The sequence below is a fragment of the Ammospiza caudacuta genome, chromosome 4, assembly GCF_027887145.1.
Source record: "Ammospiza caudacuta isolate bAmmCau1 chromosome 4, bAmmCau1.pri, whole genome shotgun sequence".
In the NCBI taxonomy this organism is placed as follows: domain Eukaryota; kingdom Metazoa; phylum Chordata; class Aves; order Passeriformes; family Passerellidae; genus Ammospiza; species Ammospiza caudacuta.
In genome coordinates, this window is record NC_080596.1 from 32172602 (window position 1) to 32316780 (window position 144179).

Sequence of the window (144179 nt, forward strand, 5' to 3'; positions counted from 1 at the left end):
GTCACTAACTTTCTGCAGAAGGACAAATTTTCTTGCATATATGGGTTCTTTTTACTACATTTTATTTCCCTACTTATTCTACACCTGTTCCCCTATGTACTGGCTGCTGCGTTGCAGCCTGCCCTTAGCTGATGGGTGATACCTTCTGGGGTTTTGGAAAGAACTTCTGCACCAGGTGGCATTGCAAAAGTAATTCCACACCAGGGACAGGTTCCTCTTTTTTTGGGTATTTTTTTTTTTTTTTGTTCTCATTTGTATTTGCTGCTAACCTCTCCTAAACATAGTCATGGCTCTGAGCCACACTTGGCTTTTTCACCAGCCAGAAAGGCTTGGGTTTATTTACTAAGGAGACTCAAGGATGTGTTTAAAGTTAGGTTAATGCAGAAGATAAACTAAGCTGCTCTCTTTTAGCACTGAACCTGGGGAAGGGGCAGTGCTGCATTTAGTTGGTCTGGAAGATTAAGTCAGTGCAAATAAGTGCATTAAAAACTGTCGTATTTACAAGAGCTGAATTAATCAGTAGTCACATTACTATGAAATTTATTTAAGTAATGGTAAAAAAGGCTACTACATTGGGAGTGTGACTCTACTTCTGATGTACATTAATTACCAATAAATTAATAATTGCCTGGATACCACAAAAGGCTCAAAATTTGTTTCTTAAGCACAACAAAAGTAAACTAATGGAATGTTACTTTCTTAATATACACTTGGTGCTGTTCACACTGCTCCAAAAGTATCTCTACCAGCATATCTTAATAATATCCATCAATTATTAGAAACACTGCTGCCTCCCAAGGGGCAGGAGTTTCTTGGATATATTTATCTGAAACAGTTTTCTGCATGGCAGCAGCTTTCCCACCAGGAATCCTTTTTAGAATTTCGTATGTCAGGGATCTTCCTTTGCCTCTGATGAGATCTCCCAGGCATGTCAAATGCTGTTACTTCAGGACCCTTCTAGCCACTGAGTTATCAACTACAGCGCCTTCACCCTATGACTGCCAAAGTTAAACCAGCACCTCAGTGTGTCAAACAAGTTTATTATTTTACCTTTCAATGACTTTTACTTATGCAGACTTCTTGCTAAAAATCTTTCCTTGGCCTACCAGCTATTCCTGTTGTTATGTATACTAGTGTTAATAAAATCCATTAGTTATTCACAATGCTTCCCTCATTAATGAAATATTATAGCATTGATGTTTCTGGTCTAATGCTTGGTTAAGCAATTTCCAGGATTCTAATTAGTCTGCTATGAAATTGAATACACGTAACATAAAAAGAGTTAAATTATTTTTATCTAGAAATTTTGAAACTAAATCCACAAAAGAACTGCATTCACAATGGTTTTTAGCACATTTAACCATTAATGGTTAAATAGCCTTCATGTTATTTTTCTTTAAAATACTGCATAAAAACTGTATTTCGAGTTTTTGGCTTCTGTTGTGTTAACGATTTAAGGTGAAATCTCTCTTAGCTTTGCTTAAATCAGATGCACTGAATATTTGTAAATACAAAAGTAAATATTGTGGCAGGCTGACAGCTAAACAAGCCTTAACTCTTCCTGTGCTTTGCCCAGAGCACAAAATATTCAAATCATGGTTTCCAGAGGGAGTGAAGAATTCTTATTTGCTAGTGTTTTATCCCTGTGCACAGACATACACACAAAAGCAAACCAGCACTGCTCTGAAGACAGCACGAATTGCTGACATGCCAGAACCTGGGGATTCCTCTTCTTCAGACCCACCTAGCCATGAAATCACGCACATATTTGAAAGACTTTCCAAGTCCAAAATAGATTTTTAGAAGAAATCATGGAAGGATGGAAATCTTCAGATATTTTATTTGTAGTATTCCTCGGTAATCTCTCTTCTCCACACCAAGAATTTCAACCTTTTCAAAAAGGAAGGGAGTACTGGAATTCCACAGGAGACCTGGGCAACAGCTAGGAGCTAACTGCAAGAGAAGTCTTGGTCATTGGTGAAGGGAAGGTGACCCTGCCATCCAAAGCCCTATGGACTACATAAAGGACATAATAGCTTTATGTAGAAGTTTTACTGAGTGCATGTTTTATTATGCATTTGGTAAAACTTCCACATGAAGCTATTCTTCTACATGAAGGATCATAGAATAATTTAGATTGGAAAATATCTCTAAGCTCATAGACTCAAACTGATAACCCAACACTGACAAGTCCACTGGCAAAGGAGTCAAAATGCTCCCAAGGTCCACACCTATCCATCTTTTAAATACCTCCAAGAATGGGGACTCCACAACTTCACTGCGTAGATTCTTCTAGTGTCTGAAAATTCTTTCAATGAAGAATTTTTTTCCCTAATACACAGCCTATATCTCTCCTGGCATATCCTGATGACATTTACAACAAATTAATGAGAATGCACCTTTATGTTCCACTTAAAATATCTTTTGAGACCATGTCATACACTCTCTGTTTCACAGAAAAGAAACCTACAAAGACTTGTCTGAATAAGTTCCTAAAGTTATGCATCCCTAGAAATCCTTGGGGTTCATTCTCACATTTTGAAGACCTCTGCTCAAAATAAATCACATTGTGTTCAGATACCTTGTGAATGTCCATTTACCCACCTTGCCTTCTAACTTTATTTTTCACCATAGTGTAAATTGCTACTTCATTAGCAATTGGTACCATTCCTTCCTAATAGCTCACATGGCATCCAAGTATTTGCTGCTTTCAGATGCTGCTTTCCTCAACTACCCTTTGAAATCAGTGTAAATGCTACCTTTGCATGATATGAGCAGAAGATATCATGCCATTCTGAGCAGATTCCTTTAACTGCTGTTGCAGTCTATAGATGACACCTGTTTTTCTCTTATCCACTTAAAAATATTTTGTACTTTACCATTCATCTCCCAAAATTATTATTTTTTTCATTTAGTCTCACACCAACAAGCTCCAATAAAATGCCAAGTTGAACACTGGCAATGCTTTAGCTGGTGAGGACAATCCTAACTCCTCATGATGTACTCCTGCACGTGCCCTGACAATATCAATCACACAAATAAAAGGAACTTTCACTCTTCTGAGGTCACAGAGCTTGCTGCCAAAGCTTTCAGTACTGATGTTATGAACTTCTTACCTCTAGCTGGTGCCAAGGATGAGACCAGACTTCCCTTTTGTACAAGATACCCTCACAGGAATGCCTTGACTCTTTAGTGCCACAGACTACTAACATTTCTGCAGAAGTGATTACGGTTTTGGCTTAGTGGATGCCTAGGTGCAATGCTGATTCCAGTTGCATTTAACAGTGTTTGACAGGAACTAAGCCCTAGGATGAATCAAAGTTGACATATTCAGAACAAAGCAGTGGAGCACTTGACTAAGCCAATAAATAGTTCCAGCTGGGACTTGTCCTGTCGTTGGTGATGAGGACACTGGGGGCAGTTTCTGTGGCAGTTAACTTTAGCTAAGGATATTTGGCATTTACAAGGAATAGCAAATAATTTTCATAAGTTTTTTGTTTTGTGGTTTTTTTTTCTTTTTGCGACAATTTTATCTCACTCCTCCCAAAGTGTCGATTACTATGCTAAGCCCCAGCATAGATCTGGTTGAGAGTCATTAAATGAAAAATAAACTTAATTCAGAAGTTTAACTGAAAGAATTTGTGCAACATGTTGGGACACATGGATTTAAAAGAAACAGAATTATAGTCACTCAGCCTACACATTGAGGGCATTTCCCTAGACACTAAAAACACAAAAAAACCCAATCATCCTACTGGAACTCTGAACAGTCTATGAAAACTTAACCAACTGCCAACTAGTAATGAGTATTTTAATATTTTTAAGCAATTTCTGTGATAAATATAACTAGCAAGCATTTAATCAGAGTTCTAGAATATCTTGTTCCTATATTCTTTCCCTTCAAGAGAACCTGACCACCTTTAAGCCCTAGCAGAGAACAACAGAATATACAGAAACCACATACTGTTTGGGAAATTGCATGTTCTCACTTCTCTTATATAATATAGATAAGTAGAAGAAAAATGTATATATAAGAAGTATATTTTAAGGTTTTCTAACAATTTACACAATATGTAAGTTAAAAAGTAACAGGCAGAAGAGGTAGTTTCCACTAGAAGTGCAAATATCTTGATGTGGGGGGAAGGTTACTGAAAATTTTCTGTATACCACAGTTATTACCATGAGCAAGTCATTGGTACCAAATGTCAAGAAAACATCATTCTTCTGCCATGGCTCTCTCCTTTGTTCAGGACTCTGCTTTTGAAAAGTAGGCATTTTGGATGCTATGAGTTTACTGGTTTGATTTTCTCCTCTAGATCTTGTGCTGCATATTATGATGCATTCAACACAGTACAATGTCTGAAAATAATGACATTTTGTAGGACACAAGAAAAACATTCTCTGTTTTCAACCTCTTCTTGTGCTGATTATGTAATCTGTATTCAGATGGGCAGCCTTTTGCACAAACATTTTCTTCTACCTAATTCATATTAATCTGCATTCCACATGCAGTCTCACTACAATATCACCGAAATTCCCTTTTTCCTCTCTGCCCCTGCGAGAGATTATTATTAATATCACTTTTATTATTATTGTCATTGTTTTGTCCCTTCCCAAATTCCAAATTAAATACAGAGAGCATGAAAAACACATCTTTTAGATTTTGAGTCGCAGTGAAGAATAATGCAGCTTATATAAAATCATGTAGTTCATATTCCAAACTGTCTTTGCCATGATTTTCCTCAGTGTTCTTTTATCTTCCTTCATCTTAGAATCACAAAATCATTACAGTGGGAAAACAACTCCAAGGTTGAGTTCATATACTTCAAACATATACCACTATGCCCACTAAAAAATCAAAATAAAGACCATACCTATTCATGTTTTGAACACTTTCAAGGGTGGTGACACAATCACTTCCCTAGTGAGCCTGTTCCAGTGTTCCCTGTGTGAGTCCCACCAGAAATGTGTCTGTTTTTCAGCTCTGACTAATAAAATGTCACCAGAACAGATGTAAAAGTCAAAAAGGATGTGCTTTTTTCATCAAATGTCTATCAAGGTTTATAGGGTCGTGGTTTGGGTTGGAATAGACCTTAAAGATGATCTAGTCCCAACCTCCCTCACCATGGACAGAGGTACATACATTCCAGTAGATCAGGTTGCTCAGTGTTCCATCCAACCTGGCCTTGAATCCTTCCAGAGATGGGGCATGCACAACTCTTGGCAATCTGCTCCAGTGCCTCACCACCCACACAGAAAATATTTTTTTCCAATTATCTAATCTAAAGCCCACTCTCTAATACTGATTCCCACCAGTGAGGCAATAACCTTTGTTACCAACCGCGTCTATGTGCAAGCCCTAGCAGAATGCAGACAGATCAAAAACACCATGTAAAGAAATCTTGCTCTAAACATCTGTGCCCCATGAATTTAGGACTACATGGACACTGAGAAGAGATTTATACCATGTCACACAAAGAGTCTTGAAAACTACTGAATTAGATCTCTCTAAAACACTAGTAGCTATTGATTCATATAAAAGGACTGTGTAGAATGTACACAGTAGGATGTGATTCTTCCTGACCCTATTTCTTGTTTTCTTCTTCTCTACCACAACAACTGTAGCTACAACAGAGGTCTGGTCTGAAGTACAAAATTTTCCAGTTTGTGAACACTGGAAAGAATAACATAAGAAATGTCACATAATTTTCTACCAGCAGATGATTTCTCCTGAGAGCATAAACTTTGTTCAATCTGGCTGAATCTCTTACTACTTCAGGGAAGGAATGGAGAAAACAAGGCTGCTGAAGGAAAAAATAATTATCCATTGTGTTTTAGGGTAGAATGTTAAAAACTCTCTTTTTCAATTTGACGAGCTTCATATAGCAGGATCTTTTAAACCAGCTATTTTCTTACACTCGCTGAGCACATGCAGCATAGTACAGATCCTGAGGTTTCTGCAATTGTGGGAATTTCAGTCAGTGGAGGAGGCTGAGGAAAGTTGTCCTGAGACCAGAACCAAATACACTTTGATAGCAATAGCTTTAGTAAGATTTTGTTTGAGCTTAACCTGTTAAAGACTTGATGGATTTTCTATAAGGCCCCATCTGACATATTTTCAATATACTTTTACCTACTCAGAAGCATGCTTTGGTAATTACAAATCTGAGGATGTCTCAGCTTCAAATGAATCCAACTTTCCCTACTGAGCTGAAATATTATCTCCATTAAACAAGTTTTCAGCATCATGATACAATATTCTTCCAATTAAATTGAAATGTGTTATATAGCATATAATAATTTGGGGACTAAAAGTGTGAATACTTTTAAATGTGGCATATAATTTCCTAATGTGAGATACTTTTCAAATATCATCTCCTGCTGAAAGAGTTCATTGTATCAAAAAGTAGAAACCTGTCAATAATACCCATATGTCCCATAAAATGTTTTCATTTCTTTCATGGTACGTTATGCTTCATCAGTTTCCTTAATCCTAGCTGCAGTTCACATTGCTGTGCTGAAACAGCTCACTGAGCAGTAATTTATCTCTTGACTGTGGCATAACAACCACAAATACAGGTTATTCTGGGAGCGAGGATTTGCATTGCATAAACTGTATTTTTAAAATCATTTTCAAATGAGATTAATTCATGATAGGGAAATTTTTCCTCTATTTTTGGATCTGGTTTCCAAGACACTAGAGGCTGTCTTGAGTGTTTTGTTTGGTATCGAGCAGAATCTTTATTTGGGGATTAGGGACTTCTGTAAAAACGAAATGATACCGCAAGAGAAATGAGAAGATGCTTCCCCCATTTACTTTAATACCTATTTAAAATTGGCATTGGAAAGATAATGACAGATTGCATTTAAGTTGAATTTTTCAGCTGTGCACTAGATGACTTGTATTTCTTTTCAATTAGGTTGACTGGCTTTAGCATGGTGGGAGATTACTTCTCCTGCATGCTGAAAAGTTATTAACAATTAAAATGGAGGGGGGAGCAAGTAGCAGAGGATTAATGCAGCTTTCTTTGCCAAATGACTGGGATTTCTCTTTGCAAGGATCTTGTTTTAATATTTGCTGCTGAGTGAGTACGGTAGGCATTGAATAGACATAATTATGATGAGAAAAACTATTTCTTACAAATGTAAATATTTACATAACAGTGGTTCTTGAATCGCTTGGCCTCACGCACCAGGAGGAAGCAAAGTTTTCTTCAGGAACAGCATGGCGTGAAATGCATTTCTCAGGTTTTCAAGGCCCACATGTAGTAAACAACACTTTCCTTCCTACCTCTTTTCCCAAAGCTGGGACAGAAAAGAAGGGATGCACAAGTGTCTCCCTCCTCTCCAGCACTGGAGAAACAGGATGCTGCAGGGGGCGTGGGTGACCCTCCAGCCTCAGCCATCTGCTTGGACACATTTTTCTCCTCCTCTCCTTTGGGCAAACCCCACCTAAGCTCCCTTGGCCACGTCTCTGCATCACTGAGATACTCCTGGCAGCTTTCTTACAAATTATTATTGATTTTGTCAATGGTAATGAAGCTCGGAATAATAATAGCAAACAGCCACTTTAGGCACCACGCAGTTAACCTAACTCTGCTCTCCAAATCGCCCTCCTGAGAAAGCAGTCAGAGATATTGCAGAAATCAGTGTGATCCTGTAACTTTTATGTTCTCCTTAGCTCTGTTTTTTTCCCCTCTTTTGATTACTGAAGTACTTTTGACTGCAGAGATATTTTACATTACCAATGCCCTTTAAGAATCTCTGCCTACCTGGCTTACCTTGATGTGCTCTGTTTCCACCCTGCTGATTTTCCCATAAAGGCTTATATTAATCCAAACCAACATTCATTTAATAAACATCTCAGCAACCAAATGAATATTTAGCAATCATAACTCCATTTCCATCACAACAGGTAGTGGCACAGCTGGCTCCAAATGATGTCCACTTTTATACCAACTGCACACACATAAATCCCATTGTTATTGCTTATATTTTTCATGTCTAGGTTACATCTGTAAGGAGGTATTTAAACAAACAAACAAACAAAAAAATAGAGGTGTCTGGAGACATGCCTACACACAACATTAAGTCAAAAAAGCTCATTTTGGTTTTGTGGAAAATTACCAAGTCTCATATGCAGCTATATTTTTTCAGTCTAAACAAATCCCCTCAAAATCTTGGTGAAGGACACCAAAACAGTGGCTTTTTCTTCCAAAGCTAACCAGCACTATTGAGTTGCTACTGTAAAATTATTCCTAGAGAATCTTCTGCAATATTATCCAGGAGATGTATTCATAACTTTTTTGATTCATTGACTTTTGAAAACAATCTCTAAGATCCAGATCTTTCATTTCAGAAAATTTGCACAGTGCAATTAAATAATTTTAAACACCAATTAACAGGGTTTGAAAATGTAATTCTAGACTGTATTAACTCTGGTAACAGCTGACAAATTTTTGTTCATGTAGTCTAGGATAAGCAAGTATAATTACATTTGAAATCTAAATAGTGAAGTTGAAATGTAAGCAGATCAAAAAAAATATGACCCATGGTGTTTTACCTGGGCAACACCTTCAAATAATTCAAAATCAAACATTTTCTGTTCTAGACTAATTTCTTTTTTTGTTAAACAAAAATTGTCTTGCAGAGAATTCTGAAATTAAAAATATCTTGATATCTATGCATACACAAGTAAAAATACAGAAAATTTATATTAGTAATGGATGGAAGTATAGCCTGATCTTCCCACATCCGTTTGTAGACTAATACAACTCTGCTAACTTCAGAGCAGCTATTCCTGATTTATATCAGAGCCAACACTCATCAGAATTACACCTATCCTCACATTTCATATGGAAATGTTCAGGATCTAGGTCCTTGTGCCATGGGAAGGTCTCCATCTTCTATCGGTTTTTTTCTTTATGAATTTGGGCAGTCCCTATGTTACATGGAGTTTTATTTAACAAAACACAATCCAAATTTTGGCAGTCAAAATCAAGAGATAGACAAAGTGCATAAGCAGCATGGATTGGGGACAAAACTACTCAAGTCTCATTTGAAGCCAAAATGGGCCAAATAAAATGCTCTCTGAAAGTACTAGGGAAGAGAATTTATGAAATAGGATGGAGAAAACCTGCCCTGTAAGGTGGTGATGACAGCAGTAAGTCTTAACCATCTGAATAGACAACTCTTGTGACAAAAGCTGGGGTTTAAAAAGCAAGGTGAGGGTCAGCATATGTGAATCAGGTTTGTCTCTGAATTTGATGCTTTTTACCTGCTAATAGTAATTCATAGTGTCTTGGTTTGAAAAGAAAGGTGTCTGCTAAGGAAGGCAGGATCCCCCTCTGAAATGGAAAATGCAAACCCACTCCCTGCAAATGATTATAAGTTTGAAATTAAGGGGCAAAGATATGGAAGTAGGAATACAGTTCTTATTTGGGAAAAAAGCCAAAAAATAAAAGAAAAATGCAGTAATACAAAAAAACACTGACCTGTGTGTCAGGGTGTTGGCAGCAGTCCAATGGTGGCTGCAGCCCTCCTGCAGTGACAGGGGTGGTTCTGCTGGAGCAGGGATCCTGTAGAAGAGTGGAGTTTTCCTCTGAAGATCCAACGGTGGGGTAGATGGGCCTGGTCTTCCTCTGGGAATCCAGTGAGAAATAAAGCTGCTCCTCTGGGAATCCAGTGGGAAAAGGCTGCCTGTGGTGTTCCAAATCTCAGATTATATCCAGGTAGGAATGCTTGGCTCCTCCCCCTGGGTGTAGCATCTCCCAATGGATGATGGAATTTTATCAGCCATGCAGTGACGCTCAGTGGCCCGCTCAGTGGCACTCAATTGGTTGTGGAACAGATAAAGCAAACCTGGTTTGAACAGGTGGCCTCAATTAACAGAAGGTAACTGCCCCACCTCTAACAGATGGCAATAGAATACAGAGCCCCAGCTGTGTCTTGCATTTCCAGCCTGAGACAAATATCTATTCATTATTTTTCATAACAGTCCCACGTCTATACACGGCCATGGACAATGCTTTGTCCTTCTCCCAGCTCTTCCTCAAAGGGCACAAACTCAGAGGCCCAGGATCAGCATCTGGAGGAGCACAGTACTGATTTCTTTACTAAGATGACTCAAGTAACAAGAAACATTAAACTGGAAGTGTCAGCTGCGGGGTTTTCTTTTGTTCTGCTACCACACAGATCTCTGTGGATTCCTGTAAGAAGATTCTTCTGTATCCTTACAGGATAAAATGTTTAATTAGTTTTCTGATTAATTATATTTCTCACAATTATTTTTATCTCTTAATGATAAAAATAGCCTCCATTTATGCCAGTTAAATAGAATTAACATTATTTTTGTTAGAATCCTAGAAAAGGACTAATCATTTGTCTTAAAGGAGTGAACCTGTACTTAAATCTATTTAAAGAATAAAAATTAAAATGGCATGAATTCAGGGACTATATTAGAATCTGAGATATTAACAAATAGACCATTTCTGTGCAGGAAGTCAATAATCATCCACAGTAATCTTCAAATATCTAATACCTAAAATATATTCCAAATATCTTATATCAAATATCTAAAGTGTGTTTGGGGTTAGTTACATTTTTTTTTTTTACTCATTAATAGCCCTGTTCCAATCCTTAGTTCATCTTTCTTAGAAGTTTTTTAATAAAAAGATTATTGTACAGGTATTTACAGTGAGGATCAATGGTGCAAGAGGATTTTAAATGTCAAGTTCCCACCGACAGTCAATATTTTTTACTTTGAAATGGCACTGGGCTGTAAAAACAGATGCCTAGAAACATCCAAGCCTCTAACTTGGACATTACACTTGGAACCAGTATTAGGTGAGTTCTCTTAATAGTCTGAAGTCTATGATAAAGAAGAATAGGAATTTTTTTAACATAGATATATAAATACTTTCATATATAAGTGTGTGTGCATTTTTGTTCAGATGAGAACAGGTTTGAAATTGTTCTGATACTGGATGTTTTGGAGCTTTTTATTTCATAGACTAACAAAATGAAAAATTGTCTTCATGTTGGTAGGGCATTTAAAATCATTCAGGGAGGGGTAATGACAGAATTTCTCTCTTGGACAGTTTTTAAGGGAGACTTCTCAGTGGTTTGGTGCTATATCTTCTTTTTCCTTAAAAAAAAAAGAAAAAGAAATCTGCAGTCATCACTAAAAATTGTAAATAAGGCTTTCTGCAGAAAAAATAATTTCATAAATATTTCTTAAAAAACAACTTCATGAGCATTCCCTTAAGCTGGGAGTAGAGAATAATTTTTTTCCAAGGATTGAGCAATTAATTTATTGACTACTAAGAAACTATTTAAATTATAAGACATTGCAGGGACAGGGGAGCAGAGACTTCTCACCCACCTTCAGAACATGGAACTAGGATTTTTTAAAAATAAATAAGAAAACAAACCTACTTTTTTTGCCTTTATAGGATAGGTTCAGATGACATTGTTTTTAGATCAGGCATCAGCTATTCAGTGAAGAGAGTCCAACTGTTATCACCTAAGTACAAATCAGCAGTAGTAAGCAGTAGAGATCTGATAATGATGTATAAATGCAGTTTTCTAATAATGATGTATATATGCAGTTTAAATTACACTGGGGACTAAATCAAAGATCTTTAACTGGGGACCTGATACACTATAAATGCACATGCACATTTATGATTAAATATATAAATAGAGAAATAAAATGAAGAGAGGTAACATTATGTTGAGATAAAGGGAATCATTGAACTCCAGTGGTACTTTCTAGACCTCAAAAATGTATTTTTAATTCTTTACATTTCCAACCTTTAAGGCTTTACAAAATGGCTTAAATAGTAGATATTACAGCTCTTCCTGCTTCACTTTTCCATGCCTAATGTTTATAATGGCACTTACTTTCAGTAAAAATGTAATAATCAAAAGTAAGAAGTCTCAAGAAAGGGCTTCTTCTAGACAAAGAATTTTGGTAGCAAGAAATTCCAGCTATAGATTTAACTTCTTCACCTACAGATCTAATAGCACCATCTTGGCCAGTACTAAACTTTGTTCCAATTTGAAAATATTGCTTCAGGTGACAAACACCTGGCCTCCTCTGCTCTGCCAAAGCCAACACTGCATTGGCTGTGAGAAATAAAGCCCTTTATTACTTTATAGTACCTGCAGATCAAAATGTTCTGATGTCTTACTGAAAGAAAACCAAAACTCAAACACAGGCATTTGATAAATCTTTGTCTACTGTTGAGTTTGCTGGGGTCCTTAGGACGAGGTGAGAGAAGAGAATCTGACTCCATGTCCTCAGAAGGCTGATTTATTATTTTATGTACTTATATTAAATTAAAGAATGCTATACTAAAACTATACTAAAGAAAGAGAATGGATGCAGACAGAAGGTTTAACAAGAATGATAATGAAAAACTCTTGACTGACTCTTCAGTCTGACACAGTTGGACTGTGATTGGTCATTAATTAAAAACAATTCACATGGAACCAATCAAACCCGTTGGTAAATTTCTCCAGCCACATTCCAAAGCAGCAAAACAGGGAGAAGCAAATGAGATAATACTGGTTTTTCTCTGAGACTTCTCATCTTCCCAGGAAATGAAATCCTGGCAAAGGGATTTTTCAGAAAATGTGACAGTCACAGTCTACCATTGCTGTCCTCTATCTTGAGCATTTCAGAAATAGAATAGCTGCAAACATAAAGGATTTTTACACATATGTATGCACACAAACACATGAACATTCATACACTTCTCAAGGAAGTCAGTGCAAATTCCAAAGCATAATAGTCATGCCTGGAGAATGGTGTATTGCAAAAACTAAGGAAAAAGAATTCAGTTCTCTTGCAAACAAGTTCAAGATACTGGGCTTTACTCCAAAAGAAGCTTCAATAAAATATGCATTTTGCTCAGCTGTCCCTCAGAAATAACACTGCAATTTTCCCCAGTACAGCTGAATTGAGAAGCACATTATATAATTTTTACTGCAGAAACCCAGTGATGCTGTTTGATCACTCAGTTTCTGTAGGCCACACAGTTTCTACTTCATAGAGATCAGAGGAGACACAAGTGAAGGATTCTGCCAGCTGCTTCTGAAGTGCTGCAGGCTCAGGCTGAAGTGCTGGAGATCCCATTTTGTTGAGGTGCCTCAATTGCAGCAAGTCACAAACACATACCTGCTGCTCTGAGGCCACGTGCTGCTCCTGCAGTCATTGTCTGGGTGAAGACTTCCAGATTAGGCCCTTACACAGAATAAAATGCATGTCAAATCATAGAGGAGTAAATGTTGTTGAGAACAAAACCAAGGCAGTCTTGCAAAACTCTTATCTTGATCCAATCTCATTTTCCATTTATGTTAACAATATAGAATAGGCAGCTTGGAGCTCTTTATCTTTTCACTGATTATACCATTCTGTATTCTGTATGCACTTCATTGTCCTCAGTTATAAATGAGCTATAACAGAATTTTAATAAAATTCAGGAAACATTTTCTGATTCATGCTTGCTATTAAGCACAAGTAAAATGAAATTTATTATTTCAGTTGGGATGGTACATTTAGTACTGATATATCACCTAAGATATTAACTCCTAATAAGATGCTACAGAAATATATTTCAGCTTGTAAACACTCAAGTGTTTTGTTGGGCTGTGCCCTGGTTTTTTGCAGCACAACAGAAAGTATAATCGAATAACTAGATTTTCTATACCGCTACACATTTTGTTGAAGTCATTCAACCAAGAAACAGCAGATTCAAGAAATTAGTTATTTCCTATCAAAGTGTATGTCAGAGTTACATGATGAGTGTTTCCCACATAAAATGGAAGAAAAAAAGAGATTTCACTTTTACAAGCTTTCTTTGTTGCAGGAATTTCCTCCCATTTTCATTTCAGCTCACACAGGCTGTTGAATCACATTGCCTTGAGCAAAAGATACCTGGAAATATTGGGCACGTGCTCATTTACAGAACATTACTTGTATGAAATATATAGACAGATAATATCCATATATAACTCGTTCTTATTGGATAATTCTGTAATAGAGGTTGCATTTAATTAATCTTGATCTGGTAGCCCATGTAGCTTATTAGTAAAAAAATTACTTTAATTTTTATAAGTCAATTTTCTATCCCATAAACTTTTGTTCAATCCTTCTCTCTGAATTTAGGCCACAGTGTTGCCACTTTACTCTTGATTTAAGAACATACTCTCTTGGTCTACCTTGTCCCTTGGAGGGATAATTTGCAGCAGTTATTTGACAAGTACTGGGGGAAAGCCATTTCCTCTCTCTTTGCCCAGCTGTTCCAGGCAGTGAGAGTAAAGAGACCCTATAAACCATTTTACCTTCCTAAAAGTCCACAGAGATCAATAGATACTGCTCCTTTACTCAAATTCCTCACTCTCATATCTAGGTCATATTTTTACATCACAATTCATAGGTTGCAGACAGAACTTCAAAATATCATTTTGGCTTTTTCAGCACCAAAACTTAGACACCTTCCTGGTTACCTAAGACCATTTATAATAACTCCAAAGAGAAAATTCAGACTATGAAACAAATTCGGTGTGGGTAAAATGGCTAGGAAAAAATGGACACATTCAGGAGTCTGCTTCATAGCAGACAGAAAGTGTTTTCTCTCCTCGAATGTCCACAGGGCTCAGCTGGGGACAATGAGATGCAATATTTTAGATTTGCTCTTGAGAATCCTGAGAATTTGCTAAATCTCTGTGTTCAAATGTTTTCCTCTCTGTAAATGTCACAGCTCACTGTTATTGAATGTTTATCTATTGTAATGCTTCACTGAAACAAAAGCCAGATTTGAAATTTTGTCCTTTTATTTGTAGAGAAAAATCATGATCAGCTAAGGCACAGAAGCTTTTTCCTAATACTCATCCTAGCTAAATACTGATTTAATGTTCCTGTTATGGCTAAGGGTGAAAGACTTATGGTAGCAACATGATGCAAGATATTTAAGTATTGAGGTTGTTTTCTTTTCTTGCTGGAGTTTTTAAAGAGAGCAAAAACAAAAAGAGAAATAACGCTGAACAGAATGGGATGGAGATCTTATCACGTACAGTCTGAACCAGGACAAAGGATAATTTGCCTCAAGGCTGTTCTAGCCCTTGAAATAAGCTAGCTGTATGAAAATGCTAGGATTTTAAATATAGCCCTCTGTCTAAGCACTTCAATTTCCCACTGTTCTACAATGGGCAGCGATAACTTCACATGCTGAAAGAGTCCATTTAAAGTCACCTAAAGAACTTTCAAACACAGCTCCATCTGATGTGGTGCCAGAGCCTGGAGACTTCTGCAACAGGCTTAGAGAGAACACAGAACTTGCAATATCCCTCTTCTCTGTGAGGCAGTGGGAACTTTGGACACTGGCAATCAAAGAGCAAGTCTGTTCTCTGGCCCACATTCCCCCTGTGTGTTCCTCTTCACAAGTCCAAAACTTTCACCACCAATGAGCCTTTCCAGCATATTTGCTAGGATTGTAAAGCCCCAAATGTGTTAAAGAAACAGCGATTCTTAAATGAGGTCGATGATATTATTTAATCTTTAAAGGAGGAACTAATCCTTTCCAAACTGCAGCCAGTCCATTCCTATTAAGTTAACAAGCAGAGAATATCTTTCCCAGCTTGAACTATATGGTGGCTCCTGGTGCATCATTTCATGGAACTCAAAGACAGATAAGTCACCCTGGGGGGGACCCATAAGTCTATTTTGTTAAAATAAAACATTTCTTTAGTTACTCTTAGAAACCTGGGTTCTAATATATTCTTCGTAATTTGCTTAGTTTCTCTTAAACCCTGACTTTTAATGGGAAAAAAAAAAAAAGAAAAAAAGGCAATTTGCTCTTACAGGTCACTACCTCTTGCAGAAACAGTGAGAATAGGAGGGCTTGGCAGCTGCATATTTTAGCAATTTCCAACAGTGTGACAGGAGAAGGTCTGACAACAAAAAAAACTGATTCCTTGCCTCGGTGACCAAATTCCTTGCCTTGCAGAGGTGTCATCTTAGGGCATCTGAACCTCAAACCTCTAACTTTTCAATACTCTGTCCCTCTTCTGTGGAAACCCAGGGCATTGGGAATATTTCTCTGTCTGCTCTGGGGTGCCCTGACCCTCAGGGGAGCACTGACTGTGACCCTCACTCACGGAGAAAGTTTCCCAGACTTCAAGATAGACTGGAATCCACAAAAGTGTGAAACAGATTATAGAGAGCAGGGTAGGTGTATCACTTAGTGAGAAATTGAGGTTTTGGGATTTTTAGTGTGTTGTGGATGACAGCAAGATGGAGGGCACAGGGTGTTGTCCTGGGTTTCTTCTTCATGCTGCTTCTTGCTTCTTCTTCATGAGTTTGGGTGGCATTCTGCTGCTGTGGGCAAAAGCCAAAAATCTTCTTTGGAAAAGCAAGGCTGTGCATTAACCCACCTTCTCCTGAGAGAATATACAACCAAAATCTTTCTTGATAGGGCACTGACAAATTCAGGTTATTTCCCAGTGGGGTTGTTTTCAGTGTTGTTGACCCCTAGTATGTGAATCTGTGTAAATACAGGCTCTGCCTAAGGGCAGTAGTGGTGAAGTCTCCTAACCCAGGAGTAGAGAAAAAAGATTATAGAGGTAGTTCTATATAATAGTTCAAGAACAATTTTACCTGAAGTAAAGCATATTTTATTATGACTGCCCTCAAAACTTACTTGTATTACCCTACTTCCCCACTTTTTCCACTGAAAATGAAAAAAGTCACTCTAAAGTGAATCAACAAGGAGTACCTTAAACATTTCTTTCTGTATCAAGTTGATTGTGTTTATAATGCTTAGCTAAAACTGTTCATAAAAATTCTGACCTAGATGTTGGTTTTAAACAGGATTTGTTTAATGTGTTTTAATAGAAAACAATCAGTTAAATGTATAGTTCGGACAGTTCTATTGAAGAGTGCTGCAGCAGAAAAATATGTGTTGTAAACAGTTTGTGTTTACAATATATTTTCATTAAAGAGATCTGTGTTAAAGGAGTTGTTTTTAGGAACAAACAGTAAACCTTTTTTCAGTATAGAATGTGTTCCCATTAACACCCTGCATAAGGAAAACACATTTTAAAATGCAATACTTTTGGTAAACACCTAAGATGCAATACTTTTGGTAAACACCTAACTGTGTTAGAACTACGTGTTTTTTTCCTGTGGTTAAGGTTTGGGACTTTTTTTTTATTCTAGCTCACAAGACCACATCAGTTTTTTTACTGTAACATTCACAATTTCAATTCAACACACTTGCCAGAGGTAGCTATTTTTTAAGAGGTTTTAAAAGGGTTCACTCACTGCACTCAAAATTAATAGACATATTGTGACACTACAAGGCCCAACAAGCAAGTCAGAGCTCATTTACACTTTCATAAATTAAAGAATTCCATTCAAGTCATTTTGCTATAATGATTATAAGCCCTCAGGAATTAATGCAAAAAGCTAATATTGTATCAAGAATGTGAATAGTATTTTCCAATTTGCATTTTGTTACAGCATTAAGATATTTACATGCTAAAGAGTGCATATTGTATATAGTATTAATACTCTTAAATCAATTTAATATTCAATGCAACTACATTAATGTAACATTATGGCTAAGAATTTAAATGCAAAAATGACTAGAAATTTTAAAGCTGCTTCCCACAGCAGACATAACTCACTTGTATATAAATTTCAATGTAACTGGAGTAGTAAAAATATGAAAATTAATTTTTCAAAAGAGCTTTTTAGGAATTTATCACATTAGTGATTGTTCAACGACTTATAAGCATTTTCCTGCTCAACAGCCACTCAGAGCCAAGAAATCTTGAGTCTTGCTTCATCCAGGTCTTAGACAACTCCTGCAGCCTGCTCAGAACCGCTTCTGACTTCATTTGTGAGGATTCTATCAGTTTGAGGGCACAATGTCTTCATTGTCCTCAGAAACAGACATGGGACACTGCCTTCAGCTATCATTACTCTTCATTAAGGTTTTCCTGAAAATTAATTTTTCCCAGTGTTTGTTGTAGCTAGGGCAGACAGAATTTTTTCTGTGGTGTCTTCTATTTCTATTTGGCATGTTGGATGAAAGAGGCTCCTTTCCAAGTAAGACAAACCAGAGTTAGTAATGTGAAAGTGAAGCTGTCTGTAAGGCCCCAAAAATCTCTCTTGACAAGGCTTGTGAAAGGGCTTACAGTTGTTCATGTAGTCTGAGTTAGACACACGGGACAAATACTGGCAAGATATTCTCAACAAAGTAACAAAAAAAAGCTTTACTGGCCAATTTAGAGAATCAGAGAACTTTGGCAAAAGTTTCAAAGCAGCATTCAGCCAACCTGAAACACTTTCCAAAACATTAACTTAGTCCATTCAACTTCACCATGTATCTAAGTAAAAATTATTTGCGTCTGCACAGGAAATCTCCCCAAGACCTTCTCTCCCTACCATTATAATTTGCTAAAATCTCCAGTTTAAGGAATACGTGTTTTGGAAACTTAAACAAGGGTGGTTGATCAGGTGTGTGAAACAGGCACCTGCTCATCCATGGAAGCACATGAAGTGGCACGTAAAGGATGTAACAGGAAAACTTGACTTTCAGGTCAATGGGATCAACCCATCAGACCATGTGCACCTTTTTGGATGGCACCACCCTCACACAGCATCCTCCATGTTCAGGGGAAGTCAGAAACCTCACACCTAGGCTCAAAATCCCTAGGAATTTGTTGTCATCTTATTGTAAATCTTCCATACCTTCTTAGTGATTTCTCATGGTTAGCTCCTCACAGCATCGACTCCTTCTCAGTACAGACAACAAACTCCAACCCTCTTCACAGCACAACCAACCCACCCTTTTGTAGCACTCATCTTCTTACTAGACACAGCTGTGGCCTATTAAGGGCAGGGCTGTTCCTAATCTTTGGTGATTAGTACAGCTGCAACTCCTCTGGTGAGTTTACCTTCTGCACTATATTTATTTTCTTACATTCTATCCCTCCACAGGAATTAACCACACACTACTTGTGCGCATTGTGAAGGAGCAAATCCCTACCGTGGCTGACGAGTCTGTGTGTCCAAATTGACAACTGGAAAAACAATCAGCCTTGTAAATCTAGAGAGGAAACCTTATGAGGAGCAGCTGAGGTGATTTGGTCTGTTCAGCCTGGAGAGGAGGAGATTGAGGTGAGACCTCATTGCTGTCACAACTTCCATGTGAGGGGAAGAGGAGGAGCAAGCTCCAATCTCATCACTCTAATGATCAGCACCTGAGATAAGGGCCTGAAGCTGTGTGAGGGGGGGTTTAGGTCGGATATCAGGAGAAGGTTCTTCACCCAGAGGATGTTTGGGCACTGGAACAGCTCCTCAAGGCAGTGGTCACAGCACCAACCTGACAGAGTTCAAGATGTATTTGGACAATTCTTTTAAGTACATGATATATTTCTTGGAGCTCTCCTGTGCAAGGAGTTGGACTCAATGACATCAATGTGTCTCTTCCAACTCAGGAAATTCTAGGATGCTCTGCATTTTAATGGCAGGATTTCTACAAGCGTTGTTTGTGTACATTCTCACACCATCTGGAGCTCTTCTGTACTTGTAGAGAAATTATTTGTCATCTTTTCTCCCAGACGTAAGCCTATATATATTTAAACAAATGTCTTCAAAATTAAAGAAGAAGGCATAATTGAGACAGCAGGTACTAATTTAAAAGTTAGCATGAGTGATTTTTGCAGTTCTCCCTAAGCACATCAGATGGAGGATACCTCTTCCTCAAACAGCTTCCTTGTCCTCTTGCAAAAGTGGACCATTGATGGAAGAAAACTATACTGCTGGAATATTTAATTATTTGTTTGTTGTTGTGATCCAGAGCCCAAGGAAGTCTGTAATCATAACCATACTACTCAAGAGAAGACACAGGTTGACCCTTCGAGGCAATGTAAAATTTGTACCCAAAACATTTCCAATATTTTATGTTGATTTCAAATTTTATGAGTAAAATCCCTTGAGGAAGGGAAGTGAACATACAACCAGCTTCAATGCTCATGCAAACACTTATCTTGTGGTCAGCCACATCCTGAAAGCAAATTGGTTTTGTATATTTTAGCAGACACCTGAAAATATCTTTAGAACTACTGCAGCTTTACACAGTTATTACAGTACCTCTCAAAGATATTTCTTTTACCTTGGAAAGGTCCTTGAAAAAGCAGAATTCCTTTTGGGAGGGTCAGGAATTAATTAGAATTACTTTATGAATAGGAATTTTATTTAACAAAACTCAGCAGGTTTGAAAATTAATGCCCCCAAAGAAGGCACATACTTTAGGAATTATAGGAGTTGGCAGAGTTTCTAGGCAAAATCTCAGGCACAGAAAGGTCCTTTTTATAATTATCATTGTAGAAACATATGGAAAGTGGTTATATTAACGTCTGAAAGTATGTACTTAAACAAAATTATGTTCTTTTTACACAACCTAGTTGTAAGCCAATTCTTTTTAGATAAGACTAATGAATTAAATATTGATGTAGTTTCTTTCTCTTATGCATGTAGTCAAATGAGCTTTTTAATCTTGTCCTTTTATATTGTTTTACACATTATAATATTTATGTTCAATATTTTAGGGATCTGTTATGTTCAGTCTCCAGATTCAGTGTTCTATTACAATTCTTTTCTGGTTTAAAGGTGTTAAAGACATAGGAGAGGTTTTTTGGTTTTTTTTCTTTTGCTACCTGTGTTTGTGTCTACTGAGGATATCTGTGTCAACAGGCAAAAAATCATCATGGATATGATGATATGACCTTGAGTCATTGGATAGGGAAGATCTATTTTTCTTTATTATTATTGGGATACAAAGATAACCAGAGGTGTTTATTTATTGCCATGCAGTAACCAGTTTAATCATTATTACATTTTGAAAGTAATGGGACCACTAATAAGTTAGGACCAGTAATAAGTCCGAACTTATTAGCGGTTTGGTTCCTTCTTAAAAAACAGCCGGTGACTGTCCAGCACTTTATTACCTTGCAATTCCCACACATGTGCACACACACACCAGAGACTGCAGCTGTGGCGGTAACTTTACACTAAGAAAAAGATGCAGTTTTTCCTAGGGACAAAAAAAAAAAAAAAAAGATTGAAAATTCAAGCTGACAAAACCTGTTATTTCTACTTTCACACCCAGCCATGTGCACAGTCATTTGTTGCTGCAGAGAGGTGGAAAAAGCAGAGCTGGCAGAGAAGCAGGGAATAAAATCATCAGCCTCACCCAACACTTGTCCCAAGCATGAAAGTCTTTGGAGAGTGAATTCTGTACTGCACCATGGGAGGGACAGTGCCTCCTACTCAGCCCACAGTCTGCTGGCTAATCATTAGGCCACTTTCCTTCTCATGTGTATAAATTACTGAATTGAGATTACTAAACTAACTTTGTAAAAATTGGGGATTTAGATGACTAATAAACACTTCTGTGGATTTTGGTGATTTTGTCCAAAAGAGGTAACATAGACAACAGACTATTTTGCTCAGGTTATGCTGCCCATAAATAAGCACAGCAGCAGTTTTGACTACACAAAAGATTACAGGCTCATGTGTCATTCACCACAAGGCCCACAGAAAACAAAATGTGCCATGAAATTTTTCATTTTGTCCTGCAAGAGCCAGATTAGATGTCAAAGGCCAACATCTGCAGCCCACAAAACCATTCTACAATTGTGTTCTTGGGATGGAATTCCACTCCATATTAATGCACAAACCTGCAGGATCAGTCAGAGACAGCTGTACAAGCAGACAACAGCATTGTTACTTACTGAGACATCAACTTCTGCAGGGATCCTGCACATGGGGAAACTTTATTATAAATAATGTTCCTGTTCCATGATAAGAAAGTGATATGGACATCCTGAGTAGGCAAAGATGTCCATTAGAAAATAAGCCCCACCATCTCATCTCACACTCTGTATTTCATGTTGCTTATCAAAATAGCTCCATTATCTGTTATTTCTGATTTTGACACATTTTGTAAATAGATACTACAGAAAGAAATTATCCCTCTAGTTGTAGCAACTGAACAACAAAACCTCAAATCCCAAACTCTCAAATTGGAAATGGAAGGAAGAAGAAAGCCTACTCCTCCTCCCTAACATACACACAAGTGGCAGAAGCGATGCTACTGTTGCCAGGCTGAAATAAATTTTCTTCCTTATTTGTGTTGTCTTATTAACAGTAATGCATTTTCTAACAGATGAACTCACTGTCACTCCAGAGAATATGTGTTTTATTGATGAAAAGAAGAGAAAATCATTAGCAGTAATGTTGGTGAAGGTGCACATCTTGGTAGAAACAGAATGGAAAATACAAATAGAATATTAAATGGAACAAGTATCAGGAACATGAAATTAGTCAAGTGCAAAGGCACAATACAAATCACTTAAGAAAAAGAGTCATACAGCTGAAATATTTGCAAGCAGCCCAGCCCTGCTAGCTACAGTCAGCTCTGTCATACAGGGGGACTGAAACAGTCTGGTTAATGAACACTCCAAGGTTACAGACATTTGCAGGGATCTAAATGGCTCTGCAGACTCAGCTGGAATCAAGCAGGGCTTGCAAGCCACGGCTCAGATCTGTCCTCAGCTGACCCGAGCTGCACATTTGCACTGCCACCAAACTGCCTCCGTGTCCCTTGGCTCCCTGCTCCTTTAGGATATCTCTGCCCTGAGCCCCAGGGTGCTCCTGATCCAATTCCCTGAGCTCCCATGGAATGGCACTGCCCAGGAGCAGAGCTTTTAACTGTGCAGGATGAAACCAGCTGGGGCTGCGGCTAAGCTGCCACTGGCTCCATGCCTGCAGGGCCATCTGGTGCTGCTCTTCCCTGGCTCCCTGGCCATGGCAAGGGGCCTTGCCACCATCCTGGAAGCACCTGGAGCTGGGGATTAGCTGCTTGTTGTGCCACCTTTATCCTGCCATGCATTTGTTGTGAATCAAAAAAGTGTTGGATTTGGAGTGCCCCCAAAGAAGGGAGGAAAATGTATTTGACTCCATTGATATTAGAAGGTTAAAATTATATTATATTATGATATAATATTATTTTATAATAAATTTCATATCATATAATATATAGTATATAATATATAATAAATTGTATATAGTATATTGTATATACTATATTGTATATAGTACATTGTATATAGTATACTGCATATAGTATACTGTATATAGTATACAGTCTATTGTATATAGTATATTACATTTTTGATTATATTTTATATTATAGATTATATTTTTACACTGTATTTTACACTATATTACACTATATTGCACTGAATTTTAATTGAGTTTGCACAAGCACTTAATTTTACTGCTCAGAATCTCGTGACTGTCAGCCGACAGTCCCAACACAAGCGCACATGGATTTAATTGGTTAATGAATTAAAACACTCATGCCAGAATTTAATCAAGCAAATTCTTTCAGGTAAATAATCTTCCACAATGCCTTCCACTTGTGAACAACAAGAGGAGCAGCAATTGAGATAAGAATTGTTTTGTGTTTTTGGGTTTTTTTTCCTCTGAGGTTCAGATTATGTGAATTGTAGAAAATATCTTTGGGAACTTGTGCCTTGCTTTTCTCTGTGAAGAGAAATGTGGCTACAAAAAGGAGAGATGGGCAAGGCATGAGCTCTGAAATGATGTATTTTAGTCTAGTCAGAGCATGAGCACTTTATTCCTGGAATATCTCAGGTGTCCAACAAACACCATATTTAAGAACAGGTGTAATTTTAGGCATGCAACTAATCTCTCGGTGTTTTGTGCCTGTGTTAAGCATTTGTCAGCATACACACAACTCTGCAAAAATTAGAATTATTTTTGCTAAAAAAAAGTTTAAAAAGAAAAAAAAAGCTTGAGAAATAAGCTAATAAAGAGATACATGAATGACTCTCTATTGTAATCTATTAAAATCTTCAGGAAAATGCTCCTGAGCTTCTGAACAGACCTTTTGCCCACCGAGTATAGCTTAAAGGACATGTTTTCCTCAGACACTTAAAATCAAACTAAAGTGAAGTGAAACCTGAAGTGAGACCAGAAATCCTAGTGGAGTCCTCTGCTGGAGCTAATTAGTGTGTCCTGAAGCTGCTTCCCAGGTGGGAAAAGCTGAGGGCACTGGAAGAAGCTGCCTCTGCACCCAGGCTTGACTGATTCTTCACACGTGCTGGTTGTGCCTTCCAGGAAACTACTGTGCATAGTGATCAAAAAATGTTGGAGATGGACAGGAATTTTCCACTGAAATCTGTTCTTCAGCAGAAAAACCCCACAGTCACTTGTAACAGCTACTGCCTCTGTCCCTGACACAAAGCAAAAGTTGGGATTTTCGTCTGCACAGTCTCCCTGGTGTGGGAGGATGTGGTGGTAATTGATAATGAAACCAGTGCATCAGGGAAAGAAGTGAAGAATGCATTTTAAAGTCTCCCATTTTATAAACAGGTCCATGTATTATTTCATATATGCATTCAAAGCTATAAAGCATGTTTTACACTGAATTTTATTCTATTTATTGGACCATAAGTCACTTGTGTGTATAGCATACCTATATTAATAACATCATTGGGGGTTACAGGGTTCTTATAAATATCTTCTTGTACTTGCAGAGGTCAGAAAAATCCAGCCTTGTAACTACTCAATCAAAACATCCATAATCATCTAGTACAAACTTTCCAAACCCATGTGTCAGCATATCACAGTGATCAGAAGAATTACACACAGGAACAAAAGACAAACCACTGCAATGCCATCATTCTCCTCTACTCTGCCATTATTATTTTTTTAAGTTGTATCACTTGCAGAAACGAGTTGTTTTGGGTTTTTTCCAGCAAATTCTACTTCTTTATGTTGGAATGGTGTTTGCTTCCTTCCCTGTTATTTCATTTAAAAAGAAAGTCACTCCAAGGTGTTCTCCTACCCATGTCCTGAAGAAAACTCCTTCCTTCTTTTATTGCATTTTGTCCCCCATGGCCTTGACAATCAAAGTTTTCCTTAGGGAATTCTCCACTCCCGTTCATGCAGGTTGCACCTAGGGAGATGCTGTCAGTTCAGGGAGCCATGCAAGGAGGGTGAGTCCATGAGATTTTTGAAATGCAACTCACTGGGGCACATCAGTAGCATAGCAAATGCAATTTAATACTGAAAACACACAGAAAATATGTTTTACTGTTTCTATATTTTTGTTTTGTTTTGTTTTTTCCCAGGTGCTTGATAAAAAATTGTGTGAAATTTCAGTCTTTCAAGTCTGACCACATTTGGGAAGAAAACCAAGTGCTGCAATACAAAAATTTCCCACTAGATAGAAATTGTGATTTTTGGCCAGCTCTAACCAAGAGAATTTTCTCTGAAATGAAGGAAACAAAACACTCCAATTTCAGGTTCTTCAAAATGCTTCTTGCTCAAGGAAAACATCAATCAATACAAGATGGACTATGTCCAACTATGTTGAATAATACTGCTATTTATATGTCATTTATTTTTTAATAAGTGTGTTTTAAGACTCAGTTAATTCCTGATTTAAATACATACAAGTTCCATTGGCTGAACATATGCTTCTTGCTGTGATAACTCAAGATTTTCAAAACCAAAGAATACACTTCTTTTTAATTACTGTGCAAAAAATCGCAGAAATTGGAAAGAAGTAACCTAGATAAATGGTAAAGCACTGATTTAATGAGAAGCTATTTGTACTTAAGCATAAATTAACTATTACGAATATTTTTTTTAATAATTGCAATGTGTGTCTAGCCCAGTACAGTTCTTTGAAATGCTTTTAATTCCCCTGTATTATCATAGACAGAAGAAAATCTTTCCTAAATAATTCTGGGATTAAAAAAGCCAAACAAATCAGAAATTTTCCATTCTATTTTAGAAAAAAAAAAAACCCAAAAAACTTTAGGAATTTAGGGTTCTGGAAATTATTTTGGTTCATTGCCTTTTTTCTTCCAAATTAATTCTCAAAATTGTTAAAGCATTCTCCAGTGTTTTGGAGTAAATAGATGTTCACAGTGGATTATATTGAATTAATGGCCAGATTTGTCATTTTACAGTTGGCAAAGTTGGCACAGAGCTGATTTCAGGTATTTATGGAAGAGAAATACCCTACTTTCACCTAAATTTAGTACCTGTAGGTACCTATACATAGACAACTGAAGCATCTAGCACCTGCCCACGGGTAGCTAAGTTTGTTATTAAGAGCAACTCACACTGGTTTCTGTCCAGAAATATAAAAAAAAAAAAAAAAAAAACAAAAAAAGCCAAATAAAAAAACCAAAAACAAAAAACCAAAGAAACAACAACAAAACAAACAAACAAACAAAAAAAAAAAAAAAAACAAAAAAAAACCCACAGAGAGAGATATGAGAAGATAATTAGACATTTCATTGCAGAGTGTATGGCATTATGAAGAATAAGTGTAGCTTCATGGGGTCTGGGGGACAGTAGTGGGCATTATATTTTGTGGCATTTGCTGAGAGACAAACGGAAGCAGAAATTGGTTATTTGAAGCCCTTTACTGGGAAACTTTGAGAGGCTCCTTTGGTGTGACACTTTTCAGGCTCAGAGCAGACACCTGTAAGCCTTGCAGCAGTGCCTGAGACCAGAATATCCCCAGGCATCACATCTCATGTTGTAGTGTCAGGGCAGGTACTGTGGTCAATGTCTGGGAAAAAAAGGTGCCTGGCAATGGCAGAATACATCCTGGCCTTTAAAAGGACTAAAATATAAACTCCTGTGTCACCATCATATTTTCTGGAAAAATCTCTTTGCCCAGGATTTTCTCTTGGGAAGCTGAGAAGCCTCAGAGAAAAAGGAAAACAATAATTATCTCATTTGCTTCTCCTGTGTTTTGCTGCTTTGGAATGTGGTTTGGAGATTGTTGAACCAACAGGTGGTTCTTTGATTGGTTTCATGTGAATTGTTTTAACTTAATGACCCATCACAGCCAGCTGTGTTGAGGCTCTGTCAAGAGTTACTAGTTTTTCATTAATATCTGTTAAACCTTCTGTAAGTATCCTTTCGCTATTATTTAGAATAATATATAATATATTAGCCTTCTGAGAACATGGAGTCAGATTCATCTTTCCTCCCCACGACAGGGGACCCAGGAAATACCACACTCCTGGTTTATTATAAACTATTATATTTTTACTCCTGGTAAAATAGAAACTAAAATACAAACCTGCCTCATGGTGCTTTCTAGCCTGCTGACAGAGAGGATTAGGCATGAGTTTAGGTCTGCTATGGCTAAAGGTGATGGGTGTGGTGAGATGAACAGCATCCCTCTTTCCCTGAATTTAGGGATACCTAGGACATTAATATTTAAAGCTGAGGGCATGAGGGTAGCTCAAGAGAGATTAAAGGGGAAGAGGGCAAGACTGGGGAGGTCGAAGCAAAGATAAACTTTTTGAATAAGAGGACCACAGCTGGATACAGCAGATGTAAAACTAGGTGCTGATTAAAGTTGGGACAGATGCTGCCAGTTTTACCCATTTACTAGTACAAGATACTGGTGCATTGCTTGGCCTGAGGAACTGCTGATAAAAGGCAATTTTATCATTGCAAGTTTGAGGGCTGAGCAAACATACCTGGGTGCATGATTCCTTCAGGATGAAGTCTGATCTGGCTGTCTCCACAGGATTCATTATTGCTATTGCACACCTCTCTAAAAAACAGTAATAAGATTTATTTCTTTGAGTTTTCATCTTGTTTCTAATACTTTGGGTTCTTTTCTCTTTTGATAGCATATAAACTGCTCCATACCTAATATTAGCTCTGGTAGCTTACCTAATAAATAAAAAGTCCATAACCACTTGGTGACCATATGGCATTGCATATGTTTGATGTGATCTGCAGATGTAACACTCCAAAAATGTCATCCTTCAGCTCATCTGGATGCTGGTCCACAAACTGAACAAGTGGAGAGCCTCTCAACCTTGTTATGCCTCTGAGCTACAGAACAAGTGCTCTGTCAGGTACGTCCTTATAAATGGTTGCCACAATCCCCAAGACAGTATTTGAAGCAGATTAACTTTTTTTTAAACTCAGATATTTATTTTGACAATAAAAAGGAGGTTTCAGACGTGCATTGCTCTGCCATAACCCATAGTTAGAACAAAATGAGCAGAGCTAGCTCTAAAAGGCTGCTCTGAAAACTCCAGTATGAAAAATAAATTCGCACAAAGCTGTCCTCCAACACTTTTGACCCACAACAATTTGTGGGTGCTGAGCAGCAATTCTGGTCAGTGAAAAGGAAAACTAATCCACCTTGGGCAATAATCTTACCTGCAAGGTCTTTATCAAGAATCAGGAGATCCCATATTGTAGCCTTATGCTCAAGTAATCCAAGACTAGGTCCATATACTCTGAATATTTTATTGAAGTTTTTTCTATTCCATTTATTTTTCAAACAATTAAAAAAGTTTGAAATGTCTGATGAGAAAAGTTTAGAAATGAGATAAACATTTTCTTTTGATATAATGTCATAATATTTGATACTGTGCATTTTTCATTATATTCTAGGATATAACGGTACTTCTTCCTCTCAGTTCCTAAATTGTTGTTTAGCTCCCCCCTTCTCTTTCCATTTTATGGGCATTGATTCTAATACTGTACTGAGAAAATGGAAGTTACTAGGTTCTCAGTAATGTGGATTAAAGAAAAAAAGATTAATACAAAGTATGACAAGAGACTTCTTTCTGGTAAAAATAATACCTAAAAATAATTGAAAAAAATATATCCAGAAAACCACAGCCCACACTCATTGAAATTTTGGACAAGCCATAAGAAATTCTCTGATCCCTGGAGCTATATTTTTTGAAAGTAAGTTCCAAAATTTGCATAAAATGTACCTTTAAAGAGACTTTAAGTGCTGAGAGTATACCAGCTTCTTGGGAGGGAGGGTTTTATGATTTATTAATCTCCATGATGTTTTCTATTTACAAAAATGATCAAAGAAGTGCAAAAATTAAGCAAGAGAGTACAAGCAGAATACTCTGTATACCACTCAGAGAAAACATCATTGCAAAATAAAATTAATTATCAGTGTTCCTCGAGGAGCAGACCGAAGCTTGAACAGCCACAAACACAGCCTGTCCAACAAAGGGCACAAAATTGCAGCTGTAGCACCAAACCTCATAGAAATGAGGTGTTTGGGGTTTTTTTCAGCTTTTTCCTTGAAACATAAGGAAAGGCTCTACCAGAATCTGCATAAATCATCTTCCAAGATTTGCCTATACTGCCTTGTACTGGTCACATCTGAGTATATTTGTGATATATTCTTTGAAAAAGAGACACTTCTCCTTTCCTTCCTATTTTCAGTTTTCACTTTTTTAATTAGACAGAACAAGCAGGAGTATTTAAGTTTAAAATCTAACCAAAGATGGCTCAAGTGTCTACACTGCTATTTTGGAAGAGACATAGCACAAATGTATTAATTCCACATCTGCATCACCATGTTCAGAGCATGTCTAGGAGCTCTCCAGTGTGATTCCTAGATTTTGGTACCTTTTTCTGCAATGCCAGAACAATAAAATATAAACTTCTACAAAGGCTTTCCTCTGCTGTAGTCAAGGATTGAGGTTAAATCACTTAACAGAGGAACAGCCATAACCCAAGCTACCCTCCTGTGATTATCAAATAGATATAAATAGAGAGTGATATTTGTCCCCACTCTCTCAGGTAAAGCTGTAACTATGGATCTTGCGCAATAATTTTAGCAGGGATTCAGTAATAGAACACATTTATCTAATATAAAGTTCACAGAAAACACAATAGTCAGATTGTAAGGATTAATTCCCCACATTCATATCTCACTTCCCCCAAGAAATCTGCATCTTGGCAATGTTAGAAAAAAAACTTAATTCATCACTTGAAACACCTTCCATTATTGTTCCTTTTCTCCAATTTTTTTTCCATATAGACCTTTGAGAGTTCATATTGTGGTTTTGATCTATTTGGCTTAGTGTTCTAAGTCATATTGAATTTAATCATGGGGTCACTTGAACCAAGTGGCTTTGCTGTTTCTAATCTACTAACTGCACATTTTTGCTGAGATTGGAAAGGACAAGTCCTATTAGTACTCTGACACTACAGGTCAATAACTCTTTATTTCTTCTATAATTTTATTTTTCATTGTGCCATGCTTTTCAGCTTTCCCAGTTCATACTGGGAAATTGAAATCACCCATCACTAGAGCCTGTTTGTTTTCTTATTTTCCTCATGTTGTGCTGAGGACTGTTACTCTTTCCCTTACACTGATGGCTTGTTCCAGGAGCAGCCAGCATTCTTTTATTTTACCTAGTCCACAGCTAGGTGTGTATGTATTAAACTATAAAGAGTTATTTTAGAAGAAAACATAGTTTTTTTCAGGTAGAAAAGTGATTCAGCAGATTCCTCACATATTTCTAATCTAATTCTTTATATTTAATTAAGTTTAACCTCCCCAACAAACTCTTCAAGGACATCACAGGAACAGTTTAAGGACATCATCTGCATCATGCTGCAGCCAAATTCCCCATCCCCACCAACATCAACTTGAGGAAAAAAATTCTCAAAGCTGTCACTTCATATTATAACAAACATTAAGGCTGGGTCTATGCAAGCCAAACCTCTGATCAAAGAAAAGATTAAAAGGCCTGTCCTGTGACTTTCAGGCTGCTATCCCAGGATGGTTTTAGGAGCAGAGCAAGTCTTGTCCCTCCTACCCCACAGCTACCCCCTTGTCAGTCAGGTTGTGCAAAGGGGTGATGAACCATTACAATCCAAATGTTCCCAATTTAAACAAAACATTCAAAAAGGGCTCTGTATGTGGCTTCGTTCAACAACAGAAAGAAAAATCCAGAGCAGAGGGTGAAGTTGTACTTGGCCACACATTGGTTTGTCCTTCACTGGTTTTGCTGTGCCTGTGGATACTGCAAGTGCAGCCCTAAATACACTTTTGTTGCTACTCTGACTAAATGCTATAAAGCAGCCAGTCTTCAAGGGTAAATACCCATGAAGCTCTTTATTCACTTTCGGAGAATAACAATTCTTGATAACACACAGAAAAAGTTTTTTTCTATATAAAATGTATTAAGTAAATAGCAGTGGAAGTGCAGTACTGCCTTTTTCTTATAAAGGCTAATCAAACTACTTCTTCCTTATGGCAACAATGGTTTCTAACAGAGATATTAGTAATAGTAATAAAAAAGAATAAAAGTAATAAAACTTTTTTTTACAAGTTCATCAGAAAGAAACATCAAAATACGCAGACTGTGCTGTGCAATGAAGTTTTCTGTTGGTACTTTCTTCCTCTGTACAGCCTGCTTAGGTACTGCATGCTCGTATCCTGCAGCTTACATTCAAAATCACTATCCCCCTATTTATCAAAAAAGTAATGACCGTTATTTTATATATATCAATTATATACAAAATAATGATCATTATATATATTGATATATATATTGATATATATATATTGATATATATATTGATATATATATATTGATATATATATATTGATATATATATATTGATATATATATATTGATATATATATATTGATATATATATATTGATATATATATATTGATATATATCAAAGATATAATTATATATATCAAAGATATAATTATATATATCAAAGATATAATTATATATATCAAAGATATAATTATATATATCAATTACATATATATCAATTATATATATTTTATATATATATATATAATTTATATCAATTATATACATAATGATCAATCTAGATCCTCAGACATATTTTTTAATGGTTCCTGTACTAATATGTTCTAGTGATGTTACCAGAAGTGATGATCCTTATTTTGGAAGTGTGGAAGAACACTCAAAATAAAAAAAAAAATAACCCTCAGGTAAGTCATCCAGAGAGAAGAGAAACTAATTTTATTTTCCTCTATTATTATCTGAAAAAAAAAAATTAAGAAATCCTCTTTTTTATATCTTCTTCTTTTCAGATCACATGTCTGATAATTGTTGGGGTCTGAAAATTGAGAATGTCCATTAAAAGAACCTACAGGTAATTTCTTTCCTGCTCACAAGGCATGGATTATCCTCAGTCCCCCCCATATCACACAGAGGCAATGTTTACCAATATGGGCCCTTGAAATCAAGAGCAAAACACACTTTGACTTCTGTCACAGCACAAGTAATAAAATGTAAGTTACTCAAATGGAGACAGATGAATTTATATTTTTCAATGATCTGATTCATAACACAATTTACTTCTTCTGGCTTACTCCCTAAATATGGTAAAAATCACTGGTGGAAAGTTAAAAGTGTCACCAAATATACAGCACTGAAAGAAACAAATCCACAGTAATGATCTGACAATTATTTTTGTTCCCTTTCTCCCAGCCACTATGTAGAGTTGAGATATTTTCCTGTATTTTAGTCCTACAGATGATGGTGCATATCTTTATAAATATTTGTACATGTATATATATACACTACATACATAAGTATATATATCAGTTTCCATATATACATATATATTCATAAAGAGGGAAAGCAAGTTATCATGGTTTTATATAAATGCATTGAGTTGAAAAAGGAGAATAAAATTAGCTTGGAATGACTATGTGAGATTAGACACTAAAATTATCCTCCTGCAGTCATATTTAATTCTCTAAACAGCTTTAACTAATTTGCTTAGGCACACTACATTTTAGTGAAACTAATGAAAAAACATGCAGCCTCTGTGTTCATTTTTGGTGAGTACTCAAACCTCCAAATGTAATAAGACCGTTTTTTAAATCTTTGTTTTAATCATTTCATCTCTATAACAATCTCTTTGCTTACTCAAGCTGCAATATTAGGCAAGAGCTTGTGCTAAAAGTGCTCATATTCCCTAAATTTATTAATTTAAGGAACTTAAGTGATATTACATTGCTGTAGCCACCTATGGAATTAAACAAAAATGGCCAATATCAGACAACATTTCCTCTCAAGTTAAAAACTAAACAAGACAAACAAATAAAAAATAAAAGAAAAAAAAATGAAACAAGAAGCAAGTAGCACTTGTTCACATTAATTTGACCATAGAAGAAATAAACAAAAAAACAATAGCCAGGCACCTAATTTATCACAGGTGGGTTTTTTTCAGTTCTGTTTTCAGTCTGTTCCAAGCGTTAAAAAGTGCTGATTTGAATACATACCTGTCCTCATGTTATGTCTTCCTGAAAATTCAGGTAGTGTACCCAGAGCTACAGAGCAAATTCCCGAGAACAGCAGACCCCACATTGCTACTAAGAAAAGAACTGTTTTTTTTTTTACTTGTTTGCTATTATTTCACTCTATCAAACTATTTTTCCACAAGCAAATCAATGGAAACAGCTATTACTTAATCAGGCAATGAACCACATACAAATCAGTCAAAGAGTCACTTCTGGTGGCCTTGTGAATTATTTTCCCTGTCCCATCCCATCAGCTTCTGTGCCTCATGGAGACCAACCAGCAGAAGTGCCAATAGCAATTAGGTTTTCAGGTAGGCCAAGTGCTTTACCTTATTCTTTGTTTAGGTTTTGTGCAGGTTTTCAGGTAGGCCAAGTGCTTTACCTTATTATTTTCTCCCTAAAAAGTCATATACAAGGTTTGCAACTCATGGCTTTGCCTCTGCTCACTGTCTGGTGGAAATCCAGCCCAACCCAACCCCACCCTGAATAATTGCAGACATTCTGGCTATGAAAAAGAGTGCTGAATAGTTGGGGGGCTTAGATTTAAGTATACAAGCAACTTCCCAAAAGAGTTAGTGTGTTGGAAATGTGTTTAATGGTTTCTCTTAGCAAGCAAATACTTTTCTGTTTCCTGGTAGAACCAGCCTTCCAAGGTGGTTGCTGCATTAAAAAAAAAAAAAAAAACCAAACCTTACATTCTTGTTACCTGCTGCTGGGCAGCCTGATCTCTCACTGCCATTATTTACAACAATTTTGTCAACAGTGATTCTCTACCATTTTATTTAAATGTCAAATGGAAAGGTAGAATATACCTTGTGAGATGGCTTAGATGAGCAGTCCAGACATGCCTGGCAGGTAAACAAAACATTTTTAATTATAAGTAATACCAGCCTTCTGGTACCTTTCAGTAAGGTACTTTCTGTAAGGTTATAGCTTTTTCTCCATCCTACTCATCCCATCATTCTCAGTCTGTACATGTCCATGTGACAGGCCCAAATCACAGGAAACTTAATATTTGCTTTGATAAAATCAATATTAAAAAAACTCTTTCATTAATCTAACTAGAAGTAATTTTCCTGTTTTACTCACTAACTGTTACTTTGTGTAAACCAAATACAGATTGCTCACAGAGAGCTCTTAACAGCACTACAATTACATTTGGCAGACTCCTGGGAAGTTTAGATATTTTGTCTAAAATTGCATGTGAAAAAAGCAAATGCAGCCTTTGGAACATTTGTAGTATATAAACACAGAATTTTGTTTAGTGTACAGTTGCCCAAAAGTTCAAGGATTTCAAAAGCCTAAATATAATTTTGCATTGTAGAAGATCTATGCCATCCTCTGCTGCCATTAAAATCAATCCAAATTTCACAAAATATGTTTAAACTGGTGTCATTCCATCCTAAATGCAAAAATCTAGACCATATATTTCATGCTGCTGCTAACACTGCCAGAACCTGAACACTAATAAGGTGCTAATTAGGAACTGCCATTTTAAGTCTGTCGTGCTTTTGCATGTGAATTTACCATATGCTCTAGATCACATTTCCTGCTGTGAAAAAGCTGAGATGCCTCAAGCATATGATGTCCAATAAACCACTGCTTTTCAGTGGTCCTCTTCTCTAAAAATGCCTTTTGTAAGTGTGGGGATTTGAGAGGATTGCTAGAAGTTCTTGTAACTTTTTTCATTTATTTTATTTGCCAAAGAAAATTATTTTGCTTTGGGAAATCATGATATAGTGCTAGGGAGCTGTCCATGATTAATACCAAGAGCTACCCATGTGACTGCATTTTTCAGATGTATCACAGAGTCTATTTATTAATGTTAGAGATTTGCAGCAAAATAAATCACATAATCAATGCTGTTGTCTATTGTAATATGTTTAGATTATTTTAAAGCTACACTTTATTCCACTTTTTTTGTGGTTTCTTTTTGGTGTCCAGACATCAAATGCAGAAGAAATAGCTGCTATTACACATGAGCCACCTGTCCCATGTGCCTTGCATTTGTAGCTTTTCAGTCCTAAATTTAATCACAGTAAACAGGAACAGTCTTTTTCTTGTCACAGTACACAGACTTTCCAAACTATGCATTTCTCAGAACACAGGTATTGTATGCAGAGCTGAAAATGAGAAGACAGCTTTAATTTGTAAAAACACCAAATCACAAAAAGTTCAGTTTGACAGTCAATTCCATGACAGTCAATATTTCATCTTCTTGTTACAAAACTAAGCCATTATGCCATAACAAAGCCTAAAGGTGTTGAAAACTGAATGCCTTTTTTTGATTTTTGCAAGGTAAAAAAAAAACAACATGATGTGGGCAACATCAACAAGAGTGCAAGTAATTGTGATCTGACTTAGATTTGTTGACTTACTGTGAAAATTCAATGCTCCTCATAAATCAGGATTTTTTTCTTTCTTACATGTGTTGATATGGGCATCTGGTAACATCACAAGAAACGTAGCCTGCAGCTCTTCATCATGTGTGGACATAGTTCCACATGGGTCCTTTAGGAGGGAAAAAAAAAAAAAAATTAGGGGAGAAAGGAACACAGGGTCAGACCTATTAGAAACATTTAAGATATTCCATGTGTACCTGAAATTCAGCCTGCCACTCCTAGTTGTCAACAGCTTTCCATAGAGTATCTAGACAAGGTTTTTATCTGTCACAGTTGGAAAAACAGATTTGATCTGCACCCTTGTGATACAGAGGTATCACCTTGTAGGAGGTGTTTCACAGTGTCATTAGGGTGGAAAAGACTTCTAAGGTCATCAAAGGCAACCATCAACCTAACAGCAGCACCACTGAGCCATTTCCCCAAGCACCACATCCACACAATATTTCAACACTCTCAGGGATGATGATTTCACCCCTTGAAGTGTCAGCCTGTCTCAATGTTTGGCCGCTCTTTCACTGATGAAATTCTCCATAAATGCAATCTAAAGCTCCTCTGTGTGCATCCCAGGAATTTGAGCAGGGTGGTGTTAGCCCCACAGGGGCTCACAGGCTGCACTTCAGCAGAGGTGAGGCTGATGGAGCAGCACAGGACAGACAGACAGACACAGGACTAACTTACCTGATTATGGTAATCCTTAACTGATTGTGACGGTGTTCACAAGGGTTTTCAGATGAGGGAAGAGATGAGAATGTTGACTCCATATTTCAGAAGGCTTGATTTATTTTATGAGATACATTAAATTAAAACTATACTAAAAAAATAGTAGAAAAGGTTTCATCAGGAGGTTAGCTAAGCTAAGAATAGAAAGGGACGAATAACAAAGGCAGCTGTCCTAGACTGTCTGAGCTAGCCAGGCTGTGATTGGCCATTAATTACACAAAAGCACATGAGACCAATCACTGATGCACCTGTTGCATTCCACAGCAGCAGATAATCATCATTTACATCTTGTCCCTGAGGCCTCTCAGCTTCTCAGGAGGAAAAAAATCCCAAGGAAAGGATTTTCATGAAAAGATGTCTGCGACAACTGATCACCTCTCTAGCTGCATGCAGGAGTTTGAAATCAAGTCCACAGGCAGAAAAGCATGTAATTGCACAGCCCCCAAAGCAAATTGGCAGAGAGGCAGTGTCTTAAAAAGCCATAATATCCCTCACAGACTGTCCCTAGTGCTGGATGGAAGTGATGTGACATATAGCTCCACCTGGGGTGATGCATGAGCCAAGAAACACCAGTGTCATTGTGCCATCAGGTGTGCTGGCAAATTGTGCTTCTGCTCATTCTTCATCTTCATCCATCTCCTGCAACTTGTCTGCACAAAATGGGTTTTTATTGGTTCCTTAGAGCTTGCTCATGGATTGCACATAAAGCTATGAGAACTCTCCTGAGCTTAAAAGAACAGAGTGACCTCCTCCTCCTCACACTTTTAACCTGAGAGGCAAAAGGTTTTCATTTTTCAAATAGGAATACACCTTTCTCAAAAGCAGTTTATATGTTTTTTAGCATATTTAACCAAGAATTCATTGACACACAAGAGGAAATGATGAAAAATGCCATCTCAGAAGGGAAGATTTAACAAACATTTGTTTACAAGAAGCATTCAGTGGATATTATTGTACATTCCAAGTTAAAAGTCTTTATGATAATTTCTATATGACATAGTGAAAGTGAGAGCATTAATATTAAGCTCCTTCTATGTAAATTACCAGTAAAAAAATGATAGCATGGAATTAAAGATTAACAGGCTTGCTAATATCTGAATCAATGTTGCAAATCATGATAGCAGAGCTGGCTACTTATTTCTTGAGGAAAAAAAATCAGCAAACCAATAGCACCAGAAAGAATACTCCAGCTTTTTCTGGCTGGTTTACTTAGATTTCTTTTTTTTTTTTTATTTTTGCCTGGAGACATAGAAGATCCCCACAGAGTGAGAGACCATCACCTTTTAAGAGAAAAACCTGAAATATGAAATGAACGTTATAAATGCAGATCTAATATTCAAACCGATGGTATTTTAAATAATGTTACAAAGTTAAAGAGCACATGGCACAGAAGAAAAGTGGAAGAGAGTCCTAAGAGAGCTGCTTAAGTGTTCATAGGCCCCTGGAATGGCACTGGAATACTCTGGGGGAGTACAGCACATAAAACTCCAAACTTCAGGGTAGCTCTGCTGATCCTTTAATCATTGCATCCCCTGATGAAAACAAAAGTACAGCAAGAAGTGAAACACCAGCCTTGGAATTCCTGTGCTTCTCTCAGGGCTGCACTGCTGAGCAGCAGCCCCAAACCCAGACCTGAGGGAGGAGCCCTGCTGATGCTGGGCAGTCACTGAGTTGTCCCTAGAATCCCTCAGAGTGGGAAGCCCTCTGGTCCATGCCAGTGTTGCTCCATCCCTGAAAAGCATCCTCCTCTCAGCTCACCAAAATATCTCCCTGCAGCTGACAAATTTGTGCTAGCAGACAAAAATAACTCTGCAGGGGAAGTTTACAAGTACTTGTCGGCATGTGTGTATAAATAAGCGCTGCTCTTTCCAAATTTACCCAGGATATTCACCTTTCACATACCCTAGGGCCCACCCATAAGTGCAGAGTCCCAAAACACCTCAGCGTACAGCAGAGATTCAAGTTAACTGTGTTAGAAAAATGGCTAGACTTGGCATAAGAAAAGGGTGGTGATTTTGGGCATAAGAGACTGGGCAAGGTTGGGGAAGGGTAAGGTTGGCACAGCAGCAGAAAGCTTTGGTGAACTTGAACAAGGATTTGCACCTCAAGTCCTCCTCCCCTTTATAAAACAATTTTGTAAGGTCTGCTCCTTACAGAACACTGAATAGAGTGAATGCCTGTCCCTGTGCGTTGCTGTTCAGACTGCACCTCCCTCAGACTAATTCCTTTTGTACTCCACGTAAAGAGACACAATCTGTAGTAAAAAATATGCATTATGTGACAGAACTGGGTAGATATTGTAGGGAGTTAAAAGGAGATTGATTTTCTTCTGTGCAAGCAGGATGGTAGGAATCAAAAAAGACAGTAAAGACCTCCAAGTCCAGCCATCAAGTATTTCTTAATCTGGGCCTACTCACTCAATTCCAGACTCACTTGGACTCATCTTTGTCATGAACATGTTTGCTTGGATGATTTTCAACTTTATTTGAAGGACCTTATGTCCCTAAGTTTCTTGGAGAAAATAACCTAATATGAGGCCTTTCATAGCTTTCCATTGGCCATGGAAAGAAAACATCAGAAAATTAGTATTCTGGATGGTGGAAAAACTCTCAGAGAGAGTTTAATATGTTAGAGGAATGAGAAAAGCAGAAAAACTATCAAAGTAATATCATGGTAGAGATGCAATTCAGGCAGCATATCAAGAGAAGTGAGAGCAAAAAGAGAGAAATGTTGCACTTTGAAAACCTCATAGGCTGAAACACAAAGTGCTTTCTTTCATTTGCAGTTAAAAATTCACCCAGTGTCAAAGCAAAAGGCAAAAATTGCCTTCATCCCCACACACCTCAGTGTTTTGTATGCCAGGACAAACTCCGAGGTTGAAAATTTCCTGCAGGGGAAAGGGAAGGAAAGGGGAATGCACAGAAAATGCACAGAAGTGTCCAGGTCTGACCTTTCATTCTTTCTGCCTGAGAACCCCAGTAGTTTTTTCCTCTCTTATTATCAGCAGACATTTCAGCTGCTGCCATGAGGAGTGGCATTCTTGTTCTCTGCAGTCAGTCAGTTATTTATGGAGCACAAGTTTCTTCCTAATTTACAGCAGTTTCTCATGGAATACCTAGCTAGCCACCTGCTTACTCTGGCTCACGTTGTTTTCTCTATATAAACTCTTGTGTTAAATGCATACACACCAACCCTATAATCTTTTATACCAATTTAGACCTCTAATTCCAAGATAAGTCAAAGAGAAGGAATAACAGCTTGGTGTTAGTGAACTCAGGAGCAAATCTGAATTCTTTTTCTTGAAGTTCATGCAAGCTATGTCTGAAGAGATCAACTAGTCCACAGGCATGTGACTCACAGGACATTTAGATAACTTCACATAAGCATGTCATGTGTTAACCTTGTTTTCTCCAGGCCCTTCCTGTGCCCCAGAAACACAGCAGATGTGGTTTTAATTTTATTTTTTTTTCATGAGAGACACAGCTGCTGAACTCTTCAGTCATTGGTAAACACTCCCCAGAGTGGGTCCATTTATAAAAAAAGTTACTGTGCAGGCAAGGGTGTTGCCTTATATATCAAGAGTTCTATTATCATTATAGTGCAAGGAATCCATATCACCAGAGTTTCATACCTCCTCAATGTTTCTCCTAAGAATCTCCTCCAAGCACTGACTGTCCCTGGTCCTCACAGCAGCCATCTGACTCCAGATCCCACCAATCCACTCTTTTATACCACTGCTCTTATTGGTTACAGGTGTGGCCTGTTAACATCAGGCCTGCTCCTAATCTTTAGTAATTGGTTCAGCTACAACTCGTTGGGGGATAAGATTACATTCTACACCACCTTCATTTACCCGCACTGTATCCCTCTACAATTCCCTCTTTTTCTTTTAATTACAGAGTATCAGCATTTCCAGAAGGACATATTCAAATAATTTAAGATTATGGCATATTTATACATTTCACTCAGAACTAAGAGTTATACAAGTGCTCAAACAGCATATTATAGTACAGATATATATATTTCTAAATTTTAGTTCAGTTTTTATAGCTTACAAAGTGCTTATCTTCATATTTACCAAACACAAAGAGCTGTAATTGATATATTTTGTCAGTAGTTTAGTGTTCAAACCCTGTTTCCCCAAATCCACGGGGTTATATTGTCTAGTCCCAAATCCACAGGTCAATATATTTTAGCATTTAAAACCTTTTTCTCCTGAGTCATGTTGGGGGTCACCATTCGTTTTCTAACATATCAAGAGTTCTGTTATCATTATAGTGCAAGGATTCCATACCACCAGAGTTCCATACCTCCTTGATGCTTCTCACAAGCAGCTCCTCTGAGCACTGACTGTTCCTGGTCCTTGCAGCAGCCATCTGGCTCCACATCCCACCAATCCACTCTTTTATACCACTGCTCTTGTTGGCCACAGGTGCGGCCTGTTAACATCAGCCTGGCCCTAATCTTTAGTAATTGCTCCAGCTGCAACTCTTTGGGGGATAAGATTACATTCTGTACCACCTTCATTTACCCATATTGTATCCCCCTACACAAAGTAGCATTAATGACAGCTGCTCCCTGCAAATAAATACTACCTGAAGGCTGAGAAACCTGGTGGAAGCATTGCTTACTTGAATAAAGAACAAAGCTTGTGTTTAAAGTGTGAATATTTTGTTTGTTTGTTCAAGCAGCATTTAATCCAAGCATGACAACAATAAAACCTTTTACTTCTGTTTTCCCATGACTCCAGAGCCATGGTTTGCAAAACGAAAAATGACTTCTTGCTTTAGTAGTTATTCCCATTTTTCCTTGTGATGGCTGGTTAGTGTCCATGGACCTCTGTCTAGCACATCTTACAAGGGATGCAAGTTAATAATCCTTCATCTGTTTTCAGTTTCTAGGAAAATTAGTTTCTTTACCTGCTCCTTGTTTTAAAATGTCAACAAAATTCTCATGAAGCCTCAGAGAATAACTTAGCACCAGCTGATGATATTCTCTATTACAATACAGTAAGCCTCTCATGTCACTGCTCCAAACCCTATTTTTTAAAAATCTAAACTTTGAATGCCATGGAATAAATGGGAAAATGGGAAATGTTCACTCACTTGCAAGTAATTTGGTATTCATCATATCAGCATTTATCATAATGTATTCATTTGGCATTCCTGTGGCTCTCACATGTAAGAGAGTTCAATTACAGTGTACACAGCTAATGAGTATATAAAGAGTTATTGAATCAACATTACTCTGCAACATTTTCTCATTTGCAGTATTCACATGCTTCAGGTTTTAATGCAAACCAGGGGAAGAATAAAAGAGAGGCTTTGAAAGGAAAACAAAAATTATATACACATGTGCTTTTCCACTATCTACTGTGTAATACCAATTCTTTCTAGGCACCTGCTGCTTCCCACCTAGTTTGTGTGCATTGCTTTATACAAAAGTCTCCAACTCATCATTCTCTACGTTTTTGGGGTTTTTTCAAGGTGCATTCAATTACTCTTATTCTTTTGCTTGCATGCTACTTGCCTCCTTCCAACAGTGTTCCTGCAACACTTTAATTTCTGCATTTTCAAAAGAGGAAAACTGAATTCACACTTATCTTTTCTGGGTGGGATGAGAAGGGGAGTAACTTTAGTTTACAGAATAATTCCTGTTTCAGGTAGATTTCCAACTCTGTTGTTCTTAGTGAGTTTTTAATGTGGATCCACCTCAAGTCCTCATTCCTGAATTTGTGCAGAAATTCTGAAAAAAAATCAGCAAATGCTCAGCAATGATAACAAGCATTTCAAAGCATATTGTGCATCTTCTTAAATCCTTTTACTATATCCACCCTTTCCACTAAACTCTGCAGCACGAAATTGTTTGAAGTTAGAGGAACAAGATTTTGCTGCAGGTATTTAGACAGCCTAAGCTTAAATCTAAATTCTATATAAGCATCTACTCTAAGAAATTAGATCATTTACTTGCTGTCTGCACTGAAAACTGCTAAAACAATGGAAAAATTATAAAAGCTTGCAATTACTTAAAATGTGCCAAATGGCTTTGTAAAAAAAAAAAGGATTTTGTAAGTGTAACTAACTCATATGTAGTGATTTAAGGTGAGTGCAAGAAACACTGCTTCATTTATATTGTAGTTGTTTTCTTTCTCCTTTACAGTTTTCATGCTCCCAGGTGCGTTTGCTTAAGCACTGAAGCATATTTGGGCCTGGTAACCAGCTAAATAACAGTATTTCTTGTTTGTTAGAATTTGGAAGGAGCATAATGAGAAGAGGAAGTCTTTATCAGACAGAATTATCAAAGCCTTGCCTTCATTGAGGTAACAAATATTTGTGTGTGATTGAAGAAAAAGAAAACAGAAGAGGCTGCAAACACAGATTCTAAAGAGAGACTATAAATAAGATACAATAGTAAGAGATATAGAAATTTAAAGGGCTAAGGCTTCTTCTTATCAAAATGAAAGTCCTACATAAAGGGAGAGCCAAAACTGCATCTAAAATCACTTTTCAGTTTCTAGTATATCAGACATATCTATTACAATTTTAAAATAAGGATTGGATGTAAAAAATGCTGATATAAGACACTACTTTGGTTGTATTTTAAAATAATTTGATATTTGTTTCTTTTACTGCTTTACTTCCCCTGCAAAATTATGAGTATACAAAACCTGAGAGATCTCTGAATCCTGAAGTCTGGTGAGGTAATAAGGTTGTAGAGAGCTGGAACTGCTAAAGCTGTTTCCAAATTAGCAGGTGAAATGTTGGTCACAAATTAGATGTACCAGCTGAGCATCACACATAATGTGCAAATATATAGTGGGCTTTAAATGAAATAATTCTTACTGTGTCTACTAAATCCCTTCCCTGTCCCAAATATATTGCTTTCTTGGAAAACATTTCCCCTTTCACACCAGTGATTCTATTGCCAAGTTCTATCTGCTAATCATCTGCAGTTCAATTTTGGGGAGCATGTTCAGCTGCTTAAATTCTCTGCTCAGCAGACATGCACTGGGTTTTGTTTTCTACCAGAAATTAGAAAAAGTGCTTGAAAGGTATTGAACAAGAATGGAAATATAGCTGTTAGCACTTTTAAATGTTTTCCTCTAATCACATAACTGGAAGAGCATCCATTTATCCAAAGGCTACTCCCAAGTCAGCAATACTCCATATGACTCTTCTATTACTTACAGATTGTTATTTGCTCTAAATAGCAATCTAAATAATACCTGCAGCTCTATTTTATTATGATATTATCTGCTGCTGCTCTTTGTTCCTTCAGTGCTTTTAGTAGAGATAAATGACCCATTTGATAAGAGTTAAATACAGGAATGTAAAACCAGGTCATATTATAGTGCAAGAAATGTGTGTGCAACACATGACATAAGCTTCATCACAGCAGGGGTTTAGGTTTTATTGACAAGCCTGAAAACATTATCTCATAAATTCATTGCACATAATTCCTGAGTAATCAAGGATTTTGAGCATTTTTTATGTATTTTTCAAAATGAAATATGCATATTACAGATTGAAAATAATGAATGTTATGATTGGGAGAAATGTATCACTTATATGTACTCAAAGCCTTCAACGAAACCGTTTCATTAAAGAAGAATAATTTCAAGCTAAATATTAAACAAGTTGGAGACTCCTTCAGGTAGAAATATCCAGTTTGTGCTTTCTGGTAGCAAAAAAAATTACACTGCCATTTGTTTTAATGTAAAACACATTCAAACAGAACATAAAAACATAGTGAAGTTCACCTGAGATCCCAGCAACTCAATTTAAGGATGTACAATGATAGAAGCAGGGCTTTAGAGTCACATTTCCAAGTTCACCATTTTCTTATATAATTCTACAAAGTTCAAGTTTGCTAAGAGAAAAAGGCATAGTCCAGCCCCCATCTAACCCACTGGATCCAAGGCAAAGTGGCACAACAACACCCCTGGAAGAACCTTGGCTAACTCGCCCTGAGTATTCTGAAATCCCATAGCACAACACCAGACCTTTCCAGGAGCAAATTGCCTTTTCTATGTGTTCCCATTGCTGATATAACTGGAAGGTCTCCCTGGGAAGGACAGCACAAGGATGCTGAGCATGGACCTGCCCACCCACCCCTCAGGAAAGTGTAGCCTGAGGCCTTTGCTAAGAGGCACCAGAAGCTTGGCTTTCTTTCTTTTCCACGTTTCAGAGCTCTCCCAAAAGTGGATGTACAATGATAGAAGCAGGGCTTTAGAGTCACATCTCCATGTTCACCATTTGCTTGAATAATTCTACAAAGTTCAAGTTTCCAAAGACAAAAAGGCATAGTCCAGGCCCCATCTCACCCACTGGATCCAAGGCAAAGTGGCACAACAACACCCCTGGAAGAACCTTGGCTAACTCACCCTGAGTATTCTGAAATCCCATAGCACGACACCAGACCTTTCCAGGAGCAAATTGCCTTTTCCATGTCTTCACTGGAAGATCTACCTGGGAAGGACAACACAAGTATTCTGAGCAGGCACAGACACAGCCAGGACCTGCCCACCCACCCCTCAGGAAAGTGTAGCCCCAGGCCTTTGCTAAGAGGCACCAGAAGCTTGGCTTTCTTTCTTTTCCACATTTCAGAGCTCTCCCAAAAGTGGTGATCTTGGATCTCAGCTAAATTAGCTTGGATTACAGGAGATAATTCCCTCTGCCAAGTATTGAACTGTGCAATGCAGGCATGTACATTCAAACTACTTGGCTGAATGCCCTTTACAGTAACCTTAATTCATCTTGAACTAAATTAGGACATCTAAATCACTGCCACCAAACCACCAAACAGCTCAAAGAACATATTTAATTTTCCAGTAGGCTGTACTATTTACTTGTTCCCTCCGTGAATTGCTATGTCTTTCCTTAAACATCATTCCTTGTTCATTAATAAAGTGTCCCTTTATGTCTTTATTCTCTGTCCCCAATAGAAATCTTCCAATAAGATTCTTCAGATGATATTAGCAAAGCATGAACACTGCCAATGTCCACTCTCATTTTCATTAAATGGTCTATGCCTTTTTGTAGATCCTACTCTTCTTATGTCCTTGTGTAATGGTGAGCAACAGGTTTCTTAATTCTTCATGCCATATAGCTTTCATTTATATTTTATTCATTTAAACTGTCCTTGTCTATAGGGAACATGCTACATCCATATAATAGATTTCTAGGGTCTATTGTTTCTACACTGGGCATCAGGATAAAGGACTGGAAAAGACAGTTATAATAAGGATAAAGAACTAGGAAAAGACAGTTATATTTGAAGAACTTATTGTACACACTTAGAAGCTCCTTTGAGAGCCTCTTTTCCTCCACACACTGGACTCACTCTTGGAAGAGCCCTGAATTCAAATGGCAGCTCTGTATATTTGATTGCCTGTAAAACTGATATAATTGCACTGCCTTACTTCTTCACATGGGGATAACAGCATTTTAATCAATATTAAATAATTTGAAAGGTGTACTGTCTGATGAAAAAAAAAGTATTGACTTCAAGTCTCTGGTTCCAAGGAGAGGTGAAATTCAACTTCAAAAGGCAAATCACATAACATGTGAAAGGTCCATGAAGAAGGTCAAATACAAATTTGTCCTGAGGAAAACTGGTCTAAATCACCAAGATTACCTCATGTAGAATGCATCTCTCGGATGAAAGTGTCCAAAATTTCCAGGAAGAATCTCCAAACAGGTGCTGCTGAGAAAGACCCCAGTTGAAAAAGGTGTTGAACACATAGCACAGCTCTGTCAGACTGCAGCTCTGAGGGACATAATGCCTTAAGTCAGTTTATTCAACCCATTTATTCCTATGAAATGAACTGAAGACTGGATGCACTCAATACCATGCAGTGCCAGAACTATTGCATTCAACCAAAACTGGAGTTTTTCTACATTTCTGTTATATGCCATAGTCTTCAAGTCTTCTGTGTTGAAAGCAGCTACTTCCGCTTGTTTTCTTTTTTTTCTTTGTCCAGTGGAGTAACATGTAGTGACCCATAGCATTCTGCAAAATATCTTTGATGTCAGTGGTTAAAATGCAAGCAAATATTAATATTAAAAATGCAATCTAAAAAAATATCCATTTTAATTAGTACATTTGACATATTAAAAATCAATACTTAAGTTGTAAAAGATTCTGCAGTTTAGGCTACACTCCACATAAATGATCATTTCAAAATTAAGAGATGCAAATTTAATCAATAGATTTAAAGCTTTACATCACTTGAAGTACTTGAATTACTTCTAATCAGCTTAGTAAATTGAAAGCATCATTTAACTGTTGTTTCTTCCCCCTCTTTGAAAGGCAAGCCCACCTTCAGGCTAGATTTTGCTCAGAATAAACTAGATTATCTGCAGCCTTTGCTCTTCCTTTTTATTCTTAAAAGTTAAAGGTATATTATAATGTCAGGAAAACAAATAGCTTAAAATCCCAGATATCATTTCATCATTTAAGACACTTGAGCTGAATCAATGGATTTAAAAAGATAATATTTGTAAAGTTTCATTTTCTCATTGGAATACCTTTAACAAAAGATTAAGTATTTTTTTTGCTGATGAGAGACCAACCTTTATGTTTAAACCAACATTTAAGCCTATGTGCATATTTTCCAGAATTATTTTAAAAATTGTTCATTTTGTGAAACAGGCTGTGTGAAGCTCTCATATTTTGGTAACTTATAGTATGAACCAAATTTGTCAAAATTTAAAACTCCTTCTTTTTTCCTTCCCCTCTTTTAATTTTACAATCAACATGTTAACAATATTGTCACAGACACCTGTTAAAATAACTGCAAGACACCTTGAAATACAATTCATACTGAATTTTAGCAATACATTTTATTTTTACAGAATGTTTGTCAAAAACTTGTCGCATGTACTCTTGAAAGAGCAAGAAAGACTGAAGACCCAGTTTTACATTTTTACATGAAAAGTCACACTAACATTGATAGAACTACTCTCTTACATGATCATTTTTTACATCTGGAATTAGTATTTTCCTGAATTATATCTGTACACTAATAATTACATATGCAGTTGAAAGTATCTTAAAAGTTTTTCAACGCAATATATAGCCTGAAGGTTTTCAGGTCATAAATCCTTTGACAGCATGCATAAAACCTGTATTTCCTTTGAAATGGTCAGGTGGAATTATAATGGAGAAGAATGTGACAGTTTTATTGTTTTTCCTTAAAGTTGTCTGTGGTAAGTGCTGTGTGGGAAAGCCCCACACTTTTAAATGGAGAAGAGTAAGCTCTTCATAAATTCTGGTATGCTATGGGGGTGTTCACTGGGCTCCCAGGATGAGGGAAGAGATGAGAATCTTGACTGCATGTTTCAGAAGGCTGATTCATCATTTTGTGATATATATTATGTTAAAAGAAAATTATATATTAAAACTATACTAATAGAAGAAAGGATTTCATCAGAGGGCTAGCAAAGAAAGGAAAGGAATGAATAATAAAATCTTGTTGCTGCTCACAGCCTCGACACAGGTGGCTGTCATTGGTCATCAAGTAAAAACAATTTCACATGCTAAGTAAGCAATTCTCCAAATGACATTCCAAAGCAGCAAAACATGGAGAAGCTGAAGCTTCTCAGGAGAAAAGATCCTGTCAAAAGGATTTTTCATAAAATATATCATTGACAGTAAGCCACTACCCAGCTAATTATCCTGTATTGTATTTATATAAAGAAAGTTGTTGGCAGCATACTTGAACTGTAACTCAGTTTTCCTATAAGCCACCAGAATTACATAAATAATGATAACCTGGAGTTACTAGTAGCTTGTCTTCAGAAAAAAAGTCAGCTTCTGAGTCATGGCCAATGGGATGCTTAGACATTGGCATGATGTGAACTGGGCCAGCAATCTTTTCTTTCCACGAATTTCAAGGACAAAAATCATATGACACACTTCAGAAAAAACCCCCGGGCATCAGGACAGAAGCACTCTTGTATCCTCTGATACAGATGAGTCACTCCAGCAGGAGTTTCCAGGGCAAAGTATTTTTGGGCAGCAGTGGAAAGCAGAGGATTATGTTTAATCTCTGAATTGTACACAGGCTGTTGCATGGTCTCAGCACAGTGAATTCCTAGAAGATGTGAGGTAAAAACAGCCACAGATTTCTGACCCTTGTCTGCAACAAGCAAACATTGGTTAGTTTGTGGTGTTGTGAGGACACTCAGTAACAAATTCAGCAGTACCGATGTCTCAGGGTAAGATAAACCATCAGTATAAACTCACAGGTTCATGTGAAGGTAGTGTCCTTTCCATACATGCAAACCCAGTTGGGATTCTGATTAAAAACTGAGTTATTTCCTCAAACCTACATATCATGGCTATTGGATGTTCAGTGGAAAAAGATAAACCCCATAACATCATCCAAGCATCACCAAGCCCTCATTTAATAAATGGTGTTAGCATAACTAAAGAAAGATTTAGCAGCCAGCTTTTGAAGGAAGGCAAGGCCTGCAACTGTAGAGTGAGCAGCAGCTATTCTTTCACATGCAGAAAACTCACATTTTTCTTATTTTGCTTCCAAACTACACCCCATACTATAATGCCCTTTGACAATCCATACATGAAAACCCAATTGGGATTCTGACTTAAAAACTGAGTTATTTTCTCAAACCTACGTATCATGGCTGTCGGATGTTCAGTGGAAAAAGAAAAACCCCATAACAACATATTAGAGCTTTACCAAGCATCACCAAACCCTCGTTTAATAAATGGTGTTAGCATGAGTAAAGAAAGATTTAACATCCAGCTTTTGGAAGGAAAGGCAAGGCCTGCAACTAGAGAAATCACATGCAGAAAACCCACATTTTTCTTATTTTGCCACCAAATTGAAACTACATCCCATTTGGTAACTTATAGCATGAACCAAATTTGTCAAAATGCCCTTTGACAAGGGTGACAAAGCACTACTCAAGGAATGGTGTGAAATCCACCCTCTCCTCTTCTCCTCCACTCACAGATGTTACGTAGAGTGCTTGAACACACAGGTGCTGTCACCTGTGTTCCTTGAGGGTCATGGGAGGGGAAAATCCAAAGAGAACTGAAAGAAAAGCACAGAAAGAGTTTTCAGTTTGATTCAAGTACATTCTGTTGAGAGTTTATTCTTCAGCTATGATTGTGAACTGCTCTTGTAAACTTCAAGTCATGGCCCAGCCCTTGGAATGTTTGGTATGACTTGCAGTACAGATTTTAATTGTTTTTTAAGAGTGGAAAGTGTCATCTAGCTAGCATACATTTTCTTTTGTTATCCATTTGAAAAGAGTGCTTCCCTGTGAAGCATTTTTACCTAATTTTTATAGACATTCTGTAGGAAATAAGAAACTTCCATATTGCCATATTTCCACATTGTCCTGTAATTCAAAAGGACCATTGTTCTTTCCAGAAATTTAATGTATTATTTACTGTGTAAAAATCTATACTGCTTGTATTTTCCATAGTTTCCAACTTGTATGCAACAGTTAAAATTTAGCAGCATTCAATATTTTATTTCCTAACAGAAAGATCATTTAATACCATCTCTGAGCAGTTGTGTTGAGGAATCCATATATTGTCCAACACAGTCGAGTTGTGGGCTTTTCGCTGATTTTTCAGAGACTGAAATGTCAGTTATTTATTTACTTTACTAGATAATGTATGAGCAATCAGTTATCCTCTGACCTCAGATCCCCCGGGCACTTCCCATCTGTCAGACATTTCTGTAGCTACATATTCCTTCCCAACAGCAGACTAATGCACCAGGCTTGTACACATCCCTTACAATGGAAAAGCTGAAACAAAAACAAGAAAGGTGTCACATCCAAAAAAACGAACCTTTGTTTTCCCTGGTCCTCTGCAAAACTCCAGGGAATTGTTGTTTTTACTATGTGTTTGAGCTCCATAATATTATACATCTGTAAGGCCATAGTGGTTTTTTATCTTTGTGAGACTAAAAGCCTGAACTCTGTTCACTAAGGTAAAAAAAAAAAAAATATTTTCAATGAGGCAGGACCTCAAGGGACCCTCTGTGAATCTGTGGCAGACCCATCACAAATATGAGCTCTAAGGGCTGTTTATTTTCCTCTCATTAATTCTTTGAAAAGGTAATTTTAATGAAATACAGAGTAATTGAATGTCATTTAATGGTTAAATGTAGAGCTTCCTGGAAATGTTTTCCCTATGTATTTACACAGGAACATCTAAAGTGTAAATATAGTCCCTGGGTAGTTATCTCACATTGTAATGGGTTTAATACAGTGGTTCAGATTCAGAGTTGACATAAGTGTTTTGCAAATATAGTGCCATTAAAGTCAATGAGGCTAAGTCAATTTACACCAGTTAAGGGTATGACAGTGTGTACAGAAGATTTTTTGGCATAATCATCCAGGGTTTGACAGCTTCATGGGCTGAGAGAGCCTTTAATACAATTGTGGGGCTTCCCATGGAAAAGATTTCCTCTGACATACAGAGGAAATGTATGGGAGAAAGGAGAGGGAAAAATTTAACAGTCTGGTTATGATACAATAATGTTGAAAACATCTGCATTATAAGAATTATGTATTGGTGTATGCACAATGGTTATGATACAATAATGTTGAGAACATCTGCGTTATAAGAATATTGTATTGGTGCATGCCTTCTTTTTCCAGATGTTGTAAAACAACAGCACAACACCCTGGGAAGAAATCACTGTGGTAGCCACCTGAGGGCATGCTCTGAAAAGAAGAAATTTGAGTCTTGTGTACATGTTTGACTCACCCAAACCAACAAAAAACTTCCTGGAATTATATCTTTTATTTGTACTGATTTAGTTCATTGTTTTCCCAGAGATTATTTGCCTTTCATTTTTGTGATTCATCCCTGGGGAGCTGAGAGCATCTGAGGTGTGGGGCTGAAAGGAGATGTGCTGGGCTGTTAAAACAAATCTGCTGCTCTTCCATGCAATCCATCCTTCTGCTTTGGAAAGCACTTCTCTGTAAGCAGGAAACATGAACAGAAAAGTAAAATCATCCCTTTTCCAATTATTCTAAACTGTTTAAAGTTTTCTTTGTTATTATTTGTTTTTTTCACTATTCTCCTCTAATTCCTTCCTCTAATCCCCTTCTATGCAGAGTATTTGTCCTGATTACAAGGGCCCAACACCCAAAAGGAAATATTTAGATACATTCAAGGCTACATGTTAAGCCTGATTTTTTTCCTCATGATGCTCACTTTGCCTAGTCTGGTTTTATTGCTAAAGTTTACCTGACAAGCTTCCTATCACCACCTGGCTTTCAATATAAAAATACTTAAATAATACAACAACTGAAAATTAATGTTACTTATTAACAACTTTTATCCTGTTACTGAAACAAATGGTTACTTTTAATTCACTAAAGGCTTTCTTGTTGCTTTAAAAAATGTTTTGGGAAATTCAGGTTGCTTTTTTTCCCCCTGTGTGTTATTAATTATAAAAGAAAAAAGTCAAGAAATTATTTTTATGTGGTTGTGAACCTATTTTGCCAAACTCTGCTGCGAAAGGTAGTGGCATATATTTGGTGTAAAGTGTAGCACAGCATACTCATTCTTTCAGAATAATTTTTGAACATTTTCAGAATTTTAAAACAGCTTAGGAAGACTTCTTGGAAGCATTTGCACTTTCCCATTTTGGGAGAATGGGAAATATTTTGTGTGTTAAACACAAAAGGAAGGAAATCAAAACCCTACTCGCAATGTTAATTAAAAAAGAGACTCATCCAAGATTTGTTCATTTCCTTTGGAAGACTCAAATTACGGTGTTACAAATAGATTTTGCAAGTGTTGAGTTTTGACTTGAAAAAATAATAACACATAATAGCCTTATCTGATGCGTGGAAGAGATGTAAGCCAAACGAGAGGGAGCACAATAATTAGTAAAAAATACCAGAAAAGGAGCTCTGATGTGGTTATGTTGCGAGAAATAATGGACCTGCTTGCAGAGATCATATTCCACTTGATATATATATATAGTTTCTAAGTTTTCCAGTGGGAAAGTTGTGTCAGGCACATGCACAAGCTTCAGTCTGCATTTTTCAGCACGCCAATTAAAGCACAGGCTGGTACATACCTACTCAGGTTTTACTCATTGCTCCAGGATGCAGCTACATTTCCCTTAATATGCTTGGATAATAAAACAGTTGGTGGTAATTAGCTTAATGATTTCAGCATGAAGATTAGTAACCCTTGTAATTTTTATCCTTGCTAGTATAAACCAATTTACAAGGGCTCAAAGTACCTGTTAAACTGCCAAAGTACTGTACACATTTTCAGCACTCAAATTAACCTTTGAGTTTAGAACAGCAATGCCTTTTTGTACAAAAGTGATGCCTCTCTACTTCTTGCATAAGAAGCATCAGTAATTGAAGTACTAGTTGGAAGCAGACTTTGGATTTAAAGCATTTTTTTCCAGAAGGAATGAGGAAATGCTACCCTTCAAAATTAAATTCAAATAAAAATTAACCAAGAGAAAAAAAAAAAAACACACCCTCATTTTCCTTTGATTTTGTGGAGTTTTCATACATTGCAATTATCAATGTTACTATAGCACAACATTTTGTCTATTCTTTACAGACTATATAAAAACCTCAATATTACTATATATTATAAATATATGTATGATCAAAGTTAGTGAAGACCCTCAATTTAATACAGTTCAAAGGTACTTAAGTGGATTCATGTTGCAGCCCCTCTTTATTCTGTCAGTTCAATAAATTCTGACAGAAGCTCTAAAGTTTGAGGTTAAGTAACCCCATAACCTAAACAAGCAAACAGATTCTGCAGTTTCACCAAAAGCCTGTAAAAACTCCCATTGAGGAATTGCTCTCCCATGTTTCATCTGTGAAACAAAATACAGGCACCTTTGTACAGATGAAGATTTCAAAGCAGTCAAACTCTGTTTTTAAAAGACTGCTAGATACATACCTGCCCAGTAGATCAATTTCCTGTTGAACCTGTGCACATTTTCATTACAAAACAAATAGTCCATGTCTCTTATGCAGAAATTCCTTTAAATCAATATGAAAACACTGTTCCAATCTATGATTTTCCAGGGAGTAGACTAACAAGAATTCTCTAACTGGAAAGAAATGACCAAGTGAGCATTTAGATTTTCACCCACAATCAAATGCAATCAGATGAGAGCAGCTTATCTGATAAGTTTCCTTATCTTTTCATTAGTTTCCTTTGCATCCATGGCAGACACTTGATTTCTCAGAAGCAAGGACATTGGGTTTTTTTGGTAAAAAAAATAATTTTCCTTTCAATATCTCAAGTATGAGATTATCAATCAACAAATATGCTTCTTATTATTTTGATTGTTTTTGTTGTTTTCAGTCCAATCAACATTGACTATTAAAGGTCTTAGGGTAACCACACAACTTAATTTACAAATTATTTCTCAGCAACTTTGCTGGTTTCCTTTTTCATTTCTGGCATTACTGAGTTTTTTACCATTTTCCTTGTTCTATAATGTAACTTTTACTCACTATTTGTGAAATAACTACAAAATGGGGGAACATCTCCTCTTATTTCCTTTTGTATTCTCTATTTCTATGTGCAGTTTTTGACAACCATCTGCTTAGAGCAGACTTCACCTCCCTCTCCCATTCATCCCTGTCATAATAAAAATACTGATACAAAATTTACTTATAATATAGAAACAACTTATTCCAGGAAAATAGAAGGTTAATGGGTAAGTGGAAGCTTATTTTTTCATTTAAGTCCTGGTGTAGCCTCACAACCTGTGTTGTTAATTAGGTATTCACAAAGCCAGCAACACCAAGTTACTTGATTGTTATTATTAATCACTATTATTATTATTATTATTACTCATTATTATTACTACTACCTTGAGCACCAGCTGGAAACTCTCAGGGATCTGATTTGTCTCTGTTCATCCGGGTGCCTTTGGCAGCTGCATCCAATGATGCAACTATTGATGGTCTAATGATCTTGGCTGGAAAGACCCTCAATGTTTTTTGCAGAAGTTTTATTCTTAGTCTATATTCTCCACTCAGAGCTCAGATATCTTCCCAGAGATGCAACACACACCTCTGGCAGCTTGGACACTGCTGACTCTCACCTGGTTGTGACCACAGTTCCTTCTCCAAGCGGTATTCCCAGGATATCATCTCATGGCTTGAAGGGACTGCCCAAAATTCTTAGTTCTCAATCTTGCAAACTTGCATTTGGCCATAAAAAAAAACAAAACAAAACAAAACAAAAAAAAAAAAAAAAAAAAAAAAACAAATTAGACATTTATATACATATATATAAGCTATCTTCATAATTATTTACTGCTCAATCAGCCTGAATGTAATTTACACATTTTCTTAGAAATAAGTCCATATATTTTCCTCCAGATTTTTACGATGTATCTACGGGCACTGAAACAATTTGGTAAGGATTCTCATTAGATTTCTATTCTCATTACAAGTATCCACAGTAGATGATGATATAATATTAGTTAAAGCACTTTTTGCCACCTACTACTTAGGCAGCATGACCAAGCACTTTAATCCTTTAATGTTGTTTCCATTAACCCTGTGTCCATCTTCTAAGAGGAGTTGAATGTAAGAGAAAAAAAAGCCATCAGATATAAATATCTATCTAATAATTAGGATATCCAAATGGCTAACAGAAAACCTAAGAGACCTTGCAAATTAGGTTTTATACTCAGAAGCTGATGTTGATTGGAAGATCTTAATAAAAAAAAAATTATTAAATTGATGAGCAACAATCAAATGAAGATGATGCTAACAGAACAAAGTTTTAAACCTCACAGAGGTTTCAAAAAACATGAGATGGAATTAAATTGTCTTCTCTTGTAACCCTTAAGCACTGAGATGGCCTAATTTGTAATTTATGGTTATTGGAGACATAAAATAGACACTTCAGTTTTACAGGACATATCAAGGTAGAAATGCAATGAAATATGGGTGCAACTAAGTGACTAATTAAAATACTAATTACTGGAGGCTTGTGTAGTGCTGTTGTCTATGATCTTGAAGTGGATGCCAGTTACTTTATTAACCTTTCAATTATTCTCTACCAAGAAGTTTACAATATGACCAGATATTAAGGCTAAAGAGTATTATTTGATCACATCCTGAAATATTTATGTACAGGGAAACTGTTCTACTATTATTTCAAGGAAAATCACACACATATATATATAGTGTTTATAGAAACTATAAAGTTATAAAGTTTTCCCATGCAGCATAAGCAATTCACCTTCAGGAAGGTGTAAAAACAATTCTTGAGGTCTCTTCCAAATATTAACTCACAAGTTCTGAAACAACTTCAGTGTTCAAGAGCATACATAAAAATATATATTAAACTGCTTAGTCCCTACCTTTCTTGAGTGCAAATCTAAAGACAATTTTTTTATTGTGGAAATCTTCTTCCCTTTTCATTAAATTTTCCCTCTTCTGAGCAGATGGGGGAAGGGAGGAGGAATTATTACCTCTGATTTAATTAAGCTACTAAAATTACTGGTCCAGTCCATTGGGAAATGACAAGTTTGAGATTGCAAATTGGATGTAATCATCTCACCTCATTATTATTTTTGGCATAAAAATAAATTAATTTTGTGTATTTTCTGTTCTCATTACTGTACTTGTCATGAGAGGGAACTATCAAACTTTTAATAACACCTGATGTACTTTGGTAATGCTGGTGTTATGCTCCACAACTCTGACATTTTCAACCCTGTCCTTGATTTGCTGGCTATTCCACTCTTCCCTGTCAGGTTAATAAAGGCTGTAAATATGGAATCAGCAAGGCAATTTCCTACAGAATGCAATTGCCCCACTTTATCCCTTTCTAGTTTTCAAATAGAAAAAGGGGAGGGAGCCAAGAGAAAATTAAGCTGATATTACTGCAGTTTAAGGTATTGGATTTATTTTTGTGCGCTGAATAAATAATAAATGTGAAATAATAACTCTGGATATTATATCTACATTCAGGTCCAAAGACTAGGCTTTTTTTTTTCTGAAAGTAGGCTAATGAAACTGAACCTAATTGCTAATGAAACTGAACCTCAATTGCATAAGTTACAACCAAAAAAATGGGTTTGCCCCTTTTTACATAGAAATGTTGTTACAGATGATTAGAGAAACAAAATCTTGGTTAGTAAAATTTGCATAAAAAGCAAAAAAAGAATCAGAGGCTTCAAAGGAGAAAGTCATTACATTATTGATCCTCTTCTTTTTAGACCTGTGGCAGAGGACACAAGACAGGCTGGTTTAGCTGTCAGCAGTGCTCCAGTAACATTCCTCTGTATACCATTTATTTTCAGCTAAAGCAACCTTTAAATCTTCTTCAAAACAGAAGACCCCTTAGCTTGTGAATGAACACACAGAAGTGAGAAAAGATCAAATTCATGTCAGATAGCAGAAAAACTCCTCATGATATCCACCTTTTCCTCCAATGCCAGCAAAATCTGCCACTTGAAGTGAAATAAAATTAGACTTTGAATAGCAGTGTTTTCCAAAAGTGCTTTTCACCACCCATACCTTTCTGGAAATGTGTTTCTCCTGGATGAAGGCACAGCTAAACTGGCACATGGCTTCATAATCCTGCGCTCTCTTTTTGTAATCGTTGGGTATGTCCAAATTTCAGAGTTACTTACAGATCCTGGTGGTGACTCTGTGACTGATTTCCTCCTTCCAGGGCTTTGGGTTGGGTAGAAAATGAAGCTTATGCTGAAAAGCTTCCATTGGCATCCAGGCACGTTCTTGCACAAGCCGAAAACCTTAATTCAAGTTTTCAAAGCAGTTAAGGGATCAAGAGCCAGCTACATCAGAGAATTCATTTTGATCTATAAATCACAGAAACAGAGATACTTTTTGAGGGAACACAGAGAATGAAGATCACAAAAGCCAGAACAAAGCACGCAAGAGCCAGGGAGAAGGCATTTTCTCTCTGAAGGGATCCTCTGTCTTTCAGAGGACACCAGACAGAGCGGGTTTGATTGCCTTTCAGATGCAGCACATGGCTCCATTTGCAGTGACAGAACTCACTTTTGATCTCCAGCTCACTCATCCTCCCAGAACCCCTCTCCAACTGCACTCCCAAACTAAAAATTGAAATGCATACTCCTCATAAAGTTTTCTAATCAAAATGGCAAAAGCATCAGAGAATCCTCATAAATTTGATGGGTTATTGTAAGGTTATTAGGGTATGTGAGGCCAGGTGCTACCTGGCTTCTCAACCATCATCTTCTTGATCAACACTAACGGGAAATTTTGTTCTAAGCCTCATAGCAAAATGAGCCATCTTGGAGATCAAAAATAAGTGGTTATTTGGGAAAAGTGATACCAGTGTGCAGAAGAACTGGACAACACACAATAACTGCAGAAAGAAATGAGTGCTGAGATGCTGTCACTTGATCAAAAGTATTGTTTCAGAACTTGCAAGCAACTTTCCTAAGTGAAAAGTTGTGTGAGCACCAGTGGACATCTTGGTGAAGAGCTGGGATTTCAAATCACTTCAAAGTCCGACTCTCCTATCTTCATTCTTCTCTAAGGTTAAATATCTTCCACATCCCAAAATTCATGTAGATGTCCCATCAGTCTAGATCTTTCTAGCACATAATTTCTAAATATAAAATTTACAGATCTTAGCAAATTCATTTAGTGAAAGAGTAACTTCTTGTGGAAAAGCCAAGGGTAATAGAAAGAGCATCAGATAAAAAAACAAGATTACTTGCAACCACTGAAATAACTTCTATGGAAGGGACTCCAAGTGGCTAGAAAATCTGGTAATAGATATAAACCAGAAAATTATTTTTAGTAGATATATTAATCATTTGGAGCTTTTAAGTCAATTGAAACAAGTCTGTGGAGAAAAAAAACCCCACAAACTAGTTTCTCTTAAATTTAGAGCCATATTGTCACTGACCTTAATAAAATCAGTGGGTGTCTAACATGATTCTGCTGTGTTTGGCTTATTATTTTGTCTAGACAAAAAGAGAGATCATATCTGTAAGTCACATAACAGTTTTGTTTCTGTTGGAAAACAATAGTACTAAACAAAAAAAGATTAAAGACAAATTGCAGTAAAGATTTGATTTCTTCTGGGGATACATGACCTATGCAGAAAAGATATACATTTATCACCTTGTAGAAAAGGCCTCCTCTGACTCTGTTAGCAGAAAATATTATCTTTATTTGGCTTTTTCCTTTATATAGAAACTATACAAAGGTTTGTTTTAAGAAGCTGGGAAATCCAACATTTGCAGGCTGCCTTGTGCTGCTTTTTAAGCCTCCTAAAAAACCAGAAATTCATCAGCAGCTCACTTTTTCTCTGGGACCCAAAAGCTCTGAGGCAGGTATTAAATACTCCCACTTTAAAGCATTCAAAACAAATTCACAATCTGTTCCATATTTACTAATTCACAAAAGCTTGATGGCCACTGGAAAGCAGATGTTAGGGCCTTCCTGTCAACATCTGTGTTTGCTATGAATAAGTGGAGCTCTTCTAATACAAAAAAAATTATGAAGGAGTGAATAAAAACCTTCAAAGAGCTTAATAAACATTAACCTGTACTAAGCAATGTATTTTTGCAGCAAGGATCTGCATGCTAGCTCTTTCCAAGAGATCTAAGGAAGCTTCAGGCTATATTTCCAGACAGTATATAACAGGAAGAAAAATAACAGTTACATAAACGTGTGTAGATTTTTAGTGGTTGCCAAAGAGATTCATTTGATATTTTTATGATCCAAGTGTTTTCCATTTAGCCAGCAGACACTGGTAATTTTGTTCTGCAGAGAGAGCCATAACAAACCAAATAAACTACTTGATACAATAAAGCTTTTCTGCCCTTAAGGTACAGAGCTTTTCCATACCGTTTCCATTTGAAAGTTTATTCAGATTATGAACCCCCTGCTGACACCAATACCTCTACTCTCTTTCTCTCTCCCTTCCCAGCTCTTCAGTCAAATTGTTGGGCCAGCACTTTCATTTTGATTATGCCAAGTCCCCGTGGAAATATGCAGTACATTCTAAAACATCTTTATTTTACAGTCTGCTGTGATCTTAAATATTTGAATGTCTAATTTACAGGCATGCTTAGGGAAGTGTTGATGCACAGAAGCTGGCTATTTGTACACAGCCCGGATCAAAGTGGTTCTTCTCAGTGGCATGCTCTTATAGCATTAGTTAAATAATTGAGAAAAAGTCTACCCTAAAACATCTGTAAGCAATTTCAATTAAAATTTAAAATTCATGGCTGATTTCAGTCAGCCTGTTGTCTGGGTTTTTCTATCAAATGACCCTGTGCCCTACCCACAGCTCTGCCTACCTGAAGGACAGTGTTGGTGCAAGCACATATCTGGGCAGATGTGGAGAGGTCCCAGACACATTGTCCACTGACCATAAACTTCATAAGGCACCAAATTCAGGCATTTGTGCTCTGCCTCTCTGCTTTTCTTGGTAGCATGGGTTTACTGTGCCCTTGGCTGTGCTCACATGACACAAATCAGCTTTTAGCACAGGCAAACCCACCTGCACCTGCCTGAGATATAGTGCACAAACCATTTTTTCATTACTGACGCCTCCATGACAGAAAATAAATCTGGAGAATGGAGATTGGTGCCTCAATGCAGATTGGTGCCTTAATTCACCAGCTGAAATGTCTCCTTGGACTTGAGGGGTCAACAGGGCTGTAAAGAGACATCAGAACAACAGTGATGGGGCTCAGCATGAGCTGCCCTGGTGCAGACAGAGGTAGGAGCCTGTAGAAACAAAAATCTCATTTCTAATGATATGATCTGGGCTTTAGAACATTAAGCAGTACAGATCGTTTTCTACATGAGTAATGTGTGGGGATGAAATATTTTAACCCAATATTGCTTCCCAGCAATTTTTTTTTTAATGTTGAAAGACACCCTGAGCTATGGTTTTGATTAAATTAACACTTATATGTTTTATATAAATACATATATATTTATATATTAGAAGGCATGCTCAGCACTTTAGGATTGCTAAGGATGCCAGACTAAGAAATTATCAGCAAAACCAAAGATTTTAGTGATGTTGCTGTTGAGCAAGCCAACAGTAATCACAGTAATTGCACCTTAGGGAAGTAGAGGAACCACTTGTGCTGTTACCTCATATTTGTGTATCAGGACTGGAAGTCACTACAGCACATAGCAGAGTAAACTAAGAACTAGCGAGGGCTCAGTCAGAAATCACATGTGCAGTAGAATTTATGAACCAATTTTGAAATGTCAAGATGATCTTTCACATGCTCTTACACGGACTAATAAATGCTTGAAATTTGCTGTGGTTCTGCATATTCTAGTATCTGCAGTAATTAAGGTGGATTTTTGCATTTGTCTTGAAGTAGACTTTGCTTCTATGACTTTCCTGAAAAATAGGATGAATAAAATAAAAGCCAAGAGACACAGTTGTGTGAGAGACTGAAATGTTGAAGGTTAAAGACTCAAAACAATCAGCCATTTGCAAAATCCTCTGGGTGCCTTGCTGAGGCCAGGTTTGCACCACCAACCAAAGGGGAGGAGGAGTTTTTTGATGTGTGGTGACCATGACAAACCAACCTTTGTTTAGCAACAAACTGGGTTTTGAGCCAGATAAGGGAGAAGGACAATAAGAAACATCTCCTGAGGAGCTGGGATGTTGCTTTTTACCATGCCAATATCCTCCCTTACACAACTGGCTCATGTGGAAAATTTCCCTCCAGGAGAGGTATCAGGTCATTCATACATAGGTCTGAGGGTTTTCATCCCTTCTGATGGGGAATAACTGGCTCAATCACACTGATGTGAGAAACAGCAATCATGTCTCAGAAGGGGTCACAAACCATCATAGACTCCTGAAGCACCCCCAGACTCATTTCTGAGGCCTTCCACCAGAGGACTGCACATAATCCACAGTGCTGCAAAAGACAGTGCAAAACACCTTCCCTGCCAGGGGATGTCGCAGACATCTTTTATGAAAAATCTTTTCTTTAGGATTTTTCTTCCTGAGAAGCTGGGAGGCCTCAGGAACAAAATGCAAACATTGATTATCTGCTGCTGTGGAATGCAACAGGTGCATCTGTGACTGGCCCATGTTGGATGTTTGTAATTAATGGCCAATCACAGCCCAGCTGGCTCGGACAGAGAACCGAGCTACAAACCTTTGTTATCATTCTTTGCTATTCTATTCTTAGCTAGCCTGCTGATGAAATCCTTTCTTCTATTCTTTTAGTATAGTCTTAATGTAATATATATCATAAAATAATAAATCAAGCCTTGTGAAACATGGAGTCAGATCCTCGTCTCTTCCCTCATCCTAAGACCCCTGTGAACACCGTCACAAGGGGAGGTATCTGGGCATTCCCGCCTGAACCTGAATGTGCATTAACCCATTGAACTTGGCACTATAATTTTGAAATTCAGGGGCTCTCAGGCAAAGATATGGGAATAGGAATAATTTTCCAATAATAATAGGAAAGTTAAAAATACAAATGCAATAGTACAAAAAACCCCCACTGATAGAGCCAGAATATGGCCTGACATGCTGTGTGTCAGGGTGTTGGCAGCAGTCCCATTAAATGGTGGCTGCAGCCCTCCTGCAGTGACAGGGGTGGTTCTGCTGGAGCAGGGATCCTGTAGAAGGGTGGAGTTTTCCTCTGAAGATCCAGTGGTGGTGGAAATGGGCCTGGTCTTCCTCTGGGAATCCAGTGGAGAAGAAAGCTGCTCCTCTGGGAATCCGGTGGGAAAAGGCTGCCTGCGGTGTTCCAAATCTCAGATGATATCCCAGTAGGAATGCTTGGCTCCTCCCCCTGGGTGGAGCATCTCCCAATGGATGATGCAATTTTATCAGCCATGCAGTGACGCTCAATGGCCCATGAACAGCAGATATTGCCCAGAGGGAGGATTGGTTGTGGAAGAGAGAAAGCACACTGCCCCACCTGGTTTTTACAGGTGGCCCCAATTAACAGAAGGTAACTGCCCCACCTCTAACAGATGGCAATAGAACACACACCCCCAGCCACATCCCACATTTCTAACCTAAGGCAGAAGAGATACCGAAAGAAATTCCCCTCATGTGGATCCCTATGGCATCCCACTGGTCCTTTTTTACCCTGGCCTTCTCAGTGGTGGGGGTCCTGGAGTTGTATTCATGGGGTATCACCTTATGGAGTCCAAGCTCCAGTTTCCTGGGGCATGGATGCCACTCTCATAACTTGAGAAGGTATGTGCATAAGCACTTGCTTCCTTTCCCACAGTTTGCCATGGGAACATTTGTCCAGATGCTAACTGAACCTCCACCTCTGTTAAGCCTGGAATTATCTTCTTCCTGCTGCGCTGTCTGTGCTTATATCAAATTCCTGTTTTATGGGAAGTTCCTTCTTTGACAGTGTTTTGAGAAGTTAGCTGCTTTCTTTAAGTCCTTATATATCCATGGGTGGTGACATCTTTCTGCTTTTCTTTTTCTTTCCCTTATGTACTTTCCTAAGTAATATCTCTATACTTTTAATTTTTTTTTTATTTCTATAGCTAACAACCAAGATGGCTGAATATCTGCTTTCCACTGCAATCAAACTGTTCCAAAATTAACCCTACATATATGTATAAACACAGGTCAACCTGTGTTATTTTCCTCTATTCAGCCCCAAGGGATCTATAACAATAAGCTTTGTTACCCTCACCTTCTAGCAAGATGACATACCAGTGATGGAAGCAGAGTATTCTGAAGCTAATGCTGATTTAAGTACTCCAGTTTACAAATATTCTATTTCACTGTACTTTTAAAAACAGAATAAATACAAATTGTCTTGAATACTTATTTTTAAACCCACATTCTTAACTCTCTGCATCTCAAATTTTGATTGAAGTTGGAAAGTAGAGATGCAAGTTAACCCAAAGAGTATGAAACCATCTTGCAAGCTCCTTTCCTCATGAACTCTCACTGACTTTGGTGAAATTATTATTGCTATTGATTATTAAAAATTACTATTGCCATCTTCTGGTGCAATTGAAAATAGGAAGTTATCCTTCTTAAAACATGTCTTGAGTGTGCTGATGCTGCCTAGTGCTGGGAACAGTAATGTTCCTTTTGGAACTGAACTTGGAATGCATAATAGCTGTGACTTTCCTCTAAATAAAAAGATGGGTTTCTCCAAAGAGCTTTTTTGTAGACTTGTGTGTATCGAACTTAATGTTTGTCTTGAAAAAGAGGTAAGGGGAAAAGAGCGATGGCATATGAAGCTCACAACATTTCTGAACCTTTAATACAATTATTAATTTAAAGGTCTGGTGTGGTGTGTATGGATAAATTTCTAGGAACAGCAAGTTTCTATTACCAATTCAAAATTACCCTTATCTTTTTCTGGGTTTTCAAGGATTTGATATCTGTAACAAAACAAACATACACTAGCTTTCACCTTCAGTGGGCAATAGCCAAATGCCTGATGGCAACAGCACATGTTGCTGGTTCATGGTTCTAGATTGAAAAGTAAGGGAGAGATTTGTGTGCACATTCAAAACATGCTGGTGTAATTTTTACTCTGAAAAAATGTAGGCCAGCCCATTTGAGAACAATCCACTTGTCAAAATTTGTCACAAAGATAATAAAATCCACCAACTCAGGAGTTAAATCTTTCCATACAAAAAGCTGCCAGAAGTGTAATACATATTCCAAGGTAAAGCATATTGACACATTTTAAAGTGTTTTTTAAATATTGCAAGGCTTAGTTGCTGCTAAGTAAAATGAAAAAACTTCAGCCCTGAAATAGATTAATGAATAACTAATCAGTAAGGACCAAGTTACCAGGGAATTTCACATTATTTGATGGCTTTATATCTCAATGTATACCCTTCCACCTGAGTACAACTTTGTGAAATTTTAGTGGCCTGTGTCTTATAGTCTAGGTGTTTTCAGGTTTTCAAATCTGCACATCTGTAAATTATATAGAAGGGAATGAAATGTGCTTCCTTACCTGCTTAGGTACAGTAGACTGATTTCACATTTTTTAGAGACTTCAATTCAGGACAAAAAGTAAACAAGGAACTTGCTCATGGACCCACTGGGAATTTTTTCATGAAATGCTTTATATATTCTCCTTCACTATAAGTGGTGCTACTTAAAGTCAATTCTTAAATTACTGGAAAAAATTCAACATTAAAAGAAGTTTTTATTGGCTCTAAGATTAAATACATAAAATAAATAAATAAAATTAAAAATAAAATAAATAAAAAAATTAAATACCCTCAAAGAAGTGTGGGGGAATTAAAAGGGAACTGAAGAGGAAAAATCACATAGATGATAAACTGTTACCCATTTTTTCTTTGCAGACCTAACACCAGACTAGAAGATAATAATAATTTAAAAAAATATAGAATCATTAATATGCTTACCTAACTACAGCACATAATATATCGATGTTGCAGATGCTCTTTTCACCCAGAACAAAGATGCAATCTTGCTGAGTTATAGGCAACCCTCAACAGTTTCTCAGCAGAAGGAAATCATGGGATATGCAAGGATTTATCTCACTCCAGCTCATTCAATTGAGACTGCTTAGCTCAGATCCTTCATTCCAGGGACTGGCTTCTCTTTGTCCCACTGCCATCCTAAAGAAGCAACCAAAGGCTGAGCTGGTCTAAAAACCCCAAAGGGAGCCTTTCTAAAATTTCTTTCTTTTTCCTTCAGCTGAAGATATTGTATCATGAAAAGACAGTGGCTCAAGCTAGCACGAGACTGTTCCAAAATTGCCCCATCATGGCTGGTCCTGAGCCTTTGGTTTTCCTCCTCTTCTCTCTTTGTTTCCTCAGTGTACCCCCAAGAAGTGCCATCCCCCTTTCCTGCCACAGATTCTGCACCCCAAAATGGAGAGAGGTCAACCTGAATGGCTGAAAAATGTGCTTCAGGATACACCAGCCATTCTTCTGGCAGGAGAGGAAGAAGTAACTTTCAAGAGAAGAAAGTTGAATTGGGTTTATGAAGAATTATTTGTCGTGTGGCAAGAGCCTTGCAATATGAATTCAATTAAATACATGGATTTTTACTCTCCATAAATTATGCATTAGCAGGCAGTCACTTAACTGATACTCCAGTTTTAACCAAACTCCATTAGAACTGAAAGACAGAGCAAATTTTTTCTGTCCTTCCCTTCTGGAACAGTTCCACTCTGAGGCTACTTCTGAATTTTATCCACCAGCAGCATACTCTGTGCATTTGCTATTAGTTCTAGTCAAACTGATTATGCCTTGCTTATTATTTATAATTGTAATTTAAAGATTATATAGACAGTTAGTTGTATTTTTATAATGTTGTCTTAAGCTCTTTTACATTTATTCCAGCTTCTGGCATCAATTTCATTATCTGACGTGACAAAAATCCCACAATTTTTGCATTGCTGATGTATTAATATTTATCTTTTCTGTTTTAAATCACATACATCTGTCATGGCAAATGTTCTGTTAGCTCTTTATACCATGGATAGGTGAGTTCCCAGACATCATCCCTAAATTCTCAGGGATTCTTCCTTTCCCAGTTTAAATCTCTAATAAGTCTATCTGCTTTCCTACATTGACAATCCTTGGCCACAAAAATATTTGGGGACCATTCACTCATCACAAAACAGGAGGCATCCTGAGCATTCAAGAACCTCTAACAAAGACATTCATTTTAATTATTATTGAAGCAAATCAATTACTCCCATTTTATAGTTTTGCTGGATCTGAGTCAAGCATTACTACTGCCTATCATCCACCAAAGACACATCAAATAAAAATTTAAAACTTTCGAGAATACCAAATATTTTGGCAGCCATCCACCAGTCTCTAAAAAACCTACTTAATTTTTCATGGCGCTCAGGGTTTTACAAAGTTCCTCTATTAAATACACAATTACTTTCAAATATGAGTAAGCCAGTGACTTGAACGCTTCAAAACAGCACAACTGAAGTCAACAACAATGCCACTGGAAGGGGTCCCCAAATGTCCCCATCACAGCAAAGGATTGTGTGGGTGGAACAAGACTGCTGAGCTGGATGCTTTACAAATTCCAGAAGAAGAGGTGGTTCCTGTCCAGACCTTCTAAAGGTATTTGATTTTCTGAATTGTGGCCCCCTCCTTAATTTTCTGTGGAAGACTGACAAGAGTTTTCTGCCTTCCAATCCCATTTCTCCATGTTTTGTTTTTTTTTTTCAATAGAACTATATGTTTTCCAGCTGATGTGGTTGATTTTCTTCTTGATTCCAACACTGACTCTGCAGGTCACTTTAGGAGAGAATTGTCACTTCCCTGCTTCTCAGGTTGCTCCGATATAAAAAGGAAAAACTAATGTCTATTTTAAGTGCCGTGATATCTACTGCTGAGAAGTGTTCCTTGTAGGCAGTTATTACTTAGAAATGACAACAGAAAAACAGAAAGTGCTTTCAAAATTAGAAAACTAAAATGGAGCACTTCAAGGAGTGGTTTTTTGTTACTCTTCACTCCCATGCACAACACGGTGTGACAGCAGCAATGGAAAGTTTTTGGGGGCTTTTTGTACACCAAAAAATAGTCCCTTGCCACCTCTCTTTCTTACAGTTACTACTATATTTTATACTTAATCTTTAAGAGATTTGTTCCTATATTTTTTTGCATTTTAATTTCCTTTCCTTTGCCATTAACCTTTGCAATGATGTAAAGAAAGCCTAGACTAAAGTGCTGCACAAAATATGATTAAATAAAAACTGTAAGGACGACAGAGAGAAAATTGCCTTTTGTTGCTAACACACAGCTTGCTCCAACCAAATTCACCAGAATCCTGCACACTTGTCAAGCCCTGGCCTAAAATTCATTTTCTTCTGCCCCTCACCAGCACCCTCTTTTACAAGAAAGCATAGGGAGAAATTCAGTTTTCACCCATGCGCCACAAATGTCTGTGAGGACAATTTCTCCTCACAGTTTTTCTCTTAGAAATGTCAGCTCTCCTGTCTACCCATAAATTCAGTGATTTAAAGGACAGAGAGAGAGAGAGACAAGGAGAGGACTTACCAAGGCTTTGTCCATTTGGAAGCCACAGGCAGGCCTTACCATTTTTTTACTTCATCATTTTTTCACATAATTTTTTTGTATTAAACAGGCAAAGACAACTAAGATGAGCAGAGGAACAAAAGTAAAGATGTTAACCTTTTTCCTCAGTATATGTAGCATTTTGATAGCTTATGAAGAAAAGTCTTCAGGATGCTAAGGCCATAAAAATGAAAATGGACAGCATACCAACAGAATTACTTAAGGAGACAGCAAATATTGGACCAAACAGGAATGAATTAAAATATAAATAATAATGCCAGTTGTACTCAAGCAAAATCAAATTTCCATGTGGGGAATAAGGAGAAAGGGAGGCATTTGGGACCTGAAAGACAAGAGAACATTCACAAAGATGCTGCCTCTGTCTGAGAGTTCATTTCTGTGACTATGTTGGAGTGGTTTCTCTTGCTACTGAATATTTTTAGGAAGCATCTGCCCCTAAACACCCATTTATGCCTCTGCTTTTTAGTGGAAAATAAGTTCTGTGAAGACATGAAAATATTTTGCTAAATAGGCTGGTCCTAGAGTTTGAAAATTTATTGTAGCATATTTCACCATTCTTATCAATGTAAATACTATTTTGTACATGACAAAAATCGATGAGAACAAATCCTCTGAATTAATTTATATTACAAAACAAATTATAGCTAAATATTACACAAACATAGCCAGTCTGGTCTTTATTTTAGAAACTAGATTCTCTACAGTAAATTTAGACAAAGATTACCTAAAATCTACATGTAAAACATGTGGAGAAAAATGGATTTTTGCTGTGCATACAACAATGGCTTCCATTACTGTAAAGAGAGCTTTTTCTGTTTTATTTTCTTGAAAAACCTACATTTTAATCAAAATTCTAGTCGCACTCAAAAAAATTGTTAGCAATAGAACAATAAGTATTATGTGTATTAATATATTGCTAAAATAAGATTTGATATTTATCAAAGAGAACAGGTACAATTTCCATAATCTCTTTTGCTGTTTTGCTCATAAAAGGCTTGAGATTTTGTAGTCTATGGGACAAGGAGAGTGTGCAGTTGTTTGGGATTTTTTTTCTATAGACAAATGTAATATAGATTCATCAGAAGTGTCATATAAACTTCTGTGAAAATTTGGTTGTTTTCATTTGTTATTTGGTGGTACAGTTGTGTTTGGAATTTTACGCGGCTTATGGTACTGAAAAATGTTATTATTATGTTGAGTAGGCTTATAAACAGACATTAATCCTTTTCATAAGTAGGCCAAAAGAAAAAAGATATGGGTTTAAGAAAAAAAATTGCTATCCCTGTTGTCACTGTTGATGATCTCTTCCATAAAAAAATACATTTTTATTTGGCACTACTTATTCAGTAAGGTCAAAACTTGTAAATAAAATACAAGTTTTTTATGGACAGTTTTACTCCAGAAATAAACGCTGTAAGCTAATAAGGATCTGGCATCATGGGAAACAGAACTCAAGCAGCAATAAACAGATGAAATGGCAAGGAGAAAAATAAGTCATAAGAGAAGACAATGAACACACTAAGTTAATATTCACTATAATAATTAAACACATTGCAAAAGTGAGAGAGGGAAAGAGCTTGTTTCAACATAAAACAAGCACAGATGCTACCAGACTGATAATATCAAGTGCATCTTCAGCAGCAGTAAGATTTATCTGTGCTTCCTGACAAATTTCTCACCATTTTGAGTCCAAATTGTTCTCTTGTGGCTCCATTTCCATAACCATAAGCTCATGAAGGGTTTGAGGCATTTTTCATTGGGAAAACCTGACTTCTCATGATATGAGAAAGAGTATCAGTCAAATGATTGCTGTGCTGTGGTGGTGCTTTCTTTTCCACCCTGGCTTCGGAAATAGAGGCAACCTGCTTTGTGACAAAGAAAAAAGAAAAGGACACAAGACATCAAGAAAAAGCTCCAAATTTTTTATTCCTATAATGGTTTCCTCATCCTCTATTTTTTAATTGTCTTTCTATAGTCAATAAACTCTCAGAAATTTGGATTTTCCTTGGCTGGATTCCCAGCCATGCAATGAGCTCACTGAAGTTCTCTGCAGAAAGTTTTTTTGCATCTTCAGCAAATAATGCAAGCTATGTTTTACTCTTTTATTTTTTCTTCTGTATAATTTCCCTCTTATTCTCTCTGATTATTTTCATTTTGGGAGTACAATAGTTCTGCTATTGTAGATGCTATTTGGGATGCTATCATGTGCCTAGCTTCAGTCAAACCTGGGGGTGCCAATGGAATTCTTGACTGTGGTTTATGTTTTCTTATTGACTTTTCAGAAAAGTTGGCTGGATTGGGAGGTGGTTTTTGCTTTCTCCTCACCAGAAATTCAAAAGATCTTCTTGGACAAAAACTTTCTGCTGTCATGTGGGACAACTGCAGACAACAATTTTATGGTAACTCCAGGTCCTCGAAAGAATGAGTCAGGACAAAAAACCTTTCACTTTTCATTCTTACATACAAAGGAAGAAGAATAATAAGAAAAAAACATTAGTGAAATATAAAGGTGGAAGAGCTAGAGCACCCCTCTGTCAAGGGTTTAATACTGTACAAGTTGTCTCGTTACTAGCTGTAGCATGACATAAAACTATGCAATTTTGCATTAAACTTTTAATGATAAAACTATGTGTTCGTTTTTCATTTAACATTTAATTATTATCCATTTTTGTCCTAATCTACCCAAAATTACAGCATACTGCAGATAGAACCACATATGCAACTTATTTACACAAACCAGTAGTTTTTCTTCCTGTGGAAGAAACACTTTGGAGTCGATTCATTAATTCCCCTTCTTGTGCATAATATTCTCTGAGCTGCCTGCAAACCTCTATCAACTGTGATTGCTATCAGCAGAAGATACACCCATCAGAGCCCAGACTTTCTAGCCTTCCATCACCTACTTTTGTGGCCTTTGAAACCCACCACCCCTAGAGCACACCTGAAGGCCTAGATTAATTTATCTTTTTCAAAAGGGAGCCATTGGTTTGCTCCAACTTGTTTTGATGAATCAGGTTTTAGCTTTTATAAGGTTTAAGCTTCTATATTTTTCAGATTCTGTGCTGCTTTAGTGTGTGGGTCTGAGCTTCATATTAGGGGATGGCAAGCTCTCTTCATGGAGTATGCAGACAGAACAATTCCCTCTCTAGCTGGGGACCAAGGACAGCCAATCCAGATCTCAGGCCCAAGAGCACAAACAATGGCAGAATGAAGAGAGAAAACCAAGGATGGGACTTCATAACCTAAAGCTGTAATTGGACAACTAACCCTAATATGCAAATGAATCAGAACTTATAAAAGTGTGAGACCCTCTGACTGATCATCCATTTTGTGACCATTTTGATTCATCTTGGGTGTAGCCTCAGCTGGGCTCTTTTGCTGCCCAAGGTGGATCCATTGAGGCCTCCAAATAAATCCCTAATTTATTCTTTATCTGCCTAGTCTCTGTTCTAGGTCAGACTTCCCAAGGGATCAGTTTCATACAATGCAAAGAGCAAAGCCAATACTTTCCCAACTATCACAACAGGAGAGCGTGCACTTAGACCAAGCTCATGGCTTGCAAGGTACGTTGCAAGCATGAGTGGAAAGAAGCATTCCTGCTCGTGGGTACCATGCTTTAAAAAATGAAAATACCAGGCTATAACTCACCAAACTGATGTTGCATTAAAATTTTATGAGAGCAAGCAAACTCATGCTGACAAGCACAGTCTGACAACATTTTGTCATTCATCATAATTAGGAACTTGTGATAAATCTGATGTTCTGCCCTTTGTGTATATATCCCTTTTAAATGTACTTGCTTTCCCTTTAATATTTATTTTCTTTAGATATCATTAGTCATTGTGTTCAGACAAGGAAAATAGACAGCAGAACATGTTTAACACAGGAAGGAAGGGGAAGAAAGAAAAAGAAAAGAAAGAAAGAAAGAAAGAAAGAAAGAAAGAAAGAAAGAAAGAAAGAAAGAAAAGAAAGAAAGAAAGAAAGAAAGAAAGAAAGAAAGAAAGAAAGAAAGAAAGAAAGAAAGAAAGAAAGAAAGAAAGAAAGAAAGAAAGAAAGAAAGAAAGAAAGAAAGAAAGAAAGAAAGAAAGAAAGAAAGAAAGAAAGAAAGAAAGAAAGAAAGAAAGAAAGAAAGAAAGAAAGAAAGAAAGAAAGAAAGAAAGAAAGAAAGAAAGAAAGAAAGAAAGAAAGAAAGAAAGAAAGAAAGAAAGAAAGAAAGAAAGAAAGAAAGAAAAGAAAGAAAGAAAGAAAGAAAGAAAGAAAGAAAGAAAGAAAGAAAGAAAGAAAGAAAGAAAGAAAGAAAGAAAGAAAAGAAAGAAAGAAAGAAAGAAAGAAAGAAAGAAAGAAAGAAAGAAAGAGAAAGAAAGAAAGAAAGAAAGAAAGAAAGAAAGAAAGAAAGAAAGAAAGAAAGAAAGAAAGAAAGAAAGAAAGAAAGAAAGAAAGAAAGAAAGAAAGAAAGAAAAAGAAATTTAAAAAGTTATACATACCCAATCTACAAAAGCTGAAGAAACTGGCTTGTGAGGGAGACACAAATCCCTAGTCTGTTGGGATCCAATCTTCGTAGAGTCTATTTTCATGCTGGATTAACTCCTGATGATGACTTCAAAAGGACAAGGTTTTCACCTCAAGTGTTCAAAGCAAAACTGTAAAGAAAAAAGCCCACACAAGACTCCCCAACCTGTTTTTGATGTGGAATGTGAAGCATAAGATGACTGGGACTTGCTGAGCAGCTCTGATCCTCTAATCGACATTGTTCAAGAAAATGACTTTGAAATGCATTTTATGGTGTAGAATTATTTTGTGGTGCAAATGATTATGTAACCTGTAGTAACCTTTTATATAATTCAACATGCAGTCATCAGGTTCTGTACAAGGAAAACCTAGCCAAAATGTGTGGAATAATATCTTGTTTACAGCATCATATCAATTTGCAAAGGGATGCCTGGTGTGTACTCCATGTATTTTTAAAGTGTAGACAGCTTTAGGGATAACTTAGCTACATATGCTATACCAATATATGATATTTTTATTCTTCTACAGCTCATTCTAAAGTTTTTGTGTATGTCAAGCTTTTGAGTTTTAATTTTCTTGTCACGTTTAAAGCAATATATCAAGCTGAGCTTCATATTTAAGCCCAGACATGGAACAGCTGCATCTTTATGTTCTGACTAGGAAACATTCGGCTCTGCACCAAAAGCTGACTAAAATATATCCAAAATGGAGTGCTTGTTACAGGATAGCAAACTACAACAAAAACAAAGAATCAAATTTCCTATCTTACAACAAAGACAGTAATAATTCTTCTAATGGTAAGATGATTATTGTCATATAATCTTATATCATCTTTGCCTGAAGGTGCTCTTTATTTTCATTTTTAGCACCTCTTTGGAAGGTTACATGACCTAAAAATTAGGTAATATATAAAGTTTGGGTAAGCAACTCAAACTCAACACTGAGCAAGGCACTAGAAAGTTTGTTTCTTTTCAGGAGAATGTAATTGAAGATTCCAGCCAGAAATCAAATGGATACGAAAGGATGAAAGGTGCTGATAATCTTGAAGATTAAACAAAGAATTGTTTCAGAACACAATTCTCCTTTTTCTAATGACAAAGTTATTTCCACTTTGGAAAGTGCTTTTGATGAAGGTTCAGCATTTGAGGGCAATGTCTGTGCGTAAACGGCAAACATTATGGAATAAAAGTTGCTTCAGAAAATTATAGACCAAATGAGGAAAAACAATTTAGTAGTTTTAAATGGGTCCATACAACAGTAAATAATAAGGAATCAGAAAAATAAATATTTTTAATTTAAATGCTAATATCACCTTTGCCTTCTAGAAATAAAGAAAATTGTTAGGAACAACACAAATATACTTAGATCAAGCTCAACAACTGGTAGCAGGTATTTCACCATTTTGTAACCAAATGGGACATTTCACAGCTATGTAGCTTTGCAGCTATTTGTGCTGAAATAAACAACAACTAAACAAAATCCCACAGTTGTACCTGTTACCAGTTTTCTCTACTCCATTACCCTAGGATAAAGCTGAAACATCCAGGTGTACAGAGAGAGAAAGAACAGCATTCCCATGAATGAGACTCTTCAGCTCAAAGATGTGTGGTTTGGGATGAGTCAAACACTCCAAGTCCAATTTCATGTTCTTTCTCACCCAATAGCTTCTGCTGTGGACATTCAGGTGCCTCTTCATCAAAATGATGGTGTGGATGCAAAAAAACATCCTTGCTCAGAACAGATGTAATAAAATACGTTGATCTGAGGTGACATAAATCTTGATAACTTTTATGAAATCTCTCCCAGACCTTTGCACCTGAGTTATTTGCCATCTGCACTCAATTTAGACACACTGGTACAGTTAGAGCAATATGCCTTCCATCCTCCCTGACTCTCACAGCAGCATGCAGACATGCTGCTAGAAGCTGTCTTTCAAATGTTTTTTGTTAGATGTGAGAAAGCGGAAGAGTTTGGGAGCTGGGGGTACATGTAGGAGAGGGAAGAGCAAACCATGAGAGCTGAGGGTTTGTATATCACCATATTGCTGAAGAACTGAAGTGAGCTAAAATATTTGTAAATTATTATCAGTTTTTCTTTATTTAACACTAATTCTTTTTTAAGACAATGTATAGTTTACCAGGATTATGCTCTGTAAATTAAGCAAATCCCCCATTTTAGGATTTACAGGAATAAACCTTTATCCATGGGCCCTGACAGAACCAGGTGAACAGACCCATTGCTCAGATGTGAAACCCACATGTGTACTGTGCTATCTCACAGCACATCAACTGCAGCAACACCTGGAATCTCACTTACCAGGTCTGAGCCCTTTCACAGATCCACAGAGCAAATACAGGGATCCTGTGCTCTCTGCTGGCACAAGACAGGTGAGAGGGAAAAGACTACAAAGAAACTGAAAAGGACTGCAAAAGAGGGAAAAATCACTTTTAGCATGCCCTCCTTTCATTTTTTTTTCCTTAATTGTTGTTCTCTGGTAAACATGAAAATTGGGCTACATAAGCCTTTCTCCTGACCTGATATGGGACATCTTGGTATATTTCATTACAAAGTATAATGCTATGTCACAAAACTCTCTGTTTTCAGAAAGAGCTTAAACTGCAACCCAGAAGCACACAAAAAAGAACATTTGACTGTTCTCATATAGTACATTTGATTTAAAAAAAAAAAAGGTAACTATTCATCCAAGAAAACCTACCAACTCAAAGCATTCCAAGTTTGTTAATAAAGGTGTACTGATAGGAAACTAAAACTATGGCCCAAAAATTTTTTAAAGGTGATCCCAAGTTCAGTTTAATGCTGTATAGTGAATCTTATACGTGGTTAGAGGAGCCCTCAAAGAAACAGCATCATATTTCTAGCACATCAGAAATTGAGTCCCAAATTCCTGCTGTGTCTTCTGTGATGCCTCAGTGTACAGCCTGCATGAGAAAGAGCTCATTATGTCCCACATGATCACAGATGCCCAACAGAGATAACAGTCTAAATCATTTGTTCTCCTTAAAATAATTTATTCATAGGTAGGAATATGAAAATGTGCCCTTTATGGAGTTTATCTGTGTCTATAGCAAACACAACTTAAATCAATTCTTCGTCTCCAGGACTGGCAAAGTTTGACTAAGGCATTAGGGATTTTTTTATTAACCTCCATTAATTCAGCAGTCCTACCACTTTAATAACAGATAAAAATGGATGGCTAAGAAGTTTCATCTCATTAAAAGGTGTGAGTGAGTACAATTAAACATGCCTTACATATCTCAAGATATATTACACATTCTAATAAAACTCCAGGGTTATGAAGCAGTAAGTGAAGTTTATTAGGCTGTTGACTAGTGATCACATATAGCACATAATTTCTGTGGTAGGAGGAACACACAATGATTGATCTTAATTTCTCTTGCAGTTCTGATCTTATTTTTGGCAGTTCTATAGAATCCTCAGATATCCCACAGCAATTTAGTTTTAATTAGATGAGCAAATACGATGATGAAAGTCTTTTTTTTTTCCATAGCATTCAATGAATTGCCAACATATTACATTCTACTATTTGAAAAAGTATCAGAACCTATATGGGTTACAAATCTCTGTAAAACCCTTCTGTTTCTGCTCATTTCTATTCAGAAAACTCTAATTTTCCATTAATCTAACTTATTTTAAGTGAATGTCTCAACTACTTAGTGTCGCTCCCTACCTACTTTCTTTAAAATGCAAAGTTCCAATCCAAAATTTTATCAGCCTAAAGTTCAGGACCAATCCATATTTAGCACATGAGAAATAAATTAAAATAATCAGACCGTATAACCTTTTGAAAGTGAGAAATAATGCATAAAAGATGTGGGGAGAAAATACCAGACCACACTATTTAACATTAAACAATGAATTAGGAAGAGGGAGGAAAAAAAAAAAGAATATATATCAGATGATGTAAAGAAAATGGGTCCAGTGTGCTACTGGTATAACAGTGAAGAAAGCAGGCACACAGATTTGCACCATCGAAAAGCTAAGCCAAGATAAGCCTGCTTTATGTGTCACTTAGAATGAATAGGCTATATTAATATACAGCCCATATGTTAAAATTACCTGTAAAATAAAATGAATAATGCTTTTGCTGCACAAACCAAACTCCTTTATCTGCACAATAAAACTGGGGTACTGAGTCACTTAAAGAAAGAAAGCTCTTTTAGCACAGATAAAAATTCAATGAAGAAAAATCTTCTCCTGTGGTGAAATATGGAAAATAAATTGTGTTAGTTGCTTTTGCTCCTTGCTAGAATCACATTTATAAAAGCATAACTTAATTTTGGGAAGAGATTTTCTACATTTCAAAAGCTCATGTAAGTTCATCAAGCATGAAGACTCACAAATGTTAGGTGCTAAATATAAAGCTCAAGCCCTTCTTCTGCATCAGTTTTCTTCAAGCATCTAATTTAATATTGCATCTTAACTTGCACATGCTTATGCAGAATTTCAATATAATAATCAGCTTTGAGTGGTCAAAATGGTCTGCTGACATACTCATCCTCAGCAAGGCAGGAGGAACAAAAAAAAATCCATTGCTTTTACAATAAAATCCAATCTGCTCTGGTTCTCACAGAGAATCTAAGTTTATCACCCCATATTTTTCAAACAAAATATAAGAACATTTTCACATTTAAGATAATTAAGGATTTTTTTCTCTTGTTAGCTTTTTTAATGACCTTTTTGACAGTCGAAAAAGGAATAAAGATACCTCTAACCCAAAGAAGTTAAGACTGCATTTTCTTTTAGAAAGAAATAATATTTTCCTTCTAAATCTCTTTTTAAAAAATCTTAAGAAAAGTCTTTCATTTAAGAAACTGCAATCAAATCTGGTAATAAAAATCATATATCACTTAAATATTAGCAATTTTCCCCCTAAACATGCAAAATAAGAGGCAATCTCTTTAATAACCTAGTAATTTCTTCCATTGACAGGAATACAGAACTAGATCTATGAGGTTATTTCAGAATTCTTGAGGCATAGAGATCCTAGAGAGACCAGAGAACTGAGAATAATGCTCCAGCAGAATATACAACAGGCAATGGAAGGTATGGCCCATTTCACAGCTTTTGTTTATATTTACAATTATTATTCCACCAGAAGGCTTCATGGAAAGTGCTGGACTTTGATTGCTATTAACTCATTGGACTTTACATGTTTTCTTTCCCTCCTGGCCATCAAAGGGCTGCTGTTGCAAACTGAGACTGTGTGTATAATTTTCTCTTATTTTGTGATGACTGGGTAGCCTAAAAATTAATTTTCAACCATTACATTTTAAGCCCTCAGTTTAATCTCATTGCTACACCAATCAATTTCTAATTACATACTTTCAGCCTTTCAAGAAATACAATTTTTAAGAAGTTCATTAGATATTTTTTTTGTTGTTATGTGACAAAGAACTCAAATACATTGATTACTCAATCAGTTACACCTCAAATGTATTATAATAAAACCTTTGCTTTCTGATTTTTCTTCACACTGTGAGAAACAGTTTGAAACTAAATAATGGGACAAAAAAAAAGTGGTTTATTTTTGGTTTTGATGGAAGAAGTGACAGGCCTGATCCATTGCATTTGACAGTTTATATCCCCATAGGCTGAGCTGAAATTCCAGTTAGGATTGAACAGATTTATCTGGATTCCCCAGACTCATCTTTACCTCAGTGATACTGGTCTGTGACAATAATTTGAGTTTCTCTTCTGAAACAGAGAGTGAACCTGGCTGATGCCTTTCCCTTCCTTGCTGCTGGGAGAAAAGCTCTTGGTTTTACAGCACAAACCTCCCTCCAGTGAATGGAGTGAAAACATTTTGAGAGGTAACAGGGTGTCTCTCCTCAAGGTTGTTGCTGTCCATCCAAGGTTCCAGCAGCCCAAAGGGGTCAAGCCAAGTTAGCAGGGTCAGCACAAACATAACAACATTTCTCCACCAAGCCCTTAAGAGCCTTGCAGCACTGGAACTCTCCACTCCTCCAGAGAAACCTTTCCAGCAAGTCTGTGTGTGCTCTACTCCCTTAATATCAAATTGTAAGGTGCAATGCTGGAAAAGAAATCAATTATATCAAAGGAAAGAAAAAAGAAAAGGAAAAAAGAAAAGCAAAAATGAGGAGAGGAGAGGAGAGGAGAGGAGAGGAGAGGAGAGGAGAGGAGAGGAGAGGAGAGGAGAGGAGAGGAGAGGAGAGAAGAGAAGAGAAGAGAAGAGAAGAGAAGAGAAGAGAAGAGAAGAGAAGAGAAGAGAAGAGAAGAGAAGAGAAGAGAAGAGAAGAGAAGAGAAGAGAAGAGAAGAGAAGAGAAGAGAAGAGAAGAGAAGAGAAGAGAAGAGAAGAGAAGAGAAGAGCAAAAGGAAAAGGAAAAGGAAAAGGAAAAGGAAAAAAAGGAGGAGGAAGGGGAGGAGGAGGACAAGGAGAAGGAGCTGGACCAGATAATCCTAGAGGTCTTCTTTGGACATGGTACTCTATGTTTCTGAGGTTGAAATAAAGCCTCTCATAGGTCACTGAGCCACCCTGACCACCATCAGACCTAAGGGAATATGAAAGAGTTTGTGCAAAGTATTTGGAATGTATTTAGTTGCCGCATTCAAAAGAAACAGAGCATATATAGAATCAAAATTCAGACACGAAAAACAGGTAAATCACTTCACAAAATTACAATTTGTACTCTTTCAGTAACTGTGGGCTGTAGCATTTAGTAATTTTTCCCTTTAATTTTTGTCACAGCAAATGGGCCTGAGTATAATAAATATTAGGAATTACATATATAGTGTCTGGTATTTTACTTTGAAGTTTAGTATCAGCATATTTCCCAGATTACTAAACCAAAAACATTTTTAAGGCCACCTTTAAGATCTCTGAAAATAAATTTGAGGAAAACAAAGCAACAAGCCTCCCCATCAACTTGGAAAATTGCACCTGAGCACTTCTCATCCCCCATTCTTCCTCACTGTCAATACTAGCACAGAGCTAATGGGGCAAAAGAAGGAACTAAAAAAAGCAGGATATTGTAATAAACATCACAGCACATTATTTTAAGAGAACAGGGAAATGCAAAGTAGAAAAATGTCATAACTCAGTTTAGGACTTTATGTTTTAATTTTAATGACTGCTGTTCGTGTTTAAAGATTCATGGACTCTTAAACAACTTTGAACTGCCAGAACCTCATCTTTAGGTTCTCTTTTGTCAGATTTCCAGCACTGCGGTGCTCCCTAGAGTTACATGGATGAACTGGATGCTTGACCATTGCTCAAGGACATCCCAGGGCAAACCTCAGTGGGTGCTCAGATATCCAATGTAAAGAGAGGCATCCAAGATTCTCCATAGCTCAGACATGGGAAGCAGACTTGTTTCATATTTGCATGTTTCTTGTAACTGACACACAACCTATTCTCCTTTTTCATCTGTTTTTGTCTCTTTGATGGCTATCACATCCTGTTTACAAAGAAAGATATTGACATTTTCCTTTTCTGAAGTTATTTCAGTTTCCAGCCTATTTCCAATGACAATCTCTATCAAGTTTTACTATGTACATAGTGAGGAATACTCATGACTGAAGATAGAGGCTACTATTAATCATGAATTATGATAGCAGATGTTTCTTTTAACATATTTTTACCAGTTTTTTATATGTTAATACAAAACATTAAAACTTCAGCTTTGGCAGCAAAACCACATTTGCTTTATTTTAGCATTCATTTAGTATTTTCCATTAAAATAATGGAAAATGGTGTGAGAAATAAATTTTTAAACAGAATTCTTTTCTTAGATCTATACCTAATATCTCAAATTATCTTTCACGTTGATTTATTCAAATTATTTCAAAATACATCTCTCTCCCCCTTCCATTAATAATGTTATTAAATTAAAGAACAAATTCAGTCATTAGAATTAATGTTAACAAATTAATGAAGGGCATAACAAATACTGCACTGCTAGAACAACACTTTAGGAAGAGCATTTACTATGAAACATTACAGTTAATAAAGATCTTGTTTAACAGAAATGATTTTCTCCAAGTCACAACATGGTCTTTTTTGTACATCAGTGTAGGGCAAGAGGAAGGAAAGCTTCATGGTTTTTAAAAAGACCTAAGGATATTCCAATTGGAAAGATAATCCAGACTTGGCCTAAACCTCTTATCTTTTAAAGTCTTACCTTTAAGGTTGAATATTTCCAGAGATTTTGCATTTTAAATTTCTAAATCCACTTTATTATCATTTTTATTGCAAAATGTTTTTTTTTCTTTAATAGCAAAAAAAAAAAAAAAAGCTTTTCTAACAAAGGTTAGTTAAAACAACAACTTTTGAGTAATTTTCAGTTGAATCAGCTATGGATCCAGGTGAACATTACTGAAAGAAGCAGCCCTATCTAAAAAAGCCACAGGGAAATTCACATTTCCCTTTGGACTGTAGCTATTTATTCTGAAGTTCAACTTTTGGAAGTTTTCTACCCTCCTCTCTGCACCAACCCTCTTAAAATGATTGATGCAAACATCTTGTGTCTCTGTCTTTGACAGTAAAACTGAACGTCCTTGATCATGGACTCTGATAATACATTTGAGATATCAGACCCTTAGTGTACCTCACAAAACTCTTCAGATCAGTACTCAGCCCTCTTGGTTCAACATATATTTTAAATTTCCCCTTTCTGCACTTTAGAAGTGTTATAAAAAGACAAAAAATTCAGTTTTGTTCTTTTTTTACTCTGTTTTTTTTCCCTAAAGCTTAATTTTAATAGCATACATTATCCCTTGCAGCAGATGCTGAAGACAAGCAGGCAGCAGACTGACTAGAAGCATCTGAGATTGGGTACAGATACTGTTTATAAAACTCAGCTCAAAGCGCTTAAACACACATATAAATCCTATGAAAATCAAGTGTTTGCTTCAGTTAAACAGGACATGAGCAAAACAACTTGTTCTGATGAAAAACAAGGCCATGCTTTGCATGAGCAGGACACGTCATGGTGGGCATCTCCTCCCTCCTGCCTGTGACAGACCTGAGCCACAAGAATCATGTTCAGCACTAGAGCAAAACAGAATTTTGATGTTGTTTCTTCCAGGTTAACATCACCTTGTGAGTATTTGAAAAGCACAGCAGGTTGAGGCAGCTCAGCCCTTGTGAGGCTGCATCTGGAGCAGCTCTGGGATACTCACTCAAAGAGGGACGTGGAGCTCCTGCAGCAGATCCAACAAAGATGGAAGGTGATGGAGGGATGGAATCTCTCTCTTATGAGGAAAGGCTGAGGGAGCTGGGACTGACTTAATAAATGGTGACTGAGAGGGGACTCACCAGTGTCTATGGGAATCTGAAAGGCCAAGAGGATGGATCAGGCTCTGCTTGGTGGTGCAAGGCAATGGAACAGGAGGAACTGGGCAGAAACTGATGCACAGCAAGTTCCACTTGAGGAAGAACCGCTTTACTGTGTGGGTGACTGCAGTGGAACAGCTTGCCCAGAGAAGTTGGAGAGGTTTCCCACTGGAGATATTCCAGAAATGTTTGGGTGCAATCCTGTACAATGTACTTTAGGATGACCCTGTTTGAGCAGGGAGGTTGGACCAGTGACCTGTGACCGTGTTCACAGAGGTCTTAGGATGAGGGAAGAGATGAGGATCTGACTCCATGTTTCAGAAGGCTTGATTTATTTTTTTATGATATATATTACATTAAAACTATACTAAAAGAATAGAGTAAAAGGTTTCATCACAGAAGGCTAGCTAAGCTAAGAATAGAATCCCCAAAGAATGATAACAAAGGCTCTGTCTCGGACTCTCTCCAAGCCAGCCAGGCTGACATTGGCCATTAATTACAAACATCCAACATGGGCCAATCCCAGATGCACCTGTTGCATTCCACAGCAGCAGATAATCAATGTTTGCATTTCGTTACTGAGGTCTCTCAGCTTCTCAGGAGGAGAAATCCTAAGGAAAGATTTTCATAAAAGATGTCTGCAACAGTGACCCACTGTGGTCTCTCCTGACCTACCCATTCTGTGATGGTAGAAACATCAGCAAGCATCACTGACCTGATGGAGCAAATCCAGAGGAGGTCACCAAGATGATGAAAGGTCTGGGGCATTTCTCCTGTGAAGGCTTCCCCTGGAAGTGTTCAGTGCTGGTCTGGATGGGACCTTGAACAGCCTGGTCTACTGGATGGTGTCCCAGCCCATGGCAGCCAGGTGGAATCTGAGGTTCCTTCCAACCCAAACGATTCTCTGATTCTATGATTTTGCTATTTAAGCAGAAACTTTCTTTTACAATGTTGAATTCTGCAGTCAAATTAGGGAAAAAAACTCTTTATTTCTTCATTGTACACTCTGTTTTCAGGGCATAAATTTCAGAAATATGGAAAGGCCACTACTTCAACACCAAAATCTTCAGATCATTGTTAGCCAATTGTTAGCCAATTGTAATAGCAAACACCACATGCACTTAAATTGTAGTATTTTATCAATTATAAAATTTACACACAAAAATTACAATTTTCAAGTACTCCATGACTCAAATTTTAATTCATTTTGAAGGGCTTCAATGAACTCCATCTTTTTGGCAGATAGATCTTCCAATGCTCCAGTATGTGGAATACAAGTAGGCCATGAGCCTAATTTGGTTGGCTATTGATATCATAGGGTAATTTTTTTGCCCTCAGTGCCATCAACCATAAAGATATTTCAAGTACACATAATTAGTTCTTAACAAAAGACAATTAGATTCAACAAAACACCTCACTTGCTCCAAACAAACTGAGCTTGAAAAGGGCACTAGTACAGTAAGAAAAAACTCAAGGAAAAAAAAAAGTATTGCAGATGATTTTTTTAATAATTGTTGAGATCTTGGTGTTTGGCTTTGGTGTTTTTCTTTTCCTAAACCCATATATGTTAATATGTATTTTCTCTACTTACACAACATTTTATGACCAATTTAAGTACTTTTGCAATTGTTTATTAATTTCTCTCAGTTAAGCCCACAAGAGTGCTTGAGTAAAACAAAGTCCAGGTTTGCATACTATAGAATAGATTTTGGCAAACAGATGCTCAGAATTGTGCTCTTAGTCAAAATATTCTAATCAAAATATATCAATGGACAGGGCCTTTATGTAACAGTCTTCATGATACATTAGATTCTCAATATATTAGTTTCTTCTACTCTTCCATTTTACTTTTTTTTAATCACCAATCTCTGTTTTTCATCTTCTCTTTAGCAAAAAAAAAAGTACGCTGATGTTTTCCATTGGAAATTTCCTTAATTTTTATACTTCTCTACAACCCTAAATATTTCATACCAATGTTAAGTTCTCCCTATGTTACATTGATTGGTTGTTCTCACTAGTTCCCTGTACAAAACCAGAATCAATATCCCTTTCTGACAGTTCTTCTAACACATTCATAAATCAAGAGTTATGTCTTCCTCTGACACACATGTACTTACTTGATTTATAGCAGCTTAAGTGTCTGGGAAAAATCACACACTATTACCTAGGCGAGTACAAGATTATTGTTCAGTGTTTCTGTGGGAGAAAATGGGGGGGAAATCCTATCTGTCAGCTCTCCCTGTAGCAGAAGAGCTGCATGATGAATTCAATACATGGGATTCAAATAAATAAAAGCAGCGTTTTGGGCCACATAATCAGAGCTGCACACCCAGGCCTGTTCTGCATTACTGTCGAAAGCATTCAAGATTAACCCGGGGCAAAGGAGGACAGGTCTGTGTACATTCCTCAAATTCTGCTCTCACCCAAATAGTCTGTCTTGTTCACTCTTTTCCCACTCCATAAAGCCACACACAGTGCTTGTGCACACTCTGCATGGTGAGGTAATAAACCAAGAGCAGCTCCAAATGACAAAATCACCTCTCTTTCCAGTTCAGTGAACTGGGTCATGCAATAAGCACAATAATTTGCATGAGGATTGTAACCAAAAAATTAAAATAAATATTTCATACATATTATATATATATAATATATATATATATATATATATATATATATATATATATATATATATATATAAATTAAAGGGAAATGTTTCATGCATATATAATGTGTTCGTATATATATATATATATATATATATATATATATATATATATATATCCCTGTAGAATTGAAAGAGATTGCACCAGAAAGAAAACAAACCAAAACCATGTCTCAATGTAATAATGACCAACTGCTTTTCAAGCAGCAGTTTGAAGTAGTAATTAGAATATGAAAGCTGGGAAGTATTTACTACAACATATAAACACATTTATAAACATATAAATTCTTTTTAAGCAACTGCTTTACCAGATTCCCTTTGATGTCAGGTTCTTGAGTTAAACTGTGCCACCCATGAACATGACTTAAAACTTAGTTGAACAAGAAAAATTACTGGGTTCCCTGTTCGGTTTGTGGCAAGTCTGAATTTCAGGCAGCATCTTGAAACTTAGAGAAAATAAATTAGAAATTACATGGATTTTTTTTATATTTCTGTCTATTTTCTGTGCTCGTCCACCAAACCAATCATCTCACATACTCATTTCTGAAGCTAAGACTTCTATAAAAAAGCAGCAGTGAGTCATACAGAATACACTTTGCTTGCTAGTGTGATGATATCATTATTGCTGTCTCAGTGACACTACTGTAACACTGTTGCTATTGAATGTCTAGGGATGATCTCACTGGTCATCAATTTATTTAAAGTTGGAGCCTTTTAAAATACTTAAAATATTGCTGTTCACAGGAATAGGTTTTATTCAAGTGTAGTTAACCGTAAAATCTCAAAATAACTTCCTCAGGAAATCATTTCAGCAATATTTTAAATTTTAACTAGGAACTTTATCTCAAGTAATGGTACAGGATGTTCCAGTTTCACAAACTTGTGTTGTTATGTCTGCATCATGTTTTTTATTTTCATAAATTTTTGAGTCTGAGAACACCAGAAAGCATTTTATTATCAGTGTAAATGGAGATGATTCATATAACAATATTTAAAGAAAATAACCCTGAAATTCAAAGCAAAATGACGTGGTGATCAAGATTATATTTTTTCATTATATCTTTGCACTGAGTGATGTTAAGTCCTCACTAGTTAAAATTAATATAAATGTCATTCTTAAAAATAAAAATAAATAGGAGTAGATGTTTTTCAAATGTGAAGAAATATTAAGAAAAGGAGCTGCAGACCAATAGATTTCATCTTCATTTATAGTGAAATATCATACAAAAGGAATAAAATGCAGCTCTTTTATAAAGACTATCTGAATTTAGTAGATTAGACTACCTGAAGAGCACTTTTTAAAAAAGTTATTAGTTAATGGTTCTATACTAACAAAATGCAACAGACCCCCTTAATCAAATCAAGAACGAATTGAAACACAGCTGGATGTTAAAAACACTTCTTTGTCTGTTTGATATAATAAATAGTACAAATAAAAAATATTTGACTGCTAATAAAACAATCTAAACCTCAAATATTGTGTTTAAAAGAAATTTTGAAATCCTGGTAAAAACACTCTTACAGAAGTTGGTTATACATCAAAATTAAAAAGGCTCTGTACCATGGGAATTTTGCTGATCTCTGCTGATAAAAATATTATTTAATACTATAGGATATTATTGTATATGTATTATATAGTACATAACATTATGTATATAATACTATATTATTATTTTATACTATAGGAAATGTCTATTAAAGTGGTACACGCTAGGTGGGAGGACACATTTTCATTCTTTAGCTACCACATTAATTAGGAGTTTGGTGCTGTACAAGACACAAAGGATTAGTACTGAAGCATTCAGTAATTTTGGCCCCAAAACCAGGTCTCCAAGTTGGGAAACACATCTCAAGCAGCAGCTCTGCTTAAAATTAACTCTCTATTGCATACATCAATGCCCCTGTATGTAAGCTGCACATGAGCACAGGTAACTTACAAAATATAAACTGCTTTTTTCTTTCTTTTCTTTCTTCTAAATCTTGTTGAAGCTGGCGAGCGCAGATGCTGATGCTGAAACTTTGGCAATCTCCTGACATTAAGTCAACCTGCAAATAAGAACAAAGAAATGTAAATGGGCACGTTATTTTCACTCCATTTATTATAACATTTTGGAAGTGTTACAGGGGGTTGGTTGTTGTGTTGGGTTTTTTGTTTTGTTGGTTTGGGTTTGTTTTTTTTTTCTCCCCCCTGCTTTGAAGTTTCAGGTTTTGTTTTCTGAAGGTGGTTCCCACAGAGGGATTGTCCTCGCCGCTCCCCTTCCCTTCAGACGCACCCACCCCTGCTGTGTCAGCAGCGCATGAGCTGAGCACTTCTAAAGCTTCCTGTAATTAAGCTCACCTTTTTGCATTACAGGCAAACATGTTCAGACTTATTTTGGATACATTTGGGAAATAATAGCTTTTCAGAGTCTGCAATGAGAAGCAACTCTTGCTGCTGAAATAAACTGTGGTGAGGACTGTGTCTTGTAGCGATTTTACATGAGGCAAATTCCCTCGGTGCCTCGGTACTTGCATCAGAAAATAAGGAACATTAATTTCTGTTGTTTTGCATCAGAACTGACATAAGTTTACAATAATGCTTGTGTCTGTAGTGTATTGCTTGTGTGTGCACCTAGGGTGGGGTTTAGCTCTCAAAAGCCGAGTACGTGGTTCCATTTCAGACACAATTTGGGCACCCTGCCTGGACTCCACTGCCTTTCCACAAGGCTTCTGCTCCTCCCTCAGTTCATTTGTCATGTTTCCAGGCCCCATAAAAACATTTCCAACATCCTAGGGCAACTTAAAGTTGCACAAGGCACGTAGGCTTTGGCAACAGATTCCAACCCACTCAGAATTATGTAAACTATGACAGAGTAATTTTCTGGCACATTTTTATGCATGTGAAAAATACTGGCCCAAGATCCTCCAGGGGACAAAGTGTCTCGTTTCATGCCATGACACAACAACTACTAGAGCAAGGGAAAACTGGGGATGTACAATTATCTGGATATTTCTCAACCCCAACAAGATGTTAATACAGTTCATTGCTGGTAATAAGAAGTTGACTTTCTTTTGCTAGCTGGGACGCACAGCTCAGCAGTCAGATGTTTCATTGGAAGAATTTCTGCCTCAACAAACAGCAAAATACCCACAACAAAGCACAGCCCCAGTGATCCTGTGGCTTGTGCCAGGCTGACATGCTGATGGAACCAGGGCTGGGGTGACACAGAAGCCACCTGCCAGCCTGAGAGGTGGCACTTTGCAGCTCCAGGCTCCTCAGAACAGGAAAGACATGGATCTGTGGAAGCAGCTCCAGAGGAGGGACACAGAAATGGTCAGAGGGATGGGACACCTGAGCTGTGAAGACAGGCTGAGTCTGTTCAGCCTAGAGAAGAGAAGGTTCTGGGGAGACCTTAGATCATCCATCGATACCTGAAGGCAAGAGAATCACAAGAGGGACACTATAAGAGAAGCACAGAGGGACTTTTTACAGGGGCATGTAGTGATAGAACAAGGGGGAATGTCAGTGGGTAAGTTATGTCAAATATTGGGAAGAAATTCCACACTACTAGAACTGCTCAGAAAACTCCACACACTGCTCAGAAAAACTGTGGGTGCTCTACCCTGGAAATGTTCAATGTGGTGATCACATGTCCTCTGAACAGAAAGAGACATAGGTTTCCCAGGATTTTCCTGGGAAGCTGTGAGAAGCTGTGAGAAAGCTCAGAGAAAGAATTAAAACAATTATTTTCTCAATCTCTGCACCTAGCAAGCAATCTCTGTTTGCCAAAGATGTTTACAAGAAGGAGTTGTCCCTTCTTGACCAATAAGTGAGAAAAAATTCCTAAAAGCCAATCAAGCCGTAAGTCCGTTATTGTTTCTATAAGAACTGTAGATTTCTAATAATAAAGTACCTTCAAACTTTTTCATACCTTCTAATAATACAATCTCTGTATCACCTTTGTCTGCCCCTGATACTCAGTCAGTGATAGTTCAAGGCTATATTGGATAGGGATTTGAGCATCCTAGTCTAGTGAAAAGTGTCCTTGGCCATGCCAGGGGTGTGAATAGTTGACCTTTGGAAGGTCCTTTCCAACCCAAAACGTTCTGTGATTCTATGTCTTGCCCTGTCCCCAGCAAGGCCAAGTGAAGATGCACCATCATGGCACATGCAGCTCCGGGACAGCCCTACCATCCCCAAAACATGTATTTTATCCTGCTCGGATGGCAAATGCCACACCAAAGAGCAAGCACAGCAAAAAGACAGTCTTGGATCTCTGCAGCTCCTCCTCTCTCCTCCAACCACGATGAGAAACATCAAAACAGGGCTGAAATCTGCTTTTGGCTTCCCTCAGGGGTTTTGATCTTTCTCTGCCTCAGAAAGGGAAAAGGAAACCAGCCACTACTGACACGAATCCTTTGTATCCATTTTCTCTTTCTACAATGGTATGGAAATCAGGCTTTCCCAAAATACTGCTATTTCACCCTCATTGCCCTGACTTTTGCTTTGGCAGTGCAAATTAGTGCTGCTGTGGTTTTTCCACATGCTCAGACAACATGTTAGGAGACCAGATTCCTGCTTTTCTAAAAGGACTATATCCATCTGCAAGTTTAGGAGCTCAAACAGATCTCCTCCTGGAAACCATTATTACATCTGCTTTTTCTGAATGATCATTAGGACTGGCTGAAACTATTACTGTAAATGGGCCTCCAACTACAAAGTTTCCCAGGGAATAGCTGCATTTCTTAGAGCAAGGGAGGTGGTGGTGGAGGAAGCAATAAAAATCTTTCAGTTCATGGCTACTTTCTAGATTTTTTATTTTCTTTATTTTTTTTTTACTATTAGAAGAAAGCTTTCATATTTCTGTGGCACTTTATAAAAAAAATCTCTGTGAAAGGAACATCTTCATTAAAGCTGGCCTTGAAAAAGCCACTAATGGGAATACTCAATTTTAAGATCCTCCTTTGAGGGACAGATTTACACTCCAAGGCAAACCACATAGGCATTTAAAATATTTTCAAAACCAGGGCACGGAAAGCTGAAGAATCTCAGCATCTGCGAAAATGTGACACTAATTTGTAATGCTGAGAACACTTAAAAACAAGGTCTTTATTAAGGAAATAAAAATGAATTCTGACTCATTGATGTTAAACTGGTATTAAAATAATCTGGATGGAAGCCACACAACAGCACTGAAGAAGAGAAAGGAGAGAGATACAAAGAAAGTACAGAAGAACAGAGGAGATTAATAGATTTAAAGGGAAAAACAAAAAGATAGGTTTAAATATAAATGTAATATGAGATGCTATTCCTGCCTGTTCCCTTACTTTGTAGGTCTTGTTCAGATACATGGTAGAAAAGAAATGTGCTGAACCTTTTTGAGCCATTCAGTTTTAATAGTAAAAGTAATTTTCTCAGGTGGGCACTGCACAGTTGCAATTACAGTTTATTTTGCCAGAGAAATTCTTTTAAGTCACTAATGGTATGAGACAGAGGGTAAGGAATGTCAGCACAGCATGTCTCCTAAGCTTGATACCAGCAGATTTGCAGAAGACCCAGAGACAACAAATGGTATTTTTCTGTTGAAATCTCAAGGTGGTTTATTTCAAATGCACTTTACCTGTGGGTAGTGAAAAATAATGAAAATATTCCAACTGTGGGCACGCAGCTATTGCTATTCTTATTCTCAAGATCCATTTAAGATCTAGCACAGTTATCTTTGGGCTATCAAAACCATAAGAATTTCCTTCCATGAAAGACTAAAATTTTCACTATCTGCTTTTCATTCCCATTCACTACATAGTTGCTTAAAAACTTAACCCCCCTTCACATCCTACCTAGTAATTATGCAATTTCTTGTAAAATTCCACACTAAAGATCTGTCTCTTTTTTGAAACAAAGACTGCTTAAGCACCATATCATACATGGCAGGTTAGTTCTACAGACAGCAACTTGTAGCAGAAAACTAAATATTAAAATAAAGTTTTCTTCTTTCAGCCCACTGATGTCACCATATCACAAAATCAATTAGGTCAGAAAAGAGCTGTGAGATCATCAAGTCCAACTATTGACCTCTTGAAAATTCTGTTGGGGTTGGGATTTGTTTTTCTGGGTTAAGAAGGTCTTGGTGGTTTTTTGGGTTTTGTTTTTGTCTTTTTTTCTTTTTTTTTTTTCTTTAATTTTTTGTCAACTTCTTTCAACAAGTAAAATCACTGTTTAAAAACCCCATGTCTTGTTACCCAAGGCATGCTGGCAGCTGTTTTCTCACTGTTGGAGTAGTTCTTCATAAACTTCTATATTTAATTTAGAAGTGAACTTGGTTTTATAAATTACTTTCTGCACACCCATTAAAAGTATACTAGAGACCAGCATCACAATATGATAAGTGAACTACATGGAAGATAGGATAAAATCATATTTTTTAATTTTTTTTTTATTGACTAGACCTGAACAAGGACAGAAGTTGATCTCTGCTATACAGGCAGTTCACAGGAGGTCACCTTATCACTGCAGTGTTATTTAGCTTTGGCTTGGTTGAACTTTCCCAACATCTTTATGATAAACAAAACAATTTTTCCATTACTAAAGGCCACTCACCTGACAGCTCAGGGTCTCAGGACTTATATGGTTTGTCTTCATTTGAGCTGATTTTAGCCTTAAAAAAAAAAAGAAAAATAATAGTGTTTGTGATAGAATAGTATTTGGTGGGCAGCTAACTACCAACTACATTTTTTTCCAGATTTCCTTTGGTTTTACAATGATAACAAGCAGCTACTCATGTTTCTAGAATGAAATGTAGTACAAATGGGTGCAGAACACTACCAGAGGAGCAGGGGATCTGGCAGAAACCATAGCTGTAACTCAGAGGTCACTATGGGATTTCAGCCTTCCATTGTTCAGTTAAACCCAACAAAAAGTGAATGGTTAGGAACTAAGGAAAAAAGTGAGCACCGAAGCTGTGCTCCAAAAAAATTCCAAAATTAAAGTCTGTGGAGACAAGACTATCATCTGCCTTCTCCCAGTAAATGGAAGAAAGTCCCTAAGAAAAGTGATAGCTCGTTCTGAGTCCATCTCTTTCTTTCAGGAAGACTGAAGCCACCAGTCTTTGAATCCAGAGGGTTTCTAGAAAGGACTTTTTATTTTCCCCAAAAAGCAATATAACTGCATTATGATTTTTTTCTATATAATTTGAATTATTAATACATACTGTTGTAACTAATGAATCAGACTATTATGCTGTTAAATCATGAACTGGAGTAATAATAATTTCACAGCTTCACCTGTGACTGTGTTCCTCTTTTTGTCCAATTAAGAGTTTTGTATAATAAGCATAAAGCATGATGACTCTCTGTCTCTATATATATAAATATATATATATAAAAAAAAATATCTATAGAGTCATCATGCTTTATGCTTCTTATACAATATATATTATTATATATAATATATATAATTAGATATAATAAAACATATTATATAATATATATTTTTATTTTATATATTTATATTATATATAATATATAAATATATACATTATATACACTTTATATATATATATATATAGACACACAATAAAAAAGCAAACACCAAACAGAGCTCACAACCATGTATTTAAAAATGCACATCATTCTAATTGACAAAAGGTATTAGAAAATTAAAAGAGATGTGTGAACACCTATAGTTCTTCAATCACAGGTGTATTTACTCTGTCAAAACTTGGCAGGAATGGTTTTGCTCATTTCAGCTGTAACTTGGGAGGTTATTTCATCTGTAAACAACAGCAAAAAGAAGATATACAAAAAATAGCAATATCATAAACTTGCCGCTGTCCTAAAAGGATCAAATGAGTTTTCATCTTCAAATCTTTTCAACCAGAAAGTGATTTGTGTTTTGTACAAAGTATTTAACTGAATACAGTGAAACGGTGATGAACTTTCAAAGATATGCAGCACTCATTTTATAGAAATGCACTTTAAGAGGCAATTTTGTGGAAATACACATATTCCATTTATGCTTCAGAAAAAGTCAAACTTTGTGAGGACTTCTTCCCTCCTCTTTTGTTGCACTTACTGGGTGCAGCAGACAAGCTTTTGGGGCATACAAGTCTTTCCTTAGACCTAAAATAAAACCTATAAACTCAAAGTTGAGAATTATTGTGGTAATTATTTATCTAATTCAAAAGAAAATGGTGGTTAGTAGCAGCAGAGCAGAGGGAAACATGCAAAGCAATAAAAAGCTCAGTAGGTCTGATGGGACAGAGATGCCAGGCAGAGGTTCCAGCTGGAGAGAAAAGCCAGATACCAGGAGCCAGTATCTTGATGGTTTTTAATGTCAAGTACAGCTGTGAATGTTAGCTATGAACATACTTTTTTTTTTTTTTTTATAGTTACTCCTTAAGAATCAGGGCTGAAAGTTCAGAAATGCAGTTTTCCTTTTCTGAGATACCGCGCTGCTGGCAAGCGCACACATTTTACCTTTATAAGTTAATTATTAAAGGCAATTAGTGGCTATCCATTGTCCATGGAGTTTCTGCAGGGGGCTTTTGGTGCAGTGGTGCCTTGTGAAGGCTGACCTAGAAGAGAGGCTAAACAGTGATAAAGAATAAAGTAGGGAATTATTAAAAGGACTCAATGGATCCACCTTGGGCAGCACAAGAGCCCAGCCAGGGCTGCACCCAAGATGAATCAAAATGGGCACAAAATGGACAGCTGGTCATAGGGTCTCTCACTTTTGTAAATTCTGGTCCATTAACATTTTAGAGTTTATTGTCCAGTTATAGCTTTAGCTTATGAAGTCCCATCCTTCTTGTTTTTCTCTCTTCAGTCCACATTGTTTGTGCTCTTGGGCCTGGGATTTCAATTGTTGTCCTTGGTCCCCAGCTAGAGAAGGAATTGTTTTGTCTCCCTACTCTGTGAAGAGAGCTCACCATCCCCTCATATGGAGCTCAGCAATACAGAATCTAAAAAATATAAAAGCTAAAACCTGAGGCATCAGCAGTGTAGGAAAATTAACTTCTGATAGCTTTGCTCTGAGAGACGTCTAATGCTTGGAAGATATGCCCAAAGTTTTGTGCATTCTCAGGTTCTTCAGGCTGGTATCACCTGGTGGACATTCGCCTCTGACACACCTCTCCACACAAGGTTACTGAGCCACTTCACTGCCAGATGAAGGGCTGGAATCATGCCAAGGTTGCTTGGTGTGCTTCAAGTAACTGCCAGGGTTTTTTTTTTTTGAGGTATTTATACTGGTCTTGCTAACAGTAGATTCTATTCTTTCTGCCTTATGAGACTCACCAGCAGTACCATCCTGAGGACTTTGCAGAGACAGTTGAAGGTGGTAAAGCTGCTAAGTTGATGTTCTTATTTGTTCTAGAATTCAAATCAAATCTATTTCAGAATGTGATGATTTTGTGAATGATTTTAAAAGAAAATAGATCAAAAAACCCCACACCCCACTCTGCCTTACTCTGGATTAAATATATTCAAAATGAAAAGCATTTTGAATAAGGATACTGTCCATTTGAAAATTGTTTTAAATGTCCTATGTGGCCAGTGGCTTGATTTTTTAATTCAGAGGATTCAAAACTTTCATTTTTGTATCCCCATCAAAAGCTTTATCAAAAATTCTCCCAACATCCCTATTAGTGATACATATGCAGTCATCATCACACTGTATTTAATTGGGATAGATACAAGAGGCATAGCTGTTTCGATGAGAGTTTCCAGCTAAATTACATTTTTGATTGACTTACTTGAGTGTCAAATCTCCATTAGTTAGTTGTATACTACATGCTGTGCTATCACTCTCAGGAAAGCAAAAACTCCATTAAGCATTACTAAAGCTCTCTATCAAACAGGTTTTTTCATATGCATTCATTGCATAATTTCTATTTGAATATTTCCCCATAAAAAAAAACAAACCAACCAAACAAAAAACCCACCAGAACTCAATAGTCTTTACTCTTTAAAGTATTATAGTAAATGTCACTCTTTTTAATAATTAGTTTGCTCAAGTATTTTTCAAGTGTTACACAAATAAATAGTCTTCTTTTAATACTTGCAACTAATCTATGTTAGTTTATAAGTAATAATTCTGCTAAAATGAGAAGAAAGAAGATTGGATTACAAGTGCCTTTCCAAAAGAATCAAACGTGTATATATGGAAAAGCATTAAAAAGATGAACTTTATATTAAAGTAAGCAGTATCAGTACATTTACCATATAAATACACTCCTAAGTCCATTCTTTGGTGAATGGTTACTGAAAAGACTGAAAAAGATCCATATCAAGTTAATGAATTCCACTCTGCTGACTTACAGAAAGGAATTTAAAATAGAAAAATCTACATATATTATTCCCAACTGCTTATTAGATAGACTTATCTATAATATATATGTTAGGCACAAATTACATTAAAATAACATTTACAGAACTGCAAAGGAAAAGTTTCACAAGTTAGACAATGGGAGGGGGGAATGAAAAAAATCAAGGTTGGCTGAGTAACCTCAGCTCACCCCTTTTGCACAGGCAGTACTTTATGATCTTTATTTAAAACACGTGACATAGCAAATGTTTATTATAACATAGCAAACATTGGAAGCCAGCGCAGAAGAGCAATGGTAGGAAGTTGGGAGACATGGAGCAAGGATAGATCACTGGCATTCCCCCCTAAGGTGTTACAAGAGTGATGCCACAGTACAGTCCTGAATCCAGCAGAAAATATTGCTGCTCCATTAAACCCCTAGGAATCCACCAGAGGAACTTGTGGTTTTAATTCCCAAAGTACAACATAATTAATTTCAGTGTAATCTGCTTAACATCATAGATGATTCACTGTCAAGGTTAAATAAACCCCCAAACTCCCATAATAGTGGTGGCAAATCAGAGGCTAAGAGGTGAATGGCTTAGAAACAAAAAAGCAAAGGTTTCAAAGTGTTGATAATTTTTTTTTGAGGATCATGGTCACCAATTTGGTGAGAGATAAAACTAATATCTCTGGGCAAAATAACTTTAAATTGGCAAGAAAGAATAAAGTCCTCAGGAAGGGGACAGGAAGAAACAGGAAAAACAAAAACCAAACAAAAAGAAGCAGCCAGAACACAAGAAAATCAGTAAGATGTATCCATCAAATAAAGAACAGAGGGCACCAAACTGGGATTCAGCAGGCAGGTAATTTAAGAGTGTTTTTAGAAAGTGGCAAGAAAGATAAAAAGCAAAACTCAGCAAAATGAAATAATGAGAAATAATGAGAAGCGTGTGAGGCTACATGAATTAAAATGTTCCAGTGAATCAAAATGTTCTGTTTGGGACAATAACAGGAAAACTCAGAAAACCTTACTGGGGGTTAAAACTAAATAATTGAAAGGTTAGCAGAGGAAAAGCCCATGAGACAGAGGAGTGACTACTGCGTACGTACACACAGGAGGTACCATTGGTAACCATTGAAGTAGGAAGGAAAATTATCTCTTTAAATCTCTGGGTATAAATAAAAGCAGAGAGACAAAGAAAGATTTCCCTAAAGATTATCAGCAAAACACACATGAGATGAAATTCAGAAAGTTACAGCACTGAAATTAGTTGAAGAATCATTAAAAGCAATATTAATTGGAACACAGAAATTATTTTAGTAATAAGATTATACAGAGTAGAATCGATTATTCTCACTTTCATTCAGCAGACATGGTTCCTATGCACAGGGCAGGGAACAGCAGGATCCTGGAAAAGGAAAACTCAAGGAAAAATGTTTTTAAAGACCCTAACTCCCTGGAATATGTGTAGGTGAAATTTTAGCTGCAATGGCCAGCAAATACCTCCTGTCATAAGTCTCTTGAAGGATCAATTGTTTATCTTGTTTTGTTCCCAAATCCAAACAAAATCCTCATGCAGCTAGACTATCTTCCATGTCCAAGCATTTAAAAGCATTTCCCACTAGAAATTAATATTTATTCCCTAAGGTTTATCTTTATTCTAGGCAATGGTTTTCTAAAAACATCTAAGAATTCCTTGGCTGTGTTTTCATTGTGCTCACTTTTCTCTGCAATCAGGCATATTCTTAATTTTCCAGTTAATAGCATCAATCAATGGTTTTGCATTAGAGCTCATTTTTGTGACAGAATTCCACTTTAAAGTGGCCCTACAGAGCAACCTGGCCACAGCCCTCTGTGAATTCAGCAAAGGCCATGACCTCTTGCAGTCGTCCCTTATTGTGACCTCCTTAATTGCACATGTTAGGGGACACCATAGAGTCAATAGCCATCAATCTCTTCACTCCATTCAGCTTTCAAGGCCACATTTCAGACTGCACAAAACACCAGAGAGTTGAGTTTTACTCCTAAATCAATGGCACTTAGGCATATTAGATATCTTCATAAACACAGAGCTTCATAAACAGCACTCTGACACTGAATAAATATTATTTTCTGATGTGTTTCCTCTTGTATGTAAAGTCTGTATAGAACAGCTGAAGGACTACATGTATTTTTGTAGATGATCCTTAACAAAGTCATTACTTAGAGCAGATCAACAATGTTCTCCCTCTTTAGGAGTCACACTCTGATAACACTTCTGATAAAATAAGATAAACAGATGAGTTGCAGATTTCTCCACTGGATTCATGACTCTATCTCTGCTAGAATTTTGACCAAAATCCAAGCACTGGCAGACAGCATTTCATCTTTTCCTACTCTATCAGATCTCCTTATTGCTGTCTATTTTTTTGCATATTTATTATGCTAAGTTCTCTCAAGAACAGACTGTAATAGAGCAGAATACTTAGTGTACTCTTTGGTTATTTTTTTAATCCCTCTACTGGGAAGAGTCACACACCAGAAGATTTGAAATTGGTGAAAATGACCTTGCACAGATCAGTCTAAGGTGCAGCTAGCTTTTCTGGAGCAATGCTGTGTGAAGAATTGTAGCAACTTACCTGGATAGCTCAAAATATTTTTATTTTTCTATTTTTTGAGGGAATGAGCTGCTGCATCTATAGAGAGATTCAATTATTATTTCTCCTTATCAGGCCTGAAGTTCTGCCACCTAATACATCATGTCTTCCTGCATCTTTGTCATGGAACAGCAGATCTCATAACGTTCCTTGACTCAGAGGATTTTTCATTTTGCTTTGGTGGCAGTTTTTTTACACAGAACTTGCCTATTTAAATTGAGATGCATTTTCTGGCTTGTGGAGCTCTGGTGTTGTCATGTGGTTTTACAAAAATGGAAGAGTCTCAGGTGTCTCAGTTCCTAGATACCCTTACATAATAACATAATAAGTGTTCTTATATATATATTTTAATATATAGATATACTATCACCATTTATTCTCTGCATAAATATGCAGAGAGCATTTGTAAACATTGAACTCAACAACACTTTCTTGTGTTTCATTCACCTTAAGTTTTCTACCTAATCTCTTGCATTTCTTCAATCTGAACTGAGGACATGACTACCTTCAATTAAGAATGAAGAATATTTTGGTTTAATCCACCTTATTTTACTAATAAGATGTATAAGGAAAAAGCATTCTAACATTTTTAGCAGCTTTTATTTAATGTTGTGCTTTTCTGCTCTTGTTTCACCACAGCATTAATCTAAAGGCCAAGTATACTTGTTACTGTAAAGCATTGAAATTCTTCAATGAAGAATCAAGAATATTTTGGATTACATTGCCTTTTTCACTGGTAAGATATAAAAGGAAAAAGCACTCTAATAATTTTAGTAACTTTCATTTAAATCTGTTGTGGTTTTCTGCTCCTGTTTGACCACAGCATCAATCCAAAGGCCAAGTATACTCACTAGTGCAAAGCATTAAGTCCAATAACATATTTCTGCTTGATATTTTAAAATAGGTAGCAGTAAGAATCATTTGATGACTACCACAGACTTTAAGAGATGTTGAAGATTATAAAAATAAGTGTTACCTTTAAGTTAATTTGATGCTTGATAGGAAAAAAGTCATATTTGCAGTAGTAAGAAAAGGACTTCCTTTCTTCTGGTACATCCCCTTTGTTCATCCTGCTCTCTGTGCCCACAGGTTTCACTTCAAGCTGCTATTCTAGACAACCAGGAAAAAAAAAAAAAAGGATTTTAAATCTGTGATTAACAGAATTTAGCTCAATATATACAGAGGTTTGCATATATTTTCAATCTTTTAATGAAAACCTTGAAACCAGCTAAAGAGGTCATCAGATTCAATGTTCACACTTGCTCTCTGTATATTTATGCATATCAGAAATGGTGCTAGATTTTTAAGAAGAGCTGTTCTGTTAGGTTAAACTCTCCTACACTTTACTTAGCTTGGATACCATCAGCTTTCACCTCTCTTCTCTCTTTCAAATGTGTGTTGGGAGTCATATGGTATAGTACTCACTAAATTATTTCATGCCATAATAATAGCAATTTAAAAGTTTTTAAAAAATAATTTATAAAAATGTGTCTCTTTCCTAAATTCTTAATTTTTCACAGTTATTGTGAAATCTGAATATTTTATTTCAATTTTCTCTGTAGTGAAATTTTGTAGGAATTGGAATTGAAAATTGATTGGTTTTGAAATTAATTTTTTTTGAGATACAGTTGGCATATGCATTCAGTCCACTGCAAATAAAATTTTCCTTAGAGACTTTGAGTTTATAAACAGGAGATTTAAAGTCAAGTATCTTGATGCAACAATTTGGAACAAGTTAAATCTTTATCCCAGAGAGGATAATATATGTTATCCTACATGCGCTCTCTGTGAAGACAAAAATGGAGCACAGAGGTCCTGTGTCACCAATAAGAAAACATCATATTTTTTTTTATCTAAAAGCAGATTTCAAACATACTTTCTACCTATCAAAAACTAAAACTTGTGTTCATCCATGCCCCTGGTCCTGCTTTTGGCTCTGAGATAAAACACCACAATTGACAGTTGCACTGTGAAGTTTCCATGAAAAAGTCTCAGAAAGGAGATTGCTTTGCATTATCCATCTACAATCCCGTCATCCTGCTGCTTCAGACACCAGTTGGCTATCCTGAAATCCCTGAAGGAGATTGGACACATGGATCTATAGTGGAGAAAGCTTTATTACAACTGTCTAATGGGTGGCAATGAGGGCCATGGGATAGATGACTCACTAATCTCTTAACAAAAGATTTATGTCTCAGACACAACCACAACCACAAGCAATATATTTGAAGTGATTTACTAGCAGTGTGAAAAATGACAGCGACTAATTAAAATGAGAAATACAATCCTGAAAGTGTTCCAATGATTTCCACTCACATATATCTGGCATACAATCACAGGTAGCCACAGGGAGCACTCAGAGTGAGCACACCAACACACAGCCACGTGTGGAAAATGGAAAAAATTCCCACCTCCACACAGGCAATTGGAGTGGTAAGCTGAGCACAAAACATACCTATGATCAAAGGATTGAGTACAGGAAGCCTTCCCAAACAGCAATGTTGGTGTGCCTTTGTGTCACAGACATCTTTTATGAAAAATCCTTTCCTTAGGATTTTTCCTCCTGAGAAGCTGGGAGGCCTCAGGAACAAAATGCAAACATTGATTATCTGCTGCTGTGCAATGCAACAGGTGCATCTGTGACTGGCCCATGTTGGATGTTTGTAATTAATGGCCAATCACAGTCAGCTGGCTCGGACAGAGAGCCGAGACACAAACCTTTGTTATCATTCTTTGTTATTCTATTCTTAGCCAGCCTTCTGAGGAAATCCTTTCTTCTATTCTGTTAGCATAGTTTTAATGTAATATATATCATGAAATAATAAATCAAGCCTTGTGAAACATGGAGTCAGATCCTCCTCTCTTCCCTCATCCTGAGACCCCTTGTGAACACCATCACACCTTTGCTCAGTTCTCCAAACACAGGGCAAAGCAACACGAGGTGGTGATAACTTGTTGCTGAGTTTGGCTTCATTTCATAACAAACCTGTTGATAAGCTGCCTGATTGTAGTACAACCAAGGTATTATCTCAGTGATATGAGTCAGAGCACTTAAATAGATAATAATTTCTTCGTGACAGAATCTCACCTACCCTAATGTAGAGGTTAACTCCACGAGCCACAGCATAAAGAATCCTGTCATTAACTGCAACAATTACAAACCACAGATCAAGCCAGACCCTGAAAGGAACTGCAAACACCTTTACAGTCAGTCCTGTTACAGTCTAAGGACAGGGAAACAGGAATCACCAGATGAAATCTGTTAGAACAGCTATATCAATCCATATGACACAAAGTTCAAACCGCACAGAACAATTATTGTGTTATCAGACACAATATTGGGTTATCAGAGTTGTTGAAATGCTTTAAATTCTGTCACCAAAAATTTGTTTCACCACAGATCTAACTGCATACAGAATGATTTGGTTTAAGATGTTCCTTGAGTTGCATGGACCTGTAACCTACATTTAAGTATTCAGCATATATCAACAGAAGTTCATAAAACTCAGGCCTAAAATAGCAATGCTGATAAAAAACAAAAATGAGTTTTTTAAAATTATGTTTCCCTTTCCAAACACAGTCTGTGAAGGCACGTATTTGTCCTTCATAAATAATTTGGAAGACTGAAACATGAGGAGGAAGAAATACTTCTGAAACCAGAAAAAAAATCACCCTATGGAAAAAAAAAATATGAAGATAATTGCGTGTAAGAGGAATGTCTTTAATTCTTGCAGCAGTGAAGTTCTTCAACAGGATGGAATAATATTCAGAGGATCTTTGATCTTTTTATAAAAAGGATGGGGTGATATTGCTGAGAGCAGAACAGACTTGATGACACTTAGCCAGTCTGTCCAGCTGATGTTAAAATAAACCAACTTAAAAAAAAATAGAGACTACTCCTTTAAAAGGACCACAAGGAAAATAACATGTTAAACAAATTGTTCATGAATAAATAAAATATTGTGCAGAGGAGTAATTTAAGTCCTGTATAATCCAGGCTGAGTTAGCACTTTCATTTTGAAATGTCCGTGCTCAGCTTTAGAAGGAAAACCCTCAGCACATTTTGGGCCAAACACAAAATTCTTGTGCTTTTCCACTTGTTGTAACACTGACCCTTGGTGTTTTCAGGATATGCTGGTACCATATTTTCCACAATTCATTTTGGTTTATGTTCACATCATCAGACACCTGTCCTTCAAATAAAATTTTGTTACTGGTTGTTTTATTCATGACAAAGTCTCTTCATCTGCCTGGACACACTGAAGTCACACTGATGTCCAGTAAAATTCCTGGATGTGGCTGCCACGTTGATACCTCTCCACACTGACTAAATGAATTCAGCATTCTGCTAATAGTTGCAAACTGTAGATCCCTTGAAAACTATCTGAAGGAAATGTTCATTTATTTAGTTGGGTCTTTTCACAGTGCATTAACTTGCAGGGGTTGTTGAGGGTGTGATGCTTAAAAATAAGACTGTATGAAAATATCAACTAATTAACTAATCATCAACATCTTTTCAGCCTAAAGTTTATGACAACAGTAAACTGGGGTCATAATCATGAGCTCAAACACATCTTCATAATATATTACATATTTCAGCAGAACCTAAGGAAGTAATAAAGTACTTAAAAGTGGTTACATTCTCTTTCATTTGCTCAAAACCACTGCCTACTATTGAATTTTGTGCTATGCACTTTTTCTTCTTCTCAGTCTCAGGAAAAAACCCACAAAAAAAAAAAAAAAAAAACAAACAAAAAATAAAACCCCCAAAAAAACCCCAAAACAAAAAAAAAAAAAAAAAAAAAAACCCAACAAAAATGACAGCAACAAAAAACACAAAACCAAACCAATACCCCAAAAAATGTAATTCCTGGACTGAAAATTCCCTTCTTTTCCAAACTTCAAACTTCTCAGATTTGTCCATGAGCCACAAGTGCTCAATTGGATGTTAAATACCAACCTATGCACCTAAAATAAAATATTGCTTAAAGACAACAAGGTGTCATTCAGATGTATTCCAATATCTTTTAGTATAGCAGAGGTTCAACCTATTTAAGCTAAAAGTGTGTTTGTTTGAAAGGCTAAAAATTATCAGCATCACATCATTACATTACCAGTGCCTGAAAAGTGCAATTATTTTTCCTTCAGAGAGTTCACAGCTTGTTGTTGTCATTAAAGCCCAAGTTTCATTAAAGAGTGGTCTTGATTTCTAGGTATTAAAAAAAAAAAATCACAACATTTGCATTATTCTTCAGAAAAGTTCCTACTTAATTGAGTCATCTCATACTTGGGTCCTCTGGCCTCCATTTGGTAATATTTTAAAGCAAATATGTATTGAAGAAAAGGTTCACTGAGTCATTTCCTTGGTAACATAATTTCTAATGATTCATATAATCACACATATATTTTTAAATATATTCTGAGCAATAAACCATGATTGAAATTAAGTAAAATACACTCTTAAGGTTGATTTAATCTCTTTTACTAAATAACCATTAAAAATAAAATTCTCTCCCAGGATGCTCGAGTGAAAATGACAAACATGATAATAAACATTTGGTAATAAAAATAAATTAAAAATCAAAGCTTTATGATGTATTTTCCTATCAAAATGAAAGTGGCAAATTGAAAACAATAACGATGCTCATCCACAGTTACAGTTCCAACAGAACACTTCAGAGTTTGATTTACAATTAGCAGCAGCTTGAAAATGAGCCATAATTTTACATTTTAAACTGCTGCTGCTCAATCCATCAAGCATTAAAATCTTGATGTTGATTGATGGCATTCTCTCACGCTGTTTCTCGTGATGAAGCTGCACAGAAACTGAAGCAATAACATTCACCATGCTAGGAGTTTGCACACCTCCCCTGTCCCCAGTTCAGTTGCTACCACTGTGTTCACATGCACCAGGTACTTTTTTTGGTGGTTTGACAAACTTTAGTATCTTCACCAGGATACAAGTGTAGGACACAGACTTCAGTGGCTTTCAAGCTGATATTGGTACAGTTTCCCAGCAGCTGGAAGAAGTGGGCTGAATACAATCGGTAATCAGTTTTCCAGCTGCCATGTTGATTCCTAAGAGACTGCAGTGACCCAGAGATACAATTTGGTTTTCTTTTGGAAGTTTCACTGCCATGGCAGGACCCAGGGACTAAGATGCCTTGGAGTTTTTATCCCTGGTGCAAGGTGAAGGGATAAAACCAGTAGAATACTGCCTGGTCCAAGCAATTTCCCTGGTGACATTTCAGATTTTCTCCTCCTGCTCAGTTTGTCTCAGTTTTTGAGGTTTCACCTCCCATCTAAACTGCTGTTGCAGTGGGTTATACAAACCATGCATGTTTTATTCACACTGACCCACTTGCTCTTAGCATCACACCTTTTAATGGCCACAGGAAGAGCCTAAACTGCCTCTCCTTGCTTTTTCACTTATTATTATTATTAGCTTCCATCTGGGTTTGTAGAGTGGCAAAAAGAAACTAGAAATTAGAAAATATGCATATGCTGAAAATAGTACCTATAATATCAGTTCAGACTATAAGCAATGCAGCTTCCTTTAATTTGCAGAAAAACAGTGAACCATAAACCTTTTTACTGCTATTTCTTTTAAATGTGGATATCACCAAGAATATTTGCAGCTTGGATATTTCAAAAAACACCCAGGCCAGTTCATAAACTTTTGACCTGTGGGATGACTAGGAATAAAAACTTTCTTCTGTTAATATTTTCAGGAATTTTTAATGCATAAGAATAATAGGCACAGACACTCCAAGTGAAATAACAAGAATACAAATTAAAAAAAGAAAAAAGAAAAGAGTACTTATAAATATCTCAATAGTTGCAGGCTATTTCATACCTTCATTCTTTCAACATCTAGGTGCTAAGCTCTCCTAAAAAAGACACGGTTATTTGAATTGGAAAAAACACATGAATTTTGCCATATGTAATATTATGTAAAACTGAACTTTATGTGGAATATTTAATTATAATATTTTATAGTTTTAATAAAATTTTAAATGCATTTAATGATAAGCAAAAATGCTATTCCATCTTAAATATTATTTACTTATTTGAAGTGGCACTCCTAGACTATAAAAAATAATTAAAGTATAAAGCCAAATTAGTAAATATTACACAGGCTATTATACAAACTGACAAATTGATTTTGTGCATTATATTGTGACTGGATTAATTAGTATAAAATAAACAATTAAACTATCTGTTAAAGAAAGAAACTGATTTTATTTTATTTTGAGCCAGTTCCAAATCTTCAAGAAATGTGAACATCACCTTCAGTGGATGGATGATAAGATCTTTAGTGCTTTGAAAACAGCTCTTGTAAAAAATTTCAAAGGAATGATCCAGGTCTTAAAGTGGGAATATGGAATGACTGTGACAAAACAAGCAAGAAAACACCTTCAGGGCTTAAATCGGCTGCACCCTTTTGTTTGAAGTGACAAGGCCTATCATTAAGAAAAAAAATTTTGCTTCTCCAGCACAACAGAGACACCAACAATGCATTCTCACTTTTTCTTCCCTCCTGTTATTACCTTTTCAAGTATAATTGATTTCACACATTTCTGAGGAGCCTGACTTGAAAGCCGTTTGTTTCCCCAATAACACGCTCAGCCCTGAACACATCTGATGAAAGTGTTCCAGTATTCCACATCCCCAACCACTGCTTTATCTCTCCAGCAAGTTTTTCCTTCAGTAAAATGCTTCCTAATATAAAGATTTCTTTATGCTGTTTCAGGGTAAATATCTATCTATACACATATATTGTTTTCTCCTTTAATTTATCACCGTTTCTTAATCTCTCGCAAAGAAACAAAAAGGGAAATTGCTGTTTATTGCTGGGAGAAAATCTGATTTGCAACATGCACACAGAAGTTACATAGAGTCCTGTAAGGCCCCAAAACTTACACTGTGAGACTTTTCAAAGGGCTTTACAATTGTTCATGTACTCTGAGTTAGAGGCACGGGAGAAATACTGACAAGCTATTCTCAAGAGGTCAAAACAACAATAAAAACTTTAGTGGCAACTTTAGAAAATCAGAAAACTTTGGCAAAAAGTTGCTCGAAAAGAGCAGCATTCAATCTACATAAAACATTTCTCAAAGCATTAACTTGACCCATTCAACTCAGCAAATTCTAAGCCCGTTTAATTTTAAGTTACTTAAAAATTCTGAGGAGAATCAATTAGAAGAAGAAAGAAAGAAGGACAGAAAAGATATAGAAAAGAACGAATATAACTACCAGTCCTGGTTCCAGTGGTGTTCAGCTGATAGAAATTCCGAGAGGAGGTAGGGTCAAGACATATGGTCCTTACTTTCTATTTCTAATATTCCATAAGTGTACTACAAGAATTCTATCCAAAAAAAAAAAAAAAATAAATAAAAAGGAGGAGGGATAGGGGGGAGAAAATAGTTTCAAAAACTAGACAAAAATGGAAAGAAAACATAGGAAACTAAAAGTCCTCCAAAGAGAAAAAAAATATGCTATCAGAGCTGCAGACGGGTATGGATGATTGCCTGGAAAACCCTGGCGGCAGTAGGGAGGACACTGTAGCATGAGTCACCCATGTAAGGAATAAAAATACTCTTATGAAGTGTTGGACATGGCCTGAAAACCAAGTGTGAACAGCCTGACAGGATCTAATGCTCAATTTCCCTTTATCAGCAGCACATCTGGATGTACAATTAGGGTTAAACCCACCAGCAGGGCAATAACTGATACAGGCAGTGACACACACATGCAGTATTATGTACTAAAAACACATGCTGCCTCAAAAAACGATAACCAGGTGGATTTTGGTGTTCTAAAAATGCCTAAATTTCTGTCTCCACGTGCATTCAGTGGTGCCTTGTGAAGGCTGAGCTAGAACAGAGACTAGACAGAGCTAAAGAATAAAGTAGGGATGAATTAGGAGGCTTCAATAGATCCACCTTGGGTAGCACAAGAGCCCAGCCAAGATGAACCCAAAATGGCCACAAAAAAATTGACAACTGGTTGTGTGGTATCACAATTTTATAAGTTCTGGTCCATTTGTATATTGGAGTTTGAAATAGGAGTCTCCTTGAGCCAGGTCTCATAAGCTCTTGGAGGTCTATTTCACACCCAAGATAGCTCAGCTACCTCTGGAGGCATAAAATCAGCAGGATGGCTTCTGTGGCAGTGTTGGAAACAAAAAGGTTTTAATAAAAGGCAAAATAACAAAACTCCTTACAGAGAAAAAACAATTCAGGTGCAAGAGGCCCTCCTGCCCCTGGTAAAACACCTCTCAAAAGCCATTAATTTCTTTGTTCTTTTTCTGGTAAATTGCCCAGGTGGGACTTTTTTGGCTCCGGTCCAAGTAGATACCCTTAAGGTTGAGGTGAAGTCCCCCAGGCCTATGAGATGCCTTTTTCACCTAATTGAGGAGAGAAACTTCTGGGCTTCTTTGCTTTTTAAGGGGACAAAGGACAGTTTTGTCACTCTGTCAACGGGGGGCATATTCCTATAGGAGTTAATTGTCCAATTACAGCTTTAGGTTATGAAGTCACATCCTTCTTGTTCTTCTCTCTTCAGTCTGCCATTGTTTGTGCTCTTGGGCCTGACATCTGGATCAGTTTCCTTGGCCCACAGCTAGAAAAGGAATTTTGTCTTCCTACTCTGTGAAGAGAGCTCACCATCCCTTAATATGAAGCTCAGAACTAGACACCAGAGCAGAACAGACTCTGAAAAAAATATAAAAGCTCAAACCTGAGGCAGAAACTCTGGGCTGTGTGCTCAGGATGATGCTGTTGAGCTGCAGGTCCTGGGCTAAGACAGCCAGACATCTGCCAGCCATGGTGATCCTGGCAGGAATGATGCAGGACCTGCATTCATTCCTTCTCACCATCCCCAGAAACAAGAGTGAAACAGCCAGCTAGACCCCTGGGGAGCAGAATGAAGCAAGAAATGTGACAAAACCACAAGACACGAGAAAGAAAAGCCGAGGCTGTCAAGAATATGACAGAGCCTGCCACTGGAATGAGAAAGCTCCAGAGAAATTACAAATCTAAACACTACACGGCAAACAAAGCAAAGAAGGGGTTGTTAAATGCTTCCAAAATGCAGATGAGATCAAGAAATCCCCAAGGAACATCAGGTGCTTTTACAAAAAGCAGAAGCTTTTCCTAAAAAAAAATCCAAACCCCTAAATTAATAATGTCCATGTAACTGATGAGGAAAAAAAAAATAGCTTGATATGAAGCATTATGACTTTAAAAAAATCTAAATTAATAATGTCCATGTAAATGATGAGAAAAAAAAAAGGTTGATATGAAGAATTACAACTTTAAATTCTTGGTATAAGCACTTTATCCCTACGCACAAATTCCTCTGAGTCAAAAACTTATTCTTTAAGTTAAAAGTTAAATTTAAGTTTAAATTATATACTGATGACACTGGGATTGAAAGACATCCAATCATCCCTGCTCCCCTGTCATGAGAGGAAAGACATCCCATGTGACATATCCAGCCCTACAATCAAGATATCTATCAAGAACTTTAATAAAGCAAAATGTTGAATGCCATTTTGTAATCAAGAAATTAGTGTTTATGCTTGTCTACCCATTTCTCAACGTGCACTTTCATTTACTCTTTTTTTCCTCTCTAGCATCTGTTTTCTTTCATTCCTTTTAGCTGCTTAATTTCACTGAAAATAAGGATTTTTCCCTTAAAAAAAAAAAAACAAGCAACAGTTTTCTGCTCTTTTAATTTTGTTAAAACTCATTATCTATGTCAATCAGTTTGCCACCAAAATGACTTTGTCTGATATTCTTCCTTTGCAAGTAATAGTTCAAATCTGATGATCTTTTGGAAAACATTACCTCTCATAATGGTGTGTATGAGTTCATTACCTCATCTCTCCCAGTTATATTATATATTATATTATATTATATTATATTATATTATATTATATTATATTATATTATATTATATTATATTATATTATATTATATTATATTATATTATATTATATTATATTATATTATATTATATTATATTATCCTTCCACAAGAAACACAGTGACTTTTGAACTTTGAGACTTTTCCAACCCTCCAGGAGCTGATGATCAGAGGATTTTTGCTTTGTCTTCCTTTGCATTGAATCAGAATAGATTTAGCATCATCTTGACCTGGAGATTGAATTGAACAATTAGCTAAAATTGAATGCTTCTAGGAAATATGTAAAATAGTGTAGTGATGTATAATGTAAAGGACTCTTTTGAAAGCTCTTCCATATAATTGTGCAGATGGTAAGGAGGTTATTTACTGTGCCTCAGACTTTCATTCTATTTGTTCTTTATGAAAGCTTCCAGATAAATTAATACAAATTGTAGGGAAATTTTTTTTTTCAAAAACAAGATTTGCAATCAGCAAATTGCCAGTGACAGTTCAGCATACTTAAAAAAATGACATAGCTAATTTTTTTCTAAAATCCATTGATTTCCAAGAATTAATTTTTACCTCAATTAATACTGATAAAAGTATACCTTCTCCATACATATATTTTGACTTTCATAGACTTTTCAAGCAGCACTTTAAAAAAATATTACTAAGAAAAAAGCATAAAGTATGTTGTATAAGACACCAATTTACATGCCTGAGCTATGATCAAGTATTTCATTAGTGGCTCATTCCTCACTCATGGGAGGAAGTTTTTTTTTCCTTTTTTTTTTTTTTGGTTTTTTTTTTTGCACATCAGGTGAAAATGCTTCTTGCACAAATCATGAACACCATTAACCTAAACTGCCAGTTCCTGGGAAAACTTGTACAAAGAAAGTTTCTCTTCAGACTTGATCCATAAAACTGAAACAGACGTGTAAGAGACTGAACTACCTGTTCCTTGTCATTAGGATATATCATTTGAATTAAAGTCTCCGCTTTTAGTTACACTATTTTCAGCTCTGATTCTTCTCTAATTCAAAGTCAATTGTGTTTTGTGGCAGGCATAAATAGCTTTTTCCCTCTGAAGTGCATTATACTTGAGTATAAAAAGCAATAGTTCATTTGGTTTGAAAATGAGATCATTGTCTCCATGGCCTGATAATAGAATAACTTGTGCAAATAACACATTTTTGAGCTACAGAAGTGAAGCTTGAAGTCCTTCTGGACTATTACAGCTTGAGTCTTGTGTCCTGTTTCCCACCTCCTCCTCTCAGTGAAGAATTTCGTTCTTCACCTTAGCATAACCAAGAATCCCCCTTCCACAGGATCTCTTTTTCCCCCTACATCTCCTGATATGAAAATGCTGCAAGTACACCAATGGAAACAAAAACAGCTGAAAAAAACCCAGTAAAACATTGTTTGTAACAAAGACTAGTAAATTTGGTATTACAAAGACAGACTATTTTACTTTCCAGATGCTTAATAGCTGGAAATACCTCCAAAGCCACCTTACAGCTTATATTTTTTATGTGTCCTATTGGAAATTGCTTTCATTTTTCCAAAGCTTTCTGATATTTTAACAGCAGACACCATTTCATATCCATTTGCATGTTCTAAGTCAAACCAAGGGCTGAAGGTGTATCCAAAAGATCTTTTTCCAGCTGTTTGAAATTACTACTCTGGGCTAAAATCAATGTTCTATCAACAAGCTGTTTTTTAAAAGTAATTTCAAAATATAATTTTAGCTACTGACTTCAGCCTGTCCTTTTTTCTTTGTCTGTGTCCTGTTCTTTAATTCTGCCACCCATTCTATCTCAAAAGCTGAAAATTAACTGAGAGACAACTGCTTAAAAACAGTAATAATTGTATAGTTTACATTTAGCAATGATTACCTATTGCCTCCTCACAGGCAAATCAGACTGGAGTTTGTTTCTTGTCAATGCTTGCTCCTTCTGAAAACCTGCATTTCCAGCTGTGAAATAACAAATATCAATCTTCCTCTTCTCTATCTCCTGAATTTTCCAGGACTTTCAGATGTGAAAATTAAATATTGTGTGTCTGCAGACTCTCATTAAGGGGTTTTTACTTTTGGTTTTTTTTTTTTTTTTAGTAACTAGCTGCAGAGAGCTTAATGTTAACACAAGTATGAAGGGAAGAGGAAGGGAGCAGATAAAGCGGGGAAAGAGATCAGTTCTGAACAACTCTAATGTTCAACAAACTTCTAGTTTTGCAGGTAATATTCAAATCTTCAATACCTAGATTAATATAAACCACCTCTGATTAGCTTGAAAAATACATTGATCACATTTTTAACACATTTTCACATTTTCTTATGGATTCATTCAGGGTTGGTGGTCAAAGATGTCTGCTGGAATCACCTGTGTGCTCTCCCATGGACTGTCCTCATATTCATTACTCACAAAAAAAAACAACCATCCTCTTAATTTTCAGCCCCTTTCATTTTCTACATATAATTTTTTAAGAAAGTCCATGTGAGAGTATTTAGCTGTGAAAACTGCTGCATTTTAACACACAAAAACCCCAGGCAATGATGTATTTGTAACTATCTTTATAAAAAGAAGTCTTTTAATACCCAACTTAGAAATGCAGCAAGATTTCTGATACTTCAGCTTTAAAACTTTTTGTTTGCTTGGTTTTGGGGGTCTTTTTAGTTTATTTGTTTCCTCTGCCCCAGTATTTCCTAATTGTACATATTGTAATAGTCTACAGTGTTTCCTAACTGGCAAAATGATGGCTGACTGAAGAAAGTGCTTTCAGGAGGTGATCATCAAATAACTAAAATCCTTAAAGGCCTTATCCTGTCCCTGCATTTATAAAAGAAAGGTTCCTGCATACCTGCATATTTTTTACCTGCATTTTAGGTATATTTTTTAGCAAGTAAAACTGCCTACAAAGTAAGCAAACTCCCTGTAAATGTTCATCATCCCTCATTTTAGCTGTTGCTTAAGGTATCTTTGAGGAACTGATAGGAACTGCTGTCAGTAACAGAAATATTGGTTTTCTAAATAAAATTCAATTTTACTTCCTAGAGCTGAAAATGAATAAAACCTGTTCCTTTCAAAGAATTATTTTTTTTTTACTGTGCTAAGATGTAAACCTCCAGAGCCACTGCTGTGAATCCTTTTTTATCCGAAAAGGAGTTAATCAGTTTTACATAGCAAGTGACAGTGTGGTGTGGTGATGAAATCCTGACTTTGTCTTACACTGTTCCATCAGAGCACCTGCTCACACAGGTACAGGGGCAGACCAGCTGCATTTCCAAATCCATCACCACGTGTTGGTACATTATCACCCTCCAGCCCCTGTAGCTCCAAGGCAATATGAATTTTGCAACATTAATTATGGCTGATAAACATAATGTGAGAAAAATGTTTGAATGCAATAGTTATTAGCACATTTCTATCTGAAATCAGCACATACTTCCATATTTATAAAAATCAAGATGCAATTATTGAATGTATTTTTAATGGGGTTTGGGAGAAAACGTGCCATTTTTCTTTATCATTTTACTTATTTCACACATAAAATTAAATATAAAATGAAGTCTCAAGAATCATTGACTTAAAAACACCAAGGACCCAAAAAGAATCTTTTAGTGAGAAGAAATTTTGAGTTGTGACTTGAGTAGGACTTGAGTGGGAAGGGGTTACTTATTTCAATAGCTAGAGAATATCCATAAGGCTCTAAGGAAGTTAATAAGGATTATAACAGTTCTCACTCTTTCTTCACACCACTTCAGAAATCTGCAAATAAAAATGAGGATAAGATATTTGCTGTTAAGAATCTGGAATTCAAATAGACCAGAAGAGGCATCAGTACTAAGCCATTAACATTAATACTTGCACAGCAGCTATGATCTTGGTTTTTCAAATGGGAGACACCTCCAGGCAGATTTTACAAAGAGTTCTGAAAGCAGAAGCACAATTAGCCCAGGTCAACAGCCTAAATTATGACTCAGTCCAGGGACATCAGATCATAAATCAATATCTCTGATAAAAAGAACAAAAGCAGAATTAAGCAGGTTGCATACAGGCAAAGACGTAATGAGTCTTTGCAAAACTATTGAGTAGCAATAGTGTCTTAGCCTAAGTTTAAAGAGGAAGATAAATTAAAAGCTGTGATACAACATCACTGTGTTGACAATATTGCTATATTCTTCTGGGGAAAAATATTAAAAAAATTAACCTAGGACTGTGGTGTTTAATGCCTAATAACTGTGAACCTTAGTGATCTAATTCCATGTTCAGACTTTATAGCTACAGACTGTCATAGACAACTTTACCCATATCAACAAACACTTCATAAAACATATACCAAACATACAATATTCATCTGAAGGGAATAAGTTCACTGTAGCATGAAGAAATAATGCTTAGTGAAAGGTTGGGCTTGAGACAACCCTAAAAAAGAATGGCAGAAAGGCTTGGATTGGAAGGGACCTCAAACATCTCCTTAGCTGCAATCTCCCCTCCATGGGCAGGGATGCCACCCAGGAGATCAGGCTGCTCAGGGACTCATCCAGCCTGGCTTTGGGATGGGGATGAGGAGACCTTATTTAAACAAAAAAAAAAATGGACAATAGTGTAATTTTAAAGAGAAGTATGTCCAAAGGTGAACAGGCACAATTCTGTCTGCCTCCATCACCTCAGCTGCCACCTCTGAGGAAGGGAAACTGCAGAACCCCATCTCCCAGGGACACAGCTTGGGAGTATCAGTATCTGCCAGCCATGCTTCTTCTCCTTCAAGTCCTCTCCTAGGCCAAAAGACCACGGAAGCAGTAGGCATTGCAAAGCCAAGAGAATTTCCTTTTTCACTCCACAGAAATATGACAGCCTTCCACATTAAATCAGTGTTGGGCTTACCCATTTCCTTCGGTTTTGAACTTGCCTTAAGCTGCTATTAGAGAATTATTCCCTTCTTTGACAGTTTGCTGACAGACATCTTGCTAGCATGGGTGAAGTCATCACTAAATTCCCTTCTCAAGACTCACTGTAAACTCGATGGGAAAGTAAATATTTTGCACAATGGGTTTTTTTGCTTGTGCATTCCTCCAGTTGCTTTTGCAACACAAGCAGCTTTTCTCAGCAGCAAATCCTATTCAAGTAGTTATTGTGATTGCCTGCACTAACATGAGACACTCATTTAAGAAGATTACAAAATAATGATGAAATTGCAGCATTACTACATTGTAAATCTCATCAGTGAGGATAGAGAGAAGCTCTCAGAAAGTAACTGATTGCTATTTCAAGTTTCTCCATTTCCATTATCTGACTTCTCTGAAAATAAGGAAACTAAAGGCCTAGATATTTTGAACTTAATTAATATTTCAGAGGTAGTTGTATGTAATGCCTGTATTGTAGTTTAGCTTCACCCCAGAGTTAACAAATGAATAGCAGGTGATTAAAATGCTGTTTATTGTTCCAGTAACTTTTTTCATAAGCATCTATGTTGGCACTTTAAACCACCTTGTGAAATCAGGGCAGCATCAGCTTGTGCACTGGGCATTTTTGTACCACTTGAACTATTTCAAGTGCTTAAAGCTCTGAAGCATCTATCTGCTGAAAGACTCAGTAAGATATCCACTACTTTAAAATTGTATTGTTAACAAATATTCAGCTAAACAAAGTCAAGAGTTCAGATTGATTGCTATAATCAGGCTGGGGAGGCACCAGAGCTAGAAAATTTAAATGCTGGATTGCTTTTACTGCTTATCTGAGAGGCTCAGTTTCAGGCAAAATTGAAGACTACTGGAATTACTTCAGTCCCACCACAGAAACAAACTGGCTGATCTTGTTGCAGGACACCTGACTCCCTGCAGATAATCTCAGAAAAATATTTCCCTTTTCTTGCCCCTAATTGCACACCTTGAGGGGTTTGTACCTTCCTGTGCTGTGCTGTGGCCATGTGCTCTGCAATGAAAGTGGGAATGCTGGCTGCCTCCAGGACTGAGCAGTGCATCATTAAAAAATGAGCAGCTGCTCTTCTCAGCTTGGATGTATTGGCACTTTTTACATCTCTGGCATCCTAACAGTGCTGTGAGTTACTGAGAGTAGTCAGTGCTCTCACTTGGCCTGAACACCTCTTCTGAAGCATTTTATATAATCAACAGAGCAATTCATGCCCATATTCACAAGTGGTTCACACAGCCAGGCTCTCACTCAAAGTATTAGAAAGCACATTACCATATGTGTAAGGTTTTATGTACAGATATTCTATACAAATTCATACCTAGATATGTCCTAATTTAACATGCTTTCTGCAAAGGACAGATATATATCTTATAGAGAGAATCAAACATAGATATGTTTTAATATAAAACACTTTCTGAAAAGGACAAACCTGAGCAAGTGAAATATTTCTCCTATTGAAGTTATTAGTAAATAACCTCAAACATACATCAAGCTTGGGACAAAACAAGAAAGATTATTTTCCCAATTAAACTTTGGCAAGGAGATTTTGGGAGTGACATTTCTGGTGAAGCTAATGGATAACAAATGGTAGTTGACAATGAATAGCTATAACCCACTACCTTTGCCTCTGCTTTGTTCCTTAAAGCAAAGTAGGTGCTCCAAGGACAGGAGTATGCAAGAAAAAACTGCATGTCTTACATGCAGACAGATGAATAAATTAAAAAAAAAAAAAAAATCTAGTTCTCATTTATCAGGAATACTCTAGCCACAAATAGAGCTCTATTAGAGCTACCAGTTCAGGTGAGTGATCTTGAAAGGATTTTTGCATTATACAATTAGCTGAGAGCTGGGTTGCATCTCTCTTGTGGGTAAGGCAGCTGGCAGGAGCATATCTTTGTACTCCCACTGCACTGCAAGTATCTCTGCCCCAAGACATTCTGGGCTTGCAAAATACACAAATGTTATTAGCAACTATTGACCCAATTTGTTAAACTTTAACTTTGTTAATCTTTAGGAAAGATTCTGGTTGCAGAAGGTGCATTTTCATACTCCTCGCTGCAGCTTGCCCACACAGCTTGTCTGACTGTTCATCTTATTTCCATCCAGAAAGGAAAGAGTGATTTTGATGTGATCATCAGAGGCAGATTAAAGACCACCTTATTCCAACCCCCCTTGCCATGGACAGGGACATTTTCCACCAGACCAGGTTGCTCACAGCCTCATCCAACCCAGCCTTGGAAATTTTCAGGGATGGGACATCCAGAGCTTCCATGGGCAATCTGTGCCAGGGCCTCTCTAGCCTCACAGCAAAAAATTTCTTCCCAATACCTAATCTAAACATATTCTCTTTCCTCTTAAAGCCATTTCCCCTCTTTTTATTCCATTCCCCCTTATCCTATCATGGACAGGAGAGAGTTGCAGGGATCAGCAAGAAACCCTGTCAAGAATTTGCTGTTACTGTAAGGCACAAACACTTCCCAAATTCTTGGTCTGGTGATCCTATTCTAGTCATTCTAGTTTTTAAGTAATTTTAGAATTCTCCATTGCTTGAAAATATGCCTTTATTAGAGCTTTTATAGCCAAATATTAAAACATCTGAACTTCTTTGGGAAAAATAAAAACACCAAGAACTTAGTGCTGTATTTAAAAGGAGCATTCTCCCCTAAATGTAAATGTTTTACTTTTGAAAAACAAAGCAAAGATAAACATTACTGTGCTTTCAGATTTCAAATGGCTTTTGGCAGATGACATATGTTCCCCAAAAGCATACTTTGGGGACTTGGGCCTTGACAGAAGAAAAGGACTAAAAGGATAAGCAACCAAGAGATATATTCCATCTCTGTTTTCAGTAATGCTACAATTTGTAGCATTTACAACAAAAGCAACCACAAATGACTATTCACAAAGCAACTGCTGCCCTTCTCTTCACACTACTCTTAAAGATTATCTCTGTCATGATGTTTACAAAACTTGACAATGGTTAGGCAGATGATATTCTCCAATTGCTTATTACTTGTGCCAAAGATGAGAATAATTTCATTCCTACAAACAGTTTCTTTTATCTCCTTTTTTCATTTGTCTTGGTGAATGGAGGTTATGTTTTCCCCTATGTTCCAAACAGGTAATAATGATAGAGAACCTAGATGTCATCAATATTAAAGAAAAAGGAAAGAAAATCATGTTTATTTTTCTACTAGAGCCAAGTTTTCAGTTGCAGACCATTATGGGCAGCAAATGACTCCTGCATTTATGCTAGGTAATAATTTAGTCCAATAAACTCTGAAATTACATCTAATAATTTCTCTTAGGTAACTATATCATTTTAAAAAATCTGATGTGTGAAATCGGATTTAAATGTCAAGTTGAAAGAAATCCACCAAGCATATCAGTCAAGGTATCGCAGGGAGGCTAACATTAAACTGCAGGAAGGAACACAACAAATAAAATAAAATAAAATAAAATAAAATAAAATAAAATAAAATAAAATAAAATAAAATAAAATAAAATAAAATAAAATAAAATAAAATAAAAAAAAATAAAATAAAATAAAATAAAACAAATACGACTGAACAAAACAAAATCCAAATAGTATATTCAGCATAAACCCAGAGGTAATGTTTTAAATACATAACAAGGGACTTTCAGGCAAATAAAGAACCCTTTAGGAGTACTGCTGAGATTCAGCAATATCAAAACAGGCAGTTTTCATGAGCTGCCTTAAAATTCCTTAGCTATTGCTGTTTCTGGCACAAGTGATATAAAACCATACTTGATATCAAGGCTGGTATGATTGCAGCTCCAGGGGTACAGGCAGCAAGATTCACCTGTCACCTTGCCTCCACCTAGTACAGATCTATGTGATAGGTGATCTCAAAATATCTTCTTATCACACTGGATTTCTCACCACACAAACTGGGAGGAAATGTGGAGGTGAAAAAAGCTGTCCTAAAACTCCAGTGCTTCAAGAACCCTTTGGATACTAAAGGATCAGCTTCTAATTCTGCTGAAATTGGGAATTCCTCTCTCTGGGACAGTGATTTCTGACTCCCAAGGAAACAGCCCAACCCTCAGGCTCTGGGCATTCTCTAAGAAAACCAAGTTTCTCCAATTCTGAATGTTTGGGGACAGGGAAGGAGGGAAAGCAAACGGAAATACATTCTCCATTCACCTAAAAACAATCCAACGAGCAGATGATTCATATCACTCAAGTGTTAGAGAGCTATATAGAATATTCTAAAGATAAAAATCTCCTCTGAATATATATATAAGAGCCTGAATGATTTTTTGAGTACTTCAACAACTTCAGCAGTAACCCAAGAAGCACAGGGCTGGAATTGTTCAAACAGTAGCTAATATTCAAATAACCCATCAAAACTGTATTTCCAACAGACTGGCATCATGAAAAGAATTTTGGATAAAGGGGAACAGATGAAGAGAAATAGCAAAAAGAGCTCAGAGGAGCTGTCAAAGTCCCCCAGGACAGTTTTAGACAGAATTAGGACACCATTTGCAGGGAAAGTTGTTGTTATGGACACTGAAGGCTCAGGCCCAGCTCTGCGTGAAGAAAGCAGTCAGAGAGGAACCTGACTGTTCAGCTCCGATCAGAATTAAATTTACATTTTTTTAGTCTCATAACTTGTGGATTCTAAATTTTAAAGCATCAGTTCAGCCTCAGACTGGACTTTAATATTGGATACACATCCAGGTGAAAGAGAAAAGCCCTGGGGAGTCCTCTTCCTGGGAAATCTGAACCAAACTGGGCTATGGCGGCACATCCAGGACACTGATTCATCCTTCAGGGATGCAAGAGTTAGGAACAACCCTCCAAGTGAAATACTGGCAGGTAAGGCAGCATTGGGTAGCTGCAAGTGCAGGTAGGGAGATGCCATCTGGGAGGTGAGAAGCGATTCTTTGGAAAAGCACTTCAGGTGGCACACAGCAGGTTCACAGCCTCAGAGTGGGGTTTCAGGGCTTATCTCAGCATCCCTGGCTGCTGAATCCCAGCCATAAATCACAGCACCGACTTGTTCCTCACTTTCCCATGTCTTTGGTGAATGCTGCAGGCACTTTCTTTTTCTCTCCTCCACAGGCCCAAAGCTTGGCCTTGCTAATCTTTGATTAGAGATTAAAAACAACTTTAGAAGAAGGCAGATGGTTCCCAAAACAGCACAGACCGTGGTGTTGGGATATTCTTAGTGAAAGCAAAAATATTTCTAAATTCTGCATCAAATGAGTGACATTTATAAAAATTCCACTGGGACATTAGGCCACAGATGCAGATGATTCTTTTTGCCATTAAAGGGCAATAACGTGGCATAGAGTCCAAGGGGCACTTTCTTCTTAGGAAAAACCTCCAGTTCAGCCTGGCACAGTATTCTGAGAAGTATAACCCTGACTTCTCACCCCAGCAGTTCCTAATGGCTAGCTTTAGACGTTTCCCCTCCCTGCTATTGCCTCTGTATCACACTCTTAGCACCTCCATGTGCACAGTGTGAGGTTACTCAGCAACTTGAGTTATCTAAATTTCAATAGACAGTGCCTTTTCCAAGAGTTAGGGGACTCACTGACTTCAGTAGCTGGAGCTCTTTTCCAGTATTCTGTATTTATTATGTAGTGATAAAATAAGTGTTTTGAACCATTTGCAGAGTAGATATTGCTAAGCAGTCAATTTATCAAATTACTGTGTTGAATTACTGTGGAATACACCCTGGTTTTCTGATGGAATGGAAGTAGTAGGAGGAGAGTAAATATTTCTCTTAATAAATACTAAGAGATGGAGAGATATATTATAAATACACATTTAAATACAGAACACTGGAAAGTAGCAACCAATTAAAGCCTTTACATCTCTCTATTTCTTATCTCTATCTCAGCTCTTATCTTATAAAACCTTTGAATAGAAAAGACCATTCTGAAGGCAGTGAGTGGAGTCCAAGGTAGATAAGTGATTATAAAGTCTCTGAGAGGCACACAGGTATTACCGCGCCTGAGTGGGTCGCAGCTGGTGAGAGAGAGACGGTGAATCTTGTTTCTTGAATCAGAAGGCTTGATTTATTAAGATATTATATATAATACATAACTATACTAAATAGAATATAGAGAGAGGTTTGCAGAGCTGCTAGGCCAGACTAAGAATAGATAGAAAAGAATCTATAACAAAGTTGTGTCCAAGGACTGAGTCCCTGGCTTACACTTTGTGATTGGCCCTTAATTATAAACAAAGAAAATGAGCCAATCAAGGTGCGTCCCATTACATTCCACAGCAGCTGATAATAATTGTTTACCTTGTCTTCCGAGGCCTCTGGCCTCCAGAAGACACAGAAATCCAAAAGAAAGGATTTCTGTGGAGAAATGTCTGCGACACACAGGGTCTTTAGAAGCAAGGATGAAATTTAGAAATTGATACTACCTCTGAATGCTCTGCCGTAAAACTCTCCACACTGCTCTAGGTGATCTAGACACAGACAGCAAGAGTCACCTTGGTTCAGAACTCTGCGACATTGCCATCTTCCCTCCAGAGAAGGGAGTCTTGCAGTGGAAACGTTCTGCAGAGCACAGAGCTCAACAAAGACACTTGGTCTTTCAGAAGCAGCTGACACCCCAGGCCAATCAGTCAGCCAAGAGTGCTCACACAGATTTGATGAAGTGATGGTGCAAAGCCTACTTTCAACAAAAGAAAGCCATTCAGGCCAGTACTTACTATATTAATTCCCAGCAGAGGTTCACTGACTAAGGGCTAGGTAGATACCTACAGCAAGCACAAAACTTAACTGTACCAAACCCCTTCTCTTCTTTAAATCTGCCTCTAAAATTACTGTGAAAAACTTGGCACAGCGATGAGTTGAACCACAACAATTATTTCCTTAAAACCAGAGCTGGCAACATGCTCTACATTGCTGGCTTGCATAAATACCTGTTCTTCAGGTGGTTTAATGCACCATTCAACAAGTCATCACAGGCTGCTGTAAATTATTTGTGCACATTTCAGGAAGCAGCTGTTAGGTCTAGATGTAAATCACATAGCTACACACTTCTTGGGAGAGGTGAGCACAGAATATGCCAAGATACTTCTTGTATTAAAGAAAGGAAAAGAAATGTTAAAATAATGCTCTAGATTTGGAGCATTTTCTTTCACTGATGAGTTGGAAGTTAACAGACCAGCTCCAGCTAAAGAAACTGACTGGAAAACATGGTGGTCAGTTTATTCTTTTTTTTTAAACATGCAGTCTCAGGATATGGCAAAAAAATGTTTTATTCAGAACTAATTTTAAGTTAAAAAAAAAAAAGATAAAGGGGAAGATAGTGTCAATTTCTGTCTTCACCAAATAAAAATGGTAGACAGAAATTCACCTGTCTGATCCAAATCCCAATTAGATGGGCTAACTTTGAATTTGAAAGCTGGATTTGGGTTAAAGCACAAAGGTTTTAAACCTCTTTCAAACTCATGCAAAGTTACTTAGCTCAAGAAACAAGTTTTACCTGTTCTCCAAAGCCTTCTGGCTTTCTAGCTGAAAATCTAAACTTGGGCACTCTGAAAAAAAAAAAAAGAACTGTGTCATGGAATTGAGCCAAAAAACTTAATGCAAGTTCAGGCATTTAAATATACTAAGTCTGAAAAGCTACACTATACTGGTCATGAAATTCTAGCAATCTTTCACTATCTGCTTGTTCACAGCAATAAGAAAAATTAGTTATGAGTTTCCCAGAATAAATAATTTAAGTATTAAGAAAACTAATGAGCCAGAATGTTGTTGAAAAAGAAGAATGTGTGTTTCAGAGAAGTTATGTATGCAAAAACTTTTAAACTTGCATTTACAAACTATTTTTTTTTTGGAGACCTAAAAATCTTTACTGCCCTATTCCCTTTCTCCCTATGATATTGCCTATATTTTCTGAGCATACCACCCAGACTTTTTATCAGTTTAGCTTTAGTGAACATTAAAATAAAGCAATTCTTCTGTGTAAAGCCAAAATACAGTGTTTCAGATTGACACTGGAACTCACTGGAACTGTTGAATTCAGCTGCATACATCCACTTTTAATTCAGATTTCTGCAAGTGCAGGTATTCCCAAGCTGTCCAAAGCATGACCTGCTGAGGAAATCAAGCAACCAGGGTCAGAGATTATTCTACCTGGAAATTGTTTTAGACATGAGAGAAGATAAATGGCTCAGAGAGTAAAGTATTGCCCAGACAAACTCTGGTAGGACAATGCTGCAGGGGATTCTCCCTTGGGAAAGGTGGGAGAAGCAGGAGCTGCAGCTGTGACCAAGCATCTCCTCTCCTCCTGTGTTGAGGTAGACTCTTCTCTGTATGTGTCTGAGGATGAATAAGGGAGCACCAAAGGTTAATCTGGCGTCACAACATGACACACAGTGCCTTGGCTGCTGCTCACCTCTGCAGGCTGGGTGTGTGACGAAGAAGAGCCTGTAAAAAGCCTGGGCACTTTTGTTATTCACATCCCCTTCTCTTGAGTACGTACTGAAGAAAATGCAAGTTGAGTTTTTAGTCATCTTCACACTGCATGCACATACACAGATAAAAATACACATACACACAATCTCTTTGGAAGCCATAAAAACAGATAAGCCATTCTCAGCACTGCTCCAGAGCCTTCTGGAATTACCCTGCTCCTAACATAGGCACTCAGATAGCACCTCTCATCACTGTGAGGACCAGTCCCTTTTGCAGCACAATGTCACAATATGACGCGAAATGAACGACACTCACACCCTTAGTTTTCTGAGGTAAAAAAAAGGCACATTTATTTCTGGACTTCAATACTTATAGAATTCTAAAAGTGACCATGGATTGGAGGATGAAATTGCTACCTCTCCAACCACACTAATCAAACTAAAAATCCATTAATTCTCTCCTCCTCCAAAAAAAAAAACAAATACAAAACTGTGATGGTATTTACAGGGGTCTCAGGTTGAGGGAAGAGATGAGGATGTGACTCCATGTTTCACAAGGCTTGATTTATTATTTTATTATATATATTGCATTAAAACTATACTAAAAGAATAGAAGAAAGGATTTCATCAGAAGGCTGGCTAAGAATAGAATAGCTAAGAATGATAACAAAGGTTTGTGGCTCAGCTCTCTGTCTGAGCCAGCTGGGCTGTGATTGGCCATTAATTACAAACATCCAACATGGGCCAGTCACAGATGCACCTGTTGCATTCCACAGCAGCAGATAATCAATGTTTGCATTTTGTTCCTGAGGCCTCCCAGCTTCTCAGGAGGAAAAATCCTAAGGAAAGGATTTTCCATAAAAGAAGTCTGTGACACAAAACAATCATTATTTACACAAAAAATGTGTATAAAGCTCTATTACAAAAATGTAAACATCAAGAAATTTTTAAAAACCTTTAAAAAAACAAAACAACAACACAACACTAGCCAAGCAAGGTACAAGCAGGAAACAAAACTGGCTCCTTGCTCTAGAATGCCCTACAACCAAAGTACAAGATGGTGTCAAGTTGCAGCAGGGGAGGTTTTGATTAGGCATTACAAAAAACTTCTTCATGGAAAGCGTGGGCAAGCACTGGCAAAGGCTGCTCAGGGAAGGAGTGGATTCACCATTCCTGGAAACGTTCAAAAAATGCTTGCATATACTTCAAGACACTGTTTAGTGGTTAACATGGTGGTGGTGCTGGGTTGATGGTTGGACTTGATGATCTTAAAGGTCTTTTCCAATCTTAATGACTCTGTGATTCTCAGAACTAAAGGAAAAATAAAGCCATGCTGGCACTGAAGAAAATATAAACAGGTGTCCTGCTTCAAAACTTCCACTGTACTCTAAAAAATTAAAACTTTTGATGGACATCAGGTTGTGTGTCCCTGAAATGAAATATGGATCTCTAGCTTTTATGAAAGTAAAGTATTTCATAGGAGGCATGGAAGAGAAAAGACATCTCAGATATAATGCTTTTCTTCAGGAAAGAATCTCTCTCACTATCAGTTCATGACACTGCAGACTTTGATGCTGCTTTGACAAATATTTTCTCTAAGGTGAACTTTAAGTTTCTTTAGTTTAGTTTTACCATTTTATTTTTTCCACTTTTAGTTTATGTAGGAGTTGCATTGAAATGAAAACCTCTATTCCCTCCAAACAGACAGATTGGAGAATAAAGACCATTTATTTCTATTAGACTGTACCACTTCTTATTAAGGTTATCCAGGCCACTAGCTCATGACAAAATATCTTGTTCAATGTAATTTCAATTTTGACCTGCAAGCAAAAAGCAGAAAAAGATACGCTTGAAAGAGCACTGCAAAGTTGATTTTTTAAAAATTTCCTTAAAGTAAAAGGAAAGAAATGAAAAGGTTATTTGTAATTCTGAAAAACTAATGAAAAATTACCCTGATATTTTTCTCTTTTTTTCCAATTTTGAAATGGCCTGCAATTTTCAACATGTTGTTTTAAAATTTTGTCTCATGTTCCTGTCTTAAATTTTTTGTGAAAGGCAAGTTATCTCCTCATTCCACATTGCTTTGCAATCTCAAAATAGTCGTCTAACGTGAGAACACAGTCAGAGCTGTAACAAGCAGAGCTGCCAAGATAACAGCAAGAAATTTCATCCTTTGCTTTCACCTTAGTCTAAAATGTAAAGTACAGCATTTGAAAATGTTTCATTTTGAACTATTATTTGAAGTCTAGATTGAAAAAAGGTAAAACGAGGTATGCCATCTGAAAAGTTTCAGTTGAGTTTCAATTCAGATCTTCTTTTTCTCTTTTAATGCTTGAGCTTAGAGAAGAAATTATTTCCTTGTTCTTTAACTCAGTCAGTCCATTTTCCCTTGCACAATTTTCATGGACTGCCATCTCTAGCTCTTCCAATTTTTTCCTTCCATTCATCTGCTGTCATTTCTTGAAGCATAATGTAATGGCATCTTACACAGTGGCACAAGATAATGGTTTATTTCTTTGTCCTTGCTGTGTTTAACAAAGAATACTTTTCTATGCATATGTTAGGCCTTTTCTGTAAAAGGACTGCAACTTTTCAAGTCTCCATCTGAGCTTTGAAATTTTCTTCAAAAAGCCCCCTAAAATCTTTTAAGTGTAATTGTACCTTCCACTATTTTAACATTTTCCAAGAATCAAAAGCACATGTTTTCAGTTTTTGCTGGAAAACTTTTTTCCTTTATAATAGAAGACTGTGGTTTCTGGTCCCTGTATTTCATGAATTTACAGTCATGAAGTTATACCTACAAGAAAAGTTGTCAACAGTCAAGGCTGAAAGTTGCTCATTTACACCTCAAACAGCAGCTGATGCACAGGAAGGAAAAATCTCTCTGTTCTGGACTCAAAATGCTTTGAGCATTCTTAAAGCACTAGTGTAGAGCAGAAACAGAATGAAACAGTTCCAGTAAAACAAATGAAAAGAAGAAAACCACCTTTTAGACATTTCTCCAAACTATTCTAGTAGATGTGGCCTAGTGGAAGGTGTCCCTGCCCATTGGAAGAGGGGTTGGGACTGGATCATCCTCAGGGTCCTTTCCAACTCAAACCATCCTATGATCTACAACATGCTCTGATTTGTCTTGACTGGTGTAAGTGGAAGTTTGTATCTTCTTCTCTAAATTCACAAAGAAAGGCAGAAGAATACAAGCACAGCTAAGAAAAGTGAAAAGCCGACAAGTGAAAAGTCAAAAAGTAAAAAGTCGAAAAGTAAAAATCAAGCTACTCTTTCCAGCACCATATAAGAATGGCTGGCTCAGAATAGCATTATTTCACCAAAAAAAGTGTTTGCAGGTTAATGTCTTTGCCAAAGCCCTGTTTGGCACAGGACCATGGCAAAGCATTTCAGCTCCAGCCTTGCCTTCTCAGAGTGAGAGTTTGAGTTTTCAATTTGAGAGCCAAGAATTCGGTATCCACCAATTCTCCAAAGAAAGCAAGAATATAAATAACACATCTAAAGCAAGGTCTACCTCTGTTCTCCTCACTTTGTATCCAGCCAGGAGGCATTAATGAGGCAGTAACTGATGGCAATCTGTGTTGTGATGTCTGAACACTAAGACACAAGTAGAAAGTCAGACAATTAAGGCTGCTGAGGACAAAACTCCCAGACCACTTGCAAAGCAGTTATCACATTAACATGGCTTAAAATAAATGGACAAACTTTAGTATTCAGTTTTGTTTCTGTTACAGAAGTAAGATGAAGCTTGACACTGATTTTCTGAAACATGATTAATTTTTTTTAACTACTTTGTTTGATGAAAGGGCATATTTTGATGCAATTATGTTCAAACTGTCTTCTTGGCATGTAAAGCTTCCCAGTTGCTTCACTTGAGGAAGGAAATAGATGTAGGGATAAAGAATGGTTGGTAAACCTTGCACTTATTCCTTATGAAAAAAAGTCCTAAAATGAAAATAATAAATGGAATACAATGCTACTGTCAGGGCAACTGGGACAGGGAGGACAAAGGAAGCTTAAAAGCTAAAAGAACACGAATATTTTGAAAATAATTCACAAAATCCTGTATTTCAAGTAATAAAAAAAAAGAAGGAAAAAAGAAGATTTTTAGCTAATATCAAGATGATGAAAACTCCAGTTTTACCAAACATCATGCCATAGATTTCCCTTTCTATTGCCTTGGAAAATCTGTGCTTTTGGACTCTGCTCAGTTTGAGCCAGCAAGGAACTTAGCCCTGTGCTTCAGTAGAAAAGCAAGAACTAGGATTTAAGCCTATGATGTTTTGGCTTCTACATCAGCCACATGAAAATTGAAATACCATATATATATATATATATATATATATATATATATATATATATATATATAAAACTGAAATTAATAATGCTCTCATTTTTGAACCTCACTCTCATCCCTTCTTGAATTTTTAAATGCCTTTTGAATGACTCCTGACTTCAAGTTAATAATCAGTGTTCCTCCTAAATCACAAGTCTTAAGTACTCGAGTCTCCAAATCTTGTCCTTTCTCCTCTGACAAATATTTTATCTTTGGGTTGCTTTAAAGGTAAATCTGTAACATTTATGAAACAGGAAGGACATTAAAAAAACCCAAAACAGAAGATATTTTAGTTAAATAATACAACTACTTTTAACATTTTAAGTACTGGCTGCATGATTTCTTTATATTTTGCTTAAAAGGGATTTTATTTGGAACAGAGAAGCATTCAGATCATCAAAACATAGAATGAAAGATTAACTCACAGCCCTAAAGTAGTCTATCACATGTTGTTGTGAACTTTTATGCACATCTTGGTTCTGTGGTGAAACTAGATCCAAATAATTATCCTAAGGCAACCAAGGAAGAATGAGTGGTAGGCTCAGTTACATCAAAAGCATGCCAGATCTTCCTTACACTGATTTACATTTTTTTACAAGCAAGATTTTCAAGGCAGAACCCTAAATCTGCTCTAAACAATTTAAAAATATTAATGCAATTATAAAATAACTGGCAATCAAAATGTACTCCACAATCTTGACCAAGCATTTTTCTTCATTCTAATAGACAGCTAGAAAATTTTCTTTAAAATACTCAAAGCTTTAAACAACAGCAAAATAAATTTTCACCTCAAGAACATTAGTTACTGCTTTATATGCCCTGAAAGATAAAGGTAACTATTGCCAGAGAACAACCTCAGTTACTCATAAGTATAAAAAATGGTGGCCTGACACATTTAAAAACTAAAACTATCAGCTTATCCATAAGAAACTCACAACAGGGACAGGAGCAATATAAAAATTCAGATCTCTTCACAATCGTTATGAGTAATTCTGGTGAAGGATTATCTTGTGCTTACAGTTGTGGAAGTCTGTGATATGCAGATTTTCACCCCCAAAAAAACCTAAACTGTAAACATTGCATTTACAGCTGCTCCTGTTAGATGTCTAGCTATACATTTATTTAGGGATGGGAGCATGATAGATACACCCACTTCCACGGGTATAAGCAATGATACATAATGACTAACACCAGCTTAATTTGTTCTTTGAAGAACTCATTGAACCTTTACATATCAATTTCCTCATTTTCAAATGCATGTTTTTACAGTTATTGGCATTCAGAAAAGCCTGTTACTCTTTCAAGTGCATCATTTCTTAAAGAATCTGAGTACACAAGATACAGTCATTGGGGAAATGATGGGTAGAAGGAAAAGGAGGGTTATGATAGTACTTCTCCCCAAGGACTTCTGCAGTTTAAATATTTTATTATGCATTTTTTTAATGTTAATCTAACTTTTGAGCAATTTCATTTTAAATTAAATCAAATTAAATTTAATAAAATTTCACTAATGTATCATTTTAATTTTAAATTACATTTATTTTTGATAAAGAGGGCAAAACAGGGAAGAGGGGCACTTAGAAACATCAATATGCAGCATCCTCTCTCCCTAGATTCAAGATCATAATCAGCTACATTTTTCATGACAGGAAGGATATATTCAGAGCTACCCAAGAAGACTCTGGAAATAAAGAGTTGTTTATGTGCCTTCTGTCAACACACAACTCAAATCACTGCCAAGCCCTCCTCCTTTCCATCATGGACTAATGGCCTCTGGGCAGCTGCCAGGGAGGAACAAAGGATGTGCCCATGTCACTGTCTGAGGCATTTGATGGTGATTCCACATCACTGCTCTGGTGTCTGCTGGTGACAGCAGAGCAGCCCAACAGCTGCTGCCTCTGATGCTGAAGCAGACCCAGCTCAGAAAATAAACCAGCATTGGCCAGACCTGAGATGAGTATATTAAGCCCAGCTTCTGGAGTTGATCTTGCTTGTTCTGCATAACACCTGGCCCAGGAGGAGCAGATCACCTGTGAAAAGTCTCTTGCTGCATGAACTTTGAGTACATTAGGTTATTAAAAAATCCCCTTTTAAAGGTAGCAGTGACCCTTTGATTCAAAAGTTTCCTTGCATACAAATGGAAAATTCTCCCACCTTCCTTCACCAGATGTCCTGTCCCATCCCTTCCTCTAATGAAATTTCCTCTTTTTTTTCTCTCTTCTCAGTTCTGTGGTAGTTGACACCATAAAAGATAGATGTAGAACCCCGCAGAACACCACACTAACCTTTCATGCTGATAGAGGAGACCTTTAAAGGGTTTGGCTGCAACCTGTAGACTCCAGCCATAGTGATTTGTGCTGTCACCTTTACAGATGCATGATGAATTTCAATTACCTGAACATCTGTACTGGACAGATCTTGTCTGGTTGTCAAAAGAGACACCAGGGACCTCCTTTGACTCCCATTGTACAGATCCTCCACCTGAGGAACTCACAAGTGTCACAGACATATTTTATGTAAAAACCTTTCATTAGGATCTTTTCTCCTGAGAAGCTGAGAAGCTTCAGCTTCTCCATGTTTTGCTGCTTTGAAATGGGATTGGGAGAATTTTTTACCCAGCATGTGAAATTGTTTTTAGTTAATAACCAATGACAGCCACCTGTGTCGAGGCTGTGAACAGCCACAAGGTTTTATTATCATTCCATCCTTTCTATTCCTTTCAAGCCTTCTGATTAAATCCTTTCTTCTATTCTTTCAGTATAGTTTTAATATATCATTTTAATATATATCATGAAATAATAAATTAGGAAGTCAAGATTCTCATCTCTTCCCTCATCCTGGGACCCCTGTGAACACTACCACGCACAAGATCTGCAGAAACCATATTCAGTTACAAGGACCAGAAATCTTGGGTATTTTTTTTTCTTAAATTATTGCAACAATGTCAAAAGCAAACTGAAAGTTCTTTAAAGCACTTCTGACACACCAAGTAGCTTCAAGAAAATAATATCTCTGACCTCATTTAATGCATTTCACATTACTTTCACCACCTTAGTGTCATGCACTCAGGTAACTGAAGTACTTCTGATTTATTTCCTGGTTTTTTTCCTTTACTTCATTTTGCAGCATCTCCTTAGCTGTGCAGGCTTTGGTGGCATGCAGCTGAAACAGATCTCTTGAGCTGGTTAGGAGTCTCTTATGATCAAATCAGAGGCAAGGTTCACTATTTTTATGTTACTGCTATGCAAGCACATCCCTGCATCACAGGCCATTGACGGGAATTTCCGTGGCAATCCAACAACATCACACCAAAATTAATATGATAACTCATGGAAAAATAAGAAGAAAATAACTCTGTTTGAGAGGACTGCAGGTCTCAGAGTGGGACTGGTGAGAGAGTCATGCAGCATCACAACCTGCAATGCAGCTGCTGTGTTTGAGTTTCACTTTTGCATAGAATAAGGAGCTAAGGCCAGCTGTGAAGTTCAAAGGATTGGCTCAGCAGACAGCAACAGTTGAAGAGTTTATAATTGTTTTCCTAATATGATGTACACACAAGAGAAAATATTTCTTTGTAAAGAAATAGCATCCTGTAACACACTCAGAGTTTGAGGATGAAATTCTTAGAGATTAGTTTAAAGACACTGATCTATATATTTTATAACAGCACTTTAAAAAAAATCTATTTAAGATCCCACCAGTGCATTCTACCAAATTGTTTCCTTTAGTAAGCAGTATATTAATCTGATATTAAGCATTTCAGTATCAATACTAGAATTCTGCATTTGAAATGTTTTAGTTGCATAAAACACACAAGTTTATCAAATATCTTTCAAGGGCAAAAAAGCAGTTCTGTAACATAACAGCCTGGGTAGGTTTTCTAGTAGTGTCTTTTCTTGTTGTCTCTTCATTTGGTACAATAACTTAATAGTTTCTCACCATCTTTCCCTAATAACAAAAGTTTCTTTGCTATAATTACAGAGGTTTTGTGTTGTTAAATGGAAAAACCAAACCCAAAGCTGAATTAGACATTTCATAGAGATTTCAAGCCTTACTATTTCAAACTACGCCCAAGTAGATAGCAAATTCAATGTTTATGAATTCTGGGATGCATCAGAGAAATGTGTGCCATTAAAAGAGACTTCTCTGCATCACTTTATCTTGTTATGGCCTAGAAATATCACACGTGAAGCACAAAGCTGAGCTCCATCCCTCTGCTGCCAATTCCCCCTGGCTGAGATAGGGGGGAAAAATGGAAGTAGCAGCATCTACAAGAGTGTGCCTCTGCCACTTTTATCTCTGAATCACCACTTTCTTCCTTCAGTTCAACTACCCAATTATAGCAGAATAATTTTGTACACTTTCTGCAACACTGAAAAGATTTCATGTCTCTCATTTGCATGTCTTTTGGCCACTTTTTTAAGCTCATAAAGTTAGAACAGAATCATAATTTTGAGCTTCTCAGCAGTAAGGAAAAAGAGCATAATATGGTCTCTGTTGGGAGAGCAAGGATGTAGAGGGAATAGAAGCAGCAAAATGTACAATAATTGCTTTAGGGCTTTATCTTTCTGGCTTTGCTGTGAAAATACCTCATACAAACTAAGTGATTAGCTCATGTTACAGATCATTCCTAAAAAAAACCCAGAACTTCTCCAGCAACAGCTCACTTGAGATAGGGCTTGCTTTTGGAGACGCTTATTGTTCAGGCATCACAAGTCCTCCACAAGTGGCAGAAGCAAAGAAAAGAAAGTACATGCAAGCACTTCTCGTCCTTTCACAGAAAAAATGAGCTGGTGGTTTGCACTGAGCTCTACATGAGCCAGCTCCAGGACACCCACAGCTGCAGCAACAACAGAAAGATGTGTTGCAAGCTGGTAACAGCTGTGGGAAAATCCATCTAGCAGAGGCTGAAATTTCATTCTTGCACAGCAAAGGAAAAGCTCCAGTCAATTGTCACTTCTAAGCCAATACACAGGCAACTGTTCTTACCAGGTGCATATTTAGAGCAGATGTTGAAGACAAATCTCATATAGCAGCATGGATAACAGGTCGATTTTATCTTCAATTTTAAAGAATCTAGAGTTTGATTTTATGTATTAGGGACAAGAGATGCAGCATCATTAGCTGTAGAGCAGAAAAGGCTGAAATATTTCTCATTAAAATGTCAAACAAATAGAAATTGTTCAAATGACATTTGGCCTGCATTTTATTGAAAACACAGGTTGCTTGCAGGATTAATCACCATGAGAAAAAATTTGGGTTTTTTATTGCTGGCTGGTATATTTTTCCACCCTATTTCTAGATACCTATGTAGTTATATCCTGAAATTCAAATTTATGTGTTCCTTCAATCAAGATTTTGCTGCTCAGATTTTTTTAAAGTAGGAATATATTGCTTATGAATATAGGGAAGGGCAATGTGTTCTGCCAAGCCTTTTCTAAGACTGTGCCCAGTGAATTTTCTGAAGAGACTGATCTGCTAAGTGTTGGATCAGTGCACCTTATGAACTTTAGGAGTACAACTTTCATCCAAGGGAAGTGAGCACATCACCTCCACCACCCCTCTATTCCATTCTGTGCAGTCAAAAGCCCTGGAGAAATAGTTATGACAGGAATTGGTAATGCTGCAAAATTTCATTTTGTCTCATTTGAATACAACTAGAGAAATTAAATACTTCCAAAGCTGGTTCGTCACAAGTTTCTTTATTTGGTGGCTTAGGAGCTCTGAGGCATAAAGTTACCCTGTGTGAATCCATGAGAAACAACTTTCCAATGCCACCTCCTCAAAACAAAGCAGCAGAAGCCAGAAAGACACGGTAACACCCAGAGGAAATCCTTACTTGGAACCACTTCCTTTGCAAACAGCATTTGTTGTGGCCCTTTTCTAGACCTTCACAACAGGGCATGAGGTGTTTGGTAAATAAATCTTGCTTACTTTGAAGTACACTCCCTTCATTGTGACTGGTACTTTGAAACCACATCGTAATTAAATATTTTAAAGGATATGGAGCAAAATTTTAAAATGCATTTTAATACAGTGTACTTATAAGCATTAGCAATTACAACAGAAATGTAAACTATTCTGCATTTGTTACTATGATGGGGAAATTCTTTTGGTCACTGAAACAGAATTGAAGAAAAAACACTTTGGCCTCTTTCCTTTTAAACTTTTTTCTCTGCTAGAACAAGCAGTATCACAACAGAAGCATTTAATGGCATTATTAACTCAACCACCTAAAACTAGAAGCTATATTAATTAGTTTCATTATGCTTAATTGAACATAATCATCTAACTTAACAATTCCTTGTACACTAATTAATAAAACAGCATGTCTTTTGGATCAGGAATGCAGTAATTGATTTATTTCCAAAGTAAGATATTTAGGGGACAGGATTCATAACTTCCACCATTACTATATTTGGACAGACTTAACTTTTGTAATCACAGTGACTTTAAAGGCAATGGATCTCATTGGTGGAATTAAAATTTCATGCAAATTTTCTTAGGGGATTTTCTATCTCTTTGGTGACATTTGAAGAGAAAGATATGACTCAGCAAGGTCACTTCCATAAAAACACTGCAAGGAGTTAAAAAAACTCTAAAAACTGTCACCTGTATTACAAGCAACCTTCTATAATGCTACATTTTAATGTAATGGTGTTCAAGTATATAATGTCATCTCCTTAAGGAGGCAAAGAGTAAAGCATTTATTTGATAAACCTGATCAGATGAACCATCCCAAAAATAAATATATACCTATAAATTGCTTTTCCTTCTAGGAGGAAGCTCATGTTTTCTCATTAATTGATCTGAGCTCTGATCTCTTCCTCTGCTAAGTGTGACCCAGGCCTAATTTCTCCACCTTGCTCTTGAGAAACCTGATTATTGCCAACAGATGCATTGCCCATGATTTCCTTTTGTGAAGGACACAGCTGAACAAAACCAAGGAACACTTTCATCCTGATATTGTACAGTCAGGATTATCCTCTGCTAGAGGAAACCAATATAAAGATGACCCTCAGCCTGGGAAGTCATCCTAAAAACTAAACAATGGACATCTCTAAGGCAGAATTACTGCCTAACGCTATTATTAAAATTATTATAATGTCTAATAGCTAAAGAAGCAATGGGCCAGAGGGAGAAAGCTCTAACCACTTTATCATTTGGTAGCTATGTAGGTTTGTGTCCTAAAGCATGCATTTCATTTCATATTGAATAAATAATTTCAGTCATATTAATAAGTAATCCTTGAAGAACAAAATGAAGGAAACAGACCTATACTTCATAATCAGGACACTTCCCTGGGAAGGGAGAGCAATGTGTGTTTGGCCCAATTAATCTTTGATGTTGCTCTGCTGTTCGTAACAAAATTAAATTCAAGAGCTAGGAAATACCACAGACTAACTCAGCAAAATAGTTTAGAAGGCAAAAAATTAAAAACAAACAAACAACAGCAAACTCCCTTCCTGAAGAAACTGGCACCTCGATTTCACATCCTGCAACAGCATGCTAACCTGTGAGCTACATTTGGTGAATTAAGCAGGAGAAGGGATGGAAAAGAGGAAGGGGAGCACATGCTTGCATTCCTAAAGCTCCTAATCCACTAAAGACACAAAACAAAGTGAGAAAAAAATATACTATACATCAATATCCAGAAAATCACTGTTTTGTCAGTCACAAGACGAAAGTGCATCCCTCAGAGGAATGAAGAAAGGGATCTAAATTTTATCTTTAGAGGAGTTTAAAGGTCCATTCCCATGGTTGGCATTTCCATCTGGTAAGTTCAGCAATGCCTGGTCAGCATCACATGAACTGACCCAGTACTGCAGGCAGAGGTGCCCAATTCTCCACCTACATCATACTGGAAGTTGAGATCCAATTCCAGATCTCCCACTGGAAAATGACTGCCTAAACCAGCAGCTGTTCACCATGGATTGGAGCAACTTTTACACATCTACTATCACCCCTTGAAATTGTTCAGCAACTTTGTGAACAGGATTTGGTGTCTCTGACATATTTTATGAAAAATCCATTTGCCAGAATCTTTTCTCCTGAGAAGATGAGAAGCTTCTCCATGTTTTTGAATGTGCTTGGGAGAATTGTTTACCCAGCATGTGAAATTATTTTTACTTGATGACCAATGACAGCCACCTGCGTCAAGGCTGTGAGCAGCCACAAGATTTTATTATAATTCCATTCCTTTCCTTTGCTAGCATTCTGATGTCTCCTTTCTCTTTTCTTGCAATATAGTCTTAGTAAATAATTTTCTTTTAATATAATATATATCATGACATAATAAATCAGCCTTCTGAAACATGGAGTCAAGATTCTCATCTCTTCCATTGTCCTGGGACCCCTGCAAACACCACCAGAGATTTGGTGTTAAGTGGATGGTTTGAGGGACATTTTTTTTTCCGCACATAATGATCAAATACCCTTTTGTTTCAGTACATGCACTGCATGATACATGTTCTTTCCCTGGAAAGTTAGACAAGCTACACATTTGAAAGGATAAATAAATATACCTGTTTTCATAAAAAAGATAGAGGCATGGCAGAGGGGTTGTGCTACCCAGCTCTCAATTAATTTAATCAAATTACACATCCTTTGAAGACTTTCTTTTTAACTTCCTTCCTTAATAAGAGTAACTGAGCAAAAGTTGCATTTTATTCACACCAGATAATTAAAACTTTTGGTATTGGAATAATTTTTTAAAAACTCATCTGTTCCAACATCATTTGAGTTCCAACAACACATTTTAATTGAACACACTTCTGAATTGCTACATTAATATGCCACATCCTGCTTGAGGAATAAAAAACCCCCTGTTTTTCTCCTGAATCTCCCTTCATTTTCCTTCTCCTTTTCTCCCTAAATCTGTTTCATTAAAAAATCTTTTCAGGTCTCTCTCTTTGCAAACTTTGCCTCTTTGAACAAGTAAATGGTGGAGATCATCTTCCCAAACTTCACCCAGGCTGTCCACAAGAATCTTTGAACTGTGTACTAAACACCTGCTCTTAAACACAATAGAAACAGATGAAATACAACACAACTTTGAGTCTCTCACCTGAATTTACAGAGAGCGGGCTCATGTGAACGGCCATGCTCGCCTTTTGTGAATTCTCTACATAAACTTGATTTCAGACCAGCCACACACGACCTCCCTTCTCCTCCTCAACACACAGTGTTTGTGAGTTTCTGACCAAGAGACAATTTCAATATCCTACTCTTTGAGCTGAAAGTCTTGCAGAGACAGCATATCAATTTTCAGGCTATACCAGATCCAAATTACCTATTCTAAACTCTGACCCCTATTTTGGATTCTAATCCCATTTTCTTAGTCTCTAATTAGCAATATTACTTTAGTGCCTTATTAAGAACTAATGCCACAACCTAAATTATCATAATTTCAATAAAATAATCTTTGAAATCCAATAACACAAACAGTGTAAAACATTTCCTAGCTGCAGACAGGTATGCCATAGCATGCAATTTTCAATTTCATAAACAGCTCATGTTTCACTACCCTATTATTAAGTAAGCGATTATAGTAATGAATGAATTAAGCAATATTACAAAAAAATAATAGTTTATAAGTAGTATACATGAATCACAGGTTCCAGAGCTCCCAGCCTTTCCCAGGGAGCATGCTGCCAGTCACACCCAGACCCAGGTCTGTTCTGTCTTGCTTTTGCATCTCAAAGCCCTCAGGGCTGGTGTCTTTTGACACTCGGAACTGCACAACATCACACGATCTGCAGCATTGCACACCATGAATAGAACAAATTTTTTCTGCAAGGGATTTCAGTGTAATTTTGGTTTTGTTAAAAGCATTAAATCCTGTTAACAAACCTCACCTGATGCACTGAGTCTCAGTGGTGCAAGAGGATTTCTTTATAAGGACTTTTAGGAGGAATCCAAGGCTGGAGGGACATTCCTGTCCCAAAAACATGGATCATCTTTGCAATTCCAGCAGTTCTATGTCAACGGGAATTACTTATTTTCAAGCAAAGCACTATCTATATTCAAAAAAAGTTAGAACAGAAAAAAACCCCACAGACTTTTAAATTTTAATTTATTTAGAAATGTCTGTGGAAATCAAAGCTACCAGACAGATTTGAGAATGGCGTGGGTTGCATTTGTGGTGGAGATGAACAGAATTGGGATATGTTGAAACTAGCTTAGTTGGTTCCAAGTGTAAACACAAGATATGCTTATTGTATGCACTCTGAAACTAAAGAAAAAATTCACTTATAACTGAGAAGCTGAGGCTGGAAAAATTACTTTCCTAACATTGTTCCTCCAAAGTCCAGAGGAAAATTTTTAAATATAACCCAAATCAGAGTTGATTCCTACCCCCACACTCCCCCTTCCCCAAACAAACAAATCACTCTCAAGGCATGACTTGCCTTATTTAACAGCCCTGTTTAGAAGACAATTGCTGTAAGAGTTTGGCATCATTAATTTTTCCAGAGCAGTCTGTCAGCATGTGAGCCAGTACAAATGTGGAACTCATGCATGTGTGTTACACGGTACAGAGCTTGCCTTTAGCACTTCTCCATTTCTGACAAGCAGGAAAATAATTATCAAACTACTTGATGCACCAGCCTGAGGCTATAGCAACTAGCTACCCAATTTAAATTTTGCTGGTTTTGCCAATATGTAATTGGTTAGTATTTTAATTTTTAAATTGACAGGGGTTTTTTTCTGTTCTATCAGACTTCCCTGTATGTAACAAAACATCATCAAAGGAACGAAAAATAATCATTGAGAGTTCCAGATTTTTTCTCTCTCAGATTAAAAAAAAAATAAAAAATCACAGAATCATGGAATAGTTTGGGTTAAAAGGGACCTTAAGGATCTTCTAGTTCTAGCCCTGCCATCATAGACAGGTACACCTTCCATTAGACCAGGTTTCTCAAAGTCCTGTCCAACTAGCCCTTGAATATTTACAGGATGAGGCCTCACCACCCTCATAGTAAGGAATTTTTTCATTACATGTGACAAAATATTATCCTTCAATGACCCTCAACAAAAGAAAAGAAAAAATGCATGTGGATTCAAAAAATATGCTCTGAACCCATATGCAATTTTTGTCTATCATCTCTCTACAACTGTGAATCTGTTTTCCCACATTTGGTTGTTCCTTAAACAGAAACTGGAGGATAGCTTTACAGTTTATTGCTGTCCCTCTCTGAAGCTATTGCTGCATCCTTTTCAAATCAGCAGGAACCAATGCTACATATGGTATCCAATGAAATGCAGGCAAACCTGGGATTAGTACATGATGTACTCTTTTGTTGTTTGTTTGTTTCTCAACAAGCCCTAATATTCTGCTTTCTTTTTTGTTTATTGCTGCCCTGAGGTTTCCACGAAATTATTTCTCATAAACTCTGATATTCACTCTTTAGTGATAATGAGGCTTCAACCTCACCAACAGAATAAACATCAGAGCAAGGACAGCAGCAGGGCAGCAGGAGAGAAATATTTAAAGATGCTTTGAGAGCTGTATCCCATGACTGGCTCCTTAGTTTAGGAAAGGTTACATTAAGAATTCAGAATTTATTTTCGTTTTCCGTGAATGAAAGCATCTTTAAACGACCGGCAGTGAAAAAATACAAGAGTAATGAAGCAAGTTAACAAAGATAAATAAGAAAACAACATCAAGAATGACTAGTGAAGGGCAGAATGGTTCAGAAACCACTGAAAGCTAATGGTTCCTGTGTTTTCCACATCCCAAGCAAGTATTGCTTCTCACCCCTTCCCTGCAAATGGCACCTGATCCTGAGGAGCTACTGCTGAACCAGAGCTACTTCCAAAAAACCCCTGCAACAGCTCTCTTATGCAAGAAAAGCTGAAAGCATGCCTCTAATACACTCCCTCTGTCCATGCACTGGGCTGAAATGCAGGCCAGCAAGATCCCCAAATTCTGGGCAGTGATACTGAGTGAATTGCTTCACCCGAGCTTTGAAGGCTCCTCTCAGCAGGATTTATGATCTCAGCACAGCACCATGCTAAATGCAATGACATATCTGCCCAGTCAGTGCCCCAGAGGGCAGGAAATGTGCTGAAGTCTGTTAGGAGAGGACAACAAAGACAGACCAGGAGGACATGTGTACCTTTTTTTAAATGGGGACTGCTTGTTAGTGGCCTGAGCAAATCCAGATGCTAGTCCCTGCTTGCCTTTTGCCTTTGGGCAAATAAGCAAGCATCTTTCCTGGATTAAATTAACTATAAACTCAGGGATGAGATAAAGAGTGACTTGTCTCCTCTCCTTCAATGGTGGCTTAGCTACCAAAGAACTGTCTAGCATGAGAGTAGCAGCACACATACCAGAACAAGTTACTTTTTATAAGATGCTGTTAACACTCCAGAAAATTTTACTTGGTGATAAACCACTTAGAAGAGTGCAGGGAAATTGGTGATCTAACTTTGACTGTTTGAAAAAGATTACTTACATCCACAGGAGCAGGCATCTCGCAGTCAGGGTTGAACAGCCAAATAACATCACCAAGAGAACAGCACACATTTGATACTTGTAATGCTTTCTTCTGTGAAAGGCAGATAATCTTCTTCCAGTCCTTTCCAGGGGCACAGAGTAACAGGAGTACTGTTGAAGAAATTACATAGCTAAAAGCATTCAGAGACTACACTTGCTCTTTTGGTGGCACACAATGCAAGGCTGTTCTCAGGTCTGAGTCTATTCTGGTGCAACATCATTCATCTTCACAGCAGATTCTGCTGAGTCAGGAGGATGATGTAGCAAGAGAGACCTCATAAATCCACTGAGCAACAAACAGAACCAATAAAGCTTTTGGGAGAATGCTGCCATGGATGACTATAATATCTTTTTGCCTATAAACAAAAGACAGGCTGCACTTACCATCAGATCAACAACCTGCATCAAAATCTGATGGATCAAAGTTGACAACAGTGACTAAATACTCTGCTCAAGTGTTATCTGTGCAAGAATTGGCTCGATTTGTCACTTTATAAACTCTGGAAACCATTGAAGCTGGCTGATAAATGGTTGCCCACCAATAAAGATCATCACTTAATTTCTAGGCTTGCCCCAGTAAATGCCAAATTTTCATAATCTCTGAAGCACTTTATCAAAATGCAAAGTATGCTAAATAATTCAGGTCTTTCAAAAATTACCATTTTATCTTAATTCACTATATAAGACACTTGTCAGGTGTTTGGAAGAAAAATTGACATAAACAAATCCTGAGGGGTGGAGGAGTGGGCAGCACAAGCAGGAGGGGAGTTTAAGAGGACTTGAAGACAATCTTACCAATGAATCCTCAGCTGAAAATATCCAAAAAATGGCATGGGTGTATCCAAAACTTGACACAAAAATAATCATGTAAGACATGAGCTTTATCTGATGTATTCATTTTTCTTGGACTTTTGAGAGAAGACGACAGACAAGATTATCCTCCTTTCAGGTCATTGACAGATTCTAGGATAAACAAAACAGGAAGCTGGAAATCCTTATCTGAAAAGAAATGAGTATTATTATTATTAATAAAGGACTTAAAGTAGCATGCAGGTCTTGGGATTGTATTTCACGATCATTTAGCCAGGTGGAAACCCATGCTCAATTAATGGAACTGCAAATCCTTTTGTGCTAAGGAAGCACAAAACATGAGGTGGAGCATGGGCTAATTTAGCTTGCATATTTTACTATTGCTTTGTCACCAAACCAGTACAAAAACTGGTTATTTACACTGTGACAAACGACCAAGCACAGATACTGATTCAGTCCCACATCACACTTGGTAAGGCTGACAGCTTCAGAAGGGAGAAAATCTGTAACTGCTTATTTGGCCAGATTGTCATGAAATGATGTGGGCATTTGCTGCGCAGCGGGGGATGGCTTTTACTAGACAGGAGCTCAGCAGACAGGAAAGCTGTGTTTTGGAACTTGCAGACCTTGAGTTTCAATCCTGTTTTCTAGCGCAGGTCATATTGAGACAGACCTCTCTTTGTAACTTGTTCCACACTGTTGGAACTGCTACTGCAAGTCTATTTGCTCACATACATTATTAATATCAGCTTCTTGTGTCATCGCCCTTCTAACCTTCAGTCCAGCTATTTGAATTTCATTAGGCTATAAGCAGAGCCAGTCAAAATTTGGGGCTGAAAACAGACAAATTGCAAAAATTCTCTCACCTCATTATTAAAGATTTATATTACAGCAGAAAAGATAAAGTTTACAAACTTTGTGATTTTAAATGGGGAAGAAAATGTTCTCTGGTGAGGACAAAATGAAGCAGTCTTAAAATACCATTTTCTTTTTAATATTATTTTAGAAGACTGCAAAACTTGGTCTATTCCCTGAGAAGGTTACACTTGCAAAGAAATGTAGTTTTCCCAATGCAAAAGCATTTCTTTTGGGTCCCCTCCCAAAAGCAAGGCTCCACAGTAAAATAAGGATTTTTAAGAAACCCAAGAGAGGAAGTGTATATGGATTTCCAGTCTTGGCAACTATTCCTTGTTCTCTTCTTCTCCCAAGAAGCCTGAGACATGAGAGATCAGAGATACTCTACCATGTGCAGTAGCAGAACACACAGCATTTCCTCCAAAGAAGAAAAGCCACGACTATTGTTTTGCAAGGTTTTCTTACATTTTAAAACAGTGCCTCGGCCATTGGCCAAAAAATAAAAAACCTTCATAAAGTAGGCTTACCTTAAGGTTAGCATTTGAGAATTATTTTTTTTTCCACAATAAATAGTTTTGCACAAGGTTGGGTGGTTCCATTCCCACATCCACACAAGCAACCAAGGTTCACAAAGGATTTTTTCTCTTTCCATACTTTCGCTCTCTGAAAGGTCCTTTTTGGACAGTTGCAAATTACAACATATAAGTTTCTGACAAACATCCTGAATATTACCAAACTGGGAGTTGTTAGTCTTTCTGTTAATCCTAAATTCTTTTTATATACAGTTATAATGATTAGCAATCATTACTAGTAATTCTCCTGTAGTTTTCTTAGTTGGATTTCCCTTTTCTTCCATTCCCATTCATATACTCTCAGGTGCACTAGCTGTCCTTGACATTTCCTTATTAGGTTTACAAATAATCATTAATTTGTTTTGTGTTCTGCCTCCTGTTTCAGTGATGTATAGGCATGTCACTACCTTTCTAAAGTGTATTCATTATTTTTCTTCAAAAACAGCTCACTACTTCTCACACAGGGTTCAAGGCAATTTACATTGTGCACACTGATCATTGCACCTTCACTGAAGTGTGTGCTATCTATTCTTTAGCTTTCATAATTAATGAATTTGTGATCTGAAGTTTCTTTCAATGTTTGGTTGTTCTTTCCCTTGGCCTCTTTGAAAGGCAACAGAATGCTGAACTCTGACTCAGGATTGTTTGCTACCCCTTTTTTTGTCCCAGGTCTCTTGATTACACCTTCTGCATGGTCTTCTCACCACTGAGGAAGCAAGGCATACATAAAATATGGTTTTGAAGCCCTCAAAGAAAAAAAAAAAATCTTTTTGTTATGCTTTTTTTTTTTTCCAATAGCAGTTTTGGCCTCCCAGTTTATTAAGTACTGTTTTACCTACTGTTTTAAACTTGGTGAAAGTATACTTTTAATTAAAAAGTTAAAGCCACACCGTACCAGTTCAAACTTTCACTCCCATTTCTGATATTTAAATGTTATATTTTCAAAGTTAACAGAATTTTAAGAGCCAAATGAAGAGATAACTATGTTTTCTATAAGGTTTCTATTACAAAGAGAAACTGAGAGATCAAGACAGAAGGCAGTTCACCCTCTCAGTGATTTTAAAACAGCAGAAGTCAGATGACCTCAAGAAAGGCATATTAAAAAGAAAACAATTAGAGCAAGACTAATCTGATTTATAGTAGAGAACCAGTATGAATCCAGATCTCTTCTGTCCTCCCTTAAAGAAAACATTAACAAAAATCAGTTGTCACGTGAACTACATGTTTTTACTCGTGCACACTAAATTAATATTGAAAAAGTGATGTGCTTTGTTATGCTATAAACAAAGTCAGACTTCATATTCAACCAGAGAAGCTACCTGTCCTACACTCCTAGCCCTGCAATTACCTGATACATGCTGAGCATTTTATTTCTCTTTATACTACTTTTCAGGACACCATCCTTTATTTTGCTCTGGACCTTATGTCAACACCTGCATATGTGCAAACCAAGTGTAAAACACAATCATGTCAGCAGTGATGGCATTTCCCACCCACTCTGTGAGAGGAAACAGCTGTATTTAAGGCTGTTGGGCAATCTGCTCCAGAGTATCTTGTAGCAGCCTTTTCCAACACAAGGCAATTAAATTAAGCCCTGTGCTGTTCTCCATGTGATGCTCTGAAACTATAATGTCAAAATTAGGCACCTTAGAGTTGAATGAGATTTATTTTTCAGGTGTGTCTCAGTTGTTACCACAGTTGAGATGACTTAACTGCTATCTGCATTTCTTCCCAAGTGTTGAAAAAGGTTAGCTATTGCATTTCTTGGAAGTAATATCTTAAAATGACAGATTCCTTTTTCCCCTTGTATACTGTACTTGTACAAATGCCAAAAAGAGCGTGCAGCAGCATGTAGGATGTTTTCAGCATTTTACTAGGGAACTATATTTGCAATATATTGGTCAGCATTTTCCTAATAGATCTCTGTATTCAGGAAACTCTACTGAAATTTCAGTCTCAGCTGGGACTTCACAAACAGATCCTCCATTCAACAAATCTTTCTCATGTGATCTTCAAAAAAAATAGCCATTAGGTGGGAATGCATAGCTGATTACAGAAATGACACTACAACTGAAAAGAAACAATACCTATTTTAGTAGCTCATATACTAATGGGAACTCCATAAGCTATAGAATTGGAAATTGTTTCTTAATAAGAAAAAAAAGCTACAAAGAAAAAATAATTCTCCCTTCCTGAAAGAGGAAATTATTAGTGCAAGCTTTAGGAGAAGAATAGAAGACTTTTTTGAAAGGTAAATTATCACATATCCATTCCTTTCTTTGAGTTAGCTGGCTCATAATTATCTGTACCTATGCTAATAGTGGGAATGTCTGAAATAAATTACATGCAAGTAAGATATAATCAAGAATTATATCTTATATAGGTATATTCAAAGAAAATTTGAAGTGAAGTTTAAAAGTCAGACTCAACCCACAAAAGATTCATAGGCAGGAAAAAAAATAGATTTTCTATAGATCCAAGAAAGTGATTTACAAATCCAAAATACAGTATTGCCATGCATTAACAGAATTAAAACCTGTTGTTCAGTAGGAGTAACACAAAAAAGGGAATAGCAGTCAACACATAGCAAGTTTCAGCTGCTTTAATCCAGTAAAACTTGAGTGTCACAATGCAGCCAGTGTCAAAAACCAAATGACTGAGCTGCCCCACAGCATTTCCAAGGAATCAAAATCTATTAACTGCCTGCACATCAAAATTCCTTTGCAATGACCACTTTAATCTCAAGGCTAGAGACACACTCTCAAATGAAGTACATCATCAAGTACCAAATAATTTAAAAGGTCATGAAGAAAGTTATGCTTGAGTAGTGTTGTAACAAAAGAGCAAAGCAAACAAGCAATAGCTCAACCTCTTCCAGTTTCTGCCTCACTTAGCACCATCCCTCCCCTCTTCACACTGGGGTTTGAAACCTCAGATAATAAAAGCTGTCATGTGTTTATTAAGGTCATGAACATACAGAACCTGAATGATCTTAATATCCTTGCTACAACTCCTGAACCACACAAACCAGCCACACCGGGCATTTTGACAGCATCAATAGTGCATATTTTACAACACATGTATAACTTTGACAGTGGCAATATTTGCACCCTTCCTAAATGTTTTGGAGTGGGGAAAAAAGAGGAATTCAAACCTCTTCCCTATTAATTTACTTGCATCAGATCTTACTGAAGATGACCTCAAAGATTATACACATATCAGAATTCTCTAAGCATAACCTATAGCAGCATTGAGAATCTAATTCAGACAGGCTTTCATGCATGACTAACATTAATCAACTTATAAATCTTGACGTAGAACTTCAGCTTAAGAAAAATACAGTAATTTAATCAGTGTTGTACACTGTAGTTCTATTTTGCTCATCACTACCCATAATAGTGTATCATTAAGCTCATTTAATTCCAAATAAAGCAGTCAAGCAGTGAAATGCTAAAGCCTTCCTCAGACATCATTTAACCCAGCAAGCCTCAGGCATCACTGGTAAAAGCCTGCAATCCAAGAACAGGGATAAATCAAATCATAACATGAGTTTGGAAATATTTTTATGTCTCAATGACCAAATGCAACAGGACTGTATTAGTAACAAAATCCTGACATTGATAATACTAATTACTCATAGCAAGACATACTCCAACAGAGGACTGTGATGTTCTGAGGTATATATTAGCGTGTAAAATACATAAATCCAAGATAAATACAGGCTAATTTGCTACTCCATTACCCTCTTAAAGTTCCAGAGCAAAATGTGGATGCAAGACATGAAAACTCCACCCCAACATGGCGAGGCCTCTCTCAATCACTCTTTCCTTCTGAAGTGATCAAAGAGGAATCTTTCAGTCTCAGCAGGATGTATAAACAATGTTTACTGCTCTGTCCCTCATAAGTCAATCTTCTGTCCTCAGCCAAAAATAGTGCAATACGGAGATAAAAAAACCCCCAAACCATTATGCATCTATAGGATGTTTTTTTTTTTAAATTTCCACAACCCCTGAGGGTTTATCT